The sequence below is a fragment of the Lissotriton vulgaris genome, chromosome 8 (genome assembly GCF_964263255.1).
Source record: "Lissotriton vulgaris chromosome 8, aLisVul1.2, whole genome shotgun sequence".
In the NCBI taxonomy this organism is placed as follows: domain Eukaryota; kingdom Metazoa; phylum Chordata; class Amphibia; order Caudata; family Salamandridae; genus Lissotriton; species Lissotriton vulgaris.
The window spans coordinates 433,871,677-434,015,855 of NC_141696.1; positions in this window are offsets into that span (position 1 = coordinate 433,871,677).

Genomic DNA, 144,179 nt, shown 5'->3' on the forward strand with positions numbered 1-144,179 from the left:
CAATTATCAATAAAGGCCTTGCAGTACCACTCTGAAAAAATAGACATCCAACTATCCCTCTTAAACTTCTTGGCCATACATGTAGCCAAAATTGACAACAAGTTGGCAGACATGAATTGTATGATTAAGAGGGTGCAAGCAGAAACAAAAATAGAGCAGCCGAGTTGTGCATGCAATTCAATAGTGGATAAACTCACCATAATCCCTCAACTTCTGGGAGGTATTTTGGCAGATCTAAAACAGAAAACGGAAAACACAACCACAAGTAACCCAGACATTGGGAAAGAGGGCCTAAATCAACACCTCACATACCCCAGAGATCATCCAGTAACTGCAAACTCACAGAACCCACTAACTATGCCGAATAGCCAAAGAGGAGAACTCGAGCCAAACAGCCCAATTGGCCCAGAAGTCAATAAACCGGTTAATGACACCTACGCGGAGGCCATAGGGAAATCCTCAAGGCAGCTTCCGGCTAATCAAAGGAGTGAAGCCCCGGCGCAAACAAATACACAATGAGATACACGCAAGGGCTAGAACCAGACACAGCGACAATTCCCCACAATGACTCCATCGGGAAGGCAATCAAGGAAGAAATCAGGGCAGAAAACAAAAGACCACGAAAACAAAAAAGGAAAGGAAGAAAAAAGACAGCCAACAAAAAAACATTCTTCCAAAGGACAATCACGGCCCCAGAAGTAGAAGTAGCAGAAGCCTCAGAAGATGAAGCAGCAGAAGAAATAGAAAGCCCGCTTACGACCATAAAAACATCTCCGGCTAGGAAGATGGAAAAGTTGACACAAAAGGAGAATCCCACCCATTCAACATCAAGGGGGGGACCATCGGCAGACGGACGCAAGGGCTCCCCCTTGAAACAAGATTCCAGAGCAACGCCCAACACGTCAAACTGGGAAGGGCAGGGGGAGGACCCAAAACCTGACAAAAGATATGATATCCCAGAGACTGAAATGGGCACAAAAGACCGCAATAAATGGGGGGATCGATTAGGCGGAAGCTGATAGTAGCATAATTCTGTTCATTCCTGAATATAAGTCAAGAGGGAGAGGAGATACCCTCAATCAAGCTAATATCCTACTTCTACTATCAACCTTCAGCAGTCTTACTGATATCAGCACTAAAGATCTAGCGGCAGTGGAATTTATCCACAGTAACCATCTGTCAGATCTGGAGGTCACAAAAACAACATGGGCAAGGAATGAAACAGCGAAGAGAATAATGGAATGTGAACCACACTTTCTATCCTGGGCGATACGCCTAAAAAGAATGGAAAAAACTGGGTACCTGGAACCACTGTGCCAGGCACACAAAGAGAGACAAGCCCATAACCCAACAAACAAGCAACTTCCAGCAAAAACTGAAAGTGTCTCAAAGGGGGCTAGAAGCCTCTCAGTGTTCAGGATGACCTCTCAGACCAATAGGCAAGAGCAAGGTCCAATTGGACAAGATTACTGGAATTGGATAGCGAGGATAATCAACACAAGGGCCCCAAAGTTCTGACAAAATACTCAACCAAATACTGCAACACAGCAACAACTAAGAATATGTTCTTGGAACATAAAAGGCTTACGAACAAAAGAGACAACGTTGAACTATTTTCCTACCTCTACAAATTCGATATAAAAGCCCTACAGGAGACCTGGCTAGAACAACCACATCACATCCAGGGCTTCAACTCATACCATCTCCCGGCCACAAGAAATGCTAAATACGGCCACCCAAAAGGAGGCCTAACAATATAGACAGCCATAAAGAGCTTCAATGAATCCAAGTATATAAATGCGAAACAGACAGGCAATAATTGCACTCTCACAATAGAACTAGAAGTGAGGGGAAAAAATCTAAAACAAAAACTAAGACTGATGAACGTATACCTACATCCCCGGGAAAAAAAAACAGGAATGAACCTCCTGATGGAAGAGATCTAAAAAACATTGATAGAAACAGCAACTCCCAGCCTCATAGTAACAGGGGACTTCAATATGTTCCTAGGAGGGCCTCAAACAAGGGACACACCGCTAGAAGAGCTGTTCCTGGCATGGGACATACCACAACAAGCAACAAGCAAATGGAGCAACCAAAACCGGCTGGCAAGGGCCAGTACAAAGGATCTAGAACACCTCAATCTGGCAGCCTTAAATGGCTGCTTTATAAATGACAGCCCCCGTCAGCTACTTTTCACAATTCAACTGTTAGCTCTACCCTAGACTTTACATTCGTATCCCTGCAACTCTTTGGGAAAGTCACGGATTTCCGAATAGGCACAATGTCAGCCAGCGACCATCAGCCGCAAGAATTTGGCCTTAACTTCCAGGGGGCCGTGCAATCTAGGCCGGCGACAAACTTGGGATGTTCACTGTCGGTGGCACAGAAAAGAATAAAATGCAACACGTCAAACTTGGAAGGCTTCACAACTGATGCAAAAAGTCGGTGGGAAAAGTGCATCATAAACCAGCCTGAGTATTTAATCGCCTGGGAGAAATTCACGAGCAGCCTGGGACAGGCTCACACAAAGAAACCTAAGATCCACACAAAGCTGGATCATCAAAGCTGCAAAAACCAAGGAAAGAGAACTGATTCAGCTGGCAACCGCGACAAGGCCTTAAACCAAAACACCAAGTTAAAGCTCCTCAAAAGTAATATAAACAAACTACTGCGGAAATTACACTGTGACGGACCGGATACCGCGATTCAAACAGAATTACAAAACTTAAAACAGAGCAAAAAGAGAATAAACTGGCAGGGAAAAAGGGAAGCAGAGGATGAGCTATGGGCGAGACTTCTCCGTGACGCTAAAGGTACCAACACAAGCGGAAGATTCAGGAAGACAGTCAACACACTCCAGAACTCCAGAAGTTCTACCATCGATTCTTACCTAACAGAGGAAGCCTGGGCCAACTACCTTCATGCACACTTCAACATAGTGCTACAGCCTGTAACAACCAGCCAACCGGATAAGGTTAAAAAAAGTCTAGCTTGGCCTCCATAATTGGTCAGTACTTCATTTGACCCAACTGAAAAATAAATTAGAAGTCAGATCGCGAAGGAGAAGGAGGAGGGGGCGCCAGGTCCCAACGGGATCCCCCCGATATTGTACAAACAAAACCCGGAATATTGGGCAGCGGCCCTAGTGCCAATTTTCAAACAGATAACAGACACTGCAACAATCCCAGCGTCATGGAAAGGCTCTATAATAGCGCCAATGCACAAGAAGGGCAATGTAAAGGATCCCAAAAAATTACAGGCTAGTAGCCTTAATTGATAACGAAGCCAAATACTACGCTGGTCTCCTTCTAGAGGAGCTCTTGGATTGGTCAGAAGAACATGCAATAATCCCCATCACCCAGACAGGATTTCGCAAACAAATGGGTACAACATCAAACATGTTGGCTCTCTCGCTCCTCATCGACGCCACAAAGACAGCCAATCTGCCTTGTACGTATGCTTCATCAATTTTACCTCAGCATTTGACACCGTCAACAGAAACTTATTATGGTCAAAGCTGGAAGAAAGGAAAATCCCATCAGGCCTTTTCACTCAGCTGATTTTACTACACATGGACACATGGGTCCAAGTCAAGCTAGGGCCAGGAGAGCTCCTGTCAAGAAAAATAATGACAACAAAAGGCTTAAAACAAGGCTGTGTGCTAACGCCAACATTATTCAACATCTTAATTTCTGACCTTGCACAGCAACTGGATGAAAGTAACTCCCATGTTCCAAGCATAGGCGGTCTTACTCTCTCCAACTTAATGTACGCTGATGATATTGTCCGAATTAGCAGAACACTGATAGGGCTACAACATCTGATCAGCACTACGTTCAAGTACTCAACAGACAACAGCTTAAGCATTAACCTCTTAAAAACTAAAATAATGAGGATAAACGCAAAAATATCATCAGAAGGGTTTCGCTTGCACATGGGAGGGACCACACTGGAAATAGTGGAGGAGTACAGGTACCTGGGGGTAATTCTTGACAGAAAGGGCTCATTCCAACAGCAAAAGGAAGCAACAAAACGGAGGGGTATTAGCATAGCGATTGCACTAAGGAGCCTCAAAACGAAAGCAGTCGGCCCGAAGCTTCACCCCCCTGCTTCAAGTGCTTCAGGCAAAACTAACATCGGCCTTAACTTACGGAAGCGAATGCCTCCGAGGGAGGGATGCCCAGCTATTGAACAGCACAATAGCGAAAGCCATGAGGAAGATTTTCAGCCTGCCCAACTACACCTCTCATGCACAAATAAGGCTGGAATTCGACCTGAGAAACCAAACGATGGAGCGAATGGGTGCCTACGTCTAAAGATGGCACAAGATCCAGAGAGGAGAAGCCATAAGCCTAAATCACTATCTATGGAATGAGATGGAAAGTAAGAGCAACAGTGCGGCTGTGAAATACCTTAAGCACTCAATAAACTCCTTGTGTCTACAAGAAGCCTGGAAGCTTAGTGGATCTCATAACACCTTTAAACAGCTAGTCAACAAATCAGTCAGATCTATCTCGTTAATCGAGGATAAAGCAAGTCTTGCAATTCGGGCCCATGACTGGACAGTCATCCAAAGTTATACATGCAGCCTCTGCCAAAGCTATTTAGGAGTCAGGTTCACTAGGCGCACAAAGGAGAAGTTCCTACGTTTACGGCTGGGCCAACTTCCAGCACAAAACCATCTCCCCCCATGGAAAAGGCCCCACGAAACAATCAATTGCCAAATATGTGGGAACGCAAAAGAAGATATCCTGCACCTAATATGCACCTGTACAGGTCTGGACACAGAAAGCAGATCCCATCTAAAACTGCATTTTAACCGGCTGGGCATAAGAACATGTCGGCAGGCGGTCAAGGCTTGCTTTGATGGAAAAAATATTCAATTAGCAAGCATGTTGCCAAATTCTTGGAGGAAGCAGAAAAGAAACAAGAACGACAGAGGCCAGACACTGGATGATGCTAACCTAAGAAGCAAAACTCACATGGATACTGAATAGGAACCAATTATATGATATGGGCAACGGACAATCTCCCAAAGGCTAAGTAGCACACAATAAAACAGTAGGGGATCGATATGAACTAACAGACTTTGGAGAAAAACAAGCTCTTTACGTTCGTAACATACGTTACAGTTCGGTCTAAACCAAGGCGCAATACAAGTGACTCACTCTATTTTAAATCTATGCTCAGCCCGAAAGAAGTATACATTTTTGTGTTAACTACTATTTTTTATATGTAGTCATTCTCATTTTATATCTTTTTTTTTTTCTTTTTTGTTTTTTTTTGTTTGTCCTCATTTGCCTTACCCCCTGCTTAGGAAATGCCAACCACCTTGCGTGTCCCCGACCAAGAGAGGGAACCAAGAAAATGATACCCATCTCTGGAACTGGACTCCGAGATATTTTACTGGTGGCAGAGAAGTCCCAAGAAGAAGGGGAATTTAAATTCTTACGCTGACTCCATCTAGGTATGTCTCAACCTGAAGGACCAAAAAACCGTATCGAGGCCAGACCCGGTCCAAGGAGTGTTGGTGGCATAATCATAGGACCCGGGGAAAAAAAAAAAAAAACCCCGGAACACTATCTCCACTGTACCAACAGATCCCAAAAGGCCAAATTACGGTTATTGCAAGCTCTAGCCATGTCCACCTTTGATGTTTCATATAAAGACGTGAGCCAGTCCGAATATATTGGAGCAGATTTTTCCACCCACCGTATGCAAATCTGCCTCCTAGCCAACAGAATAGCATAAAACAGAAAAGATCTTGCTTTGCCAGAAATACTGTCCTCCATTCCAAAGATGATTAGTGGCAATGAAATTACTAATGATGTGTTCATAATGGAATTTAAGGTAGACAGCACTTCCTCCCAGAACTGACCGATGTTGGGGCATTCCAAGAACATGTGAATATCGGAAGCTTCTGGTAGATTACATTTATTACACTTCTTGTCTGGGAGAAATTTGGAAAGTTTCAGCGGTGTTATATAAGCCCGGTGTGCTGTGAACAGATGGTTGCGCCTCAGCCATGATGGAGGAAGCAGAAAAGAAACAAGAACGACAGAGGCCAGACACTGGATGATGCTAACCTAAGAAGCAAAACTCACATGGATACTGAATAGGAACCAATTATATGATATGGGCAACGGACAATCTCCCAAAGGCTAAGTAGCACACAATAAAACAGTAGGGGATCGATATGAACTAACAGACTTTGGAGAAAAACAAGCTCTTTACGTTCGTAACATACGTTACAGTTCGGTCTAAACCCAGGCGCAATACAAGTGACTCACTCTATTTTAAATCTATGCTCAGCCCGAAAGAAGTATACATTTTTGTGTTAACTACTATTTTTTATATGTAGTCATTCTCATTTTATATCTTTTACAATAATTGTATTTAACTAATGTTTTACATGCTAATATTTGCAATGGTTTTAATTAACTGAGCAATAAAGATTTACTACTTACTTTTAGTTCTGGCTGTAAGGTTTTGTCTGAGTTAATTTTAGAGGCAATCCGCAGAATCTGGACTCACGCCCACTATTATCTCTCCTTGCAATCAAGGCCCTTGGAAAATGGGGTCACTGGTAAATGGATTATAGAAAATGGTGTACATTTTAACATACTGTCTGACATATTCGCTGTTTGACTGGAATTGGCAAACAAAGCATGGAGAAAAAACTTTGAATCAGGTCTTGAGCCACTGAGCTACAGAGCTGAATGCATCAAAGCAGCTTCATGGTTGGCTTCATAGACTACCATTGTACTGTAATGGCCATAGAGAATATTAAATGGTCATTCAGACTTAGTCACTTAGTCTGTTTGTGTTCATATCTCAGCCAGTGGTCTAACAAAAGCCCCCTCAGCCCCTGCAGTGCGGGGGGACCCTGAGCTCTGGGGCCCCTCTGGCACTGGCAGGTCCCTGGCCTGAAAGCTCCAGACCAGGTCGGGAGTGTGGGAGGCCCCCTGCATGTACTTTGCAGGGGGCCCCCTCAAGTTTGTTACACCACTGATCTCAGCCCCAGAAGTCACTGTATCGTTCTAGGTTTCTGTAGCGATCTTCGTTTTAGAGTCAAGTGTGCAAAGGGAGTAAGTAGATCATCCAATTGAAGGACAATTGTATTGAAGGCCCTGGGAAAGCAGTGGTAAACAACAGCACCTACGAAGGATACTGCACACTTACCAATGACTGAATCAGAATCAAGTGAAGGGCCACACGCAAACACAGATAGACCTACCTTTCTGAGCCAAGGGATTACAATTTAGCTATCTCATGCTTAGGTTGGGGGCCTGGTTAGGATGAAAATACAAGGGAACTTATCCTATGGATGACTGCAAGGATCATCTCAGTGTCCTTACTGGTGTTAATATCTAAATTATGGGTCACTACAAGTTTCTCATAAAGTGGCAGTACTCACCAATTGGTTGCTCTTGTTTGTACTTCAGTTACTCTTAGAAGGTGCCTATGCTACCTAGTAGGACAACCTGAGATTAAAACAGGACATCAACTACAGAATATCAAACTGCACACTCGTAAAAGATGGAAAACACCTTGTTACACAGCTATTGCAGCATACCTCAGATTCTTCATTTCTTATAAAATAGCCTGGGAATAATTGAAGAATAGTCCTTTCTTCGACCCAATATCTAATGCAAATTAATGACACAAAATTAAAAAATAGAGCTTTACAAAAAAATCAACAAGTGTGTTCCTTAGGTATAATAACAACATGAGATTTCTCTAGGTGTAATTTGCAGCTCAAGAAAGAAAGATCTTCCGAGAATCATTAAGCCTAGAATCCCAGTTATACAGTCCACCTGAGGCTTTAGACCTATACTAACCTTATACCTATTCTATCCTAGCATAGGTTTCTTCGATAATTTTAGGTAATTAACACTCCTGCTGTGCAGTTGCTAATTATGTACGTGCAGGCATATAGCCAACACTGCTGCTTCCCCCTTTATGTTACTCAGCATAATGGCCGATACTGCAGTAAACATGAACATCAGTTTTATCCCTAAGTCCAGGGCAGGTGCTGCCCTGTACTCATTCTGGATCTGTTTTAGCACTTCAGGCAAAACAGCAAATGAAGGGGTACCATGTGTTCTGGTATATACTGCAGCAAAGACTGTTCCCCAAGTTGAACAATCTTCTACAGGGGGAGCCATTCCCATTGTCAATCAAATAGTCAGTATTCTGTGTTCTTCCTGAGGACCTATAAGGGGAAACATCGCATCAAACTGACTTGTTTTTGGTGGAATCCAGAATAAAATCTCCTCCCGTCTGACAGGGACTTTTCCCATGACTGCATTTACTGTTTGTGGGCTAATGTCCAGGGTAGCCAATTGTGGTTGTACAGCTTGGGCATTCCATGTAGAATTAAGTGTTAGTGTTCACATAACAAGCTGTGTAAGACATCTGTATATTGGTCCTAAATCTTTGTATGGTGACCGCATCTGTGCTGCTGTTAAATCATCAACATTAGGATGCAGTTTGTAGCCGGCTAAGACTGGCCATGCCACTCCCTTTTTGATAGGGGGACCGAGTCAAACATTTGCTGTTATGTGTGGTAGGGTGCCATTAAACCAATTTATATGTACTTGGCATGTGAGCAGGGGCGGTGGGTGACATTTCAAAGTGGTGGGGCGCAAAATGATTTGCATACAGCACCGTAGCGAGCGAGCGCAGCGAGCGACCCCGAACCCCAAGAGGGGGGTTCGGGGGGGTTACCCCCCCAAGAAAATTTTGAAAAAAAGAAGAAAAATCGTGAATTTTCAAGCAAATTTTAGAAAGCAAGAAGGTTAATAAACAATTGTGAAAGTGCAGTTATTACATTAATAGATGGCAAAATACAGGTAGCTGCTTATTCAGTATAACCACAGAGCTTCATTCATTCCATCCTATTACGCTCACGTGTTGAAAATAAGACTATAAGACTTTCATGAAAATCTCAGCTCTAAGAGTAGAAGAAGTTGCACAGCAGTTGGGAAACAGCCTTCACAAAGCATTAGGAAAATGAGAGGCAATTACTTTAAAGCAAACTGAAAGCAATGCATCAAGTAGTAACTTAAAGCAATGCATCCAGCAAAACAGTGCATGCAGTCAACCATACAAAAGTAAACTAAAGCAAGTGTGAACCTTCACTTTGAAAGCAGGGTGCTAGTCAACAGGCCAGTCACATACATTTAAACTGAAGAAGAGTACACCTCAGCATGCAGGCACCAACATAAAAGCACCAAGCAAGTCAAACAGTTTAATGAAAGAAAAATGAAAGCAATACATCCAGCAAACTAGACAGTGACTCAAAAAGTAAACTGAAGCAAGTGCACACTGAAAGGAATGCGCAGTCATAAGTCAGACATTCACATAAAAGCAACTTACCAAGACACCCAATCAATTACATGGGAAAAACTTAAGCCAATGCACCCAGAAAACCAGACCAGCACACCAAAGCATCCCACCCCTGATTGGATGGCAGCTGTGCTCTTAGGGTCAACCCTCAGTTTTTTGGCAGGGTTGATCTGTGCCCCATCAGCATCACTACATAATTCAGAGATTTCCGGGTCAGATAATGCCCTTTTCAATTGTGCGCAGATATTTGCACCATTCTAACGAAACGCAGGACCTTGTTAGACTATTGGATTAATGGCTTCAGCTTTGTGGTCGCCGGCCAGAAGGAGCGTGGTATGCTTCTATCCTTTCTTTCAATCCCAGCTCATATGTACAGTCCTTCTCATGTCACCACGTTACATTTCTACGAGTCGTGCCACATCACAGCATTAATGTTGAGAGTTAAACTTGTAAGCGACATAACGTTCGCTTTTTATTAACACAAAATTCTGCATCTTTGCTTTACTAAATCCTTTCCTGGATACACCTTCCTTTATACAGCGGGTATCCCACACTGAAGATCTGACATCACAACTTTTCTTGCGCTCGTTTTTTTTTTCATGGAGCCAATATAAGCAAACATTATCACTCAGCACCACCACAGCATCACTCAGCGCAACCACAGCATCACTCAGCGCAACCACAGCATCACTCAGCGCAACCGCAGCATCACTCAGCACCACCACAGCATCACTGGTTCAAATATGTTCTCTCAATGTTTCAAGCTTTATTACAAATGTCACAAAAAGATGTTAATATTTCACTTCTGTTCTTGGATTTTCGTCACAATAAAATACACTAAACATAATCTTCACAAAAGTTATTTACAAACGTTTAAGCTATTGCCATTATAAATTACAATCACTTTTATTTAAGTATTAATTATTTAAAAAAATTAAAGCCATTGTTGTTTGTAATATCAATACATCTAAGTCACGTAAATACAAAACATGTTGCATTAGAAATGCTATAGGTGTCACGTTTGTAAAAGTTAAAACTATTGGTATTGTAAATGACAAAGCTATTAATTTCGCTATTTTCAAAACCAACACATAAATAAAATATTTGTCATTTACAATACCAATACCTCAAACTTTCGAAATGCGGGACCTATTGCATTGCAAATGCTTGTTCCATAGTATAACCAGCCCTAACAGTAACCCTATCATTTAAACCCTACCATGACTTATTGCAACACTCAAACCCAATCCTTTATTTTAAACAATCACACCTATTAACTGTCATGGCTTCCTCTTTCCATGCCTGTGTATCGCGAGTCCCGGATTTGACCTTTACCTTCAGGGTCTAGCCAGGTCTAGGTAGTGGTAGGGTATAGTCTGTAGAATTCACCGCTCGGCTGCATATATAAGAAGAAGCTTGTAGGTATCAAGGACCCCCTGATGTGGATGAGACTCCTGGGTCAGGGACAACAATTTCTTGTGAAGGTAAATACCCAGGCAGGCTAGAAGTACAAGAGCTGGCTGAATATGGAGACAATATTCAAATACACAAAATATGTAATAAAAATGATTACTGCAATGGACTGAAATGATATCAAAAAAGATATACTTTAATTTAGATATAAAAGATAAACGTATACATAAAATTAGATAAATTACACAATAGACATATTATATCATGAAGTTCATTTGGTTGTTCTCAGAATATATAAAAGACTTCACAGAATATAAAAAAGGTTCTTTTTCTTCAATAATATTCTCTGATTGTAGAGAATATGGCTGTGTGTCGTGTGTCAACGCGTTTCGACAAACTCATTTGTCTTCATCAGGACAAAAATAGATGTTCAGCCAATTTTTCTAGACAAAAAGATATATAAAATGATGACATTTGTATGAGTTTAAGATCACAGTGCATTGCTATTCTTTTAAACAGTAAAATTATTTTAAAATTGATCAAAGGTACGTCTCGCTGTGGTTCCTGTCAATCTTGCGAGACCATCATTGCAGGCGAAACAATGGAGTTCAACAAAACAGAAATTAGAGCTAAGGAACTCTGGAACTGTAACACAAAGAACGTTGTGTATCTACTTGTTTGCCCTTGCAATCTCGGATACGTAGGCGAGACGTCCCGTGCGATAAAAACCAGATTAACAGAGCATAGGTCAGCTATTAAAACTAGGAGAACCACCGCACCTTTGGTGAACCACTTTCTAGAATACAACCACAAACCAAAAGAACTGAAATGGCGTATTCTAGAAAGGATAGAGTTGCAAAAGAACCAAGGTGGAGATAAAATCCGTAAAAAGAGAGAGGTCTTTTGGATCTTTACTCTCGGGACCTTCAGTCATGGACTAAATCATGAATTGCCGTGGGAGAACGCGATAATTTAATACCATTGCAACTTTAACAATAATAAGCAGGATCTAGATAGATGATTTAATATTCTTATGCTAAAGTGTCATTTACAAGTGGCTTTTAGGGTAGAAGACTATCTCTGTGTCTTCCGCTGTCCATAACCCGAATTAGCGACCTTGATGCCCCACTCGTGGCTATGGACACAGCAATCCCACCCTAGCGCCCATAATCATAGCATTCATATACAGAGTATCGCTTTAAAAATGGGCGGTACAAACTCAGGACGTTTCGTAAAGGCGGAGCCTATTCAGGAAATAAAAGAGTGCCGTCAGTTGCACTACAGCTAATCATTCCTGCCGAGACGAGGAGTCGAGGGAGATCGAAGCGCCACAGAACCGTAACCAAGGTAAGACCTCGGCTCACTACGCGGAAACCCCAGATTAGAGTAAACGTTACTCCGCAACCCGCACTCGAGAGTATGGAGCCTCTTGTTGAGCTCTCCCCCGCTTTCTGCTAAGACTCGCTTGCAGAACGTTAACTTTTAGTTGTTCTCATTTTTCTTTTAAGTCCGTCTAAGACCTGCTAATTCTGGTTTGCCCCCTTTTTGGTATACCGCTCTATCTTTAGGGGCCGTACTCTGACCAAAACGAACAACAGAGGCGCACAACAACAGCCCCCGAGGAACACGAGCAATTTTTAAAAAAAACACGCAACAGCTTCCATTGCCACGCCACGCTTAAACCACCATCAGTGGCTATTCAGGATCACGCCTATTGTGACATATGAGAAATGTAAGAGACAAAATGTAAACACCTATAATTTAACCGAGATCTTTAGACCAGTAGAATGTCATTCCCAGAGCACACTAAATTTACAATCATGATTTCATTTTAGCTATAAACATCTTTGTGTACCAACTGCCATACGACGACTGAAATGGATCTGAACGCTTGAGATTTCCCTCCCTTGTTTTAAAAGAGATGACGAAGAGTAGCGATAGGTGGTAGTAAGATGGGGGCAGTGAACACTGACTAAACAGGTGAGATTGGTACCTGATATAATCAATAAATTGAAAAAGAAAGAATCATGTGTACTCTAGGTGAGTTGCAATAGGAATTTAAATATGTTACTTCCTTTTGTATAGTTATCACATACCGATTCCGAACTTTAAGAAGGAAAGGTGCCTTACTCCCTACAACTACTCTGTATCCTTCTGGTTATTAATCATTTTAGGTAAGAAAAGTTATTAAAAATGGCATAGCCTGATAAAGTGCAAAAAGCATGCTCTTGTCTGATTTCCTATTAGATATCAGTTTAAATTTTGATGAACTCAGTGAGTTACTAACGCTACAGCATCTTTGAAATACTGATTTGTTATCCTTTTTTAACCCCTTTTGATAAATAGATGCGTCTCCCCCAACAACTGCCTACTTCATACTACCTATATCCTAAACCTGCCTTTCTATAACTTGATTAAGTAACATAAACTGGACATAATTCTATATAGGTCTTCCTTTATGCCCAGACTAACCAAAATGAATTGTTAGATAAAATACATAGGGAATAATAAAATAGGTCTGGGACTAAATAGTTCTCAGTAAAAGTTAGGGTGACCATCCTAGAATATTAGACCTTATGAACGACACACCAACTTCTATGAAGTTACAGCACATGTCTGCAATTTAAATGTTAAGGATAGGGTACTGATTGTAATAATTGTGAAAAATGAAATATGTATGTTCTTCTCCAACTACTTTTCCTAAATGTGTTTTGTATCACTACATTAGTCTGGCTGAGAAATTTGATCAATTTTAAAATAATTTTACTGTTTAAAAGAATAGCAATGCACTGTGATCTTAAACTCATACAAATGTCATCATTTTATATATCTTTTTGTCTAGAAAAATTGGCTGAACATCTATTTTTGTCCTGATGAAGACAAATGAGTTTGTCGAAACGCGTTGACACACGACACACAGCCATATTCTCTACAATCAGAGAATATTATTGAAGAAAAAGAACCTTTTTTATATTCTGTGAAGTCTTTTATATATTCTGAGAACAACCAAATGAACTTCATGATATAATATGTCTATTGTGTAGTTTATCTAATTTTATGTATACGTTTATCTTTTATATCTATATTAAAGTATATCTTTTTTGATATCATTTCAGTCCATTGCAGTAATCATTTTTATTACATATTTTGTGTATTTGAATATTGTCTCCATATTCAGCCAGCTCTTGTACTTCTAGCCTGCCTGGGTATTTACCTTCACAAGAAAATATATAAGAAGAAGCGTCTGGCATTTGTGTAAAAGAAGCGTGTCAATCGCAGTTAATTACATTTAACCTTCACTGAGAGTTCTTAATTGAAAGAATTTGCTGCCCGCTTTTGCAAATCAAATTAAAGGACTTCTGCAGACAGCTGGTGCTTACTATTTAAATATAAACTCTGCTGTTGTTGACCCTCAAGCCCACGCAGAGTTCATTTAAAGGAAAAAGTTTTGCCGTAAACATTTAAAGGTAAACCAAACGATGCTGCCAAGTGTCAGAGATAGGAGGATCGAACCCCACCAATGTAAACAGAACATTAAAGCCAAGCGCTCGCTGAACTGAGCTACAAGCTTCTTAAAGCTACGCCAGGCCTCGAAAAACAGCTGTCGTTCTAAATTTTAAAAGTAAACGCTGCTGCCAAGTGTCGGAAAAGACTACTATTCCACCCGCGATTACTGCGTGAAAGCATCACCCGCGGTGTGCCAAGCGGGAGGACAGTCAGGATTAGGTCATGAGGAGCCATACCTCACCTCCGCCATTACACTCCGAGGAGTGCCCGTCGTGAGTCACAGCAAGCAAGGGGGGAGGAATCCATGGCTGACCGCACATAGCGGACTTCGATAAAAGTGACCAGAGTGAGTCCCCTGAAAGCCACCATGGCAACCGCACAGGGGCTGAACAAAACAGCTGCTCTCCCCCACCCTCTGAATAATCTTCCGAGGGAAACTGCTCACCTGCCTCTTTGCCAGGTGCCACGTGGGACCAGAGATGATCGGGACCGGAGATGATCAGGCCCCAGACCCCGCCGCATGCAAGCATTCTCAGGCTTCCAAAGATGCTATGTTCTATTAAGCCAACAACCGGAAAGTTCTTTCCAAGATTATTACCAAATGTTATACCAACTAAACAAACAAATGATCGCCTGGTGTCCCTTCGCTTCGCAGGCCTCATTTTAAAATGTTGTACACGCTGGATGTCAGCAGGGCATGAAGATATAACGTCGACTGGCATTGAAATCACTTTCGAATTGTTTGTGAGCTGCAGCGGTAGTGTTAGAGGAAAAAAACTTACAAAGGGCCATTTCATGCCGAAACAATTTCGGCTGATTACTTACAAAGTCGGCGAGCTCCTGCGGGGTCCTGGGGTCGGTGTCAGCCATACCGCTGCCGGTGTCTGTGCTGTCTGAGGACTGCCTTCCTTTCTCGACCCCGAACACCTCTGGCTTCCCCCTTCCTTGGACTTCCCGCCTCTATGATAGTATGATGAAAGAAACCTTGCATCCACTCAGCAACGAATGCCGGGCCACCCCCACGCGCGGCATCCAATGGGCTGCTGCGCCGGTGGACCAGCCAATCCTGGCACTGCATGCAGCGCCATGTCATGTCCTTCTGTCCTGGAAACTGCAATACTATAATACAATTGTACACTTGCTATTGAACATTTGTACATCTTTGATCACGGACGTACATGCTTTTAAGCTTTATTTAAATACAGTAAAACGTTACACTACATCTTATCATTATACAGCACGAATTCAGCTAGGATTGTAGACCTGTAACCATCTATTCAGATATTCAGGTGCTGAACCACATAGTATTTATGTAGCAAGTTCTATGTTTTGAATTTAATTCTATCTTGTCTTGAGAGCCAGAACACCTCGCTTGTGAGTATACATTGCCTTATAAGGTTTACCCATTCCAATATGGAGAGGATTGCAATAATAATCCAACTTTGTCCCTACTAATGCTTGGGAAAACAGTAGCTCAATTCCAAGAGCATACAAGTGATTATATCTTTTTCAGGAGGGTTAAATGATGGTTTAACGATTAAATAATTAAATGAATTTCATCCTTCATTATGAACACATATTTAAATGTAGCTCTTAGAGTCTTAACCTTGCACTGTGCTTGAATATAAGTGAAACTTCCTTTAAAATATATTTAGATTGTGTCTGCTTACTTGTGTAAAGTGTCTGAGCTAATCAGCATAAATTATGTTTTAGACTTATTCAAACTTAGGTAGCTCCTTATTTGGATCTTGCTAAACATTTTCTCTACCCTCCTCTTATCATCTATTGATTCAAATGATAGCTTGAACACCACTTAGGTGTTCAGGAATTCAAACCAGAAGCAAATTAATTAGGTTTAAGCAACTTGTCACTATCTACAACACCTGTTCTGGTGCTGAAATCATTAATCTTATACAGATTCCTGCCTGCTCATCCAAAAACAATTGAGATAAACATCGTGGTCTCCCTGACACCCTCATCACTGCTCCCATTCTTTGAGTAATAATAGTGGGGGCAAGAGTATTGAAAGGTTCAAAAGATATGCAGGTCCTGAGCCCCTCTCTACAAAATGTCCATGACACAGGTTTGCACAACTGGAAAGACAATATCTGTATCTACCAGCTCTAAAGTCTGATTGAACTGCATCTAGGCAATTACCAGTCTCTACATATGCTAGCAATTGAGGAGTGGTAGCCTTCTCCAGTATCTGTAATAGAGTGAAAGGCAAGTAATTGGATACAAATGTTTGGGTCATCGGTTAGTTAATGATGGTTTTTTGATGAGTAGAACAACCTGTTTTACCACCTATCTCCTGACCCAAATGAACAAAGTACTTCATTCCTTATTGATGCACTATCTTCAGTGCACTCAGTGATAAGTTTAGTTGTACTTAGATAATCAGGACAAGAGGTTTAAAAATGTTTGCTGTGGATGTTATCACATTACTAGCAACCTCATCAAAATTAAAAACCACCCAACATTGTCTCTACTGATGAGTCTCCTTCTTTACTTCTTTCTTTACTATATGAACTGGAGACATAACAAGTGTTTCTGTGATTCTCAATAGCATTTTGAATGTTGTCGATTTTGTCAGAGAAATGTTTTTTTTTGTGGTTTTCCATTCCCAAGAGATGTTTTGCTCCATGGCAATAACAAGCAAACATTTGTTCCTAAAGGAATAATTTTACATTATTTATAATTTCAAAATTCGTCACAATAGTGAGCATGAAATCACAGTACTCAAGAGTCAATTTATCAAAAACAGTTTCTTTTTTATATGTATCAAAAAACTTTTAACATATACTTTTTTATTTGCATACAACTTATTCCATATGTCCATCCATGTACGGCAACATATATCAGTACTGCTGGTCAGTTTTTTCACATGTGCAGTACGTTTTGACACTTTTCACAAATATACGGGCAGTATTTACACATCAGCCATATATTCATTGTTTGACATTTATATACATATTTGCACTCCATTCAGTGATAATAGTATATACAAAAAAGCATCAATGTCATCGACGTTTCGGTCTCACATAAGGTTATTTGACGAGACCATCATCAGGACCAGTGTTGCACCATGAATAACAACTATGGGCACGAGTTCTTTAGTCCTTCTGCCTCTAATGAAGTAATGATAATTACAAGTCAGTTACGAAAGCCACCAAGTTTGCCCTCGCAGTATTTGTGTGTCAGAAATGCACGCCAAATCTCGTCCGCCCTCACTTATCAGGAACGCCGAGCTCCATGGCAAACACCATTGAAACTGCTAGGAACTGTATCGTATTAAATAGTTCCTGTGTAGATTTGTTGGAGTTCGAAGTTTTGTCAGAGAACTATTCTTTCTTCTGCTTAAGATCACCTTTTTATATTCTTTTGTCATTTTATAAAGTGCTTTAATACCCTTGGGAAAACTGCGCAAGCAAAAAAACTCCAAAAGAAAAATGACACAGACTTCCCACATAAGACAGCAAGGCACGGGCCCAATTTAGATGTTGAGAGAGAGGGAACTCCATCGCGACAGTGACGTACTCCCCACCAACACAGTAGTCCGCTCGCTTGATTTTAATGTGGGTGGACCATAGATTTGACTATGGCGATGACTACTCTGTCACCGCTGTAGCCAAACTTTTCTGATAGCCTGACTGTGTAATGGCTCTCAGAGAATTTGGCTATATGTCTGTCTGCCCAATTAGGATGGGCAGGCACATAGCCATTTTCTTTCTGTCCATCACCGCTAGGCAAACCCTGGCGGTAAGGGCAGTTAAAAAGAAAAATGACTCTCATGATGAGGGGGCATTATCTTTATTATTTTCACAAAGAAAATCCCACTTTGGGAGATTATTGATGATATCACGCTTGTGCCATATGCAGTGGGGTTTTCTGGATGAAGAGTGGCCAACCCCTCCTGTGCACTTCAGCTGTGCACAACAGAGTTTGACCACAGTGCCTGGCCAGTGGCCAGGCTCTAGCCCAATTATCTGGGAGAAGTCAACACCGGCTGCGCAAAGCCTTCAGACATACGTCAAGGGGATTGGCTGAAGAGGCCCAGTCCCAACCCCCTGAGAGAAGTCGGCCCGCAGTGCGTGGTCTTCAACCATGGCCACCCTTGACCAACCCGCAGTGCTTGGGTGCGGACCTGCACAATGGCAATTGACTGCAGAATCCGATCTATGAAAAGATCCTTGTATTTCTTTTATTGTTTTGGTACAGTACCACAGTGAATGCTGTGCTGGGTATCATGATATCAGGTGTTGGTACCACAGTTATGGAAACCCAAAATAATTATATATATTTTTTTAATTTGATTTAAGGGAAGGTCTCACATGTCTCTCAGGGTCAGGATACACCCACTCTGCCCCCTAAAATGACAGCTCATTTTCTTTCATGATATTAGGACCTTACAGCATGTCAGGGTGCATTGTGCAGAGAATACTCTCATCATGGGGGATGAGATGGAGACGGGAAACAGGTTTGTCTCAAGGAAGATCTTTGGTCACCTGTACCCTGGTTACTTCTTCTTCACCCTGCCACTCCTTCTTGAGGTCCCCCAAGTTGTGTATCTCCAAACTCAATGAATTGAAGGAGTCTGCAAACTCCTGACACATGGCTACCTTTTCTGTTCCTCTGAATGTGTATGGAAGAGCAACTACAGTTCTCTGTAGTGTTCTGAAACATAGTTACCTATTAAGGCTCTTTCCTCTTCGGTGAAGTTTCTGTTAAACTTGAGAAATACACTCAAAAAAGTGAATAGCCAAAAGTAGCATAGTTACTACAATGCATAGGAGTAACTCTACACATTAGTACATTTGCTTGTGTAAATTTACCTTTGTGAACAGGCCCCATGCGTTCAAATGAGCTAGGGCCTGATTTATCAAGGTTCGCATCACCCTTGCACCACGCAAAGGGGCACAAGAGTGACGCAACAGCTATGTGAGATTTATAAAGCCACGTAAGGACACCTTGCGTGGCCTGCATGGCTTGATAAAGTTAGACTAACGCAAGGCACTGCGAACCACTACCTTGATTTATTCTGCCATGGGTGTAGCTTGGGTATTACCATCCAGATTTACCATGAGTGGTAGAACTGTGAATGCTTCAAAATGCTACGCCTCCCTAGATGAGACGTAACGAGGAGAAATATCTTTATTTCTCCTAATTTTATCCTCTTTCTATAAGGGCAGCACACATAAAAAAGAGGAAAATGCCTCTGAGGGTTGTTTTTGTGCATTAAGGTGCCCCTTCCTGCACTAAATCAATGCTGCCTACAACGCAGGCACCCTTGCACCATGACACAACGGTGCCTGCATTGGCGCCAGGCAGCCAAAGGTGTGACAGATCTAGGAAATGACAGAAATGAGCCATATGATGTTAAATACAGAGCGTTCCTGCCCTTTCCCTTTCACACAGCACAGCGCAGCTTTGCAGCGTTGCGCTGCTTGAAAGAATGATATACATGAGATCTGAAAATTATTGCTATCCTACCTCCCTTATTCTTAAGGGGTCTGTTAACTCTTAACAGTATCATCATTTCAGCAATGGCCTATTGAAAAATAGCAAATTTCTCCCTTTTAACACCAAAGGAAAATACTTGATTACCTTCAGGAGCTAAATTAGGACACGTGTTACATATGTGAATAACTACACGCATTGCATGTTAAATCAGGCTGATACTGAAGTCTTTCTCGAACAAAAGGTACTTGGCTAAAGCAAGATGGGGCATTTTACTATATCTGTATCATGTAACTATCACTGGATTTCTCTTATGTAATAGAGAGGCTGGTGACAGAATGACTCAACAGCTCAGTAGCAGCATGTACAAATATTAGCAACATAAAGGTCTCTCCTACAGAATTAAAGAGCTTCACAGAGACAAAGGCAAATGGTCCCTCGGGTTTTTCCCATTCAGTTCCTACCGAGTTCTTACTAGTGGTAAATGTCGCTATGGGGTAAAGGCTTACTAGAACACACATTTTATCTCCAAGCTTTACATATGGGCACACTGCGAATGTATGGTTTATGGTTACCATACAATTTTACACCTGTGTAATGATCAAAGGAGCATCATTGACATGTCAACATGTCGATAATGTCAGTGCCTTAGGAGTATACCTCAATAACATTGTTTGAATAAAATAAAATGTTATCTGCATTACCAAAGCTTTCCATTTGGATACGGGTCTACAATTCTGGTGATAGCAGTGCCATTCATGGTCATGTCACATAACACACAATATCACAGTTTTACCTGAAATCATCCTCATCAACATCCCAGTGATATCTGATGTTACTGGATGTATGATAGTACAACGCGATCATTTTGATCGCAGTACTTTACATCGCGGATTTTACAACGCAAGTCGTTACAACGACTTGCGTTGGAGGGCGCGAATTGAGGATTATTATAGGGAAGGTGTTGGAATAGAAAATTACTATATTCCTTAACCAACAGCGCCATCCAGCGCAAGTCGTAGTAATGACTTGCGTTGTAATGGCAGTGCGGTAAAGGTCGTGCGGTGTAAACACCGCGTTGTAAACGACGTTTACCGATGTTACTATATGAAATTTGGGTCATCCCTGTTGGTATTTTTAGAATTGAAAGTGATTACTGTCTTCTCTTGTGTGTTGGTATTTTTGTTATTTTCAGTTATTTTTAGCTGTTGTTGAACACGTTTAATCTGGTAAATTTATTGGATGAAGTATTACCACATATTTGATATTCCCACTTACAGGATACTACCAAAGTTGTAAATAATCAGAAACAGACATTTCCTGTAGCAATTCCGATTTAGTTGAAATTTGGCCCTTCCGCATAGCCCAAGTGAGGGCTATAGTGTGGTTTTCCTTGAAGATTCGCAGAAGAGGGGAGGGACTTCTGTGATACGCACTCAGGAGCATCCTTATATGCCACAAACATGAGGCGAGGACATATAGTGCAGGTGAGAGACTCAAATTGAAGCCAACGAGACATGGCACATTATAAGTGACTGGAAGAACCCCAGATGCCATTTGTGCCTTTTACTTTCATTCATTGGAGTCTTTCCAATGAGAAGATCTCACTGCATATGACGTGGACTCTAGGTTTAGAATGCAAACCTATATTTAATGATATTTATGTACATTGCATGCGAATGTATTGATACTTTCCGAATCATGTGCAGGCAGGTATGGAGAAAATTGTATTCTGTAGCCTGATTATGTGCATGTATCTTGAACATGAATTATGGCACTGAACTGTGGTTCGATCTGCTCCGAGGTATCAATAATTTACTCTGGACAGAGTAATTTGCTATATTATTAATAATATGTAATATAAATGTCTACTCCAGTACCGTGAAAGTATATAACATATCGATTATAAAATGTTCAAATCTGCGAGCAAAGGTTGTATTTATATCCTGAGCCTCAATGACAGCTACAGAGATTAACAGGTCTCTGTGGCTTCTCACAGCCGTGCAGCGATCTCCATTGTCACCTGCGCCTAGATTTATCAATATTTGCCGAAGCAAAATGTTGCAAAACAACTTGCTGTCCTGCACTGCATCAAATGGAGAGAGCAGGAATGCACCATATTTAAAAACAAAATGGCGCACTCCTGCTCTCTATCTGTGCTGGTGCTCTGCGTGCTGCCTAGCACCAACGCAGGCACCCTTGTGCATGCTGCAAGGGTGCCTGTGCTGCGGGCAGGGTTGTGTTTGGGCAGGAAGGAGCACTTTGCCGCACAAACACAATTCAAGGAGGAGTTTTTCTCTTTATAAATATGTGGCAGAATTGCAACATGGTTAGAAAGAGGACAACAACGATGAGCAATAAAGATATTTAGCTTGATTGCACCTCAATCGAGAAGGCGTATTTTGACACATTTAGTTGTCATGGTAAATCCGGGAATGAGCAAAAAATGCATTGGTGTAATACCTTCCCAGTGCAGGGTAACTCAAGGCAGCAACTTGTGCTGCTTTGTGTTACTCCTGGTTTATTGCACTACGCAGGGCCTTGCAAGGTGGCTTTGTGTTGTTTTGTAAATCTGACTTAACACCATCGGTGCGGCGCATTTTCCCGCTGTGCGCTGAAGATTCGAAAATCCCGCGGTTCATGATGAGCTCAGCTCGTAATGAGCGTACGAGAGGTGTACTTCATGACGAGCTGAGCTCGTCATCAGCGTCGAAGGGGTTAAGGATTGCGTTGGCCTTGAGTAACCTTGAAAGGGTAATACAATCCTTTGATACATCTGACCTCTGGTTTTGTGTGTTTATGAGAAAAATAAAACTATCTGTATGCCACTTAGACAAATTCCTTAATAGAAACAGAAGAAGGACCGCTATTTAATTTGCACAGGAGAATGTAAGAGGTGGATACCGAGACTAATCTTCAGAAACCATGGCTAATTTTTCATTGTCACAGTTTGACCAATGGCGAGACAGAGAAAGGCAGCAAAGGGAGAAAGAAGGGAGAAAAGAAAGGCAGGAAAAGAGAGAGGAATAAAAGCATATCACATAGAACACAACTCTTGGTTGCTACATTAGTGTGAGACTCTCAAATGATGGATAATTGTAATGGTCTTAGTACTGTTCGCCAACGGATACAATTTGAAAAACATCTAAAATAAATATTATAATAATACTAAAAGACTGCAGTTTCCCCAATGGTTGAAAATGTCCCTTCAAAAAGTATGAACAGAAGAAAGACTACAGTATCACATACAGTTATTTCATACCTTTGCTAACAGTCAATGGAGAAGGAAGGTTCATATAGCTTGGTCTGACCATCACCATGAACCTTTTGGCTTAAAGCTTTCCCCTCCACATTTATACAGGAATAAATGGGAAGTCATTTATCGGCCTTGGCATTACATCCCTGACCCAGCCTTGAATATGCTATGCACTCAAGTAATGGTGAATCAGTCAGTAGATATTGACACTGCTGTCACATTGTTTGACCTAGACCTTAATGTGAACTTTGATAAAAAACATCCCTTGAAAAAGAATAGAAGTAAAAAGACTTCCACCTTAGTGCCTTGGTTTTCCTGCATGCTGAAGGCTGAAAAGCTTAAATGTAAACATTTAGGGGCATATTCTCAAGAACGTGTGATAACCATTGCAAAAGTAACTTAATGCAACTTCAAACATCGCAGTCTATCGTGGAAAAATGACGCCTTGTTAACAAAGCATTCTCAACACGGCGGCATCATGCGATAATCTCCAGATAACGGATCAAATGACTGCGTTAAAATCAATGCCATGCTGCAAAAATGCCAAATGCTGCAAAAAAAGTTGCGATGAGGCCACTAGCGATACAAAAATCAGCAAAAAACAGCTACAGGCCTGCAATTCACACGCGTCAGGCGTGAAAAATCACCATATAAGTAGAAAAAAACTGACAAACAAATGCCAAACAACAATGAAGCACAATGGATGTTGCCGGAACAAGTATGGAGGAGAACCAGCAACCCACAAGCCTCCCGGAGGACCTGCCTGGGACCTCGGGGTCAGGGAAGGCCGAGGAGAAGAAGAGTAGGAAGAAGCACTTCAGTCTGCAGGAAAACAGGATCCTGATAACGAAGGTGGTCGAACACCATCCACAATTGTTTGTCACCACCACTGTGTCACTGGCAACAAAAAATGGACTATGGCAGTCCAACGTGGACAAGGTGAATGCATTGGGAGTGCTGAAGAAGACAATGGAAGAGGTCAAGAGGCGCTGGAATAACGTCAAGCGCAAAACCAAGCTGAAACTCGCCAACAACCGGAAGGCAGCAATGCAGACTGGAGATGGGAGTCCTGCGCCACAGGAGGAGCTGGACGATATGGAGGAAATGGTGTCCACAGTCATCAGTGTCGAGACTGTTGCTGGAGTCGGGGGACTGCTCAACATGACCGGAAACATCAGCAGCAAGGTGAGCTACAACCGGGGACTGGGGGGACGGGGGAGAGGGGCACAATGGCACACATGCACAATTGAGCTGAGCACATCTGAGTACAAACCATGCCCCAACCACCAACTCCCACTAAGAGACCAATGAACCCAAGTATGCAACATCTCAGCACTGTATAAGCACAGAACTCAAAGGCACATCGCAGGAAAGGGATAAGGGGCAGCAAAATCAGAGCAGCAGGGGCCACCCCTCCAAAATGCAGCACACACACATAACATACTGAGCACATCAACACTGACAACAATGTGGTACAAACCGCAACACGTCCGCAACAGAACACAGGTCACAACTAGTGCCAACTGGGTGTAGACACTGGCCAATCACAAGTGGCATTGCAGGGAAATGTAAGTTGATAATGTACAAGTACAAACACACACATGTCTGTTGTAGAAATGTCCACTGTCCCCCATCAAATAGGCAGCTCGTCCCAAACAGCCACAATGTACACAGTCATGCAGTATGTATGTAAACATGTACAATTCGACAACATACATGTGAACACATTGTTAAACTGCATCTCCCCTTCACATTGCAGAGGGACAATCAACACCTCCTGCAGAGCAGCCCAAACCTTTCTTCTCTGATGATAAAGAGGACCAACACAGCTTCAACTCCAACGCCCTCCAATAGTTTATTGACAGTCTCCGCAGCCCACCTCCAGGAGCAGGGCAGCCCAGCTGCAATGAGGACATCCCAGCCCCTGCACAAACCACACAGCAGGCAGCACCCACCACCAGGGCTGCCTCCCAGGACTCCCACAAAGAACACATGGCCTTCCAACGCCGTGTGTTGGGATGCCAGGAGCAACTGGCTGAACAGGTGCGGGTGGGCTTCGACCGCCTGGCAGACCAACTAGATGCCTTACGTGGGTGTCTAAGTCCTATCAGGGACCACTCACGGTCCCTAAAGGACACCCACAGTCCACTCCTTGCTCTCCAACGGACCATGGCTGGCATCGCTGGGGCCCTGACTCAGAGAATAGAACAACTGTCCAGTCAGAATGGCTCTAGAGATGGCCCCCGGAGTTGGGACAAATGCAGAGGTTAATGGAGACTATGGAACAGGCCAATGTGGAAAGAGCAGCCGCTATGGCTGCACACCAGCGAGTGGTAGCTGGGTTCCTCAATGACCTCAAAACCATCCTCATGGCATTGCTGCCACAAGGCCTGGCGCTGATGCATGCTGCTGCTACCACTACATCCACATTTCTGCCCCCTGAAGTGTCAGTGCCACACAGTGCGGCAGACTTTCCACTTCCGGCCCCTGAGGTGTCACTGTCACACAGTGCTGGAGAAAGGCCAGCACCACCCACACATGGAACAGCGGAGGACAAAGATGCGGATGAAACCACCTTTGTGGTAAGCAGGAAGCAGTAGCATTAATCTCCGCCATATAGCCGATTTCAGCTTGGTTCTGCCACTGCATCATCACCTTCCACTGTCCCCCGATGCAATCTGGGACACTCACCTTGGACCTTGCAATGGACTGCCATGTTCTGTTTGATAGCCAATGACACAGCAAACAGACTGTGGACTGAACTCTTCCTCTTCCTTTGGACTTGTCATTTCCTGAAGTACTATGGCTGGCCCTCCATGGGCCAACATTGTAAAGTGGGGTTTGCATGGCCCTGTACTGCTCCAGATGCAACATTCCACTGAATGTGCATTAAACATTCCGAATCATACAGATGTGCTGTGTCTGAGTGTGGTAGTATGGATGAATGTAGGGTCAGTGAATTCCTCTTACGTCCATGTGGCTCATGTCGTTGGACTTGGGTCACAGGATGACAAATTGCCGAATGTTGTCTGGGTGGCACCGACGCAACAACAGCGACACACACATATGTTACTTCCTTGTCCATCCCCGTACGGAACAATGCCCAGAGCCCCGGGGTCATTGTTCAAACCCTTACAATGGACTGGCATATGCCAGGCCAGCCCACTACGCTTACGCACACAGGGGGGGAACGACAATGCTACATGTCCCAGGACTTCCCTGTGGGGACCTGCTGCTCACAGGTCTAGTTGTCAGCATGCCACAGCCACTCCCTCACGGCTGGTGTACACCCACACCACACCCATCCAGCACATGCATCACAGGACATGTGACCCGCACGTGCTCGACGTCTTTTCCACCCTCTCTTGGGGTTTATCCGTGTGGTGTGCATGTAGGCATGGGCGCCCAGGGGCCTGCAACATCACATTCCACAGGTCTGGAGGTGACAGGAATGCGTCTGCACCACGATACCCAATCATAGAGGGGCACAGACTTGGTGGCACCGGATACACTGTGGCTGGCACAGGCACACTGCCAGGGGATGGTGACTTTTCATGCACTGGGGTGAGGGCACCTTAAGTACTGAGCAGGTGTGCAGCCTGCGATGATGCCCCGTCCCGGTGGTCCGGACTGCTCACGCAACGTGGCGGTAGGCCCCTGCTGTCTGCTGGCTCGGGCCTACACTGTGGTCCAGCCCTGCTGTACCGCAGTGTAGGCCCAAGCCAGCAGACAGCGGCGGCCTACCGCCACGTTGCGTGGCCTCACAGGTCACAGAGTTAGTGGCACCTCAAGGGCTGAGTGGGTGTGCAACCTTCGATGATGCCCTGTGCACTGGTATGTCCTCTGCCATGGTGAAATCAAAACCCAGCATCAAAAGTGAGACCTGGAAGCCTGCAGAGTGGGGCTGCATGATGTGGAGGGTGCCATGTCCGCAGGCCCTGGGCTCGTGGCTTGCAGCGGCACATGGTGGGCCCTCTTTTCTACACGCCGGTGGCGGAAGGTGAGCAGTGAGGCCTGGGTGCGCAGGGGCGGGCATGCACCACTGGGGTGACGATGATGCCATGTGCAATTGTATGAACTGTGCCATTCATGTATCTGGACTCTCTTTCAGGTGACGGGTCTTTCTCAGAAGTGGTACCTGGTGAACTGCACTACATACTGGCACATGGTTGGAGACACTCCAGTGGCAGCAGGTGAGCAGTGTGGCTGGGGGCGCAGTGTGGGCACTCTCTCTCCCTGTCCCTCTCTTCTTTTCTCCATTTCTCTCTCCTCCTCTCTGTCCGTCTATCTCTCTCTCCCTTCTCTGTCCTTCTATCTCTCTCTCTCCCTCTCTGTCCGTCTATCTCTCTCTCTCTCCCCCCTCTCTGTCCATCTATCTCCCTCTCCCTCTCTTTTTCTCTCTCTCTATCTCTCTCTCTCCTACGCTGTCTCTCTGTCCCTTGATGTGCGAGAGAACACACCTTCTCATCATGATTTTTGTCTTGCAGGCTGTGACCTACAGATTATTCTGAGGGGAGCCACCATGAGTCTTCATTTCTGTTCTGTGTTTATTTGAATATTGCTAATTTTTGTGACGACATATGCATGTCACCAGATGTGAATGTGCGACATCAGGAGGATTATTTGGTACATGATTCTGTGTAGTTGATGTGGCATGTCTTTGGCCAGGGGGGGCCTGGGAGGGAGGGTCCTGGGGATGGTGGTGGTGGGTGTTGTGGCCCTCTTGGGTGTCGGGCCTGCATGCTCAGTGGCTCCACAGCATCTATTGCCCTTTAGCTGTGGCTCCGGGCTGGGCTCCCTTCTTGTGGTGCAGGCTGAGGTCCGACTTTACACCACACCAGAGCAGGCATGAGTTTCCTGCTGCTAACGCGCCTTATCACATGTTTTGCGGTCGTATCGTCGATCTGCTTGGTCGTTGAGAATGTTGCGGAGTAGTGTTGTCGCAGCTTTTTGTCCTGGAACGCCTACTCTGCATCTCATTAGCGATAGTTAAGGGGGTCATCTGTGGCGATGTTTTTTGCGGCTGCTATCGCAGGTAAACTGGTGCTATGGGATGTTAGCACCAGCTTGTTAATGGGGTGATACATTTATTGTGACTTTGGCTTTGATAAAGTGCAGATAACGCAGCGATAACTCCTTGAGAATATGCCCCTTAGAGAGGAAATTAAAAAGTAACTTCACAGAGGATGACAAACTTATTTATAAAGCTGCTCTTAAAAAATGTAGGAAAAGCATTAAAAAAGCAATGGCTCTCAGGCTCATGAAACAAACTTCAGAAGCAGATAACATACCTGGAACTGTTTTGAAAATTGTAAGCTCCTGTCTGATTCGCAAAGAAGGAAAACAATCGCCCCCATCATCACAGCAGTTTTCTGACTTTTTTCATGATAAGATTTGTAATTCCTACTCTAAATATAAGGACAATAAGTACCACGATTCCTGTATGACTCCACTCGAATCACAGGATAACGTCCCTCAGTTATCGAATTTGAGAAGATGTCTCTGACTGATGTGACACGATCATTCAAAGTCATAAATCTGGCTCTCCATTGGACCTATGTCCTCCACATATCCTGACACAAGCAGCCAACTCCTGTATTCCACAGATATATTCCTTATTTAATATTTCCATAGAACCTGGCTCTGTGTCTACAAGTTGGAAAAAGGCACTGGTGCTTCCACTCTTTAAAAAGCCAATCTTGATCCACTTAATCCATGTAATTACAGGCCCATTTCTCTCCTCGCTGTCCCAGGGAAGATGTTATAGTCTTTGGCCAATCATCAGATTACCAGGTTCATTGGTTAGACTAACATTCTACATCCCATGCAGTCTCGCTTCTGTGCTGGCTGCAGCACAGAATCGGCCCTCTTAGAGGTAACAGATTTAATCTAAACCTGGCTTGACCTAAGTAAAAATCTATTGTAATACTGCTTCACTTTTGATACAGCGTCTCATGACATCTTATTACAGTGGTTGGAAAAAGCTGGCATAGTCATCAATGTTTGGAACTGGAGAAAGTCCTTACTGTCCGGCAGAAAGCAAGCAGTATACTTACCTCCCTACACTTCGGGATAAAGAGAGGTTAATTGCAGGGATCTTCCCTCATCCTGACTCTATTTAACTTCTTTCTGCCCTTCTTGCCTCTATTGTAAAATCATGGGGCTTCAGAGTCATGTTTTATACAGAAGACACTCAGCTGATGTTTGCCTTCAATCATCTGAATGACTCTATTACAGTCAACTACCAGGGCTGCCTTTTCTGCAGTAGGTGAGTGGATGCACAAGAGCTACCTTTGCCTTAACTAGGATAAATTTGTGATGTTGGCATTTTGTACATCTTCCACAATTAACATGACTAGAATCTGGCCTAATGAATTGGGAAAACCTCTGCCCCCCCCCCCTCCCCTATTGCAAAAAATCTGAGAGTAAAAATGGCACAGCCTTTTCTTACAAGCACCAAGTCAGGTCTACTGCTGGAGTCTGTTTCTCTTTACTGAAATCACTGAGAAAGACTCTCAAATTTCTGTCAGAAAACACTCGGAAGGACATCGTCCATGCCCAAATTACATTAAGGCTGGACTATGAAATGCCCTTCTTCTTGGGTCTCCTCAAGTGCTGATCAATAGATTACGATTCAGAAAAGGGGGTGGTGATGGACAGAGTATCTGAATTAAACAGAACACTCATACCCAGTCAACAGATCAGGGTTTGATCCATCACCGTTTATTAGCTCACTGCACCATCCCAGCTCAGAACCGGGCTACATGCAAATTAGTCTGTCCCTGGCCCAGTGCATCATGGGAACAGGGGAGAACAAACTCCCAAGCCAATTCTTATACTGGGAAGGAAACAAGCTTGCGGGGACCGGTTTCTGGCATTACAGCCGTCTTCGGCCCGGCTTGCTTGAATCCTGATGGTGCAATAAGCAAGGGACTCACATCTGAGTATACCCTTCCACGCTTATGGTGGACAAAACGATTCAGAAAAGGGGGTGGTGATGGACAGAGTATCTGAATTAAACAGAACACTCATACCCAGTCAACAGATCAGGGCTTGATCCATCACCGTTTTTAGCTCACTGCACCATCCCAGCTCAGAACCTGGCTACATGCAAATTAGTCTATTTTTTTTTTGGAAACAAGCTTCTGGGGACCGGTTTCTGGCATTACAGCCGTCTTCGGCCCGGCTTGCTTGAATCCTGATGGTGCAATGAGCAAGGGACTCACATCTGAGTATACCCTTCCACGCTTATGGTGGACAAAACGATTCAGAAAAGATCAATAGATTACAGCGCTTACAAAATGCAGCAGCACAATTGGTTTTGAATTTTCCAAAACTATACTCAATTCGGAACAGACTGAAAGCCCTCCATTGGCTACCCATTAGCTAACTAATAAAATTGTAAGCTCTTATGCTCACTCACAGGGTGGCACAACAGATGAGCATAGCCTCGGGGGCGCTTAGGGTGGAACACAAAAAGTCGAAATCCAAGCCTATAAAACCCGTCTTGGCTGTATATGATGCCAAGGCTCTTGGGTCTGCCCTGTATGGGGCTGAGCTGTGGGGATTTGGGAATCTCCTCCCCTTGCAGATATCTGAGAATAGGTTCCTTAGGGGAATCACAGGACTCCCGCAGAGTACACCATTAATCCCACTTGGTCTTGATCTAGGGAGAAGATCAGTTAGCAGCCAAGCGAGGTTGCGCCCGATTCTCTATTGGAGACGCCTTTGGACTACCCCGGAGATCCGGCATTATGCAGAGGGATTCCAGGCCATAATCAAAGCCGACACCTTTCACAAGATAGTCTGGTTAAAAAATCTCAGGACTGCATTAGGAGATCTTGGGCTCTCTAATCTATGGGACAATCCGTCTGGGGAACCCTTCCCAAGTAAAAATATGATCTAAGGCTTATACTGGGATTGGGTAGATGGAAGACTCTGGAGTAAAACAAGATCTGACACAATGACGGGGCGTTTCTTTGACGTCAAATTGTATCCTGCATTGGAACCATATTGGGACAGTATTACTAACCCAGGGGATAGGAAGCTTTTCTTCCAGTTAAGATCAGGTGCCATCCCTCTAAGATCATTGACAGGCAGGTGGAAGGGTTCGACCACCTCTTGCTGCCCAGCCTGTGGTGCGGCAGATGAAAGTATAGGCCACTTTCTATTCTTATGCAAATCTTACGCCACCCCGAGAAGAGTATGGTTAGCTCCTGTCTGTGGAAATCTAGGGACATTTAGGGGTGTTGAAGCACTACGAATACTCTGTACCACCACTGATATGCCTATTGTCTTAGGAACAGCAAAGTATTTGGGGTGGGCATGGTCCATTAGACGGAGGGCAATTTCTACTAATGTAAATTGACTGGAGTACTTTCTGTGGTTTCTGTGTAATCATACATCAAAGATTTTTAATGTTTGTCTGTACAACTGTTTTATAATGTCATATAATTAGGAAAAATCATTTTTAAACAATGTATTTTAAATGTATGTTTGTGCTTTTATGAGTATAATTCTCGAATAAAGCTTTGATGATGGCATAGCCTACATTCAATATAAGATAAAAAAGTACCACCCCCTTAGAACCATACACTCTGCAAACCCAAATTAACAGTGATTCTCTCTATAGAGAAGAAAAGTTGCATTACCACTGTATGCTAATAGAGGCCCTATCAAAGAGGTCTCAGCACCACTGTCAGTTAATAGAGGTCCTCAAGTTATGACAAACAGGAGAAAGACTATAATTTTATAGTCGTGTTTTTCCAATAAAATGTAATGATATTTAGTATTTTACTTTTTCCTGTAGTGCTAACTAAGCCATACCATTGTGCTGAAGTGCTCTTGAAAAAGAGTGGGGAGGAGAAGTTGGGAAAAAGAGGTAGAGGCGAAAGACTTGTCCATTCTGCATGCTTAATGAAAAAGGTGGCTCTTCAAATGTGATATTGCAAAAGCATGGAATTTTGGGAATATTAAATTCAAGGGTCTTGCTAATGCTAGTATGTAACCTGGAGCAGGTAGAGACAGTGTTGGGAAGACAACCTTAGGTATCTTGCCAGGTGGCATGGCTACACTAATGTTATGCAGCGGAAAGGCTACCGTTTGGCTAACATGACAACTAACATTATTTAATCACATTGTTGATAAAATTACCATTAAGCTATAACACTACTTGTTTTCACATGTGGTGCAACATTCTAAAAACGGGGAGATATTCACAACAGTAAAATAGGCAAAAATGTAAGTTTACACAATAATTTACCTCAGTTGTACCAATTAAGAATTCACAAAGGGATTTTTGGCAGGCATGAGCCCCATTTACTTGTGCAGGGATCTCCACCTCAAGCCCAGAGATCTCTGCACCCATAAAACTCACTCGAGAGATTGAGAGTTTCTGAGATGTGATTAGTCTTGGAAGATTGTGAAATCCACAAACAAGCACATTTGTCGGCATTCACAAACTCTTAACATTAGTCATTTCACGTCTAAAAAGGGTTTGAGATGTAGTCTAGCCAAGAGGTGGAGTAAATCCCTTTTCAGGATGGAAAATTAAATGTATCAACTCTAAATTCTAAATTGGATATGACCCTGCAGGAAAAGATATGTTCCTGGTCTAAAAAAACTAAATGAAAAATGTATATTTGCAAAGGAATCTCATTTCCCCTGTGGGGCTTTCTCTGATATGGTAAATACCGTACATAATGAATTGAATCCAAAATAAACAAGGTGCAGCTTTCCATGTGGGTTCCAGGTGAAATTCAAGAACTTCAGAAAGCATACACTCAGCTGTAGATGCAAAATATGCTATGATAGTTTTACTACTTTCTTTTAAAACTGGCCCCAATATGTATTTGTGCTTATTGATACAGAATTGAGTGAGAGCTATTGTGCTATGAGATTTGGTAGGAAATTACCCTTTTGGTATAATCACCCCCATTTTCTTAGACTGATGCTGCTTGTTTTTTACTCAGTGCACTGGGACCCTGCTAACCAGGCCCACGTTCATGTGCACTGACCATTATAACTTGAAATAGACTACTCTCCTGATTGGCATATTTACATTTCACTGCAGCATATATTTTACCACAACTAAAGTGACCTTGTATAGCATGTCCCCAGGTCTGTCTCTGCTGCCTGGGTAGGTGTTTTTAAAACTTCTAATTCAGCCTGACGAAAATAAACCTCTGTGCTGCATTATAACGCCTTTTAATGTTTAACTTCAGTTTGGCAGCAGCTAGAAAAATGATTAAAGGACTCATTTTCATAGTAATTTAAAATCCAGCATAATGATCAAATCAGACTTAGTATTTTGAAAATGACACTTTTAGGAAGTTGTCTTTTTCCTGCCTGAGCCAAATCTGCCTTTCTGCTAGTGTTCACTGTTTTTTTTTATTTTTATTTTTTTTGTCCTCATACGCCAATAAAGATATTTTCAGTATTTGATTGTACCAAGAATCTTTATGGGAGCTCTTTGTGCAGACACCCAGTAGAAATCTCACAGTGCCACCATGTGGACAGTCAGTTCAGTCTCTCTCTTTTCCGGACCCTTATACTGATCTTCGGGTGGATTATTCTGCACAAAGGGCTAATCATTGGACAAAGTTGTTATAAACCATCGAGCCAAATAATGCAGGGAGTCCAAAAGTGCTTCCTTCTCTTCCATACCATACTATCCAAACTGAGAGTGTGCCTAATTGCCCTAATCCAATTTACATATGTCGGAACAATGGTGCTCACCCATAGTTTACATATTTCCCTGCGGGCTAAGACAATTAGATAAAAAAATAACGTATTATTATCTCGTGATACATTTTCATAATTAGAAGGAACTCCAAAAAAAACTTGTTGCGTACTAACCTGTATTTCATACCCAAAAAGGGCTTTCATACCTTCTTGTATATCAAACCAAAATTCTCTAAGTGCGGGACAGGTCATGAACATGTGCAGGTCATCTGCTTTTTCCAAATTGCACTTTGGACAACAGGGAGTAGGCCCCTTCGAAAATTTGGCAAGCCTGGCTGGAGACCAATATACTCTATGAAGAGAAAACAAGTGGTTCTGGGAGGACAAACTCTCCATCTTCTTCCTCAAGTATTGTCCAATAAAGGACTGATGTTTTAAGAGTTCTAGGTTTCTTCATTAAGAGCTCATCGAAAACAGTCTTGACACCTTTATCCCCTGTAACAGCCTGGGTCCAGCTTTTAATTTGAAAATACTTGAATTTAGATAGATTCTTATCTGTGAGAACAGAAATGTCTTCCCAGCTCAAAAGGTTCCCTCCAGGCAATAACTGACCCCATGTTCTGATATTTGCATTCTGCAAAGCAATAGATAGTAAATCTTTAGTCCATTCAGGAGAGCCAGGAGAGTCCCATATTGGGGCGAGAGCGGAATAATATGGAATATTCAGCGCTCTTCTAACTCTGGCCCACACATATGCCATGTCTCTAAAAACCTTTAGTCTCACTTTTTTAAAGTACCGCATGTCTCCAAACTTAAACAAAAATGCATTAGATCCTCCCTGGATCTCTGATAACATGTTTTGAAACATAAAGTCTGTTTCTGTCTCCCCTAGAGTGTCAAATAACCTTATTCCCGCTTTCAATAATAGGGTCCAGGCATATACTCTCAAATCCGGTGCGCATAATCCACCCTTGCTTTTCTTCCTGCGAAGCTTTTTCCAAGAAATCCTTATGCCTTTGGAGGCCCAAATAAAGGAGTTCCATTTGGCTTGAATCTTACTTAGTTTGGCTTCCTTGAAGACAAGTGGAATGTTCTGGAGTATGTATATTATTTTAGGTAGCAGCATCATTTTTACTACATTGATTCTTCCAATTAGAGTCAGAGGCAGGAGTGACCAGCTTTTTAAGGATTCCTCAATTTCTTTCTGAATTTCAGAAAGATTTTTTTCTGCAAGTTGATTTATGTCCTGCGTGATTTGAATTCCCAAATATCTGATTTGATGTTTCAAAATTGGAATGGAGTTAGCATAGGTTATGTTCCAACACATACATTCTGATTTGGATTGATTAATCAGGTAACCAGACACTTGACCAAAGTTCTCTGCTGCTTTATATATGAGAGGAATTGATTTGATAGGGTCAATAGTGTACAACATGAGATCGTCCGCATATAAAGCGACTTTTTTCACCCAGTTGTTATATTCAAAGGGTATAATATCTTGATCTTGTCTGATCTTTTCTGCGAACGATTCCATATATAGGTCAAAGAGCAGGGGGGAAAGCGGACACCCCTGTCTTGTTCCTCTCTGAATTTTTATAGGAGAAGATAAGCTTCCATTTATTAGTAATCTAGCTGTCGGAGCCTGGTAAAATGCTGCTATTGCCCTACAAAAATTTCTCCCTAGATTAACTTTTTCTAATACTTTAACTAGAAATGCCCAATTAACGCGGTCGAAAGCCTTTGCGGCGTCTAATGTGATAACCGCTAGAGGGACTTTAAATTGAGAGGCAACATCTATTGCACCCACCAAAGCTTGTGTAAGATCTTATATAGAGCGGCCTCTGACAAAGCTCTTTTGGTCTAGATGCAATAGTTGGCCTGCTACTCCATTTAGTCTCTCTGCTAATATTTTTGCCATAAGCTTATAGTCCGTGTTAAGGAGGGAAATCGGCCTATATGAATCACACTGGGATGGTCTCTTCATTGGTTTTAAAATAAGGACCACTATGGCATCATTCCAAGAGACAGGAATTTTACCTCCTTCCTCATATATAGAGGTAAAAAGCAATTTCAAAACTGGTGTTATTACAGGTGCTAGCACTTTATATATCTCGGAAGGTAGCCCGTCAGGGCCTGGAGCCTTACTTTTTTTAGCGGAATCAATTGCCGAAACTATTTCAGTGGAGCTAATATCTCTATTAAGATTGTTAGAGGCCTGATCATCTAAAGCTTTAACCTGATATTGATCTAGCCATGGCTGTATTAATTGCTGTTGTGGTAGGAGGTCTTCTCTATATACCTCATCAAAATGGTGGTAGAAAGCCTGATCAATATCTGTACATTTATCTGAGATCACATCCGTGTTTGATAACTGTACTTCCTTAATAAAGTTCTTCTTGATTTCTTTTTTTGTTTTCCAGGCTAAAAGTTTTCCGCTGGCCTCACCATATTCGAAATGTGCTAATGAGCTAGCCTGCCAACGTTTCCTCAGCCTTTCATCTAATAACTGTTCCAACTGTAACTTACATGTTAGCAAATCTTTCTTATTATTCTCTTGATCGGTCAGGCTGGGATCTAGTGCATCCTGTTCAAGAGCTTTAATCCTTATTTCAATCTGTGAAGTTTGTGCCTTGTATGCTGAATATTTTGCGATCTGAAATGCTAATAGGCGCCCTCTCAAAAAGGCTTTATAAGTGTCCCAGACAACCGAGAGTGTAGCTGTACCTAAATTAAAAGTAAAGAACTCGTTAGATTCCTTGAGTAACTTATCTATTATTTCATCTTCCAAGAGAATACTTCTGTCTATTGTGTATCTCTTAACCAACTGTGGACCTGACAATTTTAAAGTTAGAGTGACCGCTGAGTGATCAGAGATGTGGGCACCAAGATGTTTTATCTCCACCACTTGCTGAGCTAGGTGTTCCGCAATCAAAAAAAAGTCTAATCTAGACTTATTCCGTAATTTCTTATTGTGGAAAGTAAATTCTCTTTTTGTACCATTTTTTTGTCGCCAGATATCTTTCCATTCAAACTGGATAATCGCATTAGATAAAACAGCTCTAGTTTTGGAATTATGTGTGAACCTTACAGTGGTAGATTTATCAAGCTGTGAATCAAGTACTAGGTTAAAATCTCCTGCAAGAATCACCGGATCCTCATAATCTAAAAGTTCAACAAAGAGGTCTTTAAGAGGAAGGGTGTCATCCAGATTAGGACCATAGTATCCCGCAATCGTAAACTTAAATGCTTGTTGCTTTATATTTGCTATAACCCACCTTCCCTTTTTATCACACTTGGATTGTAACAAAGTTATCTCTGAATTAGATTTAATCAGTATAGCCACCCCTTTGGTAGTAGTTGGTTGCGAGGTGGTTATCACCTGCTGAATCCATTTTTTTCCCTTGAAAATATCTCTTAATTCTTGTTCGGTAGAGTGGGTCTCTTGTATAATGAAGATTTTTTCAGGCGCGTCCTTTAAGTACTGAAGAATTCTCTCTCTTCTATGCTTAACCCATAACCCATTAACGTTCCATGAAAGAATCTTAAGGTATGATGAATGAGTTACCTTATCCTGCATTATTTCTCATAGTGAATGTGGTTAAAATCAAACTTTGAATGTGGCGATTTGGACATTTTTTTTGTTTTTTTTTTCCCCCGAATGCTCCCCACCCAGTGACTAGGGGGGCTAGTGTTCACTGTTACCCAGGAGCTGAATTGCTAATTTATTAGTGCTCTAAACAAAGCAGACATTGAAAAGGGACTGGAAAGCCTATCCTTCTTCCCTTATTTAATGTTTTCAACAAAAAGAACGAGCTGCTACCATGCCATTCAATTGCCATACATGTCATTTAACTGACATCTCAGAAAAAAATATTATGTTTTTTAAAAGATCCCTCACCCACCAACCTAGTTGGTGGCATGCTTCATCATGGGGTTCCCACCTAAGATGCCAAATGCATACTAGGTGTGCTATGATGCCTGATTAAAAAAAGAACAATTGATGGATAGAATGCAGAACAGTGTCATACATTCACCCCAGTACAGAGATCTGGGCCTAAATCCATTTTATTTTGCTCACTGTGCTATTCCACTTTGGAACCAGTCATATGGAAATCAGTCTAGACCCTGCGCCCAATGGGAACAGTCCAGCCCGAACTGCCAGGCCAGATCCACCCTGGACTGGAAACAAGCATCCTAGGACCGGTTTCGGGCTTTCAGCCAGGATAGCTTGACTCCAGTGGCATGGAGAGCACAGGACCCACATCTGGGCATATCTGTCCCACTCTGGGTGACAAATGCAAAAAGAACAATTGATGGATAGAATGCTGAACAATGTCATACATTCACCCCAGTACAGAGATCTGGGCCTAAATCCACATTTTTTTGCTCACCATGCCATTCCAGTTTGGCCCCAGCAATGTGCAAATCATTCTTGACCCTGCGCCCAAAGAGTACAGCCCAGCCCGAACTGCCAGGAAAGGTCCTCTCAGGACTGGAAACAAGCATCCTAGGACCGGTTTCGGGCTTTCAGCCCACATCAGCCAGGATAGCTTGACTCCAGTGGCATGGAGAGCCCGGGACCCATGTCTGGGCATACCCGTCCCACTCATGGTGACCAATGCAAAAAGAACAATTGATGGATAGAATGCAGAACATTGTCATACATTCACCCCAGTACAGAGATCCGGGCCTAAATCCATCATTTATTTGCTCACCATGCCATTCCAGTTTGGACCCAGCCATATGCAAATCAGTCTTGACTCTGCGCCCAATGGGAACAGTCCAGCCCGAACTGCCAGGCCAGGTCCTCCCTGATGTCTGATTACAGCAGAGCTGGTTTTCTTTTTATGATGTGGTGAATTTATGAGTGAGTTTTAAAACTCCCTCCAGGATATCTGCCCTTGAGGGATACATTTTAATAGTGGAATCCTTGGGTAGGGTTAAAAACAGTGGTGGATATGCAGTAAGAAATTAGTGCTCTATCACATCCTAGGGTTTGGTCACATGTTTCAGCCAATAATGTGTGCTGATTGAGTCACAGTGGCTTTCTTAAGGACCAAGGTGCTAGAGACAAAACCCTATGCAGTGAATGCACACTCACTAAGGCATGTGTTGGTGGGGTGGTTTTATCATAACTTACAATTTTCACCCAACTTCTTGTAGAATCTCAAAATACATCTAGACTGACATTATGCATAAAAATATGGTAGATCAAATGCACTGACGAAGATAATGCAGAGCTAGTGCAACATGCCTGTGTCGTCCAACATGCTTGTCATGCAACTGGGTAAGGGCTTCCAGTTTGGTTTGTATTCACACATATTGTATTCTAGACTTTGTATAACCACTTATAGGACTGTGTAATAATCACGACTCATGCTACTTCCAGTAGGTATAATCCTTTGGAATCTCAAAAGACAATTTCATTTCAAAGTGCACTTTACCTTTCATTTGCCTCATTCCACTAGTTGCAACAACGAGCACCTCTCAGCACTATATGCCCATTCCATTCAACCGTAGTCATAACCGGTAGTGTATTGAAGCAGAAAAAAAGTGTTACGTAGCAACTCAAGGCGTGTGTGGCCTGGGGTGGACATTGTCCCAGCCCCTGTGTATTGCCTTACATACATCTTATAGATATTGAAACGTCTGCGACACAATCCCCACTATGGGTCATGCCATCTAGGTGTAAGTGATATGAGAACCAATTCCTGCATATACCACTTGCTTGCATTGCTGCTAATTAGGGCAACATGGATCCAAAGCGAGGTTGTGCCTTTAGTCACATTCTAAAAATAGGAAAACGTGTATTGTCAACCCAAATCCTTTGTAAATATTAAAAAGTATTATGCGGAGGTCATGTAATCCCTCCTCAAAATGAAGCGACCTCCAGATGAGACCCCCTCCATCACCAACACTTACTCCGTCAAGGTCATCTGCCTGCCATCATACCTACTGTAGTCCTGCTTGGGATCTGGATATTACTGGAAGCCTGGCTCGAGCAGACTAGTAGTGATGCCGACATCTCACTGCTTGTTCACACAATAGTCTGTCGTCAAGGCGGCTTTCTCATTGGACCATCCTGTCCTACCCCTACTAGGTAACCGTCCATGACAGAACTTAACCCTAGATTGTCCTTAGATCCCATGTTTGGTGTATCGGGTGTGCTGAAGTGAACAGGTGATATATATAGTTTTAAACAGGGCGAGTGTGTAGAAATTCCGCTCAAAATCAAGGGCACATTCTTTTGCACCAGGGAAGGAATTTATCACTTGCATACAGAACATGACATAATCTTTATCAAGTGTAATGGCTTCTCATAGTTACTAGAAATAGGCTAGACCCTAGTTCTGGTGTGGTTTATTGTGTGTTATTTATTCCATGGGGAAAGCAGAAAGTTGAATAAAGAACCCAACCACCTTAATGAATGACAGTTAAATGGCATGGTAGCAAGCTCATATTTTATTAGGTGTACAGAGGATGCAAAAGCTGAGTCCGAAGGAAAGGGGTTGACCTTTCCCTGACAGGTTGGCCAAATGTTCTGTGTTCAGGAAGTTCAAGAACTTCAAAGGTTGCCTGCTCTGACACATACAGATGTAGTTCACAGCTGGGCCAGCTCCCTCCATTGTCTTGCTAGCTAGCCTGGCAACAATCCCAGTGGGAGAGAAGATGGCCCTAGAATTGATTTGAAAAGGCCACAAGAGAGGTTTTACGCGATAGTATAGGCAATATGCTGCATGTGTCAGGGTTTTTTGCATTGCTCAATTGGTCCACCTGAAAATTTGGTGAAAGCCTACAGAATACACAAGTTGCCGGGAACTCTAGAACATTTTACAAGTAGTTACTTCCCCCTGAAAAGAAACATACATGTATTTCTTTGGAAGGAAGTAGTCAATGGGTCCTATTGAGAAAGCATTTTGTCTGTCTTAGTTGTTGGTTGCACCTGAATATGCGAGCTAGAGTCACAAAGCATTTTCGGAGAGTAGTTTCCAGGATTTACATATGCTTTCTCAAGGGTACCGTCCCTAAAACCATGAGTAAGCATCTCTTACTCCTGTATAGAAAACACCGCTCCCTAAATATATATACAGGAAAGCAACTGACAATGATACTTAAATGTATGGACCCGTCTTTCGGACTCAAATATAGTTTTGGTAATCTGTCTGTTTACATAATTGCGAACGATGTTTCGATGTCCTGGATTGATTCCGAGGTCATTATCAGGACAAAATGTTTTAATGAGCATAGATAGAAATCTAAAAAAGGAGAACAAGTAGAATGGGTGAGAGCTCATAAACTTGCTAAAAAAGTGTTAGCCTGGTATTAGTGACAAACTCAATGCGAAGTAGTATTGTGCATAGATTTCTGAAAACCCAAATCAACAGAAATTAATCTAGTTATTTGTGATGCACAGGGGGATACTTTTCTGCCACAAAAGAGGCATACTGAGAATGTTTAGCCAGGCAGGGAGCGTGTATACTGTATTATGTGTGCAAGCACCTGTAAAGAGTCTATCCCCTTGATCTAAATTCACAATTCTGTACACTTGTAAACAATAATGAGTGACCAAATATTAAAAAACTGTATTATTTATTCAATGAAAAAGTTTATACAATTAATATTAAAAACATAATATAATATATCACCCAAAATAAAAATCAATTAAAAGAATAACACAAGAATGCAGCAAAGTTAAACTAATACTTAATCGATTATGACCCGCATAATCACAAAAACAGACAGAAACATGTAAGACATGAAAAATTGTTCAATACAGTTTGTACATTCAATTGCCAAAGGTCACACTTTGCTTTATACAATGATTAAATCTGTATTACAAAGAAAGTGCCAGGATCCTGAATTGTACATGAAAAGTGCGTCGACGTGGGGGAGACTAGCCGAGAACTCCGTGCACGTGTCCTAGAACACAAGTCATGCTCAGACGTGAGTCCCTTGCTCACTTTGCCACTGGATTCAAGCAAGCCGGGCTGAAGGCGGCTGAAATGCCAGAAACCGGTCCTCGGAAGCTTGTTTCCGGTCCTGGGAAGGCATGGCTTGGCAGTTCAGGCTGGACTGTTCCCATGAGGCACAGGGTCAGACTGATTTGCATATGGCCTGCCTGAACTGGGGTGCAGAGTGGGCTAAAGAACGGTGATGGATTAAACCCAGATCTGTTGACTGGGTGTGAGTGTTTGATTGGTTCAGATGCTCCGTTCATCACCACCCCCTTTTGTACTACTTTGTTCGCCATAAGTTTGCAGGGTATGCTCAGACGTGAGTCCCTTGCTCACTTTGCCACTGGATTCAAGCAAGCCAGGCGTAAGACGGCTGAAATGCCAGAAACCGGTCCTCGGAAGCTTGTTTCCGGTCCAGGGAAGGCATGGCTTGGCAGTTAGGGCTGGACTGGTCCCATGAGGCACAGGGTCAGACTGATTTGCATATGGCCATGTCTGAACTGGGGTGGCAGAGTGGGCTAAAGAACAGTGATGGATTAAACCCAGATCTGTTGACTGGGTGTGAGTGTTTGATTGGTTCAGATGCTTTGTTCATCACCACCCCCTTTTGTACCACTTTGTTCGCCATAAGTTGACAGGGTATGCTCAGACGTGAGTCCCTTGCTCACTTTGCCACTGGATTCAAGCAAGCCGGGCTGAAGACGGCTGAAATGCCAGAAACCCGTCCTCGGAAGCTTGTTTCCGGTCCAGGGAAGGCATGGATTGGCAATTCGGGCTGGACTGTTCCCATGAGGCACAGGGTCAGACTGATTTGCATATGTAATGTAATGTAATGTATAGGCATTTATATAGCGCACTACTTACCCGGAGGGTCCCAAGGCGCTTCGACCGCTGCGAAACCCTTCCTGGCTTCCCTGAGAGATGGTCCCTTAATGGGTATCTCCAGGGTGAGACCAGGCATCCCCGCCGGTCTGGTGGGGCCGTTAGTGAAGATGAGGCAAGCTAATGCCCAGAGTTGCCGAGTGTGACCGCTGATCAGAGTGGGCACCGAGGCGAGAGAATTATCGAGTCCGCTGACCCTGGTCCAGAAACCTGCCGCGCCGGGAATCGAACCCTGGTCCCGGGCCGTCCTCTGCTCTCGGGTCCCGGGCCGTCCTCTGCTCTCGGGTCTGCCGCCAGTGGCAGAGTGGGCTAAAGAACGGTGATGGATTAAACCCAGATCTGTTGACTGGGTGTGAGTGTTTGATTGGTTCAGATGCCCCGTTCATCACCACCCCCTTTTGTACCACTTTGTTCGCCATAAGTTGGCAGGGTATGCGCAGACGTGAGTCCCTTGCTCACCTTGCCACTGGATTCAAGCAAGCCGGGCTGAAGACGGCTGAAATGCCAGAAACCGGTCCTCAGAAGCTTGTTTCCGGTCCAGGGAAGGCATGGCTTGGCAGTTCGGGCTGGGCTGTTCCCATGAGGCACAGGGTCAGACTGATTTGCATATGGCCCTGTCTGAACTGGGGTGGCAGAGTGGGCTAAAGAACAGTGATGGATTAAACCCAGATCTGTTGACTTGGTGTGAGTGTTTGATTAGTTCAGATGCTCTGTTCATCACCACCCCCTTTTGTACCACTTTGTTCGCCATAAGTTGGCAGGGTATGCTCAGACGTGAGTCCCTTGCTCACTTTGCCACTGGATTCAAGCAAGCCGGGCTGAAGACGGATGAAATGCCAGATACCGGTCCTCAAAAGCTTGTTTCCGGTCCAGGGAAGGCATGGCTTGGCAATTCGGGCTGGACTGTTCCCATGAGGCACAGGGTCAGACTGATTTGCATATGGCCATGTCTGAACTGGGGTGGCAGAGTGGGCTAAAGAACGGTGATGGATTAAACCCAGATCTGTTGACTGGGTGTGAGTGTTTGATTGGTTCAAATGCCCCGTTCATCACCACCCCCTTTTGTACCACTTTGTTCGCCATAAGTTGGCAGGGTATGCTCAGACGTGAGTCCCTTGCTCACTTTGCCACTGGATTCAAGCAAGCCGGGCTGAAGACGGCTGAAATGCCAGAAACCGGTCCTCAGAAGCTTGTTTACCGTCCAGGGAAGGCATGGCTAGGCAGTTCGGGCTGGACTGTTCCCATGAGGCTCAGGGTCAGACTGATTTGCATATGGCCATGTCTGAACTGGGGTGGCAGAGTGGGCTAAAGAATGGTGATGGATTAAACCCAGATCTGTTGACTTTGACTGGGTGTGAGTGTTTGATTGGTTCAGATGCTCCGTTCATCACCACCCCCTTTTGTACAACTTTATTCGCCATAAGTTGGCAGAGTATACTCAGACGTGAGTCCCTTGCTCACTTTACCACTGGTTTCAAGCAAGCCGGGCTGAAGACGGCTGAAATGCCAGAAACCGGCCCACAGAAGCTTGTTTACGGTCCAGGGAAGGCATGGCTTGGCAGTTCGGGCTGGACTGTTCCCATGAGGCACAGGGTCAGACTGATTTGCATATGGCCATGTCTGAACTGGGGTGGCAGAGTGGGCTAAAGAATGGTGATGGATTAAACCCAGATCTGTTGACTGGGTGTGAGTGTTTGATTGGTTCAGATGCTCCGTTCATCACCACCCCCTTTTGTACCACTTTGTTCGCCATATTTTGGCAGGGTATGCTCAGACGTGAGTCCCTTGCTCACCTTGCCACTGGATTCAAGCAAGCCGGGCTGAAGACTGCTGAAATGCCAGAAACCGGTCCTCGGAAGCTTGTTTCCGGTCCAGGGAAGGCATGGCTTGTCAGTTCGGGCTGGACTGTTCCCATGAGGCACAGGGTCAGACTGATTTGCATATGGCCATGTCTGAACTGGGGTGGCAGAGTGGGCTAAAGAACAGTGATGGATTAAACCCAGATCTGTTGACTGGGTGTGAGTGTTTGATTGGTTCAGATGCTCCGTTTATCACCACCCCCTTTTGTACCACTTTGTTCGCCATAAGTTGGCAGGGTATGCTCAGACGTGAGTCCCTTGCTCACTTTGCCACTGGATTCAAGCAAGCCGGGCTGAAGACGGCTGAAATGCCAGAAACCGGTCCTCAAAAGCTTGTTTCCGGTCCAGGGAAGGCATGGCTTGGCAATTCGGGCCGGACTGTTCCCATGAGGCACAGGGTCAGACTGATTTGCATATGGCCATGTCTGAACTGGGGTGGCAGAGTGGGCTAAAGAACGGTGATGGATTAAACCCAGATCTGTTGACTGGGTGTGAGTGTTTGATTGGTTCAGATGCCCCGTTCATCACCACCCCCTTTTGTACCACTTTGTTCGCCATAAGTTGGCAGGGTATGCTCAGACGTGAGTCCCTTGCTCACTTTGCCACTGGATTCAAGCAAGCCGGGCTGAAGACGGCTGAAATGCCAGAAACCGGTCCTCAGAAGCTTGTTTACGGTCCAGGGAAGGCATGGCTAGGCAGTTCGGGCTGGACTGTTCCCATGAGGCACAGGGTCAGACTGATTTGCATATGGCCATGTCTGAACTGGGGTGGCAGAGTGGGCTAAAGAATGGTGATGGATTAAACCCAGATCTGTTGACTTTGACTGGGTGTGAGTGTTTGATTGGTTCAGATGCTCCGTTCATCACCACCCCCTTTTGTACCACTTTATTCGCCATAAGTTGGCAGGGTATGCGCAGACGTGAGTCCCTTGCTCACCTTGCCACTGGATTCAAGCAAGCCGGGCTGAAGACAGCTGAAATGCCAGAAACCGGTCCTCGGAAGCTTGTTTCCGGTCCAGGGAAGGCATGGCTTGGCAGTTCGGGCTGGGCTGTTCCCATGAGGCACAGGGTCAGACTGATTTGCATATGGCCATGTCTGAACTGGGGTGGCAGAGTGGGCTAAAGAATGGTGATGGATTAAACCCAGATCTGTTGACTGGGTGTGAGTGTTTGATTGGTTCAGATGCTCCGTTCATCACCACCCCCTTTTGTACCACTTTGTTCGCCATATTTTGGCAGGGTATGCTCAGACGTGAGTCCCTTGCTCACCTTGCCACTGGATTCAAGCAAGCCGGGCTGAAGACTGCTGAAATGCCAGAAACGGTCCTCGGAAGCTTGTTTCCGGTCCAGGGAAGGCATGGCTTGGCAGTTCGGGCTGGACTGTTCCCATGAGGCACATGGCATATTTGTTTGTGCTTTTTAAACTTATGTGTGGTGTCACTTCCTAATAACTTGCTGTTTTTAAACAAACTTCGCTTAATTGCACGCAGCCGATCTAAGCACTGTCGCGCATTCAATCTCCCTCTAGCCAACGCCATTAGCACAGGCGTGCGAGCTAAACCACGCCCACCTGATAGGCCACGCCCTCTCCGCCCCTGCTAGAAATGTGTGTGTACAGGAAGCGCAGCGGACGAGCGCAGCGGACGAGCGCAGCGGACGAGCGCAGCGGGAGCGCCGTTTGCGCGCCGAAGGCGCGCCTAAGGCAAGCCCGTCTGCGCCCGTCCGCGACAAGACCGCGACAGGCGCAGGAAACTCTGCCCATTTTTCCTCCCACATTTCTTACCAGCCCAGCGACCTACTTCAACTACAGGTCACTAAGCATTGTTCATGTATACTTGACCCAGCCGCGTTGGCAGGCCCAGTTAGCTGCAAGCTCTGCCACTGGACCACTGGCCAACACTCAGCCCTTTCACCGGCCAATGTACCACCTCCTCAGGCCTCCCAGCCCTCCTTCAAAGGTGGTCTGATCAATGCACGATCCACGTGCAAGCACAATCAAGATATACATGACCTCATCTTGGAGTCCGACTTCGACTGCCTTATGATAACGGAAACATGGCTGACGGTAGACAGTCATCCGGACATTGCTGTCGCCCTACCCCAGGGCTACTCGCTCTTCAGGCAAGATAGAGTTAAGGGCCGAGGCGGAGTTGTCGCAATTATACTTAAAGACACCCTCCCTTGTCATACCTTCAGTTTGGAGCCCTTAAAAAAGACAGAAGGCCTAGGCTTCTCTATTAAACTGAACTAACACACCTCTTTCTCAGGTGGACTTATCTACCGCCCACCCGGTAATGCCACCGAGTTCCTCGACTCCTTGTGCGATTCTTTAGGACAACTTTCACTTAGATACCCATTCGTCACCCTCCTAGGGGATTTTAATCTACATCTTGAATCTAAATCAGATGTACAAACTATTAACTTCGCTCAAACCCTTAACATGTTCAATTTTAAGCAACTTGTCACTTCACCCACCCACTCCCTGGGTCACACCCTTGATGGAGTTTGTACAAACTCTTCCTCACTAATCACACTGCCCTCTGTGCCTCAGATCTGGTCTGACCACTCCCTAATCCCATTCCACATCATGAGCACAAATCCGACTGCCTGCAATAAAGCTAATTCTTACCCCAACAACCACATCAACTGGAAAAAGGTTCAAGATAACATCATTCTTAAACCCCTAATGCAAACTCAAACCCCCATCCTATCTGGTAACGTCGACACCGACGCCGACCTCTTCCACAACTGGATCACACAGGAAATGAATTCCAGAATCCCCCCCTCACGCTCCCGCACCTCCCGGTGTAAAACCAAAACCAATGCCCCTTGGTTTACACCTGAACTAGCCAATGCTCATTTGCTATGCAAAAAGGCAGAACGTAAATGGCGAAAGACATACGAGGTGGTAAATCGTCTTTCCTATATCGCCACAAGGAAAAACTATCTTTCTGAAATCAAAACGGCCAAAAAAAACTACTACGTAAACGCCATCAAAAACACCTGCCAAAAACAAAAGGCGCTGTTCGCGATAGTAAAATCATTTACGCAGCCTAAGGCACTTCTGCCTGAAATTCCCCCTTCTCAGAAGTTCTGCGACCAAATCTCTGACTACTTTGAGGACAAAATTGCCTCTATTCAAATCAACTTTCCCTCCCCAGCAACTCCTCCTGTGCCCCCTCCACCGGACCCTCAAGGTAGCACTTTCAGTAGCTTCTCCCAGGTCACATTAGAGCAAACTAGAGAAGCCATCCTGGCTTGCAAATCGGGTTCCCCGTCTGATCCTTGTCCCCCCAAAATACTTCACCAACTAATCGACGTAGTTAACCCGACCATTAACAATCTAATTAACTCATCGCTCAGCACAGGCTTAGTACCCAGCCGTTGGAAAAAGGGAATTGTCAAACCCCTTATGAAAAAGGCAAATAAACCCCCTGCAGACCATACCAACCTTCGCCCGATATCGCTGCTCCCGGCCTTGGGAAAAATAACGGAACAACTAGTTCATAGTGAGCTAAAACGCTATCTGGATGACAACAACATTCTCCACCCCCAACAATCGGGTTTTCGGCCCAAACATTCGACCGAAACCGCACTAATTGAACTGTCTGACACCATAAAAACCCTACAAGATCAGAGGAAAAACTCCATTCTCATCCTTCTCGACCTAACGGCGGCGTTTGATACCATCTCCCACTCCATCCTTATCAGTAGACTTATGGACATTGGCATCTCCGATTCCGCCCTATCCTGGATAAAGTCTTTCCTCTCTGACCGATCTCAAACTGTTGCTCTGGGCCCCTTCCACTCCAAAGATAAGCTGGTCTTCTCAGGTGTCCCGCAGGGGTCCATCCTGAGCCCTCTCCTTTTTAACATATACCATTTTCCTCTTCTGACCCTGATTGAATTATTCGGCATACCTGTCACCTCGTATGCCGATGATACACAACTCATTGTGCCACTAGAGGATAACTCCACTGAAGCAGAACTCAATCTTAAACACTGCTTGACCGAAGTCTTCCGATGGATGGACAACAATCACTTAAAATGTAACTCGAGTAAAACGGAGATCCTCCCGATCGGAAAAAACACCTCCTTCGGCCCAGCACTCTGGTGGCCAGACAATTCAGTTGCTCCCCCTCAGACAGTGTCATAGGCCAGGAATCTTGGCGTAATCTTTGACTCCGACCTCTCTTTTGATCAGCATGCCAGAACCGTCGCAGGCAAATGCTTCGGAATGATCAAATCCCTCAGAAAGTTCTTCGACTTTCTCCCTATCGACGCCAGAATAACGGTGACAGTGGCACTCATAATCTCACGTCTGGATTATTGCAACGGCCTGCTCGCAGGGGCTAAAAAGAGCACGATTCTGAAACTACAGAGCGTACTAAATACAGCCGCGCGTTTAGTCCTTGGACTGCCCCGCAGATCTTCCATCACTGCAGCGCTTCGATCCCTCCACTGGCTACCCCTTCACAAAAGAATTCTCTTTAAAATTCTGATCATAGCCTTCCGGGCCTACAACAAAACAGGCCCTAAATACCTCACCAGGCGTTTTCCCCACTACACCCCTAGTCGCCACCTTCGCTCGACCCATGACAATCTCATCCTTCCCTCTAAATACAATTTGAAAACTAAGGGTGGGAAAACCCTCAGTTTCCTTGCCACGAAAGCTTGGAATAAACTGCCTAAAACCCTCAGACAACTAACCCAGGAAAAACCTTTTAGAAAGCTTCTTAAAACCTGGATTTTCACTCTCCCTCACGATTACTCCAAAGCAGCCATCTAATCCTCTCGGACTGGTTTTCACAGGATCTTCAGCGCCAAGATGCTCCCTCCGGAGCGAACGTTGCACTCTAGAAATACCCCACAAATATCAAATATCAGGGTCAGACTGATTTGCATATGGCCATGTCTGAACTGGGGTGGCAGAGTGGGCTAAAGAACAGTGATGGATTAAACCCAGATCTGTTGACTGGGTGTGAGTGTTTGATTGGTTCAGATGCTCCGTTCATCACCACCCCCTTTTGTACCACTTTGTTCACCATAAGTTGGCAGGGTATGCTCAGATGTGAGTCCCTTGCTCACTTTGCCACTGGATTCAAGCAAGCCGGGCTGAAGACGGCTGAAATGCCAGAAACCGGTCCTCAAAAGCTTGTTTCCGGTCCAGGGAAGGCATGGCTTGGCAATTCGGGCTGGACTGTTCCCATGAGGCACAGGGTCAGACTGATTTGCATATGGCCATGTCTGAACTGGGGTGGCAGAGTGGGCTAAAGAACATGATGGATTAAACCCAGATCTGTTGACTGGGTGTGAGTGTTTGATTGGTTCAGATGCCCCGTTCATCACCACCCCCTTTTGTACCACTTTGTTCGCCATAAGTTGGCAGGGTTTGCTCAGACGTGAGTCCCTTGCTCACTTTGCCACTGGATTCAAGCAAGCCGGGCTGAAGACGGCTGAAATGCCAGAAACCGGTCCTCAGAAGCTTGTTTACGGTCCAGGGAAGGCATGGCTAGGCAGTTCGGGCTGGACTGTTCCCATGAGGCACAGGGTCAGACTGATTTGCATATGGCCATGTCTGAACTGGGGTGGCAGAGTGGGCTAAAGAATGGTGATGGATTAAACCCAGATCTGTTGACTTTGACTGGGTGTGAGTGTTTGATTGGTTCAGATGCTCCGTTCATCACTACCCCCTTTTGTACAACTTTATTCGCCATAAGTTGGCAGAGTATACTCAGACGTGAGTCCCTTGCTCACTTTACCACTGGTTTCAAGCAAGCCGGGCTGAAGACGGCTGAAATGCCAGAAACCGGCCCACAGAAGCTTGTTTACGGTCCAGGGAAGGCATTGCTTGGCAGTTCGGGCTGGACTGTTCCCATGAGGCACAGGGTCAGACTGATTTGCATATGGCCATGTCTGAACTGAGGTGGCAGAGTGGGCTAAAGAATGGTGATGGATTAAACCCAGATCTGTTGACTGGGTGTGAGTGTTTGATTGGTTCAGATGCTCCGTTCATCACCACCCCCTTTTGTACCACTTTGTTCGCCATATTTTGGCAGGGTATGCTCATACGTGAGTCCCTTGCTCACCTTGCCACTGGATTCAAGCAAGCCGGGCTGAAGACTGCTGAAATGCCAGAAACCGGTCCTCGGAAGCTTGTTTCCGGTCCAGGGAAGGCATGGCTTGGCAGTTTGGGCTGGACTGTTCCCATGAGGCACAGGGTCAGACTGATTTGCATATGGCCATGTCTGAACTGGGGTGGCAGAGTGGGCTAAAGAACGGTGATGAATTAAACCCAGATCTGTTGACTGTGTGTGAGTGTTTGATTGGTTCAGATGCTCCGTTCATCACCACCCCCTTTTGTACCACTAGAACACAAGTCAGCCATCTGCACTAATAAAATCAATGCCCCACTAACAGAACATTATAACGACAAAAACCATGACTTTAATGATCTCAAGTGGTTTATTTTGGAAAAAATTATGATTAGTAGACGTGGGGGCGACATAGACAGTCTCAGGAAAATTAGAGAACAATGGTTTATGTGTTACCTCAACACAGTGAATAAGGGTCTTAATTCTAAAGAAGATTGGTCTAAATGCATCTGAAGTGTAGATTAAACGTAGATTAGTATACCTCAGACACTTTTTTGGTTCTGCATAATCCCTTCAGATGATGGAACCATGCCCAGGTAGCGAGTTATAGATTGCATGAGGGACCAGTTTTAGTTTCTATAATAAAGCATTCATGGGTGATTGAGGTTGCATATGCATCATCTGCATTGATGGTGTATTTTACCATCATTTCTTTCTCCTATTTCAACTTTATTATACCCTGACCTTCAGGCGAGGTAGTCTTGAACCTCTCTCAGTATAAAGTGTCATAACATTTAGTTGGATATTATCCGATATAGACAGGACAGGTCCCGTTTTAACCTTTAAGCTTGCTGTATACCGTAGGAAAGTACCACGCTCGTTGCGTAGGACTGGGAGCACCAACAGGGCGCGATCAGTCCACTGGTGCATTCCGGGGCCTGCATTTTTTCTACCCGACTATATCAACCAATCATAGAAGTACGCCTACTAGTCGCTGCCCGCCTCCTGCGGGGAGGTCAGGTTTCTGCCGACCCAGAACGATGCGGACCAGAAGGGACATGGCTCCATATCTCTTCCGTATTCAGTAACAAACCAATGAGGTGGGATTTTCCTCATATCACGGGCATTTGCATCTAGCTTTCCCACCCTGCAAAGTGATTGGCTCACTTTCCTTGTAAGCCGACCAATGCAGGCGCAGTACAATGCGGACCAGAAGGGACACGGCTCTCTATCTCTTCCGCATTTGGTTATAAACCAATGAGGTAGGATTTTCCTTAGAACATGGGCATTTGCATCTAGCTTTCCCGCCTTGCGCAGTTATTGGTGCACTTCCTCGGTAAGCCAACCAATGAAATCAGAGGAGACACAAGTTAAAAACCTCTGGGGAGGCATTCAGCGTTGCGATTCAACGCCGAACCCCTGAAGCGACAGGACGCAAGGCTTTATATGGTAACTTTTAGGGAAATGCTGCTCGGACGTTATAAACTTTTCACGTCTATAACGGGATTTTCGCTACTGAACAGCGCATTTTTTGCCTGTCTCCCCGTTAATTGCAGCAACCTTATCAAATTGGAGAGATTTATTGTGATCCTCAAACGGAAGCCCAATTCCACAGGGACTTCATTGTGACAAGGATACTGTCATAGGTAAATTTGAAAAACCCTCTTTGTATGCAAACAGTTCGTTAAGGGGTCTTTTGAAATAATGTAATATAGTGATGCCGTCTTATTCCTCCTCCGCAGATCCGCAATAAGTACGGACCTCTATCCCGAGGTCCTAAAATAGAGGATATCGCTTTCCTACTACAGATACTAAAGAAGTCCTCAAGTTGAGGGCATCGTTTTCTATAGATACCAATATAATACTGCTAAACCACTACATTTTACCGATATAGGTATGTTGTTTTATAATTGTCTCTTGATTCGAAATAGCTTATATCCCACCGATGGGGGCAGTGGAGATAGTAATATGCAACCTTATAACTTTTCCAGCGTACAAGGCGTTATATCTTTTGCTTGCCTGATAATCCGCCGCCACATGCAAACTACCACAGACATAACAAACTAGGACCTGCCTGCTTTCAACCACAGCCTAGTGACAGCAAGGGTAAGATCACTAGTCTTTTATATGGCCGAGTGGGATCCTTAGCAAACTAGAATTGGGAATCTGGGTTGAGTGTTGTTTGCACAGATTGTCACAATTATTCAACAATGTGGATGATGCAATATGACTAAGAAGAATTATATAGCACAATAGCTGGGTCATAAAGGCAATTAAATGATGCATGAATCAGTCTCATTAGCAAGCTAAGGGGCAAGATGTTGTTCCTTCTTGCATTAAAGGGTAACAACAGTGCATTGGGATATTAATACACAGTCAACAACCTCTATAGGTATCCTGCTTCGCATAGAATGTTAATTCTGTTTTTGTAAATACATCATACAGCCCTTACATTAAGAATCTTGCAGAATTTGTTGTATCATCACTGTTATGTACTAATGACATATATGTTTATTGTAGGGTGAAACAATTTATTTTGACCCCGCTAACATGACAGAAAAAAAGATTAAGGGCCCGATGTAGGTGGCCAATACCGGTCGGAAAATGCCGAATTCGGCCGTTTCCGACCGGTATTTGGCCTTTTGAGATGTAGGGGACCTTTTTTTGTCCGATTCGGTATTTTACCAATTCGGTAAAATTACCGAATTTGAAAAATACCGAATCGGTAAGTTTACCGAGTTTGAAAATTCGGGATGTAGGTGGGACTACTTTCAGTCCCACAGGCCCTTCAGATTCGGTATTTTAACACCCAAGCCAATTGGGTGTTAACATACCGAATCCAGGTGTGCATGCACATGTGTGCATGCACACCTATGCCATGTGACAGGCAGACCTGCCCTTAGGGCATGTATGCCTGCCACATGGCACCCACGCCTGTATTGGGGGTGCCAGAGGGTGTCAAAGTGACACCCCCTGCACCCTTGATGGATTCGGTATTTACCGATTTGGTAAATACCGAATCGGTAATGCCCATTGATTCCTATGGGCTTCAAAGCCCATAGGAAGCAATGGGCATTACCGATTCGGAATTTACCGAATCGGTAAATACCGATTTTTACCGAATCGGTAATCAAAACATCTGGATTACCTACATTTCCCCCCCCTCCAATTTACCACTTCTGAAATACCGAATCGGTATGATTCGGTATTTCAGAAGTGGTAAAGTGGAGTTTACCTACATCGGGCCCCAGGTCTTGAAAAAGATGGTGTAATTTAACGTATCCATCGAAACGCGTCGACGCACTTTTCATGTACAATTCAGGATCCTGGCACTTTCTTTGTAATACAGATTTAATCATTGTATAAAACAAAGTGTGACCATTGGCAATTGAATGTACAAACTGTATTGAACAATTTTTCATGTCTTACATGTTTCTGTCGGTTTTTGTGATTATGCGGGTCATAATCGATTATGTATTAGTTTAACTTTGCTGCATTCTTGTGTTATTCTTTTAATAGATTTTTACTTTGTGTGATATATTATATTGTGTTTTCAATATTAATTGTATAAACTTTTTCATTGAATAAATAATACAGTTTTTTAATATTTGGTCACTCATTATTGTTTACAAGTGTACTGAATTGTGAGTTTAGATCAAGGGGATAGACTCTTTACAGGTGTTTGAACCTCATTTCCCTTGATTCTGTTAAGGGGTACCTCTCATTTTTTATACATTATGTGTGCAAGCACACAACTGGAGGTCGAGAGGGGACATAGCAGGTTTCAGGCACCTTGCACTTAGGACCTGATACACAAAGGTAAACTTACTCTTTTTTGTAAATTTCCCATTTTTTTTGCATTCACAAACTGCGAATTTTATTCTACTGATAGTAATATTCTGACTGCAGAGACTCTGCAGCCTGGGGTGAGAACTCTGCACATATAAAGATAGGGAAGACCTATCTTTTCATGTGCGGAGTCTCCTCTGTCGTAAAGTTGATAATATTAAAATTAAACTCGTAGGGCCTGATTCACAAAGGGAAACATACTTCTGTGTAAGTTTACTATTTTATTTTGTTATTCACGAACTATTAGTTTAATTTTACTAAAGGTAATTTTACAACTGCAGAGACTTCACTCTTGTGACATAGACTCCCACATAAAAAGATAAGCCTGTCCTATCCTTTTGTGCTGTGGAGTTCTCTGCCCCGAGTGTGAAGTTCTCGACAGTTGTAAAATTACTGTAAGTAAAATTATACTTGTAGTTTGTGAATACCAAAACAATTCTTTTGTGTAAGTTTATCTTTGTGAATCAGGTACATGATTAGGGCTGATACACTTGGGAAATAGCAAAGCGGACTGGTTCTCAAAAGTAAGTGTCATTTGCAACCACCAGAGAAAATTAAGTACTGAGTTTACCTCTAGTAAGAGACCACTACTCATTTAAACAGCGGTTTTGGAATCATTCCCAATGTGTTTTCATTGTGTAAAAGGGGAAGGGATGCCTCCAAAATGGATGGGGTGCACAGGAAGGTTGGATCACATTTTAGAAGCACAAAAGCACTTGGATTACATTTACTCATGCTGAGATATACAAGTTATGTTTTTGTTTGCATGGGAATCTGTGAATATCACAAATTCATAGAAGCAAGAATGCTTTGTAAATTCTTAAAAAGTTCCAAATGTGTTGAAGTTATTTAGTAGTAATCCTACAGCAGCATATTTCCAACTATTTTAGTTACTTTTGTAAATGTAACCAAATCTTTGGAATCTATTAATCTGCAAATGAACGTTATTGCTGCTTTACCAGCTTGTTCCAGACTCTATGCGATGAGAATTGAATGTCTCAAGCAATTAAACTTCTATTCCCTATTAAGTTATTTCATCTGAAATTAATCTGTTCCTCAGAGGCTTCCTTAAAAGCATATCAAAAGTAAAATGTAAAGTCTTTTTCACTGTTTGAAAGATTCTTCATTAGGAAAATGAAAATAAAGTATAAAACATCTTGTTTCTATCATCATGTTAGGCCTAACAATCCCATTAAATGGAAACACATTTAAAATCACACACCTCTTCCTAAACCAAAACAACCATTAGACGGATAAGAGAACATGTGCTCAGCTCCAGGACAGGAATAGTTGCATGCACCTAATCAACTTGAACTATATTTGGACAATTCTTGAACAGGAGAGCTCATCTAGCACAATTTTACAACATTTAGTGGTAACTGCACAAGAAGTGCACGTATTTAGGGTCATATCAGAAAGGGCCGACAATAAAATTATTGTCGCTTTAGTGTCCGTTTTCGGATGAAAAGCAGCGATAATATCAGCATGGACACGCTAACGCCTGTTTTCATGCCTCAACGCCATTTACCTTAACGCCCAGCTTTGCATCTCTAATGAGATGCAAAGTGGGTGTTCCTTCCCAAAATAACAGGAGAAATGAAGCTAATCGACATTTCTCCAATTATCAAGCTGCATTCTAACATGCATAGCGATAAGAAAAGCAGCTCTAACCGCGGTTAACGCTACTTTCCTTACGTCCGCTTTCAGTCTGACTTAGCCATGATATTCAATGGAAGGTGGATATCATTGCTGAGTCTGCCCTGCCCTATCATCAAGCTATCACCAAACGTTGTGCGATGATCGCTGGATTTCCAGCGATAATCGCACATTTGGCAGCTTGTGCCTGGAATTTTATCGCTGGTGAGATAAGCGTTGCTGATAGCACGCTATCTCAGCGATAAAATTCAGCATTAGCCGGCGATAATTATCCTCGCGCTAAGCGCGCTGAGCGATAAATATTGCCGGCCCTTGCTGATAGCCCCTTAGTGGGTAAAAGCGCTTAATAATAATGCTGTATAATGGAGATAATTAAGCGAATTAAAGATTATGGTCAAATTCACACAAACTTTGCTCTGGTGCAAAAAAAGGCAAATCACTTTGGTTAGTTTTGTCTGCTTGTGTAATGCGCAATAGACCAAAGAGTTTTCCTTAGGTCTGTAGCACAAAAAGATTTTTACACCAGTGCAAAAATAGAAGAAGTGGATCCTAAGACCATATACAGGATGTTGTACTGCTTATAAATCATTTCCATAATGCTTGAATGCTTGAATAAACTGTTTCAAAATGCAGCCAACAGATTTTGCAATATTTCTGCTACTTACTTGAACATTGTTAACATTTCACTGCTGGTAATTGAAGCAAATGTATTTTACCACTTCTTTATACACTTATTATGTAAAAAGTACAAAACTCTGATCTCGTTTTGCTCCATGTTTTGCCCTACTGCAAGTGAAATGTCACATTCCAAATAACACCGTCAATGCATTTGAACAGTTTTTGCACCAAACAACGTTTTCTGTTTTTGGGGCCAGATGTACTAACTCCTGGTTGCAAACCGTGCTCGCAATTTGTCCATCATTAGTTTACAACCAGTATTTTATTTTGCAGTAGGTCAGTTTTCAAAATATGGAATTGCAGGGGGTTAAAGACAACATGACTAATTAATATTCATTAGGCAGGTTGTAAATTGTAACCCCTGCAACTGGCCACAATCACAGGATGATGGATTGCAACAGACAGCAAACCACCATCACTATGCTGCAATCAATTAAGGAAATTGTTTGATAATGCAGCCGGGGTTCCTCAAAGGAACTCAGGCTGATTTACAATAACACATTTTCTGTTTCTAAAACTAAAGTAAGACCATGCAGTGGTCCTCAGGACCACTGCCTTTTCCCCTTGAAGCTGTCACCCAGATTCCCAAAAAGAAAGGATTCTAAAAAGCATGCTTGCCCATTGTGAATAACTTACCACCACAACTTGGGAGTCAGTTGCTGATCAATGGTTTGCAAATACAATTGTATTCACAAACCATTGATACATACAATACCATCTAGTTTGAAAGGAACATCCTTTACAATCTTCTTCCACACTGAGATTGGGTGTGGGTCAGAAATGGAATTCTGCAATTCTAAAAACTTTTTACGAATCACAAATGGGATAAGTACATATGAAAAAGGTATTTTGTTCTCGCAAACCTTGGGATTTTATGAAGCACACGGTTTGCAAGTGAAAAGGCCCTGAGTACATCTGGACTTAGGTCTCTTAAACCTATTCTGCCCACTTTGTACTTCGGAAGTTTCCAGATGCAGCACCATATAAACTTTAAACATTTAGGTTAATATAACTAGTATTTTTGAGGAAGAAATGCAAGACTGTTGTGCCTACTTTCAACTTACAAATATCAACATATAAAAGGTTCTGTTTGCGTCATGCTAAATGAATGCAAATGAGCACTATGTGAGAGAAAGATAGAGAGAGTGGGGTAGAGGGAAGAGAGGGAGGGTGAGTGGGGAGGAAGGAAGGAAGGAAGGAAGGAAGGAAGGAAGGAAGGAAGGAAGGAAGGAAGGAAGGAAGGAAGGAAGGAAGGAAGGAAGGAAGGAAGGAAAAGGAAGGAAGGAAGGAAGATGGATGACAGAGAGCAACCTCCTTCTCGAATGCTTGGAGTAGGAGTATGTGTGCATGGAACATTCCCAGGATATCAGGCATAAGCAGTCCACAAACAGAGCACAATAGAACACTTTTTTTAAACTGGATTCATAACTAGTCAGCCCAGATCATCTATGACAAAGTTACATAAAGTCCCTAAGGTTTCACTTCATCTTCTGTAGGCCAACTCTATTTTGGTTACTGGAGGTCACCATCTTCCCCCTCTCGAACAATAGAACTCACCAGTGTTCCCGATGTATGCAGAATCACTGTCATTCAATTGATGACACAGATACAACCATTAATGCAAGATTTGTCTGGGTCAAATGTCTACTTTCCACCAAGTCAAGATTAATTAAGAACACATACTGACATATAACCAAAATAGTTTTGTCTGAATTGATGTCCTTTTAACTTATATGCACCAGAAAGAAATGTCTGCGACTCATACCTTGAAGCACATAATCTATGTCAGACATTCTAAACTTATATCAGAAATTCCAATTTCTGATAAGATTTTGAATATATGGATGACCACTTGTCAGAAAAGGACCTTCACCCAGATTATTGCCAGAGAATCTGTCAGAGATGGTCTCATCTACTGCCGACACCATTCACTCTTCACAGGTGTTACATTTCACCTGAAGCTGATAACACTGAGTCCTGGAGGAAGAGCAACTGACTGCTACCACTTCATGCGTTTGCCCTTCATGGGGAACACTGTTGTCACACCTCGGTTGAAACAGATAGACTTTGCTGTCAACAAGGTATGAAGTACATCTCTTCTCCCTAAGAAACTCTAGACTGCAAGTTGATCTGCATTCCATGCTCTCTTAAAATAGTGCATAGAAGTAGATGTTAGGGTGTTAGGCTCTTGAAGACATGTTTTAATTACATTTTAGCAATGCTAGAAATTTTCCTTTTACTCTTGTTATTCATAATGTAGCTTCCCGCAGTTTTTTTTTAATAATATTGTGCGTAGTTGTGTTATATGTAATGTGAAACAGATGTGTTCCTTTAGTAAAAAATACTTTTAACTTAAAGGTGTTCATTCTTCTCAGTACAGTGTATGTGATACAATGAATAACGATATAAGGTTTGCTACTGTTTCCACGTGCCCCTCATCCCTTTATGGGTTTGCGAGAAACTCAAAAGCAATGCTTCTATTTCAATTACACATTGACTAGTGTTTTGTGGAGCTGCAATAATCTTTCACATTCAACACTGGTGCATTGAACAGAGTTCAACTGTGGATGGGAAATCACACCATGCAGAGTTACTCCGAAGTCATAACTTATGCAACAGTTGGCTCCCGTCATGGGACTTACATTTACACCTTGAGTAGTTTTTTCACTATTCACCCACATGTGAACCATTAATATGTCATTACAGAGACATCTTTAGTAATCATGGTTACCTCCTCCTGGTGATAAGGGAGCACCTATTTCCGTAGGTTTTCCAAGCTTGACTCATAAAATAATATTCCCCATTCTGTGGGTTTTCTAATAGTTTGATTCAAATTTTCAATATAAACCTTTCATTATGACAGCATCTAATGTTATAGGAGTCAATTGGTGAGAAGCATTTATTCAATATCTAAAAGCTCGAGGGGTCCTCGATGAGGTGGGGGCAGCTATTTTTGAAATATCTGCAACTTTCACTGTATGCCTTTAAGACTTTTTACACCTGGGTGGAGTTTGAGCTTATTGATGCTGCCTCAGGGCAGTTTCAAGCATATACAGTGGTAGATCCACTGGAACATTATAGAGCTTACCAAGATTTGGAAATTCCTTTAACTTACCAACAACACATGCATTGGCTTAGTGGTCTGATGCCACATATGCACAGAAATTTCTGTTTGGGGCCTCTGAGAAAGGATGAGTCTACATGGCATATTTTGGCTTGCTACCCTTCTCTTCCTCACCCTGGCAACCTAACACAAGTTGAGGTGATAGGGGTATTAAACTACACAGTTGCCTTATACAGGAGACTCGTACAGTTTGTACAATGCACATTGAGCTCCAGACATGCTGTCACAGAAGGGCCCGCTGCTCTTGTAAAAATAAAAACTATTAGTTCACAGACTATTAAAGCTATCATGGGAAAAGCACCTACAAAGTGTGATGAAATGTTTTTTTGGATTTATCGTAAGACAAATCAGTTAGAAGCAAAGTATCCATACACTACCCCCAAGATAAACATAGCATACAGACTATGCACCTCCCTCTTGGGATGGTGCCCCTATAGAGGAGTGTAACACCTGGGGAAGTATCTTTGCATGAATTTATACCAAAATGACATGGTACGCCTTCATTGGCAGTCCTCCCTGATGTACTTAGACAGGTAAAAAATGAGCAAAGTGCTGCAACCGCTCTGGATTTAGGAGTCAAGTTAATGGAGAACTTCTCTACTGTTTCATCCATCATCCTAAGCAACATAAAGGAAAAGGTTTCAGTACTGGCTATATATGAGAGACTGGACGCAGTTTCCGTGAACGGGAACTACCGAAAAGAACTGCAGAAGTTTATACTTGTGTAGGTAGAGTTATCTTGGGTACTTAATCCATTAACTCATATTTCAAACCTTAGAATGATACTGAGGGTTCTGCTAAAGAGAAATTTGCAAAGGAAGGGAAGAAAAAAAAGAAAGATAAAGACGGACTGGATCACCCGTTTTTCGAGATTCCGGCAGGGGTGGTTATAACAAGAGACCCCGAAAAAACTTAAAAACCTTACTGGTAGCAGCTATCTGACAGCTGCTCTTCACACTCTTTTCAGGGCACTAAAGGTAAAAGAACAGAAAGGGGGAGCCTATCCGAGTACCGGAGAAAAGAGGGGTACAGAAGAAAAAGTGAAGGAGGACACAAGACTGACATCAGGGTGAAAAGGGAGGAGATAGGATTGGACGCTAAAAGAAGAATGCAGCAGGACTGTCTAAGAAACATGCCGATCCAGCTATGAGTCCTCCTGCGATACAGGACTTGGATGAAAGCTATCCTAGACAGTGTGCCAGAAGTCATGATAGTACATCAGATGCTTCAGATGTTCCTGAATGCGAATCCAACTAATGACTTTCTACAGATCGATACTCTAGATCAACATTTAAATTCTCCTGATACAGTTTACAACTTTAAGGGGACCTACTACCAGGTTTAATTAAAGCAGTCTACTGGACACAATTACCTGATGACTTAGACATCATCTTAGCGGAAGAAGACTGGCCTCCAGCCTTCATTAGGCAAGCACCCTTGGGGGAAGAAGTCATAAGGATAGCCTTTTGTCCGATAGTACCTGAGTATGTCAGGGAAATGTATGCCAGAGAATGGGCTTTGAGACAAGCATCAGCCTTATATAGAAATCAGGTGGGGTGAGACTAACACTATGGTCCAAATGTTATTCCCCTACATAGGGAACCCCAGCCACAATCACAAGACAGAGCCAAAACGTGGTATTACAGCAACATTTGATCAGCTACAGTATCAAGGTATCATAGCACCTTGCCTCTCAGCAATGAACATGCCCCTTTTTCCCATCTCTCAGCCAGACAGTTCCTATAAAATTGTCTTAGACTATAGAAATGTAAATTCACAAAGTCCAACATATGCAGTAAAAAACGCTCACATCATAAGTTTAATGACAAACCTAGTGCGAAAAAAAAATACAAAACGACCCTTGATATTTGCAGTGGGGTTTTTCATTCAAAACATAGCTCCTGAGAGTGAGTATCTAACCACTTCTAGTTTTGATGGAGTGTAGTTTTTATTCTGATGCCTGATCATGGGCTATAAGAATAGTCCTGGCTTCTTTTCAGAGTGAATTATGGACATCTTATAACTTGATCCTGAGTTATTGCCATACATTGATGATATTTACTTAACCAAGGACGATTTGAAATGACACCTGACCAGGCAGACAGATAGTGACCATATTAACAGGAAACAACCATTACAACGCAGTCATTACAACACACTACCTTTACAACACGGGTGTCACAACGTGACTGCATTTACATTGCATGCCATTACAACGCAGGCATTACAACGCATGTCACTACAACGCATGCCATTACAAAGCATACCATTACAAGATATGCCATTACAACGCATTATAAGGTAAGTAATGGAGTTGTTTTTAGTTTTGGGGTGGGTATGGATTTGGGGGTACATGGGAATAGTAATTTTTCCCCCTTCACTATCCAATACTTACCCTACTGGAGTGGGAATAGTAATTATTACCCCTACACTATCCAACACTTACCCTACTGTTGCACTCAGGGGAGTGGGAATAGTAATTTAACCCTTGGCTTGCGTTGTAATGGTATGCGTTGTAATGGCATACATTGTAAAATCATGCATTGTAAAGGTAGCTGCAATGTAAAACCTGTGTTGTAAGGTATGCGTTGCAATTGTTTGCTTTGTAACGTCATATATTCCATATTAACATTACATGGTTACAACATTAATTTTTTAAAAATCAAAGCTTGCCTACTAGGCGGTGACCTTCCTAGGATATGAGTTATCCAGTGAGAGCATGGGTTTAGCTCCAGACTTCCTTCAGAAATGTGCTACCTTGCAACCTCCTAACACCCTGAAAAAGTTGCAATCTCTATTGGGATTTCTTAACTTTGGATTTTCCTCTTTGCCAAACGGTGTGACCTGATTTCTTCCACATTTCCATTCAAACAATGGCTGAAAGTGCACACTGATATCTCACTTGCTCTACAAGCAGACATACTTGAAACTAAATATTTACAAATTAGTGACAACAAAGCCAACCTATTCATCAGGATCATACCTTGTCACTGTGGTGACACTTATGCGACCTACAACGAAGGACAAAATGTCCTTATTGCTTACAAGTCACAATTAAATTCCCTAATAGAAGCACGCTTAGCTTCCATTGGAAAAATGCTGATGGCTCTTCAAACAGTTATTTTTAAAAAGCTCCCTTTGGTGCAGGGAAAACATGTTATCACTGTTTCTCCTGTACTAGCACTAGAGGCTGCCACAAAGGCAAGTATTTCTAATGCTTGTGTCCTACACCAGAGATGGGAAAAGCGGGCCTCTTCTTTGAGTGCAGTGGATGTAAAGTTACAGTATGATTCCTCTCTTCATTCACAAGCTTTTCTCCAATATGTACAGGATGTTGTTCTGACTACCTATTGAGTTTTACCAGAGCATCTTTTATATAGGCGACTCTGCCCAAGCTGCGGTAGGAACAATATATAAATACTCCTCAGCCTGCACAGCAGTACAAGGTATAATGAAGGCTCTGAATTCATCTCACATGGCACCCATACTAAAATCTTAGGTGATAGTACGGCACATCATACAGAATAACATGCCCTGCAAATTGCATTATGAAAGACTTACTTGTCAATTCCCACACTTATTGTGTCCAACTCAGCCATCTGTGTGCAAGGCTACAATGTAGTGTTGTCGCATTGGAGATTTAATTGATTCAAGGACTCAAAGGGAAGTCTATAAAGAATAAACAGCTTTGGGGAAAGGTAGCTGTCTTACAAGACAATCGTCCATTGGTCCCAATGAGGAACACTTTGGGCAATCAGCATAATGGCATTCACCCTAAAGAGAACTGTGCTGCCGACTTAGCGGCAAAGGCTGCAATTAAGACTGTCTATGTAGCAGTCTTCAATCAATCAGTCAAAGCATCTTTATTCATCAGGAAGACCAGCCATAAAAGCTGTTTAAAATACATACATAGAAGATAAAACTTGAACATCAATGGCGACCAGCATTTAACGTATAGAACATGAATCAAAACATTGGCATACATATTAAATAGCCTAAAAGGTACATCAGGTTAGTCAAAGAATGTACGGCTGCCTAAAGAAGCAAACTTACACAACAACAGGTTTCATTGTCAGTTAATTCTTGCAAATATCTAAAAACATATTGGCATTTACAATAATTCCTGAGCGTTAAAAAAGTGCTAAATACATTCTTGTGAATAATTGGTAATACCCACAGAAGAAAATAAAGTGAATCATAGTTTGCTTAGATATATTGTTGCACGGACAAACTTGTGAGCTCAGGATGTACTGGAAACCTCGCAGGAAGCAAAGAGAGCATTTCAAGGTCCCTGCTCTAAGTAGCAGTCTTAATCAGATCACAACCGAAGATCAACCCAGAAATTTTAAGAGCCATAAAGCAACCACGTAAGCTGGGAAACCACTTGCAGGTTTCCCTCCCAAATACTCCTACACCTTTAATTCAGATAACATTTCTGTACCTATGATACCAGGAGTGGGAGCCAGAATAACAAATCATAATCTGTCTAGAATAGATTTAATCAAAGAAGCACATGAGAGGTTGGCTTCTGCACATACAGGAGTAAATGCAACCATAGCCATTCTGCAGCAATGTTGCTGGTGGCCTAGTTTATATAAACAGGCTTCGGACATTTGTGAACAATGTAATTCCTCCACTGTAAAAAAGACCCTCACCAACTCCCCTCATGATCTCAAATATCCCCTTCTGGGTGATTTATTTGGACCACATTAGGTCCCCTCCATTCAGCTAACTGATATAAATACATATTGGTTGCTATTGATTCATGTTTTTGATTCCTATAGGTTTGGTCATAGAGATATTTAAGTGCATCAGCAGTCCTAAAAAATGTGCAGTGCCTTGTGTCAACTGGGGCAGTTCATTAAATTCAGAGAACGGTCCTGTGTTTGCCTCTAAGGCTTACAGTGATTCAATGTCTGTTCCGAGAGTTGATCTGGACTTCAGCAAGCCATTCAAAGCTGAATCAAATGGCATTGCAGTGAGGGCCAATGGAATGATTAAGCAAGCTTTGACTGCTAGGGTGCTATGTTCAGGTTTTAGTTGGTATACCATAATCTGTATCGAGTTCAGAGAGCATTAAATAACTTGCCTAGATGTGTATTGGGAGGTCACACTCCATATGAGGTTGTCGTCAGAGTTCCTATGTATCAGCCTGGCTTAGATAATTCTGGGAAGGTGGCAGAAGAAGATAAGTTTGACTTGGAGAAACATATGAATCTTTTATAGAGTATCCAAGAAGTCAGAGAAAAGCTTTTAAATACAAACCACTCTGAAGCCGCCACCTATGAAGGTTAAGGTTATTACTGCTGCTGACAGGTGCATTCCCAAGGGTGGGGACCTAGTTAGGGAGAAAATCCATGCTAAGCAAGCTTTTGAACCATCTTACAGACTACCCATCACTGTTCTTGGGGTAAAACACAGCAGAACTGTTATTCTGGTTCCTCTGTCTGGCGCAAGCAGAACCAGACAGGTGTCTATCGATCATGTCAAAAAGCATTTTGTGGCCAGTCTTCTACAGCCAACATCCGCAAACACCAAGAGGGATTCAGAGTGGTGCCTCCCAGACCCCAGCCTCTCCCTGCTCTGAATACCCTACCCCCTGAACAAAGCAGTAACATTCCTATCTCGAGTTCTGGGCCGGGGATAACTGAGCTTAGCACTACGCTGAACATTGAGTGTAACCAACACAGCGGATGCTGCCAATATGACAGTGGCTACTGTCCAACGTAATTCTATACTTTACTATGAAATTCCACCTGATTCTATGCCATCTGAACTGGTGCTCTTTCAAGATCCTCAAGAGACCCACCATATTGAAAATGACTCTCGATATTTTGCAGGAGACCTTTCAATCTCTTCTCCAATAACCCACCGCAAGAGAATATTTTGTGATTGTCAGTGGTTTCATGACAAGTATTTAATTACTCCATGGTCCTATAGCTGGATCATCTTGGGAACATTCTTCTCATTTTGTGGTGGTTAATGATACTGGTCGTTCTACTGCTATTGAATGGACACTATGTCCCTGCAAGAACAATTGCCTTGCCCGTGGTTTGTGAACTGCAACAACACTCCTAATTCCACAGATATTGAAGAGGGCTCCATGCTGTGAACATTGCAGCTTTTCCTGTTTCTGAGGGCATAGCCTGGGAAAAGATCCCATATCAGATTGTGGAGCTCACTGAGACATTGCAATTACCCTATATGATGAAAGTTGCAATGAATGATGGTATACTACCCAGCTCTACTTCAGATGATTGAGGCATTGAGACTGCTCATTATCCATGACTGTTAGCATGATATGTGCATATGAGTGTTCACCTTGAAGTTGTTGTCAATGCCTAATTTACCCTCTTTGAAAAAGGGCACACGGGACCTAATGGCCAGATTTGATGATATGCAAAACATGAAAACACGTTTGCACATATTGCCAGGAGAGTACAGCAATTACACACCATTGTGGGAGAAACACCATAATATTGATAGTAAAACTTCACAAATATGTTCAATGGTATTCAAGTATAGATTTGAACATTGATTCATCTGGGCTCAAGGTATTTCAGTTTTATGAGGAGTAGAGTGGGGTCCAATAGCCATGTTTGCTGTTGGTATCAAGAGCCATCTGTAACAAGAATTCAGAACATACTTGTAAATCCTTGCAAAGGGTCCATCCATTTCTCTAGAATCCTTGTGTTTTTACATATGCCTTGTGATGGCTTAGGCAGTGTTTTGCAGTTGACTCAATGTAGCCATTATTAATCTGGTCTCTACTTGGCCTAATTTACAAAAACATTTATGAGTATGCATAGTACTCTACTATAGCACTACTTCATATTCTCTAAAATGTAATTCAATCAATCACTTAATCAAGAGGTTTATTAGATTATTGAAAAACAATCATAAAAGAATTACATACATAAATATCAATTAAGAATAGGTGTAAATACACATAAAATATTAGGTGATAACCAAAGATCAAAATCTGAAACAGACAATGAATTTTTTTATGTTGTACTGACTTCAAAACATTTCCTGTGTAAAAACAAACCAAGTAATTCAGAAGCATGCGTAAAACGTACTAAGCAGCCTTTTTTTGACGAAAACCATAAAGCTTAAGAACTGGGCTGGACTGTTCCCATGAGACACAGGGTCAAGGCTGATTTGCATATAGCCATTGTCTGACCTAGGGTGGTGTGGAGTGCAAAAAAACGATGGATTTAGGCCCAGATCTTTGTACTGGGGTGAATGTAAGACATTGTTCTGCATTCTGTCTACCAACTGTGTTTTTTGTACATTTCACTACAGCAATTTTCTCTGGTAGCTGAATGCCATCGATCAGCCTTTTGATCAATTTTGCATTTCTGATAGGTGTTCCTGCAGAAGTTAAATGACCTCTTTGAGAGCAGAGCTGGCCATAATCATGGACTACGCTATACCCATACTGACTATCAGTCACTATGGTAATTTTCAACCCTTTTGCTCTTTCACATGCACAAATCAAAGCAATCAATTCTGCTATTTGAGCTGAACGAATTCCTTTGAGACAAGAAGCTTTAACCACATCTGCAACTGTACAGACAGAGTATGCTGCACTCAGAATGCCTTCATCTGTTCTCAAGCATGAACCATCAACAAAATAAACAAAATCTGATTCAGTTAGCGGAACATCTTTAATGTCCTGCCTAGGTTTGGTGCAATATTCTAAAACATCCAAGTATTCATGATCAATGTCATTTTCGTTTCTGATTTCTGTCACAGTACCATCAGGCAATAATGTGGAAGGATTTAAATTCACACATCTTGCAATAGAAACGTTATCTGATCCCAGAATAACTTTTTCATATTTTGTCAATCTGTTGCTTGTTAAATGCTGAGTTTTGCTTCTGGTGAGGAGAATCTCAACTGAATGGGGCACATATACTTTAACAGGAAACCCCATTATTATCCCTTCACTTTGTTCCAGACACACACTTGGTGCAGTCACTGCTTTTAAGCAACCTGGTAATGCTTTTGCAACAGGATCAAAAACAGCTGAGGAGTATGCAATCTGCTTTCTCAATTTTCCATGTCTTTAAATCAAAACTGATAATGCACATCCTTCCCTTTCACTGCAATACAGCTCAAATTCTTTTTCGTAGTCCGGCATTCCCAATGCTGGAACTTCACGCAAACTTCTTTTTAACTGCTCAAAAGCCTCTAACTCGGTTTCTGTTAGGGTAATCGGGTCTTTTATGTCTGCTTTTGTTAGTCTCTGTAATGGTTTTGCAATTACTGAAAATCCACTAATCCATTGACGACAACAACCTACCATTCCTAGAAACATCCTGACCTGTCTTTGTGTTTTCGGAGGTTGCATTGCTTGGATCATTTTTATTCTTTCAATTATTACTTGTCTAATTCCTTTTGCAATCCTGTGACCAAGATATTTTACTTCTTGTTTACAAAACTGTAATTTTGCAGGAGACACTTTATGTCCCTCTTCTGCCAAATGATTCAAATGAGTAATGGTATCTGTCACACAGTTGTCTCGTGTTTTTGCAGCTACAAGGAGATCATCAATGTATTGCACTAATGTTGATTGTTCAAGGAAATCTAGATTTTCCAAGGATTTCTTTAGCAACTGATTAAAAATAGATGGACTTTCTGTATACCCTAGAGGGATACGACAACATACTAGAATACACTGCTGGAATCTGAACGCAAAAATTTGTTGGCTTTCTGGATGCAATGGAACAGTAAAGAATGCATTACAAAGGTCTACAACTGTATACCATTCTGCATCATACGGAATCTGATATAAAATTACCGCTGGGTTTCGTACGACTGGGCAACATGGAACAACTATTTGATTAACCTTTCTCAGGTCTTGAACAATCCTGAAAGTTCCGTTTGGCTTCTTGATTCCCATAATCGGTGAATTACATGGACTGCCCTCAATTTCTTTTAAAACACCTTGTTTTATACATTTTTCAATTACAGGTATGACACCTTCAATAACTTCTGCTTTCATTTTATACTGAGGAATGTTTGGATAATTTTCTCCTTGTCTTACTGTTATTTTTTACTGGGTCTACATGTTTCATCAAACCCATTTAGTCTCCAGATAAAGCCCAAATTTTAGTATTGACTGTCTCTTTTAATTCTTCATGTAAATTATTTTTGTCAAAAGCAGGAAATAATTTACTTTCTTCTGCTTCAACCATTAAAATTGTTAATTTATAAAGGCCATCTTCATCTTGAGTTTGGAGCTCAATACCATCCGGTGAGCAATATATTTTACAGTTCATTTTACAAAGGATGTCCCTTCCTAACAAGTTTACAGGACTGCTATCACAGACTACAAATCTATGTTTGTCTTTAAATTTACCAATTTCAACTTTAACTGGTTAAGTTAAATCTGTTTTAATCTGTTGATTAGCTACGCCAACTACTTGGATGGTATCCCCAGAGAGAGGTAGATTTTCTATTTCCACTGATCTAACAGTAGAACGGGTCGCACCTGTGTCCACTAGAAAAGTGATTTCTACATCATTCACTTTACCATTAACAAACGGACCAGATTGATCTACCTCAAGAGTGGCTGCAAGCACACACTCTTCCTCCCATCTCAGGCACCATCATAAGTAATCCTCAGAATCGCTTCCTTCATTTTCTTTCAACCAATATTGTTGAGAAACATTTGACACATTCACTCTTGGTGATCTGTTTACCTGTTCAGCTCCGCAGAATCCTCTTTCTGTATTTTATCTCTGCACATTTACACAATTTGGAAGTGGCGGTTGTGGAATCTGACTTTTCTGATTCACTACCTGTCGCTGTAGCTGTAGCTGTTGCTGCTGATTTATCTCATTTAACTGTCGCTGTAGCTGTTGCTGATGATTTATCTCATTCTGCATCTGTGGATTTAATGATGCATTTTTTAAATTTCTGGGCGGATTCTTACATTTGCGCTTCCAGTGTCCAATTTTGCCGCAATTAAAACATGGGAGTTTCTGCTTTAATTCTTCAATATTACCCATCAATTTTGGCTTATTAAAATTACCTTTAAATTTCCCTTGATTCTGGTGAACATTTTTATTTTCTAAAGTTGCAATTTGTTGTTCAGCCACTTTTACCTGTGCCCACATAGCTTTTTATTTTAGCTTCTTTTGTTTAGCATCTATCTCATCACTGCAGTATTTTGCTTTTCTCAAAATGTCATCAACTGTGAGTGATTGCCAACCAACTATTCCTGATCTAATCATCTCACCAATTTCAGGTCTCAAGCCATAAACAAATCTGTATATAAAATGGCTCATATCCTTTTCACTCAATTTCTCGTAACCACTGTATTGTTTAAATACCAGCAGTAATCTTTCATAGAAGGAATGCACTGATTCTTTTGGTTCCTGATTTGTTCTTTCTATTTTAACCCAATCTACTTCTTTCGGGGGAATCTTGATTTTCGACCACACAATCACCTTATCATACAGATTTATAACATCAGGTGAAGGTGCACCTGTTACTTTATCTCGAGCAGGTTCTTCTTTTTGGCCAATCTGTAGGAATTTTACATTCTGTCCAAAGATCTGAAGGAACAACAATGTCAAAGAATCCATCAAGATCAATCCACAGAACTTTTGAAACATTAACAAATCTTTCTACCTGTCTATACCATTCCACAGGTTTTTCTCTCAGTCGGGGAAAATCATTTGTAAACAGTAAAATGTCCTGTCTTGTCCATGGAACATGAACATACCCTCCGCCAGCTATTTCTCTCATAGGAAACTCAGTTGCTATTTCCCCTCTTTCTCTTTTGTCTTCCTCTCTTTTCTTTGTCCATTTCATTCTCCATTTGCCTAATTCACCAAGGGCCAGATGTAGGTAAGTATATTTTACCGATTCATAAATACCGAATTTTACCGATTCAGTATTTATGAATCGGTAAAATAGAAGGGGGGAGATGTAGGGAAAATCGGTAATTGAATTACCGATTCTGTAGGAATCGGTATTTACCGAATCGGTAAATACCGATTCGGTAATGCCCATTGAGTCTTATGGGCATTGAAGCCCATAGGAATCAATGGGCATTACCGAATCGGTATTTACCGATTCGGTAAATACCTAATTTTGCAAGGGTGCAGGGGGTGTCACTTTGGCACCCTCTAGCACCCTGATTTAAGGCATGTGTGACATGTGGCACACAGACATGCCCTAAGGGCATGTCCGTCTGTCACATGCCATAGGTGTGCATGCACACATGTGCATGCACACCTGGAATCGGTGTTTTACCACCCAATTGGATTGGGTGGTAAAATACCGATTCGGTAAGGCCTCCGGGACTCAAAAGAGTCCCACCTACATTTCAAAATGACCGATTCGGTAAAAATACCGATTCGGTATTTTACCGATTCGGTAAATTTACCGATTCGGTAAATTTACCGAATCGGTAAAATAGGCCACCTACATCTAGAATAGCCATTTACCGGTCGGTAACGGCCGAATCGGCCGTTACCGGTCGGTAAATGTCTACCTACATCTGGCCCCTAATCTTTTTAGAAACACCATTAATTCTTTTATATGAATTATCCTTCCTGTGGTGTTCATGTTTTCAATATCTTTTTCAGAGAAATCCACTCTGTAATGTTTCTGCAAATGTGTCTGCCTACTCAAATCTATTTCTAATTCAGCAGCCATTTCCTCTAACTGATCATACTTGGTTTTCGTTTACCATTGTATACTTTTACAAATAAACAATAATTCATCATCCTGATATAGCTTTAAACCGCCAGGTCCAATCGTACCAATAATCAATTCCTCCAAATCCGCCTTCAATTTTGCAACATCAAGTAATTTAAATTCTGGGGGCTGTGGAGTCTGGGCTAAATCTATTTTATTTATGCTTTTTTCTGGAGTTCCAGAATCAGATCCTGCAACAGATGGAGATTGACCATTTGAAAAACTTTGATTTAAAGTTAAGTCTGGCATATTTTTCTCTCGGTGAATTTCTGTTAAATCTGAATAAAAATTTTCAGCCACTTTCTGAATTTCTGCATTTAATGGAACAGTCAGAGCTGAATGTCTAATTTCCCTTTGATCAAAGACTGGAACAACAGGTCCAATTGTTTCTGGTACTGTTACAGCTTCCATGCTTTTAGTTAACTGCTGTATTAATTCATCTTTGATCGAAAATATCCTGAGGCATTTGGTATAACCCCACATTTTTCTGTTCCCATTACATTTCTTGGGATTCTATTTCCCTGAACTGGAGTTTCAGCATAATTTCTACTTTCTCCAGATGTACTAGAATTAGTTCTAGTTTCCACTCTCTCAGGAAATTTTGCATTATTCTGATTTAATCTAAGTGGAGTCTCATCATTTTCACTAGGAGGAGCACTTGGAGAAGTTCCTGGAGGAATTCTCGGGGTAGACCATGAACAAACTGGTTGATAAGATGGCGGTTTCCGTTTTGTTAAATACATTTCTTCTAAAACGGAATCTTCTAATTCACTATCTTCACCAAAATTATTTTTCTTTTCAGTGCTCTTTTGACCTGTTTCCTCGCTTAATCTTGCTGGGTACAAACCATTGCACATTTCTGCTCGTCTGCAACGACGCATTCTATCTTCATGAGTTTCTCGATTAATATCTAATCTAGTGCCTCTTGGTACACCTCTGTTTTCACGTTCTAATTCAAACATCTCATCCTCCCATTCAGCTAAAGCCTCAAATTGTGTAGGTCTAGGTTTTGGTACAAGAGTCATCATTTTTTCTCTTAAGTTTTTCAACACCTTAATGTTAAATGACCCATCTTCCGGCCATGCCAATACACCATCATTTGCGGTATATTCCATCCAATTCTCTATCCAGAGGCAAGTATGATAACCATATTCACCTGACATATAAGCTGCAGGAGTTTTATACTTATGAAGTAACCTTCCACCTCGCGTTTCAATTTTCTTGTCATTTTTAAAAATATTCTTCAATTTCTGAAACCATGAAGGCTTCTTGTCCTCTTTCATGTAATAATAATCCATGTTTTCAAACAATTCCGCTTAATTTAGAAAAGATCGTAAGTATTTCCTTGTTGTTCCGCTACTCTAGCCAATCCGTGCGCGAAACTCACCAACAAGCCAATCAGGTTAAGCCACGTCACTATTCTGCTCAACCAACAGAATTACTGTATTTCTGGAATGAGCCAATCAGCTACAAGCCTGCCTAGTCACATGAACCAATCTGTACGCAAATACTGTGACGTATGTTAGCCAATCACAGCGATTCTTGTGACGTATGCTGCCGCTGCAGAGAAGCTGTCCTCGCTCTGCTCCTTGAGCTAACCCCTCCTTTACAAAATATTTTCACAGCGCCATATTTTACAAAACTTTCAATGGAATTCAGTTAGTAACTTCACAAAAACAAACCATTTGTCTGTTTCACTAAAAATAAAGAGATAGCTTTTCTCACTCATTCAAGCATTCTTTCACATGAAATAGTCGACGCTATTTTCACAGAATATTTAAATTCGTTGATAAAACAAGTGTTCTACCCTTCTAACACACGCAATCATACAGAAAGAAACCCTAACCATTCATACATGAAATTTTGGTAGGACCTTAACCCGCCAATAAAAATCCTCACTCACCAGTAAGAATAGACGACGCTTCCTTACCGGTCACTCAAGCTTGGATAAATTCTACTACTCTTTTCACAGTGAGTTTTAAAAACAGGACAGGTGTCCCTATACTGAAAAGCTACATTTTCATAGACAATCCTCACTATACATTCTACCTAACACACCTAACATCCCTAAACTTGTGCTGTACGTCCACAACACTAGTGATATATGACAATATCACTATTTTGAAACAGAACAAATGCACTGTGTAACTTCACTTGTCACACTTAACTTTGCCGGCATACCAGGAATTTTCACACTGCTGGAAAAAACCTTTCGACTACATGTAACAACTGAACAAACTTAACATGCTTTAGACATGTATCCTATGTTTTATCAGGTAACATGTCAGTTACCATAGTAACCGTAACTCTGCTACCAAGTAATTGATCCAGCGCTCCTAATGAAAAACTGTCTCACCAACGCTACCTATCTCCACAATACTCACCATTAATCATGAATTACTAACCAAGGCCCATAAACTAACGAGACAATTTTTGAGCAACTGAATCATGTGACCGAATAATCTGAACTATTCATAAACTATTTACAAAATTATTTACAAACTGCAGTTTATCATTTCTTACCATGGTTTAAACATATGACATTTAATTAAGTCACAAAGGCGAATGGATCAACTAATGATAACTAGACCATGAATAAACAAGACCAGCTTGTCGTTTCAAAATCTAATTTTATTAACTTTATTATTCAAAGAAAGAGCATTTTTAATCAAGAATCTTTATTTTATTACCAAAGTGAAAGCAGCATTTTATAAGGAAAAGAATTATTGGACTGACATTTCAAAGCCGAATCAATTAGTATGAATTAAAGCAAAATAAAAGTTTCCATCTCTGAATTCTATCTCTCTGTCTAAAACTCGCTTCACCTAAAAAGAATAATCACTTAAGACTGCTGTCCTTACGTGCGCCAAAGAGTCCAACAGCACGTCACGCCCTTCAGGAATCAGAAAGCGAGGAGCGATTCCCTCCTCCTTATACCTTTCTAACTAGCTAAAGTAACTACATTTTGCATTCTTCTCCATAAATCCAAACTTGTCATTGGCTGAGCCGTGTCAGTCCACCCTTATGTCATTCACTCCAGACCAATTCCAGGGCACATCATAAGCCCTTATTGTTCTTAGATTCTCCATCCTTCTAGCTTCCTCGAAAATGAAACATTCGCCCGAGCACAAAACTTCCCTTCCTAATCTTGGCAGGCCTTTCAGGCTTCCTGTCCTTGGACCTTTCTCCAAGAACACGTACAACTCGACCAAAAACTGCTTCTGGATTAAGCATTTATTTGTTCAGCAAAAAGCTCTTTTTTCTGCACGTGAGTGAAGGCTTCACTCTGGTCAAGTTTTCACATTTTCCAGCTCTGCCAGCCACTTTTTAGGCCCACTTGAAAACTAATATTTAAACAAACACAAAACATTAATTAATTAGAGAATTGAGACCCATTCTGTTACCCACCCCCTTTGCTAATTGTTAACCCATTAATTTATGTTACCTAGCTAAGCACACAGAGCAGCATTTATATTAACCTTCTTCTTTTAGGCCATAAGGATTCTCCATGAGCTTTTGCCACAGAAAAGACATAACATAACATAAGCACAAAAATAGCATATGCCATTAATTAAACAGCCGCATTTAATACTGACAAAGACAATAGACAAGGTTAGTTTATTATTTCCCAAACACTTGCAATTGCAACATAGAGCATAAAAATTAGTCCCACATGTTTTTTCTGAATGTATACATTTTTAAAACTAAGTTGATTAATATTTCAACACATGCTTATTAATACTATTACATTTGTTATGGAAGTTTAACTTTGCGAGTTTGAACAAAATTTCATTCATAAGCTCGCTCCATCAAGGCCTTGGGCTAGTGGTGGAGTTCTCTCTTCTGGGTTGCTTGTAGTAGAACCTTCCTATGTTGTTAATGTAGGCACTGCGAACTATCGCAAATGTCACAATGAAATCCACTAGTTAAATGATGCTTTACTCAGAGACGCACCAAGTGCTTTGATGGAAGGCATGGGCAACTCAACTCAAATAACGCGTTGCGTAGCCATTGCAGAGCACATTATGATATAAAGGGAGAACTCCAACTCAGTGCCATTGCCTTACCTCCATATTGCTCTCAATCAGATGAGTAAGATCAGTGATCAAGGGTATCCCACGCCACACATACATCTAAGAGAATATAGAACTAATATCATTCAGGTTGCTAACTTTACAGTTATAATCAATAGCCCACACTGTGTTCCACAGCCATTCTGGAAATATTCTGATAAAGAGGTACATTCGGAGAATCTCTTTAACTAAATACTCACAACATACTCTACACTTTCGCGCGGTATGTCAGAGTTCATGCATGCTTATAGCAACCTGGATAACAGACACAAAAGGCCAAATTCACAAAGAGAAATCTATGGGCTGAAATCTCCACATATGTAGTTTTACGCCTAGGATTAAACCTCTGCTAAAATGCAATTCAGTAATTATGGGTTGAGATTTATATCTAATAGGAGTACATATCCCCACCTCCTTTGAATGAGGGGATGAAGAATAGTAAAACTCAAGATGAGACTGTAAATTTACTAATGGTAACATTAACGGAGTAATTTAGGCACAAATCCATCAATTGTAGTTCTACATAGTGTACGCATATGCCTACAGCTGAATGGCCGATTTATATGTTGGTTGTGTGTATACGTTCTTGCAACAGCAACAAGGTATACACACCGCCAACAGGAAGGTCCACCCATCCGATTTTGATGCGTGTGGACCTTCAGGTTGGCTATGGCGGTGACCACTCAGTCACTGCCATAGCCAAACATCTCTGATGGCCAGAAGGAGACAGGGCATTTGAGAAATGGCCACATGTCTGCTGCCCAGTTTAGATGGACAGACATGTACCCATTTTTTCACTGTCTGTAACCTCCACGCAAACCCTCACTGTGAGGGATGGGTGAAACAGGAATAAAGACCCCCCCCCACCCCCTCCCCCTCGCCATGGGAGAATACTCCCATGGCAAGCGGAGAATTCTTCTTTAATTAAAAAATACAAGTGTCTGGTGCGGGGTTGGGTTATGCTGAAGCAATCCTGTCCCAAACAGCGATACACAATGACAGGAACGCAGTAACTGCGGTCCCTTCCAATGTTTTATAAGTTACCACCAACTTGACAGTAATTTGTAAGTTTGCTGGGTGGCCCCACCACCAGGAGAAAGGAGTAATCTAGGGGCATATTATCACAGACAGGCGATACATTATCGCCGCTTTTATTGGCAGGAAACTGCTGATAAAGCGGTGATAATGGTCTTGATAATATGCTCTATGAATTCCAATCGAAGCCCATGTTAGATGTGTTCACATTTAACATGGGCTTCGATTGGAATTCATAGAGCATATTATCAGGGCCATTATCGCCGCTTTATCTGCAGTTTCCTGCCGATAAAAGCGGCGATAATGTATCGCCTGTCCTTGATAATATGCCCCCTAGTCTCTCCCTTGGTGGAACTATGGGCTGTCCGTCATTACATAAATCGGCCCCTAAGCTAAGTAGAATTCCAGATTGAAAATAGGGAAAACATGTACCAGCTGAGGGACTTAACATACACTTGACAAGCGCTAGTCAAAAGGGCACATAAATGGAGCCCACTCCTTAGGGTGCCCATTTCCCATTGTATTGCAAGAAGTTATGGACTTCAGCCATCAGGTGCAGTTGTCTTGTTTCCCACTGTGAAAAGCAATGTCCTGTCTGCCTCATTCGAATGCCCTCTAAATAGGACAGGTGGGGCATATTAAGCATCAGGTGGACACCCTGCATCTGCTAAATTAAATTCACCTCTAAATCTCTTTTACAAGTGAAAAATCAAGTTCAACGAATTGCAACAGTGTCATATACCCTGTTGTTATCCTTGGCAAACTTGGTGTATTTGCCGCCAAATGCTTTGTTGTGTCATCAATAAAATATATATATACACTTTTATTTTAAAGTGCTTGTTTTCACGGTCTACCTAAACTTAAATGTGCAAGCACCTTCGTGAATCAGAACCATTGTATATGATTTGGCCATTTTCATTTTAATTTGTGAATCAATGAGTGAATGAAAGATTCATAAAGAGCTGGACTCACCCCAGAAGGGGTATCTCCACGCAAGCAAGTTCTGTTTTTAATAAGAAAGAAAATGTCCCGGAAATATGAGTTTCTTTGCTTAGCATCCAACAAGTGTTCACTTTGTAAGAATCCTTCAGTGTTTATTTCTTGAGGATTCATCCCTTCTTGTAGTTTCTGATTTCAGCTGTATCCAGACAGTCAATAGTTAATTCTGTCCTGGAAGGATTCCTACCCAAACCAAATCTGCAATAAGGCTGATGAGATTCAGAATGACCAAAGAATCCCGGGAACATGTGTTTTGAGTTGGAAAACAATGGTCCGGCTATGTTGGCACTCATCAATAATGAATTTTTGCGAAACCACAAGTAAAGCTTGTCTAAATTAGACTCCCAATTCAGTAATTGATCTAAAACGTGTACCACGTGAGGGCCATCCGTGTATTCATGACTGCGTGCAGCTGCACAGGCTATTTTACTTTGTTTATGAAAAATATATCTCTGAGAAGGTAGGAGGGGGTCTAAATGAGCTTTTGTGGATTAGCTTTAGTTAATGGCGAGGCAAATGCCATTTTATGGGCCTAATTCCTCGAGCATTAATGATGGTAGAGCTGAGGTAAATCACCTTAATAGCAAGATTTATGTCAATTGCACCAGCACTCATTTACCCACGGAATTTTCAAAATCCATTTAGCTGCTGTGTAGAGGCGCTAAGTGGATGCTACGGTTTCACGTCAGCCTTCCATTATTGCACAACAGCATCCCCAGAGGTGACCTCGACTCGGATACGAGTTAAAGGATTTTTTTCCGGCGCATTGTTTTGTAAATCGAATTTTATTATCGAATCTTAAAAAAAGCGTTTCTTGATGATTACATATCTGAATGGTAAAGTGAATGTATTTGTTTATGGGGTTAGAATAAAACATTGTAATGAAATGTAGGTGTGGCGAGTAAGATGTGGTTCTATGCAATTTTCAAATTCCTTTCTTAGAGCCCAGATTTGTTTTATTCCCAAGCGAAATAATGTTTGCTTATCAAATGATGTCATTTTACCCGAGCATTTTGGCAAGGAGTAGTAGTAATTTTTGTAAGGAATATGAGCAGTAGCATGGAGTGTACTCTGACAATGTAAAAGCCATATCTGATTCAGTAATCATGAACCAGCCATTTTAAAATAGAAGCAGTATCATTTCAGGAAACACACTTTGGGTGGAATGAATCATGGTCTTAACTCAATTTAGCACTGTCACAAAATCATGAGGTAGTTCTAACTTACTGATGAAAAGATAATTTTAAGGCTTCCACCAAATCTTTATGTGGATCTCGTGCAACCGTAGGCACTGTTACCTTCACCTTTTTAAACTCAAGAAAGTAGGCTACGTGCTGGCAAGCACAATCACAAGCTTGAAAAACTGCCATCGTGCATCTATTACTGATTAAAAGAAAAATATTAAAATTGCATTGTATTCTAATATTTATTTAGCATTTACTACCACTGTGTGGGGCACTGAAGCTCTAAACTACAAGGGTAGCACGCTACACTGTGTAAGGTGTATGGTTGAAGAATTTTGTCTTTGTTTTGATCCTGTGTGGGAAGTGTTTCTATGTTGTGCTTGGGGACCACCAAGATGCTGGCATTGTGTTAATGGAAGCAGTGCTTAGCACTGTGAAGGATGAGGAAGTGTGAGAGACAGGCACATAGTTTCAATTTTTAATACGTTTGTAGCTCTGCAGGTCCCTCTGTGGTATTTCCTATTTTCTTAGTCCACTTAGCTGGTTACTGCACTGGATTGTTCATTGTGATGTATATTGTTTAACGTGTACTGTCCTGAGCAGGCATAGACTGGAGGAAGATATGGATCAGAGATGTGCCTGGATGGACTTTGATACTATCATCCCATAACTGATTGTCATTGTGAGATGTTGAAAAGCGGTAATAGCACATGACTAGTTGTGACCCACAGTGGTGAACTAAATGAATGTCCTCCGTTGGCCAGTGGCATGTACCAGATCTCTTCAGTTATTCCATCTCTGTTCAGTTTGTGATGGGTGGTTTATTGCTGTGGACTGGTACAGTACTGGCTAATGGACATGACCATATCAGTTTTGTCTTATGTGAGTGTGTTGATCTAGCGCTCCTAATGAAAAACTGTCTCACAAATGCTACTCATCTCCACAATACTCACCATTAATCACGAATCACTACCAAGGCCCATAAACTTATGAGACAATTTTTGAGCAACTGAATCATGTGACCTAATTAATCAAAACTATTCACAAACTATATACACATTTATCTACAACTGCAGCTTATCATTTCTTACCCTGGTTTTAAAAACATATGTCATTTCATTAAGTCACTTAAGGCGAATGGATCAACTAATGATAACTAGACCATGAATAAACAAGACCAGCTTTTCATTTCAAAATCTAATTTTATTAACTTTTTATTCAAAGAAAGAACATTTTTAATTGTAAATCTTTATTTTATTAGCAAAGTGAAATCATCATTTTTAGGAAAAGACTTATTAGTCTGACATTTCAAAGATAAGTCAGATAGCATGAATTGATACAAAATATAAGTTTCCATCCCCTAACTCCCTGTCTAAAACTGACTTCACCTAAAAGAATAATCTCAAAAGACTGCTGTCCTTATGTGCGCCAAAAAGAGTCCAACAGCATGTCACGCCTTCAGGAATCGGGAAACAAGAAGAGATTCCCTCCTCCCCGTGGGCCAGGTTTTATACCTTTCTAACTAGCTAAAGTAACTAAATTTTGCATTCTTCTCCATAAATCCAAACTTGTCATTGGCTGAGCCGTGTCAGTCCACCAGTATGTCATAACCATCTCCAAACCGAGAACGGGCTTTTCTTTAGCCCTATTGTCCTTTGCTTTCGTGTTTTTTTTTTAATGTGTTCTTATATAGTGCTCGAATCACCGTGAGGCATCTCGGCGCTTGCATTGGGAACCCGTCCTGGCTTTTCCCTGTGAGATAACCCGTACTGGGCATCCCGCCGCGGGGGGCCGTAGTGGAGATTAAGCAAGCTTAATGCCCAGAGTTGCATAGTGTGAACCCGTGATTAGAGTAGGCACCGAAGCGAGAATTATCAAGTCCGTGGACATTTGGGCTCAAGACCCTGCCGCGTCGGGAATGGAACCCTGGTCCCGGGTCTGACCTCTGCTTCAGGGTATGCCTCATCTAGCCAGTGAGCCACACTTCTCCACTTCGTGTCATTCCGCTTCCTTGTAAAAGTATCTTTTATTCGAGCTACAGTTCATGACTTCCTTGCCTTGGCAATCTTGCCGCTTCCTGTCCTTGGACATTCTCTCCATGAGCACATTAAGCACAACTTATTCAACAGTATTTTCTGACAAAATTGTCGACGTGGTAAAACTTTCCACTGTGCAAGGCTCCTTTCTGGACAGGATTCGAAAACGCCATCTTTTGCAGGCCTAAGGCCTCTCACGGAAACTAGTATTTAAACAAACACAAAACAGTAATTATTTAGAGAATTGAGACCCATTCTGTTACCCACCCTCTTTGTTAATTATTACCCCATTAATTTATGTTACCTAGCTAAGCACACAAAGCAGCATTTATATTAACCTTTTTCTTTTAGGCCATAAGGATTCTCCATGAACTTTTGCCACAGAAAAGACATAACATAAGCACACCAATAGGCACATGCCATTAATTAAACAGCCGCATTTAATACAAGCGAAGACAATAGACAAGGTTAGTTTATTATTTTCACACACTTGCGATTGCAACATAGAGCATATAAATTAGTCCCTTATGTTTTTCTGTATGAATGCAATTTTAAAACTAAGTTGATTAATTATTTCAACACATGCTTATTAATACGATTACATTTGTTATGGAAGTTTAACTTTGCAAGTTCGAATAAAATCTCATTCATCTGCTCGCTCCATCAACTCCCTCATGTGGTGATTTCACAATCACCAAACTATACCCAAAAATTTCAGCAAAATTTTAATCTTACGAACATGTTTTGAACATACACTATATTAGTTTTTCTAAACCTTTGATTCAGCAGTTTGTCTACAACTCTCATATTGGACTCTACGAAATTCTTCTAGTTCTATTTCCTTTTCTCGTTCCTTTCTGAGCTCATAAATTCTTTTCTTTTCCCTTACATATTTCTTTCTCTTGTGTATCATGCAACTAATTTTTAACAAAAGTGTCACTATGACTATAACTATTACAGGATAAAGTATCTTACCAATGATTGAACTACCAATCTCTTGAAACCAGTTTCTGATTGCTGCAAATCTTTTGCTCAGACGTTCTGAAAAATGATCATCTTCAAAAGGTTCTATCTCACTATGTAATTCAGTAATGTTTCTTATATACATCTCTATATTCTGACTCTTATCTGGAATGTATGTGCAGCAGTGTTGGACATGTAGAATTCCACAGACTCCTCCTTCCTTAGCAAGCAGAATGTCTAGAGCAAGATGGTTCTACATAACCATTGACCTCATAGCAATGAGTTCTGTATCAACTAATTAAAATCCACTTGCAGTATCTGTTGACAATCTGTCCACAATTGTAGACACTTTTCTGATTTTATTTGCATTCAGGGTTATTCCCACCATAGGTATAATTGCACCAAATATATCTCCCATTATTTCTGAAAAACTTTCCCTCCTGAACCTATTCAGATTTTTGCCAATTTCAAATGAACCTTCTGAATTTCTATCTATATAAAAAATCTTTGGAAAAACTAAACCAACGTAACAAGTCCCGTACCAGTGGTCCAGGAGATTGAAGTAAGCTTTATTCCCACAAACAAAATAAATTCAAGGAAAAATTGGATCTTTGCCTCCTTTAAATCCCCACCCTCCTAAGATACGATAAGTATCTTCACATTGACTAGCACCCACAAAATAATTATCGAATTGAGTATTATCTCTCCTTATGCACAATTTTCCGCTAACAGGTTTATCTATGTGTATAGCAACATTTTCATTTCTACCATTAAGCTTTTCATTCTCACTCTGCCAAAACTTAGATTTGGTTTGTTTCAGCATCTCGTTTCTTTTATAAATTGCTCTTCTCTCTTCAACCATGTTTAAGAGAGACTTTTCTTCTGTTCTCAACTTGCATGTTAAATTATTTCTAAAAGCATACTCGTACGTGAGTTCATTAGTCACTATAAAAAATTCCCTCATCTGTTTAGCATGTTTCAGTTTATTTAAACTATTGTCAATCTTTAGATTTGCAAAAATCTCATCATAATTAGAGTAATAATACTCCAGACGTCCAGTTTTATAAAACAAACTAGCTATTACACTACAGGTAATGCCTTAAGTAAGAGGAAGCATATTATATGTTACACATTCTGAAACGGAAGCAGGTAGTTTCACACAGATGTAATAATCTTTCACATTCATCACCTTAACATATTCAGATAAAAGTCTAGAAAAGGTATTACTAGAAAAATCACCATCAGATCTATCTTGATGGATCTCTGGTTTGTGCTCAATGACTCTATTAGTCTTACCTACTACATCATGAATAACTTGTTTAGCCTCAACTTTACTAGTCATATTAGCTTTGTACATTTCTTTGTCAATTCCAAAAGGGAAAATGACAGCTAAAATTAACCAAACCAAAATTATTAAAATCACACAAATAGAAGACATTTTGCAACATCTTCTTAAAATAGAGCATCTCGAATTATTGTTTGTATTAGGCATCTTTTACTTTGAGAGAAGAGCCTTTCAGAAACAAAACAAAAAATAAAAAAATTAAAAATCACTAAATATACACCCCCCTTTTTTACTTTTTTTTTAAAGAATCCTCTAACAGCTTTTTTTCGACCTTACGTCTTACATCAATGTGTTTTTACAACTAACACAATTTCTTCGACCATGTGTCACCTAACACAATTTCTTCGACCTTATGTCATTTACAACCTTCAACCTTATATGTAAATAAACTTAATCATTGTCACTTGTGTCATCTATATCTTCTTGGCTACTACTGCTCACTTCCACTACTGGTGGAATGATGATGTAGGTCCATTCAGGTGATTTATACTTTAGATTAGGCTTTAACACTCTCTTTTCTCTACTGCTAATCACTTCTATTTTCTTTCCTGCTTGATTTTCCGTATCTGAATCACTTTTCTGACTTTAGATTTCATTAACCTGTTCTTTTGATTTGTTCACAAATTTGAATTTCAGACTTTCATTCTCATTTGGCCAATTATCTCCTTTTCTTGAGAGTTTCTTTTTTGGCTCAGTTTGATTGCACTCAACTCTCCAAGCTCTTTTTCTTGATCTTCTCACATAGGATTCATCATCACATTCATCTGTTTCACTCTCTGTGATATCAGCTTTAGATTCAGGCACTTCTTTACTCGGCAGCTTCACTCTGTTAGGAACATCATCCTTATAGCTGGTACTTGCCAATTTGTCTTCTTCTTCTTCTTCTTTAATTATTTCCAATCCACCAGTTTCAGAATTTTTGTTCCTTCTTCCAGAGCTTCTAATCTGCTTTTCAATACTCTCCTGATCTTGATTCACTTCTTGATCAGACTCCTTTTCTGCTTCTTTTTCTAGCAGATCTTCTTCATTTTCAGAGTCTAGTATCACAATTTCTAGATCTTTTTCATTCAATGCTTCATTCGCATTTGCATTTTCCAGATCTCAACTTTCTTGTCGATCTTCAGTATCTGGATTTCCTTCAGGTTCTGCTTCAGAATCTGAATCAGTTGTTATATTACCTTCTTGGTCAGGATTCTCAGGTGGTGGTACTCGAATGGTATGACTAGCATGAATCCATCTCTTTAGACCTCTATACTTCACTGCATTTGTTATGACTAGTATCACCTGTCTTGCCTTCTGCCACCTGGGTACCAGACAATTTCTTCTTCGATGAACTTTTGTCCTCACCCAATATTCAGGCAATAGATCATGAGCCTGTTCTTTTTCCTTTGTAAGTACTTCAGTTCCCACCTGATGGAACACAGAAGTCACCACGTCAGAAAGATTTTTGCAGTAGTCCATAATCGCGCTATCATTTATACTTAGAACTTTACTAACTGGAACAAATGCTTGTCTCATTACTCTACCCATCAATATTTCATGAGGGCTTTAACCAGTTTTTCTATCTGGAGTACTTCTCAAAGACATCAAAACAAGTGGAAGTGCATCAGTCCACTTCATTCCTGTAGCCAAACACATTTTCGCAAGCCTATTCTTGATTGTACCATTGACTTGCTCAACCACACCTGATACTTCTGGTCTGTAAGCACAATGTAGCTTTTGTTTTATATCAAGTGCTTCACAAATCATTTGTAACAATCTGTTTTCAAAATGTGTGCCACGATCAGTTTCAACCGTCACCGGAAATCCATACCTAGGTATGATTTCTCTCAAAAGCAATTTTGCCACAGTAACTGAATCATTGTGACGAGTTGGGAACCCTTCCACCCATCTTGAAAACAGACAAATTATCACTAAGACATATCTTAATCTGTTATGGGGTGGCATATCAATGAAATCCATTTGTAACCTGGTACATGGTTCCCAAGCTTACAACTGTTTTTCTGTTTGGATTGATCTGTTGACAGATCAAGCATCTCTGGCAAAAAGATTTGCAATTATTCTGAATTTTGGATTGTACCATGTCTGCCTAAACAACCTGATCATTGAATCTCTTCCTAAATGTCCTGGACCATGATATATTCGGGCCATGTCAGCAAGCATGCAGTTTGGCATAACTGGCCTGTCATCTTTGTAAACCCAAATTTCATCTTCTTCTTGCTGTCTGCAACCTGCTTTTAACCATGTGTCTTTTTCCTCATCATCTGCCTCATCTTGTAAATCTTTTACTCCTTGCCATGTCTCAACTACAGATGTAAGCATAAGTGAGTTCAAAACATGTTCATTTCCTTTTTCCCGATTAATGGACATATTATTCTTTGCACAGAATTTGGCGATTTCATCAGCATATGCATTTCCTTTTGTCATGTAATCGTCTCCCTTCTTGTGAGCTGTACATTTTACTACAGCAATTCTCTCTGGTAGCTGAATGCCATTGATCAGCCTTTTGATCAATTTTGCATTTCTGATAGGTGTTCCCACAGAAGTTAAATATTCTCTTTGAGACCAGAGCTGGCCATAGTTATGGACTACGCCATATCCATACTGACTATCAGTCCCTATGGTAATTTTCAATCCTTTTGCTCTTTCACATGCACGAATCAAAGCAATCGATTCCGCTACTTGAGATAAATGAATTCCTTTGAGACAAGAAGCTTCAACCACATCCGCAACTGTACAGACAGAGTATGCTGCACTTAAAATGCCCTCATCTGTCCTCAAACAAGAACCATCAACAAAATAAACAAAATCTGATTCAGTCAGCGGAACATCTTTAATATGCTGCCTAGGTTTGGTGCAATATTCTAAAACATCCAAGCATTCATGATCAATGTCATTTTCATTCCTGATTTCTGTCACAGTACCATCAGGCAACATTGTGGAAGGATTTAAATTCACACATCTAGCAATAGAAACATTATCTGGTCCCAGAATAACCTTTTCATATTTTGTCAATCTGTTGATAGTTAAATGTTGAGTTTTGCTTCTAGTGAGAAGAATCTCAACTGAATGGGGCACATATACTTTAACAGGAAACCCCATTATTATCCCTTCACTTTGTTCCAGACTCACACTTGTTGCAGCTACTGCTTTTAAGCATCCTGGTAATGCTTTTGCAACAGGATCAAGAACAGCGGAGAAATAGGCAATTGGCTTTCTCAGTTTCCCATGTCTTTGAATCAAAACTGATAATGCACATCCTTCCCTTTCACTGCAATACAGCTCAAATTCCTTCTCATAGTCTGGCATTCCTAATGCTGGAGCTTCACACAAACTTCTTTTTAATTGCTCAAAAGCCTGTAACTCAGTTTCTGGTAGGGTAATCAGGTCTTTTATGTCTGCTTTTGTCAGTCTCTGTAAAGGTTTTGCAATCACTGAAAATCCACTAATCCATTGATGACAATAACCTACCATTCCTAGAAACATTCTGACCTGTCTCTGTGTTTTTGGAGGTTGCATTGCTTGGATCATTTTCATTCTTTCAATTGTCACTTGTCTAATTCTTTTTGCAATTCTGTGACCAATATATTTGACTTCTTGTTTGCAAAACTGTAATTTTGCTGGAGACACTTTATGTCCCTCATCTGCCAAATGATTCAAAAGAGTAATGGTTCTGTCACACAGTTGTCTCGTGATTTTGCAGCTACGGGGAGATCATCAATATACTGCACTAATGTTGATTTTCCAGGCAAATCTAGATTTTCCAAGGATTTCTTTAGCAACTTGAGGGATACGACACCATGCTAAGATACGCTCTTGGAATCTGCACGCAAATATTTGTTGGCTTTCTGGGTGCAAAGGAACAGTAAAAAATGCATTACAAAAGTTAATGACCGTGTACCATTCTGCATCATGCGGAATCTGATATAAAATTACCGCTGGGTTTGGTACAACTGGGCAACATGGAACAACTATTTCATTAACCTTTCTCAGGTCCTGAACAATCCTGAAAGTTCCATTTGGCTTTTTGATTCCCATAAATGGTGAATAACATGGACTGCTCTCAATTTCTTTTAAAACACCTTCCTTTATGAATTTTTCAATTACAGGTATGACACCTTCAATAACTTCTGCTTTCATTTTATACTGAGGAATGTTTGGATAATCTTCTCCTTGTCTTACTGCTATTTTTACTGGGTCTACATGTTTCATCAAACCCATTTCATCTCCAGATAAATCCCAAATTTTAGTATTGACTGTTTCTTTTCATTCTTCTGGTAGATCATTTTTGTCAACAGCAGGAAATAATTTACTTTCTTCTGCTTCGACCATTAACATTGTTAATTTATAAAGACCATCTTCTTCTGGAGTTTGAAGCTCAATACCATCCGATGAACAATATATTTTACAATTCATTTTACAAAGGATGTCCCTTCCTAACAAGTTTACAGGACTGCTATCACAGACTACAAATCTATGTTTGTCTTTAAATTTACCAATTTCAACTTTAACTGGTTCTGTTAAATCTGTTTTGATCTGTTGATTAGCTACGCCAACTACTTAGATGGTTTCCCCAGAGAGATGTAGGTTTTCTATTTCCACTGATCTAACAGTAGAACGGGTAGCACCTGTGTCCACAAGAAAAGTGATTTCTACATCATTCACTTTACCATTAACAAACGGACCAGACTGATCTACCTCAACAGTGGCTCCAAGCACACACTCTTCCTCCTCTCAGGCACCGTCATAAGTAATCCTCAGATTCACTTCCATCATTTTCTTTCAACCAATATTGTTGAGAAACATTTGACACATTCACTCTTGGCGATCTGTTTACCTGTTCACCTCCGCAGAATCCTGTTTCTGTATTGTATCTCTGCACATTAAAACAATTTGGAAGTGGCGGTTGTGGAATTTGACTCTGCTGATTCCCTAACTGTCGCTATAGCTGTTGCTGCTGATTTATCCTATTCTGCATATGTGAACTTAATGATGTATTTTTTAAATTTCTGGGCGGATTCTTACACTCACGCTTCCAGTGTCCAATTTCGCCGCAATTAAAACATGGGAGTTTCTGCTTTAATTCTTCAATATTGCCCATCAATTTTGGCTTATTAAAATTACCCTTAAATTTCCCCTGATTCTGGTGAACATTTTTGTTTTCTAAAGTTGCAATTTGTTGCAGCCACTTTTACCTGTGCCCACATAGCTCTTTCTTTTAGCTTCTTTTGTTTAGCATCTATCTCATCACTGCAATATTTTGCTTTTCTCAGAATGTCATCAACTGAGAGTGATTGCCAACCAACTATTCCTGATCTAATCATCTCACCAATTTCAGGTCTCAAGCCATAAACAAATCTGTATATGAAATGGCTCATATCCTTTTCACTCAATTTCTCATAACCACTGTATTGTTTAAATACCAGCAGTAATCTTTCATAGAATGAATGTACTGATTCTTTTGGCTCCTGATTTGTTTTATCTATTTTTACCCAATCTACCTCTTTTTGGGGAATCTTGTTTTTCAGCCACACAATCACTTTATCGTACAGTTTTATAACATCAGGTGAAGGTGCACCTGTTACCTTATCTCGAATAGGTTCTTCTTTTGGCCAATCTATAGAAATTTTACATTCTGTCCAAAGATCTGAAGGAACAACAATGTCAAAGAATCCATCAAGATCAATCCACAGAACTTTTGAAACCTTAACAAATCTTTCTACCTGTCGATACCATTCCACAGGTTTTTCTCTCAGTCGGGGAAAATCATTTGTAAACAGTAAAATATCCTGTCTTGTCCATGGAACAAGCTAGCTATTTCTCTCATAGGAAACTCATTTGCTATTTCCCCTCTTTCTTTTCTTTCTTCCTCTCTTTTCTTTGTCCATTTCACTCTCCATTTACTTAATTCACCTAATCTTTTTAGAAACACTATTAATTCTTTTATATGAATTATTCTTCCTGTGGTGTTCATGTTTTCAATATCTTTTTCAGAGAAATCCACTCTATAATGTCTTCAAATTTTTCTGTCTACTCAAATCTATTTCTAATTCAGCAGCCATTTCTTCTAACTGATCATACTTAGTTTTCGTTTTCCGTTGTATACTTTTACAAATAAACAATAATTCATCATCCTGATATAGTTTTAAACTGTCAGGTCCAATTGTGCCAATAATCAATTCCTCCACATCCGCCTTCAATTTTGCAAAATCAAGTAATTTAAATTCTGGGGTCTGTGGAGTCTGTGTTAAATCTATTTTATTTATGCTCTTTTCTGGAGTTCCAGAATCAGATTCTGCAGCAGATGGTGTTTGACCATTTGAAAATCTTTGATTAAAAGTCTGGCATCTTTTTCTCTCGGTGAATTTCTGTTAAATCTGAATAAAAATTTTCAACCACTTTCTGAATTTCTGCATTTAATGGAATAGTCAGAGCTGAATGTCTAATTTCCTTCTGATCAAAAACTGGAAGAAAAGGTCCAATTGTTACTGGTACCGTTACTGCTTCCATGCCTTTAGTTAACAGTTGTAATTCTTCTTTTGATCGAATGTATTCTGCATTTAGTATATCCCCACATCCTTTTGTTCCCATTACATTTCTTGAGATTCTATTTCCCTGAACTGGAGTTTCAGCATAATTTCTACTTTCTCCAGATGTACTAGAGTTAGTTCTTGTTTCTATTCTCTCAGGACATTTTGCATTATTCTGATTTAATCTAGGTGGAGTCTCATCATTACTTTCCTTAGGAGGGGCACTTGGAGAAGTTCCTTGAGGAATTCTCGGGGTAGACCATGAACAAACTGGTTGATAAGGTGGCGGTTTCGATTTTGTAATGTAAATCTCTTCTAAAACTGAATCTTCTAATTCACTATTTTCACCAATATTATTTTTCTTTTCAGTACTCTTTTGACTAGATTCTTCACTAAATCTTGCTGGGTACAAACCATCACACATATCCATACGTCTCCAACGACGCATTCTTTCTTCATGAGTTTCTCTAATAATGTCTAATTGAGTGCCTCTTATTATACCTCTGTTTTCTCGTTCTAATTCTATCATCTCATCTTCCCATTCAACTAAAGCCTCAAATTGTGTAGGTCTAAGTTTTTCAACACCTTAATGTTAAATGACCCATCTTCCGGCCATGCCAATACACCATCATTTTTGGTATATTCCATCCAATTCTCCATCCAAAGGCAAGTATGATAACCATATTCACCTAACATATAAGCTGTAGGTGTTTTGTACTTATGAAGTAATCTTCCAACTCGTGTTTCAATTTTCTTGTCACGTTTAAAAATATTTTTCAATTTCTGAAACCATGAAAGCTTCTTTTCCTCTCTCCTGCAATAATAATCCATGTTTTAAAACAATTCCGCTTACTTATAAAAAATCGTAAATATTTCCTTGTTGTTCCCCTACACTAACCAATCCATGCGTGAAACTCACCAACAAGCCAATCAGGTTAAGTCACGTCACTACTTTGTTCAGCCAATAGAATTACTGAATTTCAGAATGAACCAATCAGGTACAAGCCTGCCTAGTCACATGAGCCAATCAGTGCGCAAATACTGTGACGTATGTTAGCCAATCACAGCGCGAACCCTGTTACGTATGCTGCCGCTGCAGCTTCGCTGTCCTTGCTCTGCTCTGACACTGACACCTCCTTTACAAAATATTTTCACAGCGCCATTTTTTTAACAAAACTTTCAATAGAATTCAGTTAGTAACTCCACAAAAACAAACCATTTGTCTGTTTCGCTAAAATAAAGCGATAGTTTTTTCAATCATTCAAGTATCCTCTCACATGAAATAAACGACGCTATTTTCACAAGATTTTTAAATTCGTTGATAAAACAAGTAGCCTTGTTCTACCCTTCTAACACACGCAATCATACAAATAGAATCCCTAAACATTCATACGCGAAATTTTGGTAGGACTTTAACCCGCCAATAAAAATCCTCACTCGCCAGTAAGAATAGACAACACTTCCTTACCCTTCACTCAAGCTTGGGAAAAATTCTATTACTCTTTTCACAGTGAGTTTTAAAACAGGACAGCGGTCCCTATACTCAAAAGCTACGATTTCATAGACAATCCTCACTATACATTCTACCTAACACACCTAAGATCCCTAAACTTGTGCTGTATGTCCACAACACTTGTGATAAATGACAATACCACTATTTTGAAACAGGACAAATGCACTGTGTAACTTCACCTGTCACACTACTCTTGCCGGCACAACTTGGAATTTTCACACTGCTGCAAAAAACCTTTCGACTACATATAACAACTAAACAAACTTAACAAGTTTTAGACATGTATCCTATGTAATTATCATGTAACATGTCAGTTACCATAGTAACCGTAACTCTGCTACCAAGTAATTGATCCAGCGCTCCTAATGAAAAACTGTCTCACAAATGCTACTCATCTCCACAATACTCACCATTAATCACAAATCACTACCAAGGCCCATAAACTTATGAGACAATTTTTGAGCAACTGAATCATGTGACCTAATTAATCAAAACTATTCACAAACTATATACACATTTATCGACAACTGCAGTTTATCATTTCATACCATGGTTTTAAAAACATATGTCATTTAATTAAGTCACTTAAGGCGAATGGATCAACTAATGATAACTAGACCATGAATAAACAAGACCAGCTTGTTATTTCACAATCTAATTTTATTAACTTTTTATTCAAAGAAAGAGCATTTTTAATCGTGAATCTTAATTTTATTAGCAAAGTGAAAGCATCATTTTTAGGAAAAGACTTATTAGTCTGACATTTCAAAGATAAGTCAGATAGCATGAATTAATACAAAATATAAGTTTCCGTCCCCTAACTCCCTGTCTAAAACTGACTTCACCTAAAAGAATAATCTCAAAAGACTGCTGTCCTTACGTGCGCCAAAAAGAGTCCAACAGCAGGCCACGCCTTCAGGAATCGGGAAACAAGAAGAGATTCCCTCCTCCCCGTGGGCCAGGTTTTATACCTTTCTAACTAGCTAAAGTAACTAAATTTTGCATTCTTCTCCATAAATCCAAACTTGTCTTTGGCTGAGTCGTGCCAGTCCACCAGTATGTCATAACCATCTCCAAACCGAGAACGGGCTTTTCTTTAGCCCTATTGTCCTTTGCTTTCGTGTCATTCTGCTTCCTTGTAAAAGTATCTTTTATTCGAGCTACAGTTCATGACTTCCTTGCCTTGGCAAGCTTGCGCTTCCTGTCCTTGGACATTCTCTCCATGAGCACATTAAGCACAACTTATTCAACAGTATTTTCTGACAAAATTGTCGATGTGGTAAAACGTTCCACTGTGCAAGGCTCCTTTCTGGACAGGATTCGAAAACGCTATCTTTTGCAGGCCTAAGGCCTCTCACGGAAACTAGTATTTAAACAAACACAAAACAGTAATTAATTAGAGAATTGAGACCCATTCTGTTACCCACCCTCTTTGTTAATTATTACCCCATTAATTTATGTTACCTAGCTAAGCACACAAAGCAGCATTTATATTAACCTTTTTCTTTTAGGCCATAAGGATTCTCCACAAACTTTTGCTACAGAAAAGACATAACATAAGCACACCAATAGGCACATGCCATTAATTAAACAGCCGCATTTAATACAAGCGAAGACAATAGACAAGGTTAGTTTATTATTTTCACACACTTGCGATTGCAACATAGAGCATATAAATTAGTCCCTCATGTTTTTCTGTATGAATGCAATTTTAAAACTAAGTTGATTAATTATTTCAACACATGCTTAATAATACGATTACATTTGTTATGGAAGTTTAACTTCGCGAGTTCGAATAAAATCTCATTCATCTGCTCGCTCCATCAGTGTCAAGAAGCATAGGGAAAATGTGTAGTCTGTATGAACTAAAATTGACTTCACAACCGCTGAGTGTTTTGGTATTTTGTTTTTCACTGAGTTTTATATAGCGCAAACTTGACCCGAAGGTATCAGGTATCAAAGCGCTTTACCCGAGCACCAGTTGCGTTACACAAGGACACATTCATTTTTGTTAGGCATGGGTAGATTAAGTGATTTTCCCAGAATCACAGGATGTTGAGCGTCCCTGCCGAGACTCAAACCCGGTTCCCCAGATTTGAGATCAACTGCCCTTGCCGTTAGGCCAACTCCTCTCCCCAAGTGTTAGTGTGTGTTATTTATTGTTTTGTTTGTAATTGCGTTTATGCAGCACCTATTACCCCAGAAGAGGCGTTATAGAGATTTATGTCGGGCAACACAATGCTCTGGAACCCAGGGTGAGCAGTTTTGTTTATTTGGCTTTCTCTTGTTTATTGGGATTAGTCTTGCACCCCTCAGGAAACCAAGCCACGCCTCTACTCCAGTTTCTATGTGGTAGATTAAATTAATAGGATTTATTGTAATCTATAGTGGAAGATGGGAATATGTGAATTCATACACTGGTTGGCGGTATTAATGCATGGGCTACGAGATATTAAGTTTTGTTAGGTTGAAATGTATGACTTAATGTAGAGGAGTTTGTGATATTTGCATTGAGGTGTGGTAAATCTCTAAAAATACAATAGCAGAGATTAGAGTAAACATACATATGACTTTGAATATGCTGTACTTAGACAGAGGAGTCGTGTAGAGGATAGAAAGGAAGGAGAGAGCCATTCAAAAGAAAAAGGAGAGATGACAGTCAAAGGTTTTAAGTCAAAGTCAGTTTTTATGCATGTTTTTTAGGAATATTGTGGAGGCTTCTTGAGATTGCATGCAAAATTGTAGAAAAAACTATATTTTTTATATGTGTTGCAACATCATTGAAGCTCATGAGAACACCCCATCATCACCTATAGGTAAATAGATTTAAAATAAGTATGTAGTCCTTTTCCCATAAATCAGATAGAAGGAAAAGGCAAAACAGGAATGCTGTGATTTAAATGTTTGTGCTTTAGATGCTCTTCCCCTTTCCATCTGGTGATGAAAATGGGCAGAAGGATAATAGACTCTGTTTTAGTGATTTTATATAATGTAATAAATGACAATACACATTGCACTGTGTTATTACTCAAAAACAATGTAAATGGCCCAAAACGTTTTGTGACACCTGGATCAAAAGTCTCTGGCCAATCAGAAGTTTCTGGCCTTCAAATGGAACAAATGGAGTCAGATATCTATAGTTTCCTCGGACCTCCATAATATTCAACCTAAACAGAACACATTCCCTTAGCCAATAGCGTAACTTAAAATGAAGAGGACTCCCTTCCTGCAGAGTTTAGAGCGGGGACGCAGAGACTCCCATAGCTCACAGAAATTGATAGCTATTAGGCTGAATGATTACCATCCCCGGAAAGTGGGCACCCCATGCTGTAGGGGCTGCAGAGGCCCTTGCTAAACCGCAGTCATTAGTAGATGGCTTCCAGAATAGATAAACAGGGTATTCCAGTGGTAACTCAGGTAGGTGTTGTGGGCTAGAAACTCAGAACTCAATAAGTCATAGTAACATCATTCAATAATTGCTACTATTTCAGTCAGTGCTATACTTTTAAAGGTGAAAACAGGGCAAAATCCAGCACGTATGGATAGAGGAGAAATAACATATTTCTCCTCGTTATGCCTCACCTAGGGAGGCGTTTCAGTTTTGGCGCATTCCCAGGTCTACCACTTATAGTAAATCTGGGAATACGTCAAACTCAGTGAATGTTGACTGGGAAAACTCATGCACAACCCATGGAATGTCCTTGCAGAGTAATACAACACAATGATTTGCGCTGTGTTGCCTTACTCTGGATTTATCAAGCCACTCAGGACCATGCAAGGGGGCTTTGTGTGGCTTGATTTAATGCATCTTAAGGTTTGCGTCATTTGTGCACCCCTTTGTGTGGTGCAAAGTGACACAACCCCTTGATAAATATGCCCCATATGTGAAATACAGCTGCACAAGTAAGGTTCGCTCTAGAGAATTTTGTAGCTAGGCATTTGTATTATTATCAGTGTTCAAAACACAAGCAAGTGAAATGACTAATATTATATGCCATATTCTAGCCCTGGTAGTCGAAGGTGCACACATGCATGCACACTGTTGCCCCAAACCACACATAGCAATTGTAGTCAAATTGAGACTATCTCTGTGTGTAGCGATGGACGGGAGAGTCTCACAGCACTTGGACATCTTCTTTATGTCATAGGACTCATATAAGGTTTCGCTGGAGAACCTCAGACCCACACACACTTAATCTGCCAATTAAAACCAGTAAGAAGAGCCATTCTACTAGAGCACTGATCCATGGTACAAAAGGGGGATTAAGGGAGTAATGTGACTCACAGTTATGGGTGTCTACTCCACACACACTACACTTGCACCTCCGTTGTTTGTCTTGTTGTGCTCAACCTAAACTTTCCAGCTACCTTGCCAATGCTCTCCAGACATAGAGACAGAGGTGAGAAAATCTCCAAGGCCTTGTGGCTACAAAGTGGGGCACATAGGCAGAGTAATCAATGAAGGGGCATCACCACAAATCTCTCCAGGCTGTGATCCTTCTCTTCTGCTCCAGATAATGTAGTTTGTGATGGAGTCTTGTCCATTGTACACAACTCTTGCTTTCTTATTGTAAATGTCAGTCCAGGTGCAAACGGATCATGAATCATGACCCAAGTTCAATCCTCAACTAATGATATGTCAGTAGTCAACAGAAAATTTCACCTACACTGATCTGTAGTTCCTTGTGGGTTGATGAGAGAATTCTGGAACCTTGCACTGAGGAAGTTTTCCAGGATTTATTCTCAAAGCTGACCAACCAGTTCTGGTGCGTCGTTCTAACTTTGGGGGCTCCTCCAATCAAATTCTATAAGCTAGCTGCATGATCAGTGTATGCACAGGGCACGGCGGAGAGGTGGTCAACACCTTCCTGGGGTAGTTAGAATTAGTCCAGGTGTGGATGAAAGCTGAATTAAAACAGTTTGGCTAAATCATCTGTACCATAGAATTCCTGAAATTATAACATTACTCCACTTTGAGTTATTACTTGCCATCTACTACTGTAAACATTAACAATGAAACACACCAGTCATTGTAAAAATGTCATTCATATGATCACTCACATCTTGATATGTTAAGGGATCAGCACCTCACCCAGGAAAGCCTGAATAAGGCTGTCATGGCCCTGGCTTTATCTGCTGTGCTTGGTTTGTTACCTACCACTAGAGAACTTGTGACAGAGTGAATGAGAAAGAAGAAATAGTCCAGCCCTGCATATTGGCAACCCTGCACCAGTGCTAGCAATGAAAGGGACACAAAGGTGGTCTTACCCCCGCTACCAAGGAAGAGAAAGAACCAACAGGTGTCCATTGATTCAGTGAAACCATATCATGTGGCCCATCCTGTATAGCTGACTAGAGATGTCTCTGTGGCTACTGAGAACTGTACAAATGATGACAATGTTGCAAAAGAAGTCCCAGGTGAAACCCCTTTAAAAGAAGAGTAACCAGGTTTAAACACAGTGCATCAAGTATTAAGCATTGTATGGACTACAAAGGCTATATAGCAACACCATCATCCCTACATTTAACAATACATTTAGAACTCACTGTAAATTTACCAAGCCTAGGGCTTCACTGGATTCTGATTCCGAATTGTCAGAGTGTGTGATGTTTGTCATGATACATTATTTACAGATCAGCCAGGTTATTGATTTGAATGGAGAGTCCCAGACAGCCCACAGTAAGATAAATGGGTGGAATTTGCATGTGCCAGAGAGATTTATACAGAGCCTCCCTGGACTCACGCCTGATTAGTATTGACACTGACCTTGTTTCAAATTTGCCTCACAAGGGTGATGTTCTTAAAAAGGACAGTGCATAGTGAGTATGTTCCAGAAATTGGGGAACCTTATCTGACAACAAGGAAGCCAATGAAGCAGAACGATTATACAGTGTGATTAGAAGTGTGTTGAAAAAGTCACAAGGCAACCTGCTAAAATATTTTGGGGATTACTAAACCCGGAGTGCCATGCAAATGTGGGAGAGTGAGCCCCAATTTGTTGCAAAAGGCCTGTATTTCAAACCTCTACCAAAGAATAGGGACTACCCTGACACCAGTGCTTAATTTGTACAAACATAAGTGCCAGGAACCTTTTCGGGAGACCAATGGTGTGAGCAGTAGATATTATTCATATATAATTTATATAACATTTTTAAACATCTGTTGCTGTGCTAAACTCAAAATTAGAAAGACAGCGCCACCAGGTACCAGACTTACATAGGTACCGGAATACAGGTGTTGAGAATTAAGTACCGGTACCGAGCACCAGAAAACACCAGCTGAAATTAGGCACTGGGTGCTGCGCTTACTGCAATGCTTAATTTGTGCCAGTTGTTGTAGGTGGTGGTAAGACCTGGACTTATTGTTCAACAGCAGACTAACTTTGAGCCAGAGCAGAAGAGAGAAAGGCGAAAAAGATTGAATGGCGGAAGAGAAGGGTAGGGAAACAGAGACACTGAGAAAGCCGGCTTGAAAAAGAACACACAAGAGAGAAAATCGCGCAGAGTGAAGAAAGAGCCATGATGAGGTGAAATCAAGATCAGACAGCCTCCGTAGTTTGCAACACTGGCATTCAGAAGTTCTCCCAATGGTTTCGAAAAACAAACTTTGGCCCCCTGCATTTCTTTTTTTCACGCAATAGGCCCTAACTGGCAACAAGGCCTCATCCTCACACTTTCAGGTTCACATCACCAGCTGAGCATGGGACCAGAATACAAGAGGGTTCAATAGGTCAAGGGCCTCGTGCTCAATTTTTAAGGCCATTAATGAGAAACTTCTCCTGACATATAAATGATATTTACAGTTCTTCTGAAGCGGCAAAGAAATCTGGGTCTCGCAGGTCAGTCGGGCAGAGAGGGCTCCTGGCTGAAAGCATTCCTAGTGGGCAAAGCTTCAGTCTGTTTCTGGAATTGATCGAAGTTTGGTTGAAGCCTGGTTGAAGCCTGTAAATTCGGCCGACTATGGCTAGAACTGGCGATGGTTGCTCTCTTTTACCTTCTGCCTCCACACCGCCTGCCAGAGCCCCACAGCCTATCGCCTGCCAGAGCCCTCCTGCATAGCTGCCAAGGTTTTAGATTGCCATGTGTGATTTTTCTATAATTTCAGAGCAATTATGAGTGACATTTCAAAGATTATGAGTGACAGTTTCTCGTTAGCAAAATAAAGCAATGACGGCGAGGGAAACATATAAACATCCGAAATTGCACCCATTTGCGCAAAAAGAAACTATAGGAATCCATTATTAGTATTACGTTAAAAGGATAATTATTATTATTATATGTGGCCTCCTCCTGGCATCACTTTTGAATTCAGCTCACAGAGGCTGCTCACTTCCACCTAGCCTTTCAGCCTCTGCTTAGATTTATTTGTATAGTGTATACAAGCGCACAGGCTACCAACACGCACTGTGGAAGCTTGTATTACAATCACAGTTTCCTTTCAAAAACTCTGGAATGTGATAATCACCCGACTCCAGGTCAACTTCCACACACTTTTCCAGCAGTGGGTTCACCGTCCTGCGTGAACTGAGGGACAGTCTGTGCTGTTGTGGTCAGCACCACAGGAGGTCTGAACTGAGACCCTGCTGGTGTTGTGCTTCTCTCGGTTTCTAGGTAGTGGGCCTCCTGGCGCTGAAACACTAGCAGTCAGACTCAGTGCAATGGTGTCTGTTAAAGACAGTGCTCAGGAGCGCCACCTGAGCCACCGGGCAAGTGTCCCCCTCGCGCTAATAGCTCAATGCCTTTTTTGTACCACGTGACCTTTTTAGTGTATATGCCACAAAAATTTCCATCTGAAACACGGCAGTGCTCTAAGAAACACCACGGCACGTGTGCCCTACGTCATTGGCAGCAGAGTGGGTCAAGTGAGAGGAGTTGAGTGCCAATGATTGGAGGTCAATACAATGACAGTTATAATATTTCTATCTGCTCAGTTAAATAAGTATATTAACATAACTATTACTGCCCGGAGTAGTTGGCAAGGGGACAAGCTACGGTAACTGCCACCAGCGTCATGAGGCTACACTGACACCATACTCTCGCTGCAGCCGCGGTCCTTCCAGACCCGTGCAGCAGGAATCATGAGAGGCAGCATGGGCACCAAACTCTTGTGAGCCCCGCTCTAGACCCAGTCAAGCCGCTCTGCATAATCAAATGCAGGTAGTGGCATTGCAGATGGCAATACAACAAGCAGCCAAACTTCACAACTATCCGCCCGCTCTCGCTTTTGGCGTCTATAGTCCTAGCTCAGCATTCCGATTGGGCAAATCACGGGACACGCAACGTGGAGGGTAATTGTAAACGACGGCTTGCAAGGATTGACACTTCAAGCTTTTAGAAACCCTTTCTCCCCTGTCCCACTGTGTGAACCCCGACGGACCCCCCAATAGTAGTCACCCGTGATTACCACTTTCCCAGGCTCGGCACAGCCATAATTCAATTTGCTGAGGGTGGCGGCCATAGTTACAGATACAGCACGGACAGGCCAGTGCGAGCAGCAGACAGTGCTGCGAGGCCAGCGCGGCACGCCTGAGTCCCTCGAACCAATAGTCAAAGTTAAGTTGATGGCCCTACCGTAACACTCGTGGAGGGGGGCTCCAGGCCTCCTGTCCCACATTTTTGGCATCAGCATGTGTTCCTCTGCTCTGCCAGTTTCCGCCTCCAGCCCGACATTATCTGTGTTTTCTTTGGGCTGTTTCTGGACGGACGGCTCTTCGTAAATATGCCCCCAGTTCGTCTTATCTTTCCTCCTTCACTCCTCGTACCCAAACGCATCTTGTAGACAGCTGCCTTCTTTGCTCTGGCAACAGGACCGGAGGTGATGTCCCCCCCTCACCCCGCGGCTACTTTGCTTTATATCCCACCTCAGTGGCGCCACGGGCCGGCATCAGAATACATTGTAGCAGCAGTGCTGTGCAGCACAGTCAGCCTGATAGAGGCCCGTAACTCAGCTGCAATCACCACAAGCCTGCAGAAGCAGTGCGTGCAGGCCACAGCCTTGATTGGAGTGACCTGTAATTTACGACGATGAAGGGGCCCTGGCAGTTTCAATCTGAGTGTGACAGTGTGCCTCATAAAGCGGGATGCTGCTGCGGCATCCAATTTGTACTATTTTAAAGACAATCGCGTGCAATATCAGCTCTTCACCTGGGAGACCCCTATGAATTTGGTGAACAGCTGATATTGCAGGAAAGCACCGGCACAAATTAAGCACTGATGCACACTCTGTTGATGTTCCTGACATACAGTACCCAAATACATGGTCTGTTGTATGGTGTTATTTCGAAAGATGCAATCTTTAGAAAAGCAACATGAGGGAAACAATGTACACAGTACATGAATTTGCCAAACCTCATTTCTCCACATGTATTGTTAAAGTACTGTTTTATTCCGAACCACAAACCCATATTCAGTACATTCATCTAAAAATGCAACTGAATAAAGCACCTTGTGTTGAAAAATAAATACAACAGTCAGGTTTGTGTTGTTTTGATTCTAGAAGTAAGTGTTGGTTCTTAATTTGTAAAATATGAAGTGCAGGTGCTCAAATGTTTGTCAGAGGCCACACCCCTTTCCCATGGCTCCACCCACTTCCTTAACTAGCTCCACCCACTTCCTCTATTGGCTCCACCCACACCCTCAACTGGCACGCAACCATAAACCGTGAAAATGTCACACCTGTCCTCAGGCCAGAACGCATGGAAATGTTACACATAAGCACCCATGCGATAAACCATGGAAATTTCACACATAAGCAAGCACCCAAGCCATCAACTGTAGAAATGTCACACTTAAGTCCTCAGGCCAGAAAGCATGGAAATTTCACACATAAGCGCCCAGGTCAGAAAGCATGCCATAATCCGTCACACATAAGCATCCAGGACAGGGCTAGGCCAAAAACTGTGAAAATAGTCACACATAAACATCCATGATCCAGGCCATAAACCATTGAAATGTTACATATAGGCATCCAGCCGGGGTGTGTTGTTAACTTCCAGCCACAGTGTGCATTACACGTGGTTAGAGTAGGAGAGGACTCGTAACACGGGCCAAGCAAGCAAAATGGATATAGATATTAGATCAACTTACGGTTTCGTACTTTTAGTCATTCATAACATTTATATCTTGAAAACTGATTTCATGTATTTAATAGCGAATGCAAATAAAGCAGCATTCTATACTTCTATATTGAAGCAAAAAAGGAGAGTGTCTGGTCTATCCTTCCAAAAACTACAGATGGTATCTACATAATGAGAGGCGCATTCTAAACAGGAAGAAACTTCAAATAGAATGTGGTGGCCATCCTTGAACTCTAGTGTACCAAGGTGCTTAGCTGGGAGAACCTTGCTTCCCAAATGGTCGTTTTTTGGCTACTCTTGTCTTGCTCCGTTTAAAGACTAAATTATTCCATGATCTTGTCTGAAATATTCTCTTTGTGGGATTAGCTGAATTTCTTTAACAGAAGTGATTGCTGTTGGAGTTCTGCCATTTGTGTTAATTTAGAATTTGAATTTTTTTTAAAAACTGTATTGTTTCATGACTGATTCTTGAACTAAGATTTCTTTTTCATCTGTAAAGTGACAGTCTCCCAATACTTCTAATGACTTTGAACCACCTACTTGATTTGGTTTTCTGAATGGAATATATTACAAACTGCATTAAATATAATTCAAGGTATTTAAGGGATTAGGTTCTGCATGCATATATCATCACACTCCAGAAGAGTTATACTTTAGACAAATCTTTATATTGTATGTTGCAGGCAGAACACTTGTATAAGGACATGTTAAAAAGCTACAAACATAAGGAAGAAAAGCATAAAGCAATGTTTGCATTGTAAACTTATTTTGGGTGTTGAAATTATACAGAGGGTCTTAGGACCAGCTTATTCGATTGTGTTTTTTAAAATGTATCATTTAAATGAGCATCAAAGATTATTAAGTAAACATAATTCAACTCATTGTTTGGTCTCTGTACAGGACCTTCAATGGATACATGTTTTTTTTTATAATACCAATGAATGTGTTACATATTAATGATTGCCTCCTGAAAAAAAAAAATAAGATGGTATATGCTATTAAGAAATTCAGTTATACATTATGCATGGAAAATGTCATATTTTTGACACTGGTGAAAGAACAACATCGTTCTTTGAATGTGAAAGAACTGTTTTAGTTCATTTGAAACTTCTCTTATGTGTAAAGTGATTGAATTATACTATGAATCCAACACGGAATGAAAAAGGGGTTGTCCCACATTTATACATGAAAGGTGTCTCAAGAACAAAAAATGTTTGATATACGGTTCATTTATAGTTAGATATTATTCAATTATACCAGGTGTATCTATATTGTACTTTTTAGGTTTTGACTCTAGACAGTGCATGCTTTTGGTTGACAGCACTTTTCACGAACACTCGTGTTTACATTTTCTCTGAGTGACTCTCTAAACAGGCCTGTAAATCTTGTTCTTATCTCATCACATTGCTGTGCATTCCGGTGTTGTTCTCTCCCTCATCCCTGCTCATTGTTTATATATTGTATTCACCACATTCAATGTAAAGATGGAGAAAAGAACATGAGGACACTAAATTTAGTACATATTCAGTGCATTTTACATAAAATAAATAAATGCATAGAGTGCAGACTGCACAGTGCTCATAGTGGTGTGAGTGTTTATATATGTTTATACATTGCAATAAAACCCCAAAATAAGCATATGGTGTCTTGTTCAGTACAAAAGTGGGACAAGCGAAAGCTGTTTGCAGTATTCATAATCTGATTTCAATCTTATTGGAACCAAAAATGTTCCTCGACGTTTTGACCCAATTTTCATTATGAGGGTCTCATCAGGAGAACAGTTGTCGGACTCAAGTGTTCTGTATTACAAGAATATGACGAGGACCTTGTTAGTCTACAGTGCATTAATCTGCCTAGTGAGAAAAACACACTATTGTGATTAGGCACACCTCTATCAAAGTGTGCCCCCTGGCTTCCCTCTCACTGGTGGGGAATTACTGATAATCAAGGGAACTAGGGAAATGGCATGTAGTAGTCCCAAGTACATAATAGGACAGACATCTGCAACAAATGTAGCAAGCCACTCAGCCACACCGGTGTTACTTAGATCTACTGTAAGTCAAACAAATGCTTGTAGTCACATCTGACATTTGTGTATATGCAGGGCTTTAAGTGGGATGAAAAAACTGGGGGTTACTGAAAGGGGCGTGGCCAATGTAATTAAGGTTGTTGCATAAAAACAAAGCTAAAAGTCTGTGCTTAGCATAGTGTGCTGCCCGACAGGTATTTTGCTGGTTCTGTCATTGCAGCCAGATATATAATACATCAAATAACATTGTAACTACAACAAGTTGGGAATATTGGCTTTGTCAATGGTTGTTAGTTGCATAAGATAAATAAGCAGCAACTATGGCTTGTATATAATATTGAAAAAGCTTCTGCGTAAAGCCCTGGTGACTATGTGTGAAAGAATGGGGCCCCTACCTAAAAGGATAAACCCTGGTAAGGAAACTACTTTTTTGAAAAACAAGAGTTCAGCACCGGGTTTTGTGCATGATTCTAATCATCAACTAGACGCTAAACAGTTGTATAATTTATACCACACAATAACATGATATATAATTTCACTTTCTTTTTTATTGCATTGTTATTTTTATTTTTCATGAATTCATTCTTTCTTTCTGTAAATATCAAATAAATAAACTTGTATACAATGATTGAGTTCCACATACATAAAATACAAACATGATACAGATTTCCTTAGTTTACAATACAGTAGTCCATGATTGTATCCAGAACAAATGGATACATTCATGGACTACTGTATTGTAAACTAAGGAAATCTGTATCATGTTGGTTTTTGTATTTTATGTATGTGGAACTCAATCATTGAATACAAGTTTATTTATTTGATATTTATAGAAAGAAAAAAAATTAATTCATGAAAAATCAAAAAAAATAACAATGCAATAAAAAAGAAAGTGGAATTATATATCATGTTATTGTGTGGTATAAATTATACAACTGTTTAACGTCTAGTTGATGATTAGAATCATGCACAAAACCCGGTGCTGAACTCTTGTTTTTCAAAAAAATAAAGCCCTGGTGACACCACAACAATGTTGCTGCTCCTGAGTTTCAAAAAGAGAAGGGAAATCCAGAGAGAAAATGACTCAGGATTTCCCTTCCCCTACAATGCTCACCTGGCATGACGTCAAGCCATAAATTCTCCTCTAGTGTGAAGTGAGCAGTGTGAGCTGGCACACATTGAAGTGCCTGCTGTCACTGCAGTCCGGAAAAAAAACTGGGCACAAAACAGAGCCTGATAGAGACCCGTTTCGAGGCCTCCTTTAAAAACCTGCTGGTGCTCAGCACCGGTGAGACCTGGCCTACTAAAGCCCTGTGCATATGTATTTCCTTAGATCCTGAAATGGTATGTCCTGAAAGGTGTGGATTGGCATGATGACTGTTCACAGTGCCTCATGGGATCAGTTAACAGAATAATATGTATTTTTCTTTCCTCATTTTAACTTTATTTGGTTTGACTTAAAACCATAAAAGTGTACACACATTTGCATAGTATATGCAAATACATTGTGAGTGCACTGGCGTTACAGACGGTACATTGCACAAAGCATTGAGGGAAAAATACGATACAGGATTCAGCCCTACACCAAAACTCATCATAGCAACAGAACAAATAGCAGGATATTTTGTAGCCATACTAACAATAAATACAATAAGAATAAAAGCTTGTATACATAAATGTAACATTAAAAAAAGTGTCAGAAGCGTCATTTCATCTGGATCCTGTTCGAGGTGCGATGTGTATACCCACAGATAGGAGGCTAAGTATGCAGAAGCAGTAAATAGGAAAAGAAGATAAAAAGTCATAAAAAAATAATATACCACATCAAGATTTTTTTATGTAACTATGTTCAATCACAAATTTAAGAGGTGACCGGCAAGCAGTAGACTAGCCAAGGTGGGTGCATGGGCACATAGGGTTTTAGAGCAAATGAAAGAAGTGGCAAACTTATTATTCAAGGGCCCTAGCCCTAATGGCACAACTCCATCTCAAATATTCATCCACAGCACTTACCACAGGGGCCAAACTGGAATTGCATGGTGAGCAAAAAAAGTATGGATTTAGGCCCAGATCTTTGTACAGGGGGTGAATGTTTGACAATGTTCAGCATTCCGTCCATCATATTTTTTTTGCTGCTTTCTTCTATTTTTGTATTGCTAAAGCTAAACACCAACAAGACCAAAATAGTGATTTTTGGGAATAGCACATCATTGTGGGGGTCCAATAGAGCTAGGACCGACACCCACTCCCACTACCCATGCCAAGAACCTCAGGATCATCATCAACAGCAAACTCGAAATGACAGCCCAGATCAATGCTGTCACTGTCTCAATGCTTCTGTGGGAACCTAAACAAATTACTGAACCTCAATATTTTATTCAAGCCAGATTTAACCTCTGGTGACTTGGCTCAGCACCCTTGACTTATCATTAAGAGACAGCACACTATTCAAAATCAGGGCCCAAATAAGTTAGCAGAGTAAATCAAACTTTTACTGGAACCACCCAAAAACTGAGTTTGTTAATCCATAAAAGTTGAAAGGATTTTATAAGAAGAATTAAAATAGACAATAGTGAATAATAAATGTGGTTTGCCAGGAAGGCACAGATACAGAGGTACAAAATCAGAAATCATTACTAATTGTCAGGACCATAAAGAACATTAACAGCATTTTCTAATTGAAAATAGTCTCTCAATAATCAGACAGAGTTTGTGAGGAAAAATGAAAGTCACTCTCAAACGGACAGAGTTCCATGAGGAAAATTTAAAGTAGCCCCCATTCACATAAATTCAGGGGGTTTTATACACATTTTATGCATAAACAATGAGAAAAAAATGCAGATTCAGCATAGCATGATCATAGACACCATATTTTAGACAAATAAGAAATTGGATGAACACAAGTGAAACTATAACACTAGCTCACTTCTACAAGAAATAACCAAGATTCTTCCATTAGCTTCCACAGCAACAGAAATCCAAATTTGCAAAATTCAATATGAAATATTCTGTAACAAAGACTATGACACTACTATGCTAGCAATATGACATCGGAACTTCCAGCAGAAGTGTCCTTCAAAATGTTACATCAAGATCCCGAAGAAAGTTTCATTCACAATGCATGCTGTCTAAAGATACAGTCAGTTATGTCACATTGTTCTATGTTGTGAGAAAACCGTGGGTAGAGAAGCATCGCAGAGGGACATTTATTGGGAAGGGGGAGAGAGCAGGAGCTGAATGAGCATTACCCCATAAATTGCATCCATTTTAATTAAATGGTGTCTTCATATAAATGTGGCATAACTAAACTACATTATTATTCACACTTCTAAACATTACTTGTCATTTGTTTCAAGCGGAACATAATTAGTTCATCGGTTACAACCTTACACACTATACAATTATTATTTTGCACCCATTCATTATTATTCAAAATTGCACATTGTAAAATAACTTTAACAGGTTCATACCCTGAAGATGCTGAGGAAGATTTTCAAATAACTCCCAATAAGCATCCGGAAAATTGTCTCACACACTCCCTGATCACAAACAAGCTGGACTTCAGGAACACCCTCTATGCTGCGATCAACAAAATGCTCACCAGAAAGCTGCAGACCATGTGGAACTCAGCAGACAGAATCACTCCCAACCTCCCTTTCAACCTCAACATCACACTACAACTGCAGAAGCTCTACTAGCTCCCTTAAACAAATTAGCACAATTCAAACTTCTCACCCACACTTGCAATGCACTACATAACACTGGCCCAGCATACTTCAACAATTGCATCTGTTTCACAAACCATACAGCCACCTCCACTCTTCCTGACTCCTAAATGCACACGCCCCATACATATGGAAAACCAGATCTGGTGGTTGAGCCTTCTCCCACACCACTTTTAAAGTGTGGAATGACCTACCACTACTCATAAGACCCTCCGCATCACTTCTTAAATTCCACAAGAAGCTGAAGACTTGCCTTTTCAAGTAGTCGCACTAGACCCTAGGTGTGGCTAGATTCACACCTGCTGAGTCCCTGGACACTCTCCTGGGTGATAGTACACTTTACAAATTTGCATAAAATAACATAACATAACAGGCAGGCCCTAGCACATCTAGGGACTGATTAGACTCAAACCCCACATCACACACCAACCCTTCTTGGAGTACCAGCCTAACCAAGGGAGGGGCAAGCAGAAAGGCAGGGGGAAGGAATGGAGATGGTAAAAGAGACAGTATCAACCTGGAGATTGGCAAACGCGGAACCCAACTTACAGGTGTTTGAACTATATCCCACAAATAGAGAAAGATCTAGGTTTTTCAATATTTCCACATATTCTCTATCCTTATGAAAGACATATTCTTGAGAAAGGGCTACGATTTATATTGACAAAGACACCAGACTCCTTCAAAATCAAGACAAAGTTATTTAAATGTTTCTGTACAATCAGAATAAACAGTTCTTTAAAGAAAAGCCCATCGAGAATGACAAAGTAGGCACTGGTCTGTCTTCACCATCCACATTCTACCCACCCACTCATTTGATGTCAGCAGAGCTGATTACTTTTGAAAATCTGGTAACAAGGAAAATTATGATCTAGAACATGCTCGATATTCATTCCTTACAATATATCTTAAGCAGAAAGGACGGCACTTAGGTCTTTATGCACAACAATAACAGAGCCCTCAAACCAGCAGACAACAGGGATGCAATTGTTATCCATGACACCCAGAAATACGAGGAGGAAATTATGAGGCAGCTAAGCATCAAAACACACTACAGCCACCAGATGAAATACAGTAAAGAATCAGGTCTGTCAAAGATATGGGCTTAACTGCTGGCCGCATTGATGAAAATAAATATGCCTTGTTGAACAAACCAAACCCATGTGCACCTGTGGAATATACACAACAATGCTTTGCTCCACCTGGGAGATCAATAGATTTAGGGGTGGGGTCTCAGTACTGGAACTGGTGTACAGATATGTAGACACTTTCATAAAACTTGAAGTCCACAAAATTGAGTCATATGTGTGTGACAACAATTGATGACACTGATCAGATATTATTCACACTGGACTTGGAGTAATAGTATATACATACTTCACAAGAAGAAGCACTTAAAACGATACAAGGGGTACCTTCCTCCACTTTATTGAACAAGTAAGCCATGATAAACTTCATCATAAAATTGACAGAAAAAGCTCCAAAGCAGAGTAATTTCATGCTCAAAAACAACTATTACCTATGAACAAAGGTTGTTGTAATGTGAACTTCCATCGCTCCGGATATAACTAACTTTTCTGCGATAAACTTAGAGACTAAAATCATTATGAACAACGATAACTCACATCGACAAAACATCTCTATGGGAAAGAGATGATGTCTTTTTGATTTAGCAAGGGAAAGAATGGACCCTCAAATAATTCATAGAATGGCTGAAACAACAATGTAGAGATTAGAAATTTCCGGCAATTTCCAGTACCACAAAGATTAACTGCTTAGACCTGATGGTCAAACACAAACATGGGAAACTGCACAATACCTTAAATAAGAAACCTGCAGTCACAAATTCACTCCTACGATATAAGAGCTACCTCCCACAGACATCAAGACATAACTTGTCCTATGAACAAGACTACTTCAAATAAGCAAAGGGATTAATGTCCAGACTCAGGGAAAAAGAATATCCCATTAGGTTTGTACTATGCAGAGCTAAGAAACCAGTAAGAGAGACCACCCTGAGCATACGACTACAAGGAATGCAGCAAAATAGAATTCCCGCAATCACCACGTTTAGCCCTGAAAATAATCAGGTCCAAAAAATCATTAAACAACATTAGCACCTCTAAGGCTAAATCACAAAGGATCCCTCTTGTTTGCATACAAGCACAATGGCAGCATTAGGGACAATGTAGTGAGAGAACACAGCAAAACTAAACTACACAATTACTTACTACGATCGCGGGTCAGCACTGATAACCGGACATTTTGAGCATGATAAATTCCCTCGAAACATGATATTGTTTATTCGAGGGATCAGAAATTAAAAACTAAATTCTTTTTTAAATGGTAACACAAGGAATGATGTATACGTGATTAAGTGATTAGGTGTCCATGTAATTTCTATATATGGAACAGGCAACTCAGATGGCAAAACAAAGAATTTGCCTACACCGCAGGAACATATGCTGCAAGATTGCAAGAGCACCATTAGTGAGACACTACCAAAAGAACAACCACACAGAGGGTGAAATTGAATGGTTTGTTGTGGAAGTTATCAAACTGAACCTCAGAAGAGGAAATATTGCATCCGTCAATGAGGGAATTCATAAGGATGGACCTTCTTGGAACAGCACAAAATGGACTGAATGATGTGTGTGAATTATTAAGTGTGATCGCCTTCACTATGTATGCACTAAGCAAAATCCTGTTATCACCAATACATGGGAGTATTGGTGCTGACATGTAATTGCAATGTATTGTTGAGACAAATGTATGCATTTCAAGGGTAAGGGTACCACCTAAAGCTCACATATGCGCTATGCAATCAAGAAGTTTTTCAACATGTAGTAAACTACATTACAAGACACACAGTTTAATCAAAGAGGGACATTTTGGGTAACAATATCAACACTATGGTAGAAGTATTGTCCCTTGCAGCTAATTGCATTACCTAGATGAGAACATGTGTTCCTGCACATGCTACAACCTTTGTGGCTGGATGGGCAGTTAGTATACACTACAAAAGGACCACAATGTTGGCATACTCAAGGCACTGTCAACCTTGATTATCATTCTTGCTACATATAAGGTTAGAAGTCCAGCTGATGTGACTTTGCAGATAAGATAATGGGCTCAAGAACGGCATCTTAACACATCTGGAATGCTGAGAGAGAAGTACACACATTGCATCACACACACAACTGCACAGATGAAATGCGGCTGTAAAAAACTCCTGAGGTGAGTGAGCACCAGTAGGGTTGGACATAGATGCATGGACAATTCAACACACTAAAAAATGTCACTATTCCCACAGGTGATTGGGGATTGTCAGAGAGATTGATTTATCCCATACTTAATGGCACATTACCAGGGGACGTACAGCTGGGATTCCACTACCTGGCGGTCGCAAGTAGGTAGTCATAGTTAGGACCTTGTTTCTATTCAAAAAGCGTTTATTCTTTTGCCAATATCTTTGGCGCTGTTTGACGAATCTTTCAAACCTGATGGTTCACTCAGGTCAGCTCCTGTCTTGAAAGTTTCAGGGTGATTGTCAAGCAGGGGCTGAGAAAAAAGGGGGTCCCAAAATGCGTTTTCCCCATGTTCATTTCCATAGGAACTTTAGGCACGGCTACTGCCCAAACTACTGAATGGAATTACACCAAATTTGGCAAAAAGGTAGCAACCTTCTTTTTAAATGGTGTAAATCTGTCCAGTAGGTGCTGAGAAATTAAAAAATATATATATATATTGATATCTGAGGGCCGAGGAGGATTTGCGAACCCTCCCGTGCACAAGCTTGATTCTGATTGGCTGTCAACACTCCAAGCCTGGAAGTGTTAGCAGCCATCTTGTGACTCAGTAAAACTGAGTCACAAGAAAGTTAAAAAAAAGTATATAGAACAAGAAAAGGGGGCAGGATAGAAGCACCCTGACCTCCTAGGCCAGCTCAGGGGGTCCCACAAGGACCCCCAGGGCCAAAAAATGCATTTTTAAAAATAAGTTCGTCCAAAATCGGGCTGAGTGGGCGAATCCGTAAAAAACAAAAAAATGAAGCGCAGGCTCCCATGCTTTGTTTCTTTGAGCCCCCAGGTGGGCCAGGTCCCGGGGTCAATGTTTCATTATTGTGCGGGGGCCTCATGGGCCCCCGCAGCCCCAGCGACCACCACATCCCTGGGGCTTACTTATTCAAATGCTTGGGGGGCTCCTCCGCCCCCTCGCTACCCCACGGACTGCCACCTCCCCGGACCTTCAATTTAAAGAAAAACAAGTGTGGGTGCACCTGCCCCCCCACACTGCCCCGGGGACTACCACCTCCTTGGGCACACTGAATTTCAGGGTGGGGGGGTCTCATGGCCCCCCCAAGCCCTGGGGCTTTAATAATTTAAATTAGTGTGAGTGGGGCTCCTGCCCCTCCCCACACTGCCCCGTGGATAACCACCTCCCAGGGGCACCTTTTATTTGAATGTGGGGGTACGTTGCAGACCCTCATGGACCACCACCTTACCCGGTGCTTTAATAAGTTTGGATGGAGGCCTAGGCAGCCCCCTCCTGGAGCCCTAGATGGGCCTGGGGACTGCTACCCCCGAGGACCAGCTCCTGCAATGTCCCCAGTTGCCCACCCCGGGACATTGCCCTTTGCTATGGCAGGGCGGGAGCACGGCTCCCGCCCTGCCATAGCAAACACTGCTTCGCTTCTTGGAAGTGAGAGCAGGAAACCTGCTCTTGCTTCTAAGAAGTAAAGCAAAATTGCTTTTAGACAAGGGGAAATGCATGTTAACAGCTTCCCTTGCCCAAAAGCAATGCCGGCTCCTGCATGCGGTGGGGAGCCGGCAGGGACCATGGGGGCATTAGGGCTTCCCCCGCGGTCCCCACGTAAGGGGATTTGGTTCCTGGACCATAATTTGCCTCAGGAGGGGGGGCACACAGCCCCCTCCAAAAACTAAAATATAATGCCTGCCCAGGCCCCGGGGATTGGGTCATCGGGGTCAATAATGACCCAGGGAAGGGGGGTCATGCGGCCCCCCCCTCCCTTAAAGATATATATATATATTTTTCTTAAACAAGGCCGGCTCCGGGGATGGGGTCCCTGGGTCCAAAAGTGGCTCAGGGAAGGGGGGCCACACGGCCCCCCTCCTGTTATATTTTTTTTTACAAAAAAGAGGCGAAGCCCCGGGGATGGGGTCTTCGGGGGCAAAAAAGGACTCAGGAGGGGGATATTTGAGATGTCACAAGTGATTTCATCAGTGATGTCACTGACCATGTCATGAGTGATGTAATATGTGATGTCTTCAGCAGTGAATTGCAGGGGCGCGAGTTATATTTAGCTCAATTAACTATAACAGCGGAATTTCTCTGGTTTTGTATGAGTGAAAAATCCAACTAACTGTAATGTCCCTGAAACATATGGTTTTTTCAGTGAATTTCTATGGTTTTTTTTAAACGATAATTTCTAAGTATAACGTCCCTGAAACTTATGGTTTTTTAATGTGAATTTCAAAGGTTTTTTAAATGCTAATTTCTAACTATACCGTCCCTGAAACCTATGGTTTTTTCAGTGAATTTCAAAGTTTTTTAAAAAAAATTTACCCCCAGTCAACAGATCTAGGTTTAATCCATTGTTTTTTTGCCCACAACGCCAGCCCAGTTTGGAGCCAGCAAAATGCAAATCAGTCTTGACCCTGCTCTTCATGGGAACAGTCCAGGCCGAACTGCCGATCCAGAGAGCCAGGCCCTCTCTGGACCACAAACAAGCATCCTGAGACCGGTTTCAGGGTATTACCCTGCATCAGCCAGTCTAGATTGAATCCAGCAGCGCAGTAAGCATGGGACCCACATCTGGGCATACTCTTCTCACTTAGATGATGGATGGAATGCTGAACAATGCAAACATTCACCCCAGTCAACAGATCTGGGTTTATCCATTATTTTGTGTCCACCATGCCACCCGAGTTTGGACCCAGCCATATGCAAATCAGTCTTGGCCCTGCTCCTCATGGGAACAGTACAGCCCGAACTGCCAAGACAGGTTCTCCTTCGACTGGAAACAATCATCCTGGGATCGGTTTCAGGGTATCACCCCTCATCAGCCTGGCTCGCTTGAATCCAGTGGCAGTGAGCATGTACCCACGTCTGAGCATGCCCTTCCCACTTGGGCGACAAAAGAAAAAAAACAGATGATGGACGGAATGCTGAACAATGCAAACATTCACCTCCAATCATCAAATCTGGGTTTAATCTATTGTTATTTTGCCCACCACACTATGCTAGTTTGGACCCAGCCATAGGCAAATCAGTCTTGAGCCTTCTCCTCATGGGAACAGTCCACCTGGAAACTGCCGAGCCAGGTCCTCCCTGGACTGGAAACAAGCATCTTAGGACATATTTCGGGCTATCACTCCTCATCAGATAGGCTATCTTGAATCCAGTGGCGCAGTGAGCACGGGCCCCATGTCTGGGCACACCCTTCCACTTAGGGTGACTAAAGCAAAAAGGAACATATGATGAGTGGAATGCTGAACAATTCAAACATTCTCCCCCAGTTAGCAGATCTGGGTTTAATCCATTGTTTTTTTTGGCCACCACGCCACCCCAGTTTGTACCCAGCCATATGCAACTCAGCCTTGAACCTGAACATCATGGGAACAGTCCGGTCCGAACTGTCAAGCCAGGACCTCCCTGGACCGGAAACAAGCATCCTGGGACCGGTTTCGAGGTATCACCTTCATCAGCCATGCTAGCTTGAATCCAGTGGCGCAGTGAGCACAGGTCCCACATCTACCTATGTCCTTTCCACTTAGGGCAACAAAAGCAAAAAGAACAGAAGATAGATGGAACAATGAAAAATGCAAAAATTCACTCCCAGTCAACAGATCTGGATTTAATCTATTTTTTTTGCGCCACCACTCCACTCAAGTTTTGACCCAGCCATATGCAAATCAGTCTTGACCCTGCTTGTCTTGGGAGCAGTGCAGGCCGATCAGCCAAGCCAGGTCCTCCCTGGACAAGAACCAAGCATCCTGGGACCAGTTTTGTGGTATCACCCCTCATCAGCAAGGCTAACATGAATCCAGTGGTGTAGTCAATCAATCAATCAATCAATCAATCTATTTGTAGAGTGCGCTTTTTACCCGTGAGGGTCTCAAGGCTCTGGGGGGGGGTGTGGAAGCTTCGCTACTGTTCGAAGAGCCAGGTCTTGAGGAGTCTTCTGTAGGCGAGTAGGTCTTCGGTCTGCCGTAGGTGGGTAGGAAGGGTGTTCCAGGCCTTTGCGGCGAGGTAGGAGAAGGATCTGCTGCCTGAGGATGTTTGTTGGTTGCGGGGGATGGCAGCGAGGGCGAGGCTGGCGGAGCGGAGCTGGCGGCAAGGGGTATGGAAGCTGAGTCTGCTGTTCAGGTAGGCTGGTCCGGTGTTGTGGAGTGCTTTGTGTGCGTGGGTGAGGAGTTTGAAGGTGATCCTCTTGTCGACGGGGAGCCAGCGTAGGTTTCTCTGGTGGGGGGTGATGTGGCTGCGGCGGGGGACGTTGATCAGTCGGGCGGAGGCATGTTGGATGCGCTGTAGTCGTCGTAGGTGTTTGGTTGGGATTACGGCATAGAGTGCGTTGCCATAGTCCAGCCTGCTGCTGATGAGGGCCTGTGTCACCGTTCTTCTTGTTTTTGTCGGGATCCAATTGTATATCCTGCGGAGTATGCGGAGGGTGTTGTAGCAGGAGGAGGAGACGGCGTTGACCTGTTTGGACATGGAGAGGGAGGAGATGAGGATGAATCCAAGATTGCGTGCGTGATCGGTGGGTGTCGGTGCTGTCCCCAGAATGGTTGGCCTGTAGGAATCGTCCCAAGCTGAGGGGTTGGGTCTGAGGATGAGGACCTCCGTCTTGTCCGAGTTCAGTTTCAGACGGCTGCTCCTCATCCAGTCGGCGATGGCCTTCATTCCGTCGTGGATGTTGGTTTTGGCGGTGCGTGGGTCCTTGGTGAGGGAGAGGATGAGCTGAGTATCGTCAGCGTAGGAGATGATGAGGTTGTGGTGGTGGGCCACTTGTGCGAGGGGGGCCATGTAGATGTTGAACAGCGTCGTGCTGAGGGAGGTGCCCTGGGGGACGCCGCAGATGATGTTGGTGGCTTCGGATCGGAAAGGTGGGAAGCGGATGCTCTGGGATCTGTCGGAGAGGAAAAATGTGGTCCAGTCGAGGGCCTTCTCTTGGATACCGGCTTCTTGGAGGCGTGTTTTTAGAGTGCGATGGCAGACCGTGCCGAAGGCGGCCAAGAGGTCCAGGAGGATGAGGGCAGATGTTTCGCCGTTGTCTAATTGGCGCCTGATGTCGTCTGTGGCGGCGATGAGGGCTGTCTCAGTGCTGTGGTTTCATCTGTAACCGGATTGGGACGGGTCCAGGATGTTGTTGTCTTCGAGGTGGCGGGTCAGTTGCATGTTGACGATTTTCTCGTTGACCTTCGCCGGGAACGGGAGCAGGGAGATGGGCTGGAAGTTCTTGGGGTCCGCCTTGGGCTTTTTGAGGAGGGCGTTGATTTTGGCGTGCTTCCAGCTTTCTAGGAATGTCGCTGTTTCGAAGGAGATGTTGATGATCTTCCGTAGTTGGGGTGCAATGGCTGCGTCTGCCTTGTTAAATATGTGGTGTGGGCACGGGTCTGTCGGTGATCCTGAGTGGATGGAGTTCATGACCTTGCTTGTCTCGACGTCGCTGACGTTGGACCATGAGGTCAGGCGGTTGGTGCTGTTGGTGTTCGGGAGAGGGGTGGGGTCTGGCGTGGTCGGGATGGTCGTGGTGTTGAAGCTTTCGTGGATGTCGGCGATCTTGCGGTGGAAGAAGATGGCCAGTGAGTCGCACAGTTCCTGTGAGGGCGGGATGTCGTTGGTGTTGGCGCTGGGGTTGGAGAGTTCTTTTACAATGCGGAAGAGCTCTTTGCTGTCGTGTGCGTTGTTATCCAGGCAGTCTTTGAAGGAGGATCTCTTGGCTGATCTGATGAGGTGGTTGTTTCTGTGGGTGGCGTCCTTGAGGACTGCGTTGTTTTTCTGCTTGGGAGCCTTATCAATTGGCATATAATTTCCATTGAAATACATTATATTAGTAAAAGATAAATACAACTTTTTTAGCCTGCATACAAGAGGGGGCAAATAATTGTCAATCATAATGATCAGCACACAAGATGGAGTTATAGATGGCAGGGCTGTCTTGTAATAATAATATTAATACGTTACATGTAAGACAGACTGAATTGCATGTAAACATGACAGCATTAAATATTAGAGCGTACCAGGCATAGGGTCTAAGGAAATAGACTGTTTGAATAGTAATGTTAAAGAATGTTAATCAGCATGTCTTCAGTTTAGGAACTCCATGTTTTCTTACACTTTCCAAATTAACAGAACAGAAAAAGAAATCTGTCTGCTTCTCCAGTTCACACGTTGTAACTGCGGCTGCAAGGGAACATAACCTTATAAGGTTCATTTTAAGAGGAACAAGGGAAAGCAGCATTTGATTATATGGCTTCCACATGCTTCTGCAAAGGGATGTTGCTTGCATAGTTGTGTAACAAAGTAAGAGCCAAGCATGAGTGACTCCCTTCTCCTTGCAAAATTCATGATTTGTGATAAAAGTAGAGGGACAAGTTTAGACAGACCATTTGCTTAGGGGAGATACTTAATGGTTTAATTCTGCTGCTGAAACAATAATACCATAATGTATGTAGGGAAACTGTACATGGCCTGGCATAATGTAGGGTTAATACACTAATATAGTGAAGCAAGGTGGATTGGCAACATTATTAAGACACTTATGTTAGGGAATATAATAACAGGTTAGGGATGTGTGATAAATTATCTTTGGGAATCAGCTATCAATAAATCTTAATGCATATTGTTTGCCGAGTTGTTTACATTAATTTTGATTATGCTGAGGAACACTATTTGTAGACAAAATGCAAAATAAATAATCATATAATAGTATAATACCAACCGTTGATTTGGTGTTGGGACTTGATCTATCACCGCCTGCTAATTAATATTGGATTCTCTGACAGGTGAAGCTGACCCCTAACACACAGGGACTGATTCTAAAACTTTGTAGTATGTTTTGTAGTAATACAAATCATAAATTAAAGCTTGCTACAAAATGTGCATTTTACCTATACTTAGGTGTGCAGAGTTTGCCTCCTCGACGGCAGAGCCTCTGCACTGGTAAGTAAAGATTTCAGTAGTAAATGTGGAGGGACACAGTGGAGTGGATGAGAAATGGGGCAGGCTTCCTACTAAAGGCGATACGGTTAGGGAGAAGAAAGAGGAATTTAGGAAGAGTCAGGGAGGGATGTTAACAGCCTAGACAAGAGTAAGCAAATTGAATTGCCCAGGCGGTGGAGGCATGTAACATACATTTTTATACTAAGTGTACACTCAGAGTTTGTCAGTACTGAAAGTAGTTAGCTTACTACAAAGTGTAAACTGTAGGAAGGTGGATACCTGACTACAGTTGCCCCCAACTTTTTTGCCTGGTGTTTTGCTGGTTTTCCGACTTAGTTGGCCTGGGACCCTGCCAATCAGGACCCCAGGCCTACTGCTCTCTCTCTAAAATGGATTCCATGTACCTTAGGTACATTTCCAATTGGTACTGGGTCACCTTATCAGACCCTGTAACTCAGGGCATAGGTGTACCAGGGCCTACCAGGGGCTGAAGCATGTATTATGCTACCCCTGGATGGCCATCTAAATCTGACACAACTGGCTGCACGACAGCTGGGGCAAGGTGGTGTAATCACCCTTTGCTTTAGATATAGTATACCTCTATCTAACCCTAAAAATGGACACACAGATTCCTATCAGTCACTCCTACGGCAGGCCTTGACAATCCTGAAGGCAGAGTGCTTGGAATCGTGTGAGATTGTGCTCTGGCATGAGCTGAGCTCGTTTGCAGCTTGCGGAACCAAGTCCTAATAGCTGTTCCATGATAACGCGTACCATATACTCTTAAGTGCATTATAATCCTCGCGGTTAAATGCTATCTTTGGTATCGCTTTATCAAAACATGTCGAGTAAGGTGTCATACGAATTGGAATACTAACCCCTCGCCAATTCTGGCGATGGGGTTAGCATTCCACCCTTCTAGAGGGACACGACATGTATATAACTGTGAACCCCGGTTAAAGTTAACTCAAGCCTCAGCATCACAAAATGGATGCTGCCACCACAGACACGAGTCTGACCCCCTGCAGCTGGGAGTCCTTCCAGCGAGGGGAGCTTGGACAAAGGGTTTCCTGTCAGGGGCGGTGCTAGCACCACCCCAGACAGGGTTTTGTGTATCCTGGGTTGGCAGGGCTTTACAGGAAGGTGACTGCAAGTGGCACCCCGGTGCTCACTACGCATCTGCCGGCTAGAACCAGTTCCAGGGGCACACCAGCCCCTAGCCTGGGGAAAGTCCGGCATGGGAGAGGGGTGTAACCACCCCCCTTCCTGGTCCCACCCCTAGGGCAGGACCTAGTCGCGTACCCACCCCTTTCTTTAGGATAAAGGCAGGAGCGGGGACCCTTCCAGATTAGATCATCTTTGAATCAAGAAACTACTTTCTACGAAAGGAACTCTCGACTTCTTCTCAAGATTTCTCCCTTGTGGCTAAGGAGTAGTCACCCTGTATCCGCAGGCACCATCTAAGAACTCTGCGGTTTGCTGCACGTCCTTCCTCCGGAATCCGACTGACCAGCTCGACGAGACCCGGCTTCCCTGGCACCTCTGACCTCTACCTACCTCTACAGCTAAGCTGAGAACCGTAGGTGCGACGAGACCTCGAGGGACCGGCCATCATCAGAACTGCACGACTTCTATCCAGCACGACCGCCGAGGGATCCTCTGGTGAGTGCTTTGGGGTCCGAGAAGCCCCGACCCTGAGCAGCTCCAGCACCGAAGACCAGCCCCCCAGCATCCACGAGATCTGCGTGGGGCCCTTCTGCTTTTTGGCTGCTCACCGCGTTGTCTGGCTACTAGCCCGCTGGCTTGTGGCCTTCCCGACGACGATCGACGACGACAACACTGCTGGTCTGGTTGCTCCAGACTGGCCCTTGCTCCCTTCCAAAAGAGGAGCACCCCGGACCCTCCTGGTCCACTCCAGACGCCATTTTAGGTCCACCGCGTGGGCTTGAATTTGCCCAGACTTGTTGCCCCAATCCTGGGTCCAGCGACGTCGACAGCATCAACCATTGTGGAACAGCTCGCACCTCCATCCTGGTCGCCGACAACTCTTCCTGGTCCGTGAGACTGCAGAGCCCAGCATCGCCCACTCACCTGGTCGAGGTGACTACCATCCGGTGCCCTCCTGGTGCCATCTGATCACTGGCTAGTGGTCACGAACTTGGTCCCCTCTGCTTTCAGGTGTCATCCATCTTCGATCCAGGCTTGGATCACTTCGAACAATCTTCACTGGTCGCCTGCCAACAACTCTTTCTTCAGGCTCCTGGTCCGTCAACGAGGATTCCCGACGTCTTAACAGACCTATACAGCCGCAGCCCCTGGGCTAGGTAACTTCGGCATTTCGGTGCCCCAGCATAGCCTCACTATCCAAGGGTCCAGAGTCACTGTCGTTTTCGACCCACCTTATCGGGTTCGCCCGAGAACACTAACTTTGCTTTTACTAGCTCCCATAGACTTTGTCCCGCATCCCGCGTGAGAGTGCACACTCTGCACCCTAGTCCCCTAGGCCTCCTACTAGTAATCTGAAGGTTCAGTAACGTAGTCCTAGCGATTCCAAAGCCTATAAGTCCAGTACTTACCTGCTAGTAATTTCGCATTCCACTTTCATAGTATATGGTTTTTCGTGCCCCTCGGGCATTTGTGTAAATTGTGCAACTTAAAGTATTTTTGTAAGAGTTTTGTTGTGTGCTTAGTACCCTGTCCTCATAAAGAGTACAGGGCTGTTGTGATCTAAATAAATACACTGTTTATTTTCATAACACTTGTGTGGTGTCCTTTCACTTGGTGTTCAAGGGGTATATGTGATGGTACAACAGCTGGCTTAACACGCCCTCTAGAGTTTAGCCCGAAGACTGCTCTTGTCCATGCTACTAGGATAGCTGGTCTATCGGTTGACTTACAACCAATCACCATAAGGGTTGTTTGGACTGATACATAGTGAACACTGAATATCAAGCCAACTTCTCACATAAACTTACTCAAAAGTGTACCTTACCTTTGTGATTCAGGCCCTCCCTGTCTGAAACAGGGAGTGAGAGATACCTCCCAATTCTCCATTTCTCCAAAAAGGTACATTTTCTTCTGGGGCAAAGGGGATTTACTGTGTGTGACCCCAATAACATTGGGAGGTTGAAAGTGGATGGTGGGCAGAGATGCAATGTAGGGGACATCAGTGACCAACTGTGGGAGATTCCACACTACTCTCTTCCCTCTCAGTCCCACCTCAGTGAAAACTTTTCTATGCCTTTAGTTCTGCTCTCCTGCAGTTATTCTCAATCCCAGCGCATGTAGTGATTTTCTCTTCCCAGTATGGTTGTGAAGGGGGTTTGACAAGTCCTGCAAGTATTCAAATGGCAGTCAAGGCTATCTCTGGCAAATAAAAAGTTCCACCACATCACTATTTCAACTTGTGCCAGTTTCATTCTGAAACTGCACAGATCCTATGGTCTTGGTATAGTCAGGAATACATGCTGCTAATTATAGAAGTATGCATATGGAAGTTTGAAATATTCCCATCTGATATAATCAATTTCCCAGACATCTCCATGTCACCAGCCAGCCACCCATTCCAGAATTTGAACAGAACTTCTGCAATAGAAATAGCGCTGCTCATGATTTCCTCTGGTTTTAATTTGTATGCCTCAATGTCCTTGACTAACTAATCTGTAAGGCCACACAAAGCCTTCTGCAAGATATGACTGATGTGGGAGTGTAAGCTTCAAAGCAAGACCTTTTCTGAACTGGAAGAACCCTTTTCCTTTCCATGCACTAAATATTTTCCTCAATGCTAGTGATGTGTATACCATGCCTCTTACCAATTTCAGTGATAAATTAACTGTTTTTTATCTTTATAGTTACTTATCCAAGTGTACCTGTCAATCAAATGACAAAATCACTCATTCCTGGTCTGAACAAGTCATGGACTTCCACAATTCATATTCACTTGGAGGAAAGAAAGGACCTTTTTCTACCACCACAAAGAGAACAACTTGCTCTTTCATTGGTCCAACTATATATTCTTCTGTATCTCCAACTTCACACACCCTCTCTACACTCAAGGTACACACTTTTAGATGCATCAATTGTTTGTGCTCTCCTAAAATAGGGACGAAGAAGGGTATAGAATAGAAAAGAAGAAAACTTTGGGGCATATTAGCAATCTCCTGTGATAATTATCGCTCAGCTCTTTTAGCTCAAGGATAATTATCGCAGGCTAATGCTGGATTCTATCGCGAAGATAGCGTGCTATCAGCAACGCTTATCTCCCAAGCAATAGGAATCCATGCGTTAGCTGGAAAACAGTGTGATTATCGCAGCGATAATCACACTGATACCAGCGAATCCTTGCTGATAGGGCAGGGTGATCTTAGCCATGTAATCCACCTCCCATTGGATTACATGGCTAAGTCAGGTCACAAGCAGGCATTAGGAAAGTAGCGTTAACTGTGGTTAGCGCTACTTTTCTTAACGCTCTGCTTGTTAGCGTGCAACTTGATAAATGGAGAATTGTGGGTTAGTGACATTTCTACAGTTATTTTGGCACGGAACGCCCACTTTGCATCTCATTAAGAGATGCAGAGCTGGGCGTAGTTGAAAGGGGCACTAAATCAGCAAAACACACCTTAGCGTGTCTTTGCTGATAAGGCGACAAAATTATTGCCGCTTTTCGGCCGATAACGGCTGCAAAAGCGGCGATAATTTCATATTGCCGCACTGGTAATATGCCCCAAAGTTTTCTGATGAGACTATCAGAATAGTGACATTGGCACACAAATTAAGCAAAAAGTGATTTTTTCAGCAGCGCCACAGTGCAGCTATTGGTTGGACCCACTCATCTTGGTCCTCAAAATGCACTGTTTAAATCCTTAGTCTTTCCATCCAGATCCTGGCAGCACTGCAGAGGGACTTCTGGTGTTTCTTTCTCCTGCCTGCCCTGGGTCTGATATGAAATAGTTCTGTTGTACTTTGGGATTCTGCTATATACAAAGTTTCTGTTGTGAATCAGAGTCCTTTCAGAATAGCATGGAGAGAGCATGAAAAGAATGAGAGCTCTATGATTTGCTTTCATTTCACTTTCTATGTGTTTCATTACCATACCCGCATAGGGCAATGCCACTCTCCAATGATTGGATTGTCTGCAACAGCCTATATCATAATCCAGGTCCAACACTTCTGTTTTGCGAACAGAGTTTCACTTTCTCACAGTGACATTTATCTTGGTTGTCCTCTTGTCTTCTACCTACTTTTTATATTTTTAACACACCCAGAATGACAGAAATGAATAGCTTGGTCTCTGAACAAGTGGCGGAGTCCTTCTTCATTGATATTGAAAGTCTGAATAATCACATATAAATATTGGGTTGTTCTGTTAATATTTGATTATTTTCAAGGATATATCTTCATCTATATTGTTCAGTTGGCCTTGTTTTGCTTTCTGCCACTCAAAACCATTATTTGAGGAAGTGCCTTGTAGTTGTAGCTACAGATTACCTCACATGGGCCCCTATTCAGAGGGTTGGATCAATTTAGTAGCTAAGGGTCCATTTTACCATACGTCCATTGAATTTTCAATTAAACTGCCTGGAGCACTATATAACGCTTACTTTCAGAAACGTTTTGTTCTTTTTTTGGGGTCATGGAATTTGACTTTATTGAATATGCAAGTTATGAAAACGAAGGGTCAAAATTAGAGTTTGGTGGATGAGGGGTACTCCATCGGAATGGCAGAGAACATTACCTCCGCCATCCTGAGGAGCCTCTGACCACCAAATTTAGAGTTGTCCACTGGCCTTGTGGGCAACTCAGTACATTGACAGGAACCACCATCATGGCCGGCCATCTAACTTTTCAAATGTATTATTTTGTTTTTCAAAAATATAGTCCGCAGCTGGGAGTTTGCTTTTAAAAATTAAAAAAACAATAGTCCTGTGCCCTGGAAGTTTTCTCCCAGGGCGTGGGGGTCAATATTATTTTATGCCAGTCTCCTGTCCCTACTTCCTGGATGTGAAGGACAGGAAAAATGCCTTTACACCGTCCATGCTAAATAGGGGAGATGATGTATTGTTCTTCCTCCAACTGACGCACTAAGACTAAGTAATCTTTATTGTAGTGATTATTTAAAATCTTACAATATTACACATCTAAAACGAGAAAACAGTAAAAGCTATGTTCAAATATAAAAACACTTAAAATACCCTTACATCGATTAAATTCATTTGGTTTCTTAGTAATTTACATAATAAAAGTAATTATTCTCCTAATTTCTTTTTAACTATCAATAAGAACTTTACAAAGGTAACATTCAAAATTATATCACTTGATTGTAGGCACCTAATCAGGGCCTGCCTGCATGTCCTTATGCTGCGTTCATTAAAAGGTAGCTTAAGCAATTCTCTTCTCTCCTGTAAGAGCTCCGGGCAAGTACATAATAGATGGAGGATATTCTCTTCACCGTTGTTACACAGTCTACATATCGTTTGGGTTTCCACTTTCTCCCACAGTGGAAGATGACATAGGCCGGGCAATATTCCAAATCTTGCATTAAGGAGCACCTGCTTATTTCTTTCCGTCCAGGGTGTGTCCAACTGACGCTCCTCCATCGAAGGAAGTATTCCATCAAATGAACCAATGGGAGCTCTGTCGATGGAATTTTTATGGTCCACCCAACTCTTAATAGGGCAGGTGGACTGTAGTTTAGTGCACAAGGTATTCTGTTGCGTTTACAATTGAGAGACCTGTCTTTAAACCTCTAAATCAGGCCCTAAATTATGAAGACACATGTATTCTCTTGAAGAGCAGATTGGTCAGACCTGTTCCTTTAGTTCAGTACAAGTTCTGCCATGTGATTCCAAAATGAGATCTAACAAGGGCAGGGATTTCTGTAGGGTCTGTGTGCCAAAATATGAAATAGGGACTTACTCTGGGGATTTTGATAAGAAAATGTAACTAGGAATCTATTCTCATCATCACTAACTACACTTAAAACCTATTTATACTTTTATGTTGAGGTTTCTTGCATTTTTAAAAGAGTACTCAAGGACCCAAACCACCTGCAGTAAATGCATAAACTAGGCTCTAATAGTAGATGGAGTCAAGGCTCTAGAAATACATTCAGGCATCCGTGCTCAACGCACAACCATGTGACTCTACCACATCAAGCACATTCTGCAAAATCAACAGTGTATATCTTTATGATTCGATTTTAAATAGCATGTTTTAGCATGGTACACAACAAACCAATATAGCCACCTTGTGGATTTTTTTATGAAAGGATGTACAGATTCCTTTATGCTCAAGTTCAACCTCTCTTAACTGTAGCATGAGATCGAGAAAGCCAAACTTAAGAAGAAAAAAAATCCATGCTGCCTAGTGTTGGGTTATAAATGATGATTTGATTATTCATATCTGAAATGGAAATAAGAGTAATTAAAAAAATATTTAGAAATGATACAGATAAGCTGTATTAGTTGACCTCCAAAGTAATATCAAAATAATCACAACAAACAAAATCAAAACAAAGGGAAATATCAGCAGTGTGTGAAATCTATGGTGTTGCGAGTGGGACTGTCTCAATCTCCCAGTCTGATATAGCAGTCTGTTCCTCTCTTATAACTGGCAAAGAGGTTCATGCCACTTTATAATGAATATCAAAAATTATGCTTATAACCTCTAACTCTACTGAAATCTGAAGGGTAAGTGTACAGGAGTGGGTGGAGAAGATTTAAAAGGATAGTAGGTGGAGGCAGGCAAGGTGTTCCGTTGACGTACTCTTTCATTTCATAGGTCAACAGTCTTTTCATTGTTTGTATTTCATAATATGCATAACCAGCTCTTTTCCCATAGGGTGCTCATGATAGTTCAAAATTAAAGGCGCCAGCGGTGGTGCTATCCAGGAGTTGGTCCCCACTAGAGGTTTCCCACAAAGAGAAGGCAGTAAATACGTGAGCTAAAAGAAAAGAACAATTAAATAATTCTCTTTTATTTCTGTGAATCATCCTAACTCTGCCTTTCCTTAAAACAGAATAACAGTCATTTTGTACCTGATAACAGCTACATGTTAATCCCCGTGACAGTACTCCATTCCACTGCCTTTAACTATGTGGTTTCAGGTATCATTTCCTTCTATGGCTTCAATTGCCTGACCGCCTTCCTTACCTTGTCTCAGGACTCAACCATGTTATGTTACCACCTCACCTCCTCTCCCTTGCCCTCCCTGTTTACTCACCTGAGCCAGGACTCAAACTCAAGCTGTGGAGAGGAATCCAGTCTAGTCGTGCGGAAATGGAAACCACAAGTTCTCACTCCTCTCCTTTGATAAACCTATGTCTGGGTCGGCATTGGCATTGGCCACAGCACCCATCTCCTGGAGAGTTGTCTCTATGTTTGAGGTTGGCGTGCCTCTTTCCTTTTCATTAAAGGGAAAGGGAATTGGCTAGCAAGGGGATCCCCTTGCCAGCCCAATACCTTTTCCTTTAGTGATACCTAAGCTCAAGAGAGGTTATTGAGTTGCCCATCCTTTTTGATGTATCTTTCCTCATCATGTTACTCAGAAATCGATCATTTCCTGGCTAACTCTGTCACACCCTTGTCGGATGACTTTATGTGTTGGCACCCACCCTGCTAGAACGTCCTGGGAGCCAGTAAGTCCCATCTTATATCCTCTTCTTTCTAATATTTCTCTTGGTAGCCTTCCTTTAGTTTTGACTATGTTGCTTTTCTTACCCAAGGCCTGCTGAAGTCGAAGTGTCAGGACCACTAACTGCTGCTTAGTAATTCTGGCTTGCCCGATGACAGAAGGTACAACATGCATTTTCATTGTGTCTTTACTTCAATTCGAGGTACCAACTTATGATTTCCTGAATGTGCAAATGAGATAATAATTTACATCCAATTTTCCTAGAAAATAGCCTTGTATGGTGCTCCAAATTAAAGCATAGAGAGATGCCAGTATCCAGAGAACCATCGGCGCTGGAAGTAGAGTTGTGGAGTTGCTGCAAGAATCCCAGAAATAGCCATGTTGGAGTTCAGAAGGTGAATGAGCAATAAAGATGGCTTGAAAGGTTGGGACATATTTACTGCGAATTGGCGCAGCGCCGTGCTGCTGGCAATTTAGCTACTGTGCGATATTTAAAAAATGCAGCATTTACAACAATACAGCGCACCCCTGTGTTTTCCCTGGTGCTGGTACTAAAAATGCTGCCCGACGCCAGCACTGACACTCTTGCCCCTTGGTGCAAGTTTGCCTCTGTTGCAGGGATGATTTGGTGGGCAGGAACAGACACTCTCCGGCACACAAACAATCATTAAAGGTGTTTTGCTCCTTCTATGGGGTCGATTCTGATCCTGGTAAAAAAACGTCCGTGCGATTCGTATCCGGAGCCCACTCCGTACAAATCGTACCCGTCCGTCCGAGTTGCGTAGTACGATCCGTATTTTGTGAATCCATCCGAATCGTCGCGATCCGTACGTATTGCAAGGCTGAAACCGTGAACCGTACGACTCGTACACATGCCGTACGACCCGACGAGTACATTCCGGACCGGGGAATCAGGATGCGATTCGTACGGTCCACGTCAGGTAAGGGCGATTCGTACGGAAAAGCGCACAATCACATTCACACCATATGGCGTGTACCCCCATGATCGCAGTGGTACGGCGCGTACCCCTGGGATCATGGAGGATACGAGCCGTACCCAGCGATCGCAGGGTGTACGCACCGTACACCCAGCGAACATGGGGTATGGTGCTTACACCCCAAGATCGCGAGGTACGGCGCGTATCCCCCATGATCGCAGGGGTACGCGCCATAACCCTGCGATCATGAGGGGTACGCGCCGTACCCAGGGGGGCTGTTCCGTACCTGTTTCGGGGCGAACTCAGCTTTTACGGCTGTTTTCAGCTCCCGTAGGAAAAGGGTCGTACGGTGCGTACCCGACATGAATCGTACTTGCCGGGTTGGAAAAAGCAGCCGCGATGCATACAGATGTCGCGTACAGCGGGTTCCGAGGGTGATTCGTGCGGAGATTCGAGTCGTACGGTCTTTGTACGATTCGTACGGAGTCCTGCTCCTGGTACGAATCGTACTTCGTCGTATGTACCGGGGACGTTGCAGGGTCCGATTTTTAGGTGAAAAATCCTCCATACGGCTGTTTGGAGCGGTTTTTCCAGAATCGGAATGGACCCCTATGTGGACTGCAGAAAGAGAAAAAAAGGAGAAATAAAAGTATTTCTCCCAGCGGTGGGGGGGGGGGGTGGGACCTGAGCGGTGCACCCTGTCTGTTATGATTCTACTTTGCGGTCAGGGCTGTGCGGAATTTGTGCGATCAGGGGGGAGCGGTGGGGGGAGGGTGTTGGGGTATTCATTTAATTGTTTCATATACAAGTTTGGATTTCATCTGAAAAAGTCAAAGTCAACATATTTCTGAGATTTGATTGTGCAGCTGTCTCTGGGGTACAGGGCTCTGCAACACATGCGCAACTTAACAAATAAAATTTGTTTAAAAAAGTATTTCTCCTTGTTGGCGAACTCTAATGCCTCCTTTTGAAAAGCGTTAGTTTTTGGCCCTGCCTCAGGTTTAAAGATGCTTGTAAATCTGGGGGCAGTGTCAAAAAGCAATGGGTGTTGTATGGGAACACCCACAGCAACACCCATTGCACGCACCTTTGGTTGGGCTATATTTACAAGGCAGCGTTAAGCCATGCAAAGTAACTTGGCACTGGCTTGTAAATATGGAGCAGGGCATTGCGCCACCAGAGCGTCAGAAAAAGTGACGCTCAAATGGCGCAATACCCTTGTAAATATGCCCCTTTGTCTTCTTGTTACATTTCCTGTTCATTCAAAGACAAAGGGCAAATGTCAGACTATGCCTTGTGGCAACCTTGTGCTTATTTGCATGTCAGCTGGTGTTTACTTTTTGGTTTCTGACTACGTAGTATTTTGTAAAATTAACAATGTGGCAATTTTGCTGTGTGTGAAAGGAAAGGCTGTAGGATGGCAATTTTTTTCTAACACAGTAAAATTTTAATACACGTACATATTTTGTACAAATATTGCAAAATATACCATCAGTTATGAAAGCACAAATAAAGCACTGTTTGCCTAATTCTGAAGTGTGATGGAAGCAAAGATTTTTAATCGGATCAAAACAAATCACAAAGCTTTACTTAGTGGTGTGCAAATGGTAATTTGAGCTGAAACGTGATTTACACATATTGTCGTTTGCATGCTGTACAGTTTTATAAGTAAAACTGCACATCTGTGCACATGTAGTTATCATTTCAATGGAAAATGTGCAGTCTGTAAATGATTGTGCACTAACACCCCATGCGTATTAACATGTATGTGGCAGTTTGTTCCAAAGTGCACAACCAGCTAAATACCACATGCTTCTGATTCTACAGCTGAAAGGGTGTGCTGCACCTGTTATTTGTGTGTTGCTTGGATTTTTCACAATCCCTATCACTTTAGTGATGTGACCTTGATGGCAATACCCCCACTCTGAAAATTGTTCCAGTGCCACTGCAGGGAGCTGTCAGTTATTGAGTCTTTTGGCTTTTATCTTGATGGACAGATCTCATTGTGTATTTTGGTCCAGTTAAATTATTCCTTTTAAGTGATGATCCAGGCTGTAGTAGCGTATCGGCATCCTTGACCCTGGTATTGCAGAAAGAGGTAGTCAGGCTTCCCGGTAAGCCACATTTTCTAGAGTGGAGAAACATCAAATTAAGCATTTTTTCATAGTTTTGCCCTAATATATGGATGTTTTGCACCTAATTTATATATATATATATATATATATATATATATATATATATATATATATATATATATATACACATATATATATATATATACATATATATATATATATATATATATATATATATATATATATATATATATATATATATATATATATATATATATATATATATATATATATATATATATATATATATATGACGAAAAATCCTTCCAAGAAGAGATCAGAGGCCAAAAGGGATTTCAGGACAGAAAACACGTTTATTTCCGAGTGTCCCAGTGGCGGCGAATGCATTTCGGCTCAGTTGCCTTCTTCAGCGCCCTGCACTGTGATGAGCCCTTCTCCAATGAACCCAGTCCCGTGTAAAATACCTGCTAGCACCTGAATCCCCTCCCCCGATGCAATCAGCACAACTGTGGATGTTCGTGGTGGTTTCTTTGAACTCCAAGTCCCAGCAAGAACTGTGTCGGCGTTGCTGAGTAGGTGACGTGGGGGAGTAGGTGAAAGCAATGGGTCGGTGCCAGCTCGCAGGTGAGTAGAGAGGGGGTCGTATATATATATATATATATATATATATATATATATATATATATATATATACTAGAAGCCCGTCCCAACCTTGTCCGGGAGCAATCAGGCTTCCCCGACCCCGCCCGGCCCGACATTGTCCAGCAGCCAGGGACCCCGCCCGCCCCCCCATTGTCCAGCAGCCCGGGCCCCCGCCCTCCCCGTCCCCCGCCTGCCCCAACCCCTGCCTGCCCCGACATTGCCCGTGGGTCCCCCGGAGCCTTACCTCAGCCGCCGTTCCTCCCCCGCGCTCCTCAGTTTACCGCTCCTTGCCGATCGTCACCGCTCCTCCCGCCTGTCCGCCGTTCTTCACCGCCTGTCCGCCGCTGGTCACCGCTCCTCCTCCACGCCATGTCCCCCGCTCCTCCTCGCACTCCTGGACACCGTTCCTCCCCACGCTCCTGACGTCAGCACGCAGGTCGCGGCCTGCGCTACTTTGAAGGGACTACTTTTTTTTTTTGGTACATTTTTAAATAAAGCATATTTTTATAGTTTATATAGCCTATGTCCATCTGCACACCCTGACGATTACAATGATGTATCGGGTGTATGGATTGGCGCAGTGGTTCCCGAGTTTACCCGCCTCAAAGGTTCAAAGTTCTTGCTTTATAATAGTAGTATAGATATATATATCTATATATGTGTGTGAATTCAGCAACTCATTCATATATTACAGACTTTAGTTATCGGTAAAATGCAGGATCCCAGTCACAAAAGTAATTCTTATGAGCTATATCCTGCATCTCATTGCTGATTTTGGGATCCCTCAATTTCCTTAGCAGGAGATCCAGGATTTTTTAATAATATTTCATTGATGTGAACCCATCTCTTCTCTGGTTTATCATAATTCTTAATGAAAATCTGTATACCACAGGGGACATCTTGTTGCTAATAAGAAACAGTCCCCTCTAACTGGGTAGGATCTTATGCTCCATACTCTGATCTTTCCTGACGTTGTCCAAATATATTTATAACCTACCTGCAACCCCTTTAAAGTAGTTTCAAGGTAATAGTATGTCTTGGAACTCTGAGTAGATCTTTCTAAGTTCTTCATGGCATACTTAAAGGCATCTTGCAAATGTATCTGCAGATTCTCTAATACCCAAGGAACCATTAATCAACACTTGTTCATGATTTTGGTAAAAGAGTTTCTTTCCAAACACCATCTTTCTTCCAGTCAATGTTAGAAATTAAGGGGCATATCTTTACAATAAAGTGGCGAAGCGTGTCCTTAAGCCAAGCAGGCTAACAACATGCTTCGTCACGTTTGAAATGCAGGGCTGCACCATTTTTACTAGAATTTAGTACAGCCCTGCATTTTTCCCTGTATTGGCGCTAACTTCAGATGCCTAGCACCAATGCAGGCCCCCTTGCACCATAGTGCACGGATGCTTGTGTTGAGAGGAATATTGTTTATGTGCAGGAAGGTCCCCCTTCCTGCACATAAACTATCTTTAAATGCCATTTTGTAACAATGCAGCACACAAAGAAGTTGCAAAACAGCATTTTTTTTAAATAAAATTATTGTTTATGTACAGGAAGGATCACCTTCCTGTAGCTGATGCATTGACTCCAAACCACCCACGTCAGGGATGCATCTGGGGGGGAGGCAATGTGCCAGTCCGTCGGCGATGCAATGTCATCGATGCTTGTAGCAGCCGAAATGCATTCGCGCGATTGGGATGGGGTGTCTTTGGCGCAAAAACAGCGATACACCAGTTTTTGGTACTTGCAGTACTTTATATCCACTTTCAAGGGCCCAGAACTGGATTGACACCACTTGGCAAGGCAAGACTCTCAGATGACAGAGTCCAGGTGCTGTAGCAGGTGAGTTGGAAGTCTTTTACCTCCCTGAGATTTCAATCAAAATGCAATCAGCAAGCCCTTGGAGTCAATCTGGTTCTGGGTTGGAGAGATGCATGTCCAGTTATTCTCACTCCCAGACAAAAGGGCAGTAGGCAGCAGGGAATCACAACAAAGCAGTAGTCCCATAGATTAGCAGTCCAGTAGAGTGGCAGTCCTAGTAGCAACACCTTTTCCTGGCAGACTATCCACATGTCCAGAAAGAAACATCTGTTTTTTCAAAAAGACATGCCGAGTAAAACGAATAATATAAGAGTCTCCCAAGTTGTGCTATGTCGAAAAAGCATTTGTTTCTTTTTTCTTAAAAACTTTATTGTTTTGGTCATATGCACACTTTTGGACATATGGGGCCAGATGTAGGTAATTCCGATTTACCGACTCTTAAATACCGAATCATACCGATTCGGTATTAAGAGTCGGTAAATCGGAAGGGGGCAGATGTAGGTAATTCTTATTTTAGAATTACCGAATCTGTATGATTCGGTATTTAACGATTCGGTAAATACCGAATTGGTATTGGCCATTGATTCCTATGGGCCTTGAAGCCCATAGGAATCAATGGGCAATACCAATTCGGTATTTTCCGAATCGGTAAATACCGAATCCTGCAAGGGTGCAGGGGGTGTCACTTGGACACCTTCTAGCACCCCAAGTACAGGCTTGTGTGACTGTGGCACACATACATGCCCTAAGGATATGTCTGTGTGTCACATGGCACAGGTGTACATGCAAAGATGTGCATGTACACCTGAATTCGGTATTTTACCACCCAATTGGATTGGGTGGTAAAATACCGAATTCTGAAGGCCTGTAGCACTGTAAACAGTGCTACCGACATCTGGAATTTACTGAATCGGTCAAATTACCGATTCAGTATTTTATAGAATCGGTAAATTTACTGATTCGGTAAATTTACAGATTCTGTAAAATAATGGCCCCTACATCTCAAAAACCAATTACCGGTGGGTAACGGCCGAAATCGGCCGTTACCGACCGGTAATTGGCGACCTACATCTGGCCCATAGTCTCTTAAGAAATGTCACATTAGACTGGGAACTAACATCATGTTTCTCCACTTTGGCTAGTGGTGTTTGCACATAATTTTGTTAAACATAATTTTGTTAAACAAAAAGCTGTTTATTATTTTGAAAAACTTTATGTGTCATGGAATACATGGATTGTATATACATATGTTTTTACAGTGTTCCCCTGATGAAGGTGCTAGCACCGAAATGCATTGGGAAATGTTGGATGCTGTACTGAAGAATTGAGGATTGAATATTGGAAATTGCAAATAAAACAGCAAATATTATGCTGATCAGTGATTATTCTGTTTAGAAGAATGTTTTCACCTTTCGTGTATACATTGTAATGTTGTCTTGTTGACTGTGAAAAATGTAGAACCTCATATCATGGAGAATGCTTAATTGAGGAATCGTTTTAAACTATATTGATTATTGATGCAACAAATAGTGGGCATGTGAACAGTGCACCCTAGCACTCAAGCAGGTTTTGTTTGACTATTGGACATATTTTTACCTGATGGGGGAAAGTCAGGTTGTTCTAGGGTATGCACCATTTTTGGAAACATGAAAAAACTTTTTACATATAGGTAACAAGATACAAAATGTACACAACAGCGAAAGGGTATTAAGTATACGGGAAATATTGGCGCTCAGACAATATTAGCGCGCATATAAAATGAAATTACAGCAGTAACTGGTGCTAGCAGGGAGGGGAGACCCCAGGAACCCCTCAATTTAAATGTGAGAATTCACATCTAAGAATTACGAAACAAAATCCCGCGCACACAGATTTAGTACAAACAAGTAGAGTGCTACTATATGTAATTCACAGAAACAAATGTCCAACGTTGGTTCTTTGAGTTTTGATGTATATCTCCTTTTATTAGATCGTCACACCAATGGTAATTGATAGCCAGCCGACACGTGTTTCGTTATAGGTCTGTACAATCACAGACGCTATAACTATTCAGGGCTCAATCGCTGGATCTTTATCTGTTAGGGCCCTAATCCGGTGATAATTCCAACCCGGCAGGGTGACCTATTAGTTAGAAGATGACGATATATTGGTTCCGTTAATTTCAAATCACAATGTAAATGGAAGACGCCAGTATTCAGCACCTCTATGCCATCAGAATTTAATGATCCAAATCGTAGAATTAGAGAAAACCCTTCACGGTTCACCACATGGGTACGTGTGGTGTCCAAGTTCTGGGTAGAATCACCCTCGCTACAACTGGGTCCGGGACAACGAGGGTGATCCAGCTATTGAGCCCTGAAGAGTTATAGCGTCTGTGATTGTACAGACCTATAACGAAACACGTGTCGGCTGGCTATCAATTACCATTGGTGTGACGATCTAATAAAAGGAGATATACATCAAAACTCAAAGAACCAACATTGGACATTTGTTTCTGTGAATTACATATAGTAGCACTCTACTTGTTTGTACTAAATCTGTGTGCGCGGGATTTTGTTTCTTAACAAGATACAAAATGTTTTTGGAGTACTGTATTAGGTGCGCAGGTTATCCTTCTGATGTTTTAGATATATTTTCAACCCCATTTGATAAACAGCACCCAGAGTCATGGATTTTGATGAAATTGCACATTTAATAGCTAATCAGGCAGAAACCAAAGGGTACACAGTAGAGGAAGCAGAGAGTATATAATCTCTGATTGAAGAAACCAGAGCATTTCAGGTTAAACCTGGCCCCACTAGCCAAATTATCAAACAGTTACAATACACCCTCAGAAAAGAAAGTAATCAACGGCTACATGCCACCACCCTTATCCAATACCACAAGGCGAAACGGATTCCTAGAGGACTACGTATAGCATTGAGACCCATGTTGTTTAAATTTAATAAACCATTTATGACTAATTCATATGCAATATTGAATAAGTGTTCCTGAGATTTGATATTTCTGATTATAGAAGAGCTTTCTGATATACTCAAGGAATTTGCCGTTGAAATACATGATTTGAAAACGGATTTAGCGACAACAATGACCTCGGAAGAATTAGATAAAACGCTTAAAGACCTCAATGAAACACTTGATTCACACGCAAAGGAGGTGCATGAGCGTAAAATTCGCAAATTTCGACGGGACACCTTCGATTATAAACTGGATGAAGTTTATACTTGGGCAGACATGTACCCACAAAGACGCGCCTTTAAAAAACCCAAAGCCTCTACATCGGAATAGAGCATTGCAACAGAACATGACACACTTCCGACACGTCCTCCGATTGGAGTCCAGTCTAGAACTGTTGAAACCGTAGATGACACTGCCACCACCAGTGGAACTTCAAAACATGCTATTTTAGAAAACAGGACGTACAACCAATCATCCACCGGAAGAGGCAGCAGTGGGAAAATCAAACGAAACCGGAGGGGACAAGGGGTAAAAAAAACCAGAATGGAACGCGTCGCAATCTGAAGAGGAATTAATCATGAATATCTCAAGCATTGAGTTGACATCTTGTGAACGGTCCATCTTAAACAAAGGCATGTCTTTTGTTCCTTCTTACAACACTAATGAATTGGAAACAGAAGTATCAATGTTCCAATTTTTGCGAAAATTGAGATTGCATTGGTTTTTTCACCATGTACCACAAGAACCGTCACTGGCAGAGCCTAAAAGCACTTTCATATCTCCTATTTTGCACAAGACACTTGACTTATTTGAACTATTGGTAAAAAAAGATCTGATTGCATTACACCAGAAGGAACGCACACGGTATAACATGTCCAGGAAGGAGTTGACTACCTTACTTAACTTGGCTACTAATAAAAACCTGGCGCTCCAGCCTGCTGATAAGGGTGGGGCGTTTGTGATTATGGACACCACATATTATGAATCCAAAGTTGACCAGCATGTACAGGATACTGACACCTACATACTTTTGGAATCTGATCCGATGATTGCTTTCCAGCCAATTTTACTGCAGATCCTTAAGAAAGCAAAAGACCTTGGATGGATAGAGGACAATACCTATAACTTTTGATCACTGATTACCCAAAAAGGCCACATATGTACATGCTGCCGAAAATGCACAAAAACCTCCATTGACTCCCCTTTCCTCCCTATAGTGGCAGGATGTGGCTCTTTGCATGAACCAGTGGGTACATTTTTATATTACCATTTACAACCGCTTGTGCAAAACTGGGTCACCTATGTGCAAGATACAACGGATTGCCTAAACAAACTATGTGCCATTACTATACCATCAGATACTGAAATTTGGTTGAGAACCTTCGTTGTATCAGCATAGTACACGTCCATTCCCCATGGAGAAGGTATTGAAACTGTCGAGTGGATGCTGTTGTGGCATGATTATGAGGAATCTCTAAACATCTTTTTATTGGAAATGTTACAATTCAGCCTTTACCACAGTTATTTTTCATGGAGACAACAATTCTACTTACAGAAAACAGGAACCTCTATGGGTTTTACTGGGGGACCAACATATGCCAATATCTTTATGGCTGAATTCAAAGACACACACATTCTACGCAACAGTGACTGAACGGATCATTTGCTATTATACCTTCGATACATAGACGAAATGGAAAGGAACGCGGAACCGATTTGAGAATGCTATATTGATGCTGAACACCTGTCACTCTCAGATAAAATTTACTTACACAAAAGATTCAACAAGTATAAACTATTTGGATATTCTCATTGAAAGGACAGGGAACAGTTTAGGGACCAGGGTTTTAAAAAATCCAATGGACAGGAACAACGCTCTTCATTATCACAGTTTTCACTCATTCACCCTAAAGAACCATTTACCTCTATCACAATTCATTAGTATCAGAAGTATCAGTTCCGATGACGAACAAGCCCAGAAAGATTTTGAGGAGCTATCACAACAGTACTCCATAAGAGGGTACCCCAACAGGGTTTTAGAAATTGCTAAGCAGAAAGCTTTCCAGACTTATAGATGCCAACTACTACAGAAAAACACACAAGATGATGGACGGAATGTTGCGCAATGGCAAAACATTCACCCCCAGTCACAGATCTGGGTTTAATCCATCGTTATTTTGCTCACCAAGCCACCCCAGTTCAGACATGGCCATATGCAAATCAGCCTTGACCCTGTGCCTCATGGGAACAGTCCGGCCCGAACTGCCAAGCCATGTCTTCCCTGGACCAGAATCAAGCATCCTCAGCCATCTTCAGCCAGGATAGCTTGACAGAACACAAGAGTATGATCAGAACTGCTAATGTGAAATCATGTTTAGCACTACACTGGGGGGAGCAGAAACATACCATACCCCAATTATGGTTCACCATACTAGAGCAGGTGTTAGCCCAGCCACATGTGGATATAAATAGACAACTGGCGCAAAGAGAGACATTTTGGATTAGATTTATGAAAACTATGAGTCCTTGTGAGTTGAATGATAAAATTTAATTCACGTGTTTTTTAAGTCTTGCTCATCCAGCGCGCATGCGCTGTCAGTCAGAAATTTAGTAAACTGGCTTTTGGAAGTGCTTCCAAAGGGCGACCAGCTTACTCTCATGCGCACAAGCACGCGCAATGTCTTTCACTTTCCCTCACAACTCCCGTTTGCATGAGGCGCCTTATGCCACTTCACCACTAGATGATGCCACAGTCCATGTTTTCTAATGTGATCAGATATTACAGAAAAATTACAAAATATTTACTTGTATTTTTTTATTTGGGCAGGTAATACTTGTTTTGCTTTTTGTAATGCACTCTTAGAGAGCGCATAGGTGCAGTTCCTCTCCTTCAACCCACTGTTTTTATATCCTGCCCTCCTCCCACTCACAGCCTTTTAATCCTCCTCCGTCCTCCATTACTTCAGACACCCTCGTATCACCCTTTCTCTCAGCCCTTCTTCTGCTCTCCTTTGTCTTTCCACCCTCCTTCCTCGTGTTGATTGACCACCATGAACCCTCAGAGGCTTGATTTCGTAGAGGGGTTTATCGACGGTGCTCTGGTCAGCACCACCCCTGGAATTCAGAGTTGACCAGCCTAGTGTGCTTGGAGCACTTCAGCTGGGAATGAATACCTGTGTGCCGCAGGGGAGCTAATCTTGCTAAACAAACAGCCCTGATAGGAGCTGATAAATGGCAGCGTAGACAGCTGCTCCGATAGGCGCGCCTGTTCTTTTCAAGGTTCACTTAAAGTATTACTCGAGAACGTGGCAGCCCTCTGTTTCGCCGTCGAGGCCCCTAATTGATGATGATCCCTTCACTTTGGGGGGAGAGATCTTCAGGTGTGATTGTGCTGGAACCCCAAACAGTGCATGATGAGAAGGGAGGTGTGGCGTTCAGTGTTTTTTTTTCATAATGCAGATGTTACACTTGGGTTATCTCCAGATAATCGTTGTTTTGCGCCCAGTGTTGATTGATGCAGCACCTTTAGATGACTGCGTTTACCCAATCAGTGAGGCCACAATGAAGGTGCACTTTTGTGACAGCAACTTGCATTTCATTTTTTTTAATTTCTGTTTGTTTTTCAAACCCAAGTATTAGTACTAGGTGTAATGTAAGCAGCAGATCTGAGTCCCCAACAATCAGCCCCGCAACTTCTGGAATACGACTCTGAAAATTTGGCCCCAAGCGACTTTCAGATTCCATGTAATGCATGCATCTTGCAGCTGGAAGTTAATAAAGCCTGTCCCAAAAAAGATTAAAAAAGGCATTAAAGTACCTGTTAGTGTCATGTTCAGGCATACAAGTGAGGTAGACCGGGAGTTTGTTTTTGGGATGACTTGCAAGGTAAAAGCAGTAAGCACCGCAAAGCTAATAGGTTTGGTGTGCCTTTTGAGTACCGACTAAAACATTTAAAAAGCCTGCAACAGCAATAAAAACAAGCATTGGCATAGCCAATAGGTCTCGCCTTTGGGACCTTATAAGTATTTAATTACGAAGCACAATATCCATGTTTGAAGTGCTGCAGAAGTAGTTTCTAAACCCAAGCAATCCTTGACAACAACTGACGGAGAAACCGGCAACTCTGTTGTGTAAACACAACTATTGTTGCGGGAAGGGGCCAGTCCCCTCTGAACACTGGGCACCACCTCATTCACCACCACCACGTCCACCATGCCCACCACCACCACCATGTCCACCACCACATCCACCACCACACCCACCACCATGTCCACCACCACCACGTCCACAATCACCACCTCCACTACCCCCTCCACCACCACCGCATCCACCACCACCACATCCACCATGTCCACCACCACCTCCATGTCCTCCACCACATCCACCACCACCACCAAACTCACCACCACCTCCACCACCACGTCCACCACCACACCAACCACCACCACATCCACCATCACTTCCACCACCACCACATCCACCACCACCATGTCCACCACGTCCACCACCAAGTCCACCACCACCATGTCCACCACCACCACATTCATCACCACCATGTCCATCACTACCACGTCCATCACCACCATGTCCACAACCACCACATCCACCACCACCACGTCCACCACCACCACACCCACCACCACCACATCCACCACCACATCCACCACCACCACATCCACCACCAATACGTCCACCACCACCATGTCCTCCACCACCACATCCACCACCACCACACCCACCTCCACTACCACCACGTCCACCACCACTACCACCACCACGTCCACCACCACCATGTCCACCACCACCATGACCTCCACCACCACCACGTCCATCACCAGCATGTCCACAACCACCACGTCCACGACGTCCACCACCACCATGTACACCTCCACTACCACCACACCCACCACCACCAACACGCCCACCACGACATCCGCCCTCACTTTATCTATCTATCGCACTCACTCTATCTGTCTTTCGCATCACCACAGCATCACTCAGCACCGCCACAGCATCACTCAGGGGCACCACAACATCACTGTGCGCTACCACAGCATCACTGAACACCACAGCATCACTTGTCGCCACCACAACATCACTCAGCGCCACCACTGCATCAATCTGTGCAACCATTCAACAACAACAGGTTCAAATATGTTATCTCAATGTTTCAAGCTTTATTACAAATGTCACAATTTATTTTTAATATTTCACTTCTGTTCTTGAATTTTCGTCACAGTAAAATGCACTGAACATAATCTTCACAGTAGTTATTAACAAAAGTTTAAGCTATTGCCATTGTAAATTACAATAACTTTTATTTAAGTATTAATTATTTAAAAAAAATTAAAGCCATTGTTATTTGTAATATCAATACATTTAAGTCACGTAAATACAACACATATTGCGTTACAAATGCTATAGGTGTCACATTTACAAAAGTTAAAACTATTGGCATTGTAAATGACAAAGCTATTAATTTCACTATTTTCAAAACCAACACATAAATAAAAAAAATTGTCATTTACAATACCAATAGCTCAAACTTTCCTAATGCGAGACATATTGCATTGCAAATGCTTGTTTGTAAATAGGTATGTATAGCAATTGATATGGTTTCCCATATAATGACTTTTTTACACATACATTTGGCGATTTACATTCCTTTCTTTCTTCTTTGCTTTCCTGATCAGTTTCCTGGGGTAGTGTCAGTCTTGTAATTTCACTTCAAGCTCTTCTGCTTGTACATGAAACTTCTCCATCTATAAGCAGTTTATGCGCACCCCAGAGAAACTGGCCGACTGGCAGGTTATCCCTCAGAGCCTTTGGGTGATAGCTTTCATAAAGTAGTAGGCTGTTTTTATCAGTTGTTTTGTTGTGAACTTTAGCGCTGATGCCATCTGTGTTCATTGTGACATCGAGATCCAAGAAGACAGCATGGTTCTTGCTCATGGAGTGGGTGAATCCACTCCACGAAGTTGCTCGCTGTTTCCTGGTCCCCTTGCCACACTATGAAAACATAATCGATATAACGTTCACGTCGCAGTAAGAGTAGGAGTGATGGGCTGAATAACTTTCTTTTACAGGTTCCATGCCATGGATGCACTACAGAACCGTATGTGCTTTTGGCAGTACCTTAAGTGGTTTTAACATCTTATGCTCCTGTGTTTTTCTTCTCAATTGCTTTTTAAGCGTTCTGACCTAAGGGGTCTCCTGCCCTCACCCTCCTATAGGACGAATTTGTCCTCATTATAGGGTAAACATTTTGGAGAGACTTTCTCCTAATCTGGTGCACAGATTCCTGTCACAAAACTGTTGCACTTATAGCCACTCACGATACTTTCATGGTGTATGTGGCTGATTTTATTATTATATTGTGTGTGTCCAATACTATTTGACAGTTTGTTTGCACATTTTGTTTTTCCTTGCAGGCTTAAGAATTTAGCCATATCACGGTGGAGTGTGATCGACATCACCCCACTGAGTGGATATCCTCTCACCATAGCTTGGTAAGAGTGGAGCCCGTTGTTTTTGTTTTATTTATCACGGTCCTGATGAATGCCCCGGACCTAACTGGGCCATCAGGCAGAAATATGTTGACCTCATTGATAGCGGCGGGGGGACAATAATATCCCCATACTACCGATCACATTGTTTTAAACTACCATATTAATGCCAACACTATTGAATTTAAGGTCACATATTTAATGGCCTTTTAACTCACTACCTTTTCCCATGCGCCCCCACTTAGTTTAGAAGTGCATCCCTGTCGTCAGGTGTATGCCCGCCCTCTATCAAACCAAGTTTTTAGAGGGCGAGGACTGGTCTATGATGAAGCATGACACCAGGCGGTGTTTGAGACCAGTCCTTCACTTTTTGTGAGATGCCTGCACTCACAAACTAAAACTGCACTAGGGACACTTCACTGGGAGCGGCTACATTGTGATACATAGTTTATGTTGGAGGCTGCCGAATCCCAGCACCCCGTGCCTCTGGTTCCCTCGCCCCAGATTTTGCCTTGATTTTGTGGTTACAAATTTCAGAAAACTTCCATAATGTGAAATTGCTGAAATGACGTAAATTATGACAGTGTAATTTAAATTTCACCATGGCCTAGTTCCAACCCTCCACTACCATATGTTCTATGGAGTTTCCTTTTGACACCTACTATTGCTACAACTGGGTAATTATCTTACTTTTAATGTGACGTCCTTTCCTGGATTGCAGCTTCTGGAACAAACCAAACTCTGAGACAATGAGAGTTCCAGGTCCAATAAAATTCACCTGGAAATCAGAGTAGTGCAAAGTTAACCCTCTCTTTGGTCATGGAGCCCTATTTAGGAGGTGAATTGTGCTGACTTACAAAAGAAATTCTGCAATATTTCTCAGTATTTTGCATGAAGTTGGCGTGTAGCATATCTCTTCTAAAATCTCAAAGGAATTTTTAGCAACTTGGTGTCCTACTGTAATAGATGAGTGCAAAAATATACAACAACTGTTGTGTATAACCTAGTCTTATAAATATATGTTGCCATGAGCACATTCAATGAATAATTTGTAGCCTCTCGCCTTTTATTTCTTTTCCTGTAATGTCTTGCACATACAAGTGTATTTATTTCCAATGAATCCAGTTGAGATATTGTTATATATTTTTGCTGTAACTACCCAGATCTCAACTAGGTTTATGGGTTATACTCCTGTGACTTTTCCCTGTAATAGATGAGTGAACATCATCCAACATCCAACATGATACGTTTAATTGCTGTAGGTACTATGGACTGATTTATTCTGGCTTGGGGCTTGGACACCAACAACCCAACCTGTTAATGTTTGAGGAGCACGCCTAATTCCTCGTTGCCCACACAATCATCTGAGGTGAAAAGATTGTTTTGTTTGCGTTGAATGTATTGAAAAAACAGATCAATTATTAGATATTTTTGATCGGCAGTAATAAAATCTGTGTCTGTAGCAGCATGAGTCCAGGGAATAGATAATAAACCCCTCTCCTTCTTAGCCCGAGATTGGGTCATGATGGAAGTTGTATTCCTCTTAAAACAGAATCCAGATCAATGCATTCTCAATGGAGAGCAGCTTCATTAGCCAATCTATGTGCTTCATCAATTTCAACTGGATCGGCTTCTACTACTGTGAAATAACCCTTAATCTATCTCTTATAGAAAGGAAAACCATTAGATTCTACACCAACATAAATGACTTTAATCATTTTTCCATGTTTCATGGGTTTATTATCAGTCAGAATATACGTCAACATTTCCAACTAGGTAAACACTCAACAAATTTATTGAAATTGTAGTTAGAGTCAGGTACATTGACTAAATTGTTATGTTTATGCTGCGGTGCCCTAAGAACAGCTCTGTAGATTCACATCAATTTAGTAATGTCACCGCACCGCCGTCCAGTGCTGCTCATTAACTCATTGTCCTATTCATTTTTAATGCCGCCAGCAATCTCATTCCCTGTCTCTTTGGAGACAGTGAAAGACTGCTGTTGTAAGTATATCCAACACAACCCCTTGCACAAGCTCTCAAAATAAGGTTTGTATGGAGAGTCAAGGTGCCTTTCCATGTTATCAACTGAATAACTGACTGGATTCTGCTATACAGTCAGGGAGATCGGCAAAACCTTAAGTGAGTTTTTCTTATAATGTCTATATATTCCTCTCATGGGAAACCCTTGCTTAGCCATCAGTTAACTGGTGCTGCAGCAATTGTATACATTATCATCGCTGTTGTGATCATTTTGAAAGTGTTGGAGAGGTTGGTGATCCGTTTCTATTATGACTTTCTTTTCTGGCTGAAACGGTAGAAATGCTGAACTCCCCATACAGCTGCTAACAAGGTCTTCTCAGTTGTGTAAACTGCCCCTCTATATATGATACGGTGTTTCTAGCATAACAATTGGTTTTATTGGTTTGCTTGTGCTTTTGATATATTATTGCTCTGAGACAATTACCAGAGTCTTTATTTTCTATAAATAAGTCTCTATTTATCCCAGGAAGAGATTAACAAGAGAACATCTGATAACATTTGTTTGAATAAGTTCAATGTATTTCCTTGAGGTTTTTGCCATTCCCATTTTGTGCCCTTTCTGAGTAGTTATGTTAATGGCTGTTTGAATTCTGCACACCCTTCTATAAACATCCAACTGTAGTCAGTAAGATCAAGCAAGCTTCACTGTACTTTCATGGTAGTGGGATTTATTATTTGACAAGAGCTTCAACCATTTAGTTTGTGGGCTTAACACATGAGGGGGTGTTCTGATGACTCAACAATTAACATACAGGTGATTCCATAGATGTTTTTAGAATGACAATTTGATACCCGCTTATTAGGTATTCATCAGAGTAGGTCAGGGTTCCCTTCTGGACTAAGTCTGGAGCAAGATTATATTAAACTCATGCCTGCTATTTTTGTACCCAAAAGGATTCCTGGTCCAATAGTACTGTTGTTTCCCAAAGTAAAAGGATATTTTATATTGGTCTGATCTTTTGAAACAGGTTATTGAGTATCCAGGGGTCAAAGCACGACAAGGAAAGACTTTAGAACCCTGAATCTGGGCAAAACACATGCGGGATCCTATTTTTTCGAATCTGAGGTGGATTCTCCTCTTCCACTTCTTACAATTTTGAGACTTCATAAGGTGTCTTCAACAAAGAAGGTGGTATAATAACTGGATCTACATTTTTTAAATATCTCAAAATAGCCACAACTAAATGTGATCTCTAATCATCACTGTTTTTGAGCAAGGTTACTACATATTTATTGAGAGGAATGGTGGGATCTAGATACTACTCCTATGTTACAACTGTGATATCAGAAGCTTGATTACTATAAATAAAATGCATACAAATTAATGGAGTTTTCAATAATGTGTGTGGTACCATAATAGCT